Below are 133535 nucleotides of genomic sequence, written 5' to 3' on the forward strand. Positions count from 1 at the left end.
GACCTCGAGTGTCCCGAGGCGTGGCTTCCTTAGCCAGGCGATACCAGGGGTCTGAAGAACCTGCATGGGTCTTCAGGAGGAGATGCCAGGGGAAGTGAGCTGGTGAGTCGACCTCAGGGAATTTGGGAGGGAGCCTCCTCTGGCTCCAAGGGAATGGGGACAGCAGTAGCTGGTTTAGCAGAACCCCAGGCCCTGGAGCAGGGGGTAGACCCGCCCTGCTAACTCCCAGGTCCCTGCGCCTCAGAGTCTGAGGTTCTGTCACTCTTGGCTGACCATGGTTTCAGCTAGAGGCCCAGATATGTCCCTCCCAATGTGGTCAGGAAGAGTCCAATGGGGTTGGGGCTGTCCTGGAAGGTCAGGAAGGATGGGCCAAATCCTGGCCCTAAGCTGTGGGCCAAAGGGCAGAGCTTCCCTGCGCCCACCCCACCCCCTGGGTTCTGGGGCTCTGGGGCAGGTTCTCTGCTTGCCATATCCTCTTGGGCCTCTCTACCTGTCAGGGTGAAGGCCAAAGGAACCCTGATGTCCACTTTCCCTTTGTGCATCTGGACAGTCTGGAAGGCCTGGTGTGGAGACTGGGAGAAAAGCTGTCCTTGCCTTTTTTGGGAAAACCAAAAGGTTAGGATGGTGAGGGGAGATGGGACATAGTTTCGTGGGACCATAACTCCCACAGGAGCTGAGTGGGGGTGTGGAGGTGTCTCTGGGACATCTGAAGGGAGTGAGCTTGTTCTGTGTGGACCAGTGCGTAGGAGGAAGAGAATGTTTTGGTCCCAGTGTAAGAAGATTCTTTGGGCAGATGAGACATTCTAAATGGAAAGGGCTGCCAACGCAGTTAGGGACACCTTTGACCCTGGAGTATGTGAGTAGAGGCCAGTGACCTCTAGGGAGGGACATAGCAGGACACCTGAGGCTTCTTGGGAACAAATGTCCATGAGCTGCTGCATAACTCTGTGCGTCTCTGGATAGGCTGAGAGGTTGTCCAGGCTTGAAGGTCCCTGCTGCCCTGGGGTGGATAACTGGGGCAGAACAGTGGTTGGGATCCCCCACCTTCCCACTTCCTCCTGGCAGAAGCTGATAGGGAAATACCGGACTGGAATGGCAAACAATCCTTGGTGACTGAACGACGGTATAGTCCAAGCAGCCCCCCTCAATAGCTACCTCACCAGACCTCAGGGTTGCCAGGCAGCATAACCTAGTGCTTAAGAAGGTGGGCACTGAAGTTGGACCGCCCCACATCGCTGCGCTATGTCCTATTCCAGCGCTGCTGCTAAGTACTGGTGTGACCACCGGCAAGTCACCTAACCTCTCCGTGTCTTTATCAGTATCTCCCCTCACGATGGGGGTAATAATAGCACCTCTCTCCTTGGGTGATTGTAAAGATTAAATGAAAACGATGCCTGTGAAGTATTTGCAGGAATTCCTGGCATATGCTGAGCCTCAATAAATAACTCATTGTTATCTCAGCCCTGCACGTTGGCAGTAGGGATTCACTCATTCATTCATTCATTCATTCATTCAACAAATATTTATTAAGTCCTACTTGGTACCAGGCACTATGCTAATACTGGACATACAGAAATAAAATAGACAGGGTCTCAGCCCTCATGGGCAGACAGTCCACAGGGAGAGGCTGACAGTGAAAAGGAAACTCATTCTAATAACAGGAGGGCTGGTTTAGATCAGGTGGTCGGGGAAGGCCTCTGCAGAAAGTAGCATGTGAACTGAAGGAGCCAGTCAGCCTGGGAAAGAGGACAGAGTTTGGGCAGAAGGCCCTGAGTTGAGTGGGCTCAGCTGCCTTCGAGGAATGGAAGGAGGGTGTGGTATGTTCCCTGGAGGAAGATTCAGGAGTTAGTCCAGGGCACATCCCAGAGACCACAGTGAGGGGTGAGGGTTTTATTGTAAGTGCAGTGGGAAAGCCCAGACCGGGGTTACTCAGCCATGGGATCAGATGTGCATTTACGATGCACACTCTGCCCATCTATGGAGAGGGGCGAGAGTGGAGACCCGGGATGATCATTAACATCCGGAGAGCCACTTTATCGTTTTCAAAGCTTTCACAAACAGTGCCTTACCGCTTATTTTAAACTCAGTCTGAGAAGTCCAAAGGAGGTGGGGCTTGGGGTAGGCGGTCCTGTGTTCTCTTTCTCCCCGGCTCAGGATTCTGTGGAGCTGCAGAGCTGGGAAGTGGCAGAGGACTTCAAATGCCTCCTCAGTGGGGAAGAGGGGGCCTCAAAGGCCAGAAGGCATCCAGGTCAAAGGGCCAGTCCTCACCCTCAGTAATCAGAGGGGACCTGACCTCAGGGACTCTGACCTCAAGGACTACTGGGGTCAGCTCCTCTGTTAGCCCTGCTGCTGCCCATATGAACATGCCTGGGAGGGGGCAGGGCTGGGGGCTGGCCATCCACCAAAGATCATCTCCCCCCATTCCTCACTGCAGCCTCCTGGTCCCCCAGCCTCCTCTGGGATTGTCCTTCTCAGGGTCAGCCAGCTCCCTGCTGCAGTGCAGGGCACCAACATGCCCATCTCCTCCCGCATCCTGTCTCCCACCACAGCCAGCCTGGCCCTGTGCCCTGGACCTTGTCCTCCTGACCAGCTTCCTGACTCCCTGATACTGGCTTCCACCCTGAGAGCCCACAGCTCCTCTGCCATCTCTACCCACCTAAGCTGTCTGTTGTGTGGCTAAGTCAGACATTGCCAGATTGACATACACTCAGCTTAGTGGAGCTGCATTTACCTTTCCTGGGGGCTGCCCAGTTCAGGGTGCCCTCTTCAACGTGGGTACAGAATGGGGTCTGCTGCCTCCTCCCCAGCCTGCCTTTCCTCTTGCAGATGACTCTTCTCAGTTGGGAATAAACACTCCCAGCTCTCATTGGGTGCCTCTCAAGAGATCAGAGGGCTAGCTGGGTGCCGGCTGTAAAGGGCATGGGTGCTAGCTTGGCGGGATGGGGCTCTGGCCCTAAGATGGCTGTCAGCCTGACATGTAAGGTGCCGTGCTCCGACAGGGAAGAGGAAGGAAGTCCTGGGAAGGTGAGGGGCAGAGAAAAACCAACACAACAGAGTCTAAAGTGTCTGAGGGCCTTGAGCCCTCTCCTGACATCACATTTGACTAGGTCCAACTTCCCTTCCAGTCATAAGAGTAATCCAGTGCTAGCCTATGAGGAGAGCTTTACATTCATTTATTCATTTATTCATCCAACAAATATTTACTGAGTGTGTGCCATTGCCAGACATTCTGGGCTCTCAGGATATATCAGTGAACAAAACAAGCCCTGTCCTGAAGCTTATATTCTTGGAAGGGGAGGGACACAGAATAACAATATAAATACATTGTAGGGTGAGAGAAGGCATAAGTGCTGTGGGGAAAGTAAAGCCGAGGATGAGGGAGGGCTGGAGTTTTAGATACAATGTTACAGTGGGCCATACGGAGAAGGTACCACCTGAGCAAGAATGAGCTGAGGAGACACCTGGGGGCGGGGAACATTCCAGGCACTGGGCTGGCAGGCGTGGCGGTGATGGAGGCAGTGAGAAGTGATCTGATTCCAGAGTTAGCTACCTTCTTTTAAGTTTTTTTTTAATCCTCACCGGAGGATATGCTTTTACTGATTTTAGAGAGAGAGAGGAAGGGAGAGGAAGAAAGAAAGAGAAACATTGATTGGTCGCCTCCCATACACGCCGTGACCAGGGATTGAACCCGTGATCCTTCAGTGAATGGGACAACGCTCCAGCCAACTGAGCCACACCGGCCAGGCCTGTAGTTACCTTGAAGGTAACCCCAACAGGAATTACTGATGATCAGTTGGATGTGTGATATGATGGAAGCAAGAGTCAAAGATGACTCCTGAAAGGTTTTGGCCTGAGCAACGTGAAGGATGGAGTCGCCGTTTGCTGAGCTGGTGACTAGGGAGGAAGATGAGGAGTTGACTTTTGGACTTGTGGGGTTGGCAGGGCTGTCAAGCTCCCAAGGGAGATGTCAAGAGGGTGGGCAGTTAAAAACCTGAAGGTTCAAGGGAGCAATCCAGGCCAGATGGAGAAACCTGGGAGTGGATGGAGTTCAGAGACTAACAGAGATCCCCTGTGGAGCTGGGACAAGGAAAGGCCCCGGGAGCCTTGAGAGAGAGGAAGGCTCAGCCAAGAAAGCTGACGAGTGGCCATGAGAGGGCATCCTGGAAGCCAGGTGAGGAGGGTGCTTCCAGAAGAGGCTGGGCTCCAGTAAGCCGTGCTACTGAAAGGCCAGGCCATAAAGGACTCGTTGAGCATGTGGAGTGGGGGGCAGGGGAGTGGGGGGCAGGGGAGGGGAGGGGAGGGGGAGACCCATGGAATGGGTTGAGAGAATGGCGAGAGCAAAAGGGGGACCGCTAGTGGAGCCAGCTCTTTCTAGCTGCGTTATCTCATGTCCTTTCTCATTTGCCACACTTCCCTTCGGTATTTTACAGCTGAGGGAGCATGCTCAGGGAAGGTAGGTGAGTGGCCGAGCTAGGTGTGGAGCCCTGGGGACTCCAGAGTAGTCACACAGTGCCTCTTGCTTTTCCTCTTCTGTGTCGCATCCACCAGGCATCACCCAGATGCCCCCTGTGTGCCCGCTACTCCACCAGGCACTGGGGTTGACACAACGGTTTCCCCCAGCAGCTCCACCTGTGAGAGGAACGTCCCGCTCTGGGGCAAACGGGATGGCTTCATACAAGGAGATCTGGAGGGGTGGATGGGATCTGGTCAGGCAGGGGAGGGGGGCAGAGAGCTGGGGAAGAGGGTGGGTACATGTGCCTTTCAGGTGTGACCGGGCCACCTTTGAGAAGAGGCAGCAGGTTCCAGAAAGCGGGGTGTGGCAGCCATGAAGGCCCACCACTCAGATTTCCTTCCAGAAAGTCTGCTGGGAGAAGCATTTAGCTGCCAGCCTCCAGCTGCGGGTGTCCTCATGCTCGGTCTTGGCCTTCCAGCCCGGGCAGCCCCAGCTGTGCAGAGCATGGCAGTGGTGCCAGGGTTCACATCTACGGGCTGTCTTGGCACTGGTTTCGCATGAGCCAGCCCAGGCTCCCTCCCTGTAGCCCTGAAGCTCTTCCTCCCTCCCGGTCTATAGGCTGGGCCTTCCCTCCATCGTCCACAGCAGGTGTTACTCCCACTGAGAACCTTGCATTCTGACTGTCTTGGTCTCTGTTTCCGAGAACCCAACCAGTGTGGGGTCTCAGGTTTCCCCTCTACCCTCTCCACCGAGCAAGGCCCCCTCTCTCGGTCATGGCCTTGGTGGCGCAGCCGCATGGAAATGCTACAGGCAGAAGAATGCTTTCCTTCTGTCCCTTCCCAGCTAAGCCGGGGTGGGAGTGGACACTCTTATGTCCTCTGCAGGGTCTCCGCACCCTTCTCTTGTGACATATGTGGACATGTATCACATCTGCTGAGAAAGAAAGTGGTACTGAGTCCAAAGCACAAGGGAGACACAGAGCCCCGTGATCTGTGCCATGGTGGGGCTGTGGGTGCGGTGGTGCGGCGGAGGGAGGACTGCGCTTCTCAGCCAGCTGGTCCGGGAGGACTCCCGGTGGAAGTGCTATTCGAGCCGAGTCCTCAGGTGAACAGAACTTCTCTGGGTAAAGGGAAGCAGGGGCTTCTAGGCCTGAGGCCAGAGGGGAGCTACAGGAGCAGGAGGAGAGCAACTGTCCCGGTGACCTGTGCCTGCCTGTCTCTTACAGAAAGGAAGACAGAGGAAGCCTCGGCCACTGGACCCCGGCGAGGGCTCCAAGGACACAGACAGTTCAGCTGGGCGGCGGGGCAGCGCCAGCAGAAGGCATGGGCGCTGGCGGGGCCGTGCCGAGAGCCCGGGTGTGCCCGTGGCCAAAGTGGTGCGGGCAGTTACCAGCCGGCACAGAGCTAGCCGGAGGGTCCCTCCCGCCCCACCCCCAGAGGCCCCTGGCCGCCAGAACCTGAGTGGGGCGGCAGCCGGGGAGGCCCTGGTTGGGGCAGCTGGCTTCCCACCACAGGGAGACACAGGAAGTGTGGAGGGCGCCCCGCAGCCCACAGACAATGTCTTCACCCCCAAGTGCGAGATTTTGGGCAAGGACGCGCTGTCTGCGCTCGCCCGGGCCAGCTCCAAGCAGTGCCAGCAAGAGATCGCCAATGTGGTGTGCCTGCACCAGGCCGGAAGCCTCATGCCCAAGGCTGTGCCCCGGCACTGCCAACTGGCTGGTAAGAGACAGGCATGGGTGGAGAGGTGGCAGCCCCAGGAAGTGACATGGCAAGGATCCCACCCCCATTCCTCAGAGGAAGAAAGCTCAGAGGGACCCACCTCCCTTGCCTAGCTGGTGATAAGTACTCTAAGTGGCAGAGGCATACCTGGGACCCAGGAGCGTTGGACTCCAAGCCAAGGATTCTTCCTTTGGAAGGCAGGCAGCTCCCTCTTCCCATCTGACCTCCAGCCTGAGACCTGGAGAGGGACCTCACTGATGCCCCTACTCTCTACTCAGGGAAGATGAACCCCGGCATCCAGTGGGATGAGGCCCGGGCCCAGCAGCCCATGGAGGGCCCCCCAGTACGAATTGCCTACATGCTGGTGGTTCATGGCCGGGCCATCCGCCAGCTGAAACGTCTCCTCAAGGCTGTCTACCATGAGCAGCACTTCTTTTATATCCACGTGGACAAGGTACAGTGGGGGGACCAAGGGTTCTGAGTAAGCAAAGCGGAGACCCAGAAGGTCACGAACAGACAGGGGTTCTGACCTGCTTGGGTAGCCTAGACTTAGGGAAACAGGCCTAGAATAGGGGAGCGGCCAGCACAGGTGATGTGTGTGCTCTCCATTCCATGTCACTTGTACTCTGTCCCGGGGTCGGGGTGGGGTAGGTGAGGAGGTTGTAATGCTGGGGGCCACCTGCAGCTGCTGAGAATATCTACTCCCCCATCCCTCTAGCGCTCCAACTACCTGCACCGGGAGGTGGTGGAGCTGGCCCAGCACTATGATAATATTCGGGTGACGCCCTGGCGCATGGTCACCATCTGGGGCGGGGCCAGCCTGCTGAGGATGTATCTGCGGAGCATGCAGGACCTGCTGGAGGTGCCTGGCTGGGCCTGGGACTTCTTCATCAACCTCAGTGCCACCGACTACCCAACCAGGTGTGGGGTGGTGCTCTGAACCCTCCAGATGGGAGGGGGCCATCTGGGCACTCGGGTTGGGGGGTCCTTGGCCCCAGCCATGTTTTCGGGGAGGGGTTGGTGAATGATAATGTGAGGATTGAGAGTGATGAGATGGGGAGGAGGAGGCAGAGGTGTGTACTGTGGGTGCTGGGTCAGACAGCAAGGGGTGCAGGAAGGATGGGTGGTCTTTCTCAGGGGTCTTAGGTTCCCACCACCCCATAGCATTGACCTGGGGTAGGGCACATGGCCAGGAGGCCAAGAGATGAAGGTAATGAGGGCTGGAGGGAGTCTGCTCTAGGCCAGTGACTGAGCAACCCCTCACACACACTGTCCACACTGCATTCCCTCTCCAGGACCAACGAAGAGCTGGTGGCTTTCCTGTCCAAGAACCGGGACAAGAATTTCCTCAAGTCACATGGCAGGGACAACTCCAGGTGAGGGGGTGGGGAAGGAGGCCCTGGCCCTGGGGTCTCAACGCAGTCCCTCCAGCAAAGCAATCACAGATGGGTGCCCAGCAAACCAATCACAGATGGAGGAGAGGAGTGCTGGTTCTTAGGTGGATAGGAGAGTCTGGACCCCACCCTACGCAACCCCCAGCCTTGGCTGGTCTGCTACCCACAGGTTCATCAAGAAACAGGGCCTGGACCGGCTCTTCCATGAATGTGACTCGCACATGTGGCGCCTGGGAGAACGGCAGATCCCGGCCGGCATCGTGGTGGACGGCGGCTCTGACTGGTTCGTGCTCACGCGTAGCTTTGTGGAGTACGTGGTGTACACAGATGACCCACTGGTGGCCCAGCTGCGCCAGTTCTACACCTACACACTGCTCCCAGCCGAGGTAGGTGACCTGGGCCCTCACCCAGGCCAGGGAGGGAGCATCGTGGGTGCCCACAGCTCACCTTCCACCCTGCCCTGCCACCCACAGTCCTTCTTCCACACGGTGCTGGAGAATAGCCCGGCCTGCGAGAGCCTTGTGGACAACAACCTGCGGGTCACCAACTGGAACCGCAAGCTGGGCTGCAAGTGCCAGTACAAGCACATTGTGGACTGGTGCGGCTGCTCCCCCAATGACTTCAAGCCGCAGGACTTCCTACGGCTGCAGGTGCTTCCCCAGGGCCCCCAGACGCTCCCCTTGCTAGGGCCTTACCCCGGTCTTTCACCAGGGTGAGAAAGGATCCAGAGTGGGCCAATCAGAGGAGCTGGGGCCTTCACCTCAAGCAGCCCTCGGGGCTCTGGGGTTTCTGTGGCGGCAGGAAAAGCCCCAGAGGCCGATCTCTGGGCAGTGCTGGGAGGGACCCCTCCCCTGCTGTGCTCTCTGGGACCTCCAGACCCTTTACCCTGCTTGCCTCTCCCACTCTAGCAAGTCTCCAGACCCACCTTCTTTGCCCGGAAGTTTGAGTCCACTGTGAACCAGGAGGTACTGGAAATCCTGGACTTCCACCTGTATGGCAGCTACCCCCCCGGCACGCCAGCCCTCAAGGCCTACTGGGAGAACATCTACGATGTGGCCGATGGCCCCAGTGGGCTCAGTGATGTCATGCTCACCGCTTACACCGCCTTTGCCCGCCTCAGCCTGCACCATGCCGCCACCACTGCGCCTGCACCGGCCACCTCACTGTGCAGGTGAGACCTTCTTCTGTCATATTACAGGCCCTCAAGATGCGGTGACTTAGGGGGAAGCCAATCAGAAAGATCCAGCCCCTGGCCCCATGGAGTTCCCAGTCTAAGGCAGGGGAAAGTGTAACTAAAACACAGATGCCAAGAGCCAGGCACATAGGTGCCGTGGGTGTGAGATTTGGGGCAAAGGAAATGCCTGTGAATGGGACTCCCCAGAGCCCCCTCCCTGGGACTCCAGACCAAGTTGGATATGCTGATGGCATCTCCCTTTTTCCCTGCTGGAACCTTCTTAGGTTTGAGCCCAGGGGCTTGCCGTCCAGTGTGCACCTGTATTTCTATGACGACCATTTCCAGGGCTACCTGGTGACGCAGGAGGTGCAGCCCTCAGTCCAAGGGCCAGCAGAGACGCTTGAGATGTGGCTGATGCCCCGGGGGTCGCTGAAGCTGTTGGGGCGCAGTGACCAGGCCAGCCGGCTCCAGAGTTTGGAGGTGGGACACCTGACCCCCAGCAAGACTCAGAGTAGTGGGAAGACACTAAGGGAGGGGCCTTTCAGGACTGGGTTCATGGGCTCTTCTTTCCTAGTGATGGCAGCCTTGGCAATGCCTCATGCACGTGCCTGGGTCACCCCTGCATGCAGCTCCCCCCTGGGGTGCACAGTGGACACGCAGGGATCAGAGAGGGGACTGTAGTTCCACTATAATGTAGCCTCATCTAAACTACAAGGATTTTCTTCTAGAGGGACTTGGACATTCCATTCAGGCCATAGGTTAGGCTTTTGAATGTCTCTAGGTCTCTTTCTCAGAGGCCTTGGCTTCATGTGGGGATGGTCTCTGGGCTGGACTTTGAACCTTGTCTCTGCCTTCCTGCCCCACCATTGCAGAGCAGGTCAGAATGGGAGCCTAGAACAAATTCTAGTCCAATATCTTCATTTTGCTGGTTGAGAAAATGAGACCCAGAAGGAAAGAATGACTAGCTCAAGGTCACACAGTGCGTTAGAGGCAGCATCAGAGTAGAGAGGACTTTTCCCCAGGCTCTTGCCCAGCTGCTTCTCTCCCTACAGGTTGGCACCGAGTGGGACCCCAAAGAGCGTCTTTTCCGGAACTTTGGGGGGTTGCTGGGACCACTGGATGAGCCTGTGGCCATGCAGCGCTGGGCCCGGGGCCCCAACCTCACAGCCACCGTGGTGTGGATAGACCCCACCTATGTGGTCGCCACGTCTTACGACATTGTGGTAGACGCAGAGACAGAGGTTACCCAGTACAAGCCCCCACTGAGCCGGCCCCTGCGGCCAGGGGCCTGGACTGTTCGACTGCTTCAATTTTGGGAACCCCTGGGTGAGACCCGCTTCCTCGTGCTGCCCTTGACCTTCAACCGCAAACTACCTCTCAGGAAAGGTAAGGACCTAGTTCCCAAATGATGCCCAGAAGCCAGGGAGGTGACCCCAAGAAGCTGACCATCAGAGCTGACCCCCATCTACAGAAGGGGAAGGGGGAAGGTTGGGATCTTGGTCATCTGCCCCTGAGTATCCTAGGGCTCTGCTGTGGTATGAAAGGGGAGCTTTGGAGTCAGGTAGACTTGGCTTTGGGACATAGCTCTGACACTTTAATTGGGCTTTTATCCTTGGCAATCTATTTCCTGAGCCTCAGTCTTAATATGTGTAAAGTAGGAGAAATAGAACTGTTGGAGACCTCCTGGGTGCACTGAACACAAATCCACTCAAACTAGCTCAAATAAAAAGGGGGGAATTATTGGAAGAATGCAGGGCTGTGTCCCTCAGGCCCCAGGAGATGTCTCAGGTCTCACTGGAACCAAGGGTGCTTTCTCAGTCTCTCAGGCCCTCCTGTCCCTTGTCCTGTCCTCTCTGTGTGTCAGCCTCAGGCTCTGGCTTCCTGATACATGATACATGGCCTCTCAGGGCAACAGAGACTGACCAGGGCCTCTTGGTCCCCAAGTTCTACATCTGATTGTGTGGCTCAGTGGGCAGGGTCACATGGCCTTCCACCCACTTGGCTGAGGCTAAGGGAGTAGACTCTGAACACAGGTGTAGGCTGCAGGTTCCCTCAAGGGGTCCTACGTCTCCCAAGTAACTACCCCTGGGAGACATTCAGGTTGAGTATGTGGGTAAAAGTGGCAGGTATGCAGTAGGTAGGTAGACGTTTCCTTCCTCTGGCCACATCCTATCACAGAGAAGGTGGGTCAGACTGTGGGTAACCCAGAGGAGGGTAGAGTAGTGGGGGGGCTGTGGCAGGTCCAGAGCAGGCAGCTGCACCCCTGCTTTCCCAGGACTAACAGCCTGGTGGAGGGCATGAAGGAGGAATGGAAGCCAGCTTTACAGCAGAACGGTGTTGGAGCTGATCCTTGAACAAGCTGTATTTTTTATTTTTTATTTTTATTTTTATTATTATTATTATTATTTAAATATATCTTTATTGATTTCAGAGAGAGGAAAGGAGAGGGAGAGAGATAGAAACATCAATGATGAGAGAGTCATTGATCAGCTGCAGCCCGCAACCCGGGCATGTGCCTTGACCGGGAATTGAACCCTGATCGCCTGGATCCTAGGTCGACGCTTAACCACTGAGCCACGCCCGGCTGGGCAACAAGCTGTATTTTTTAGACAGAGCGGTATTCTAAGCTGAGGGAACGAAGTTGGCAGGTGTCTTGTGCATGAGGGAAACAGAGTGGAGCGGAGTAGGATGCAGGGGGTCGCAGGAAAGAAGGCTGGCGAAGCAAGCAGGGCCCCACAGCTGGAGGGCCTACGTCTGAGGCTTCCGATGGCTCTGGGGACCACTGGAGATGGTTGAGAAGGGGCAGGGGTCACACAAACCAGACCATTACGGGAAAGTTACCTTATTTTCTAAAGTGCCTCGAACCCACTATTTTACTTAATCCTCAAGTTGGGAATTCAGAGATGACTGTCTCAATTTTATATAAAACTAATGGTTTTACAGGCACAGAAAGTTCTAGAGAATAGCTTGAGATCACAGGTCACTAAGCAAGATGTGACTCAGTAGTAGAATTGGGACAGAAAATGGGGTGCCCAGACCTGACTCCCAGGGTCTGGCCTTCCTGGAATCCGTTGGGCCAGGTGTGCTGACTGCACTGTGCTCTTGTACCCCCAGATGATGCGAGCTGGCTGCATGCCGGGCCCCCCCACAATGAGTACATGGAGCAGAGTTTCCAGGGCCTCAGTGGCATCCTGAACCTGCCTCAGCCAGAGCCCGCGGAGGAGGCTGCCCGGCGGCACGCCTTGCTCACAGGCCCGGAGCTTGAGGCCTGGACAGATGGGGAACTGAGCGAACTCTGGTCTGTGGCTGGACTATGTGCCACGGGCCCCTCTGCCTGCCCCTCCCTGGAGCTCTGCAGACTGACAAGCTGGAGCTCTCTGTTCCCCGACCCCAAATCTGAGCTGGGGCCTGTCAAAGCAGACGGGCGACTCAGGTAGCAGAGCCCCAGCCAGCACCTCCAGAAGACCTGGGGAATTGCACCTTACGGACGACAGAGGGATGTCCCCCAACAGGCAAGGACCAGAGGCCCAGGCAATACGCCCATGTCAGCTATCAAGAACCCGCACAGACGCAAGGAAGGGGGGCGTAGTATTTACTACTGCTGACGGCTCTGCTGGGGACCAGACGGTGGCATGAATGTGGGGAGAAGGGCTCCAGTTTCCACACCCCACTCTTCCAAACCTTCTCTATTTTTTTTTTTAAAGGAAAATGGGTGGTGGTAGAGGAACTGGAAACAAAAGATGTGCAATAGGGCTCAGAGCAGCCCCAGGAAGTGGGCCATGGCTCTGGGGAGCAGGGGCCTGATGAGCCCATCTGCTGTTGCTCTGGAGGTGGGGCCTGCCTCACTCTCCAGGGCCTTGTCCCCCAGCCTGGGCCTGTGGTGCTCATGGCTGAGGCTCTGTAAGTGCCATGCCAGGCTCTGAGGCCCAGAGAACAGGTGATTGGGGGAGCACTGCAGAGCTGGACTCTAGTGGGACAGCCTCTCCTTTTGTAGCCAGGGGAACACAGAAGAGGGGGTGGGGCTGGTTCTAGGGCTTTCCAGCATGCCCTGCTTCCCGATGGGAAAGGCAGGGCACCAGGGCCTACTGAGACCAATGCAGAGTCTCCCAGGTACCCAGAACTGCAAGCAGGGCCTGGGCTCCTGCCCTGAAGGGGCGAGCCCTCATGAGCAGCATGGGAAGACTCTGTCAGGGCTCTCAGAAGAACCTGGAGCAGCATTGTGCCTGAAGCTCAGTGTGAAGTCTGAAATATGCAACAGAAGAAATATATCTCTATGTCTCTAAGCCGAGCCTCTGTGTTTTTCCTCCTGGGTGTCAGGGAGCCATCACTCTTAGGCCTGCTCCTAAAAGTCTTGGCTGGTACTTCGGCAGTGACAAGGTAGAGGTATCATCCCAAAGAGTGGCAACAGCTTAGAATCTATCTGAGAACCAGAAGGGATGCAAGAACCCGTCTAATTCAGCTCCATCTTTTTCAGAGGGGTAAAGAGGCCCAGAGAGGCTCAGAAATGTCCTCACTGCCACCTAGTAATGTCAGCAGGAGAGCCAGTTCAGTTCCTGAGAGTCCTGACCCAGCCGCCAGGCCAAGGCAGATGTTGGCTGCTGTGGTGTCCCCAGGGCCCATTCCAGAATCCCTCCTCACTCTGCTTTCCGCCCAGCCCTGAGTATGGAGCACCCCCAGGAACAGAGGCGATCCCAGCCACAGTCTACGGGTTACCTTTGGAACTTGTCCTCTTAGGGGCAGGAGCAGCAGTGGCTTGGGTCCCTGGCCACTGCCCTGAGGCCTGGGACGGCTGTGCTGGAAAGGGTCATCCAGCTTCCCCCCTTTTCTCAAGGCCTTTTCCCCTCCTACCAGTAAGGGCTTTCAGTATCTCCTTCACCTTCACGTGGGAGTGAGGGTGAAGAGTTCTCAGACCTTTATCAGCCAGCTCAGCCTGGGGAACAAAGGGCTCAGTTCCTGCCCTGGCTGCCACATGTGAAGTTTTCCCAGTTGCCAGGAGAGGGCACCCCTGACCACCAGTAACGACACTGAGGTTTTCCATTAGTTTAGCCACTGTGCTGACCCTTTGTGCAGTATCTCATTTAATCCTCAGAATCCTTTGAGGCAGACACTTTTATTATCTTCATTTAGGACATCATGAAACTGAAGTGAGCTCAAAGTCATAGCTATTAGGTGGTGGCAGCAGGTTTTATTTTTTATTTTTTTAAAAAATATATCTTTATTGATTTCAGAGAGAGGAAAGGAGAGGGGGAGAGAGAGAAACATCAATGATGAGAGAGTCATTGATCGAGCCCTCAACCCGGGCATGTGCCCTGACCGGAATCAAACCCTGATCACCTGGATCCTAGGTCGATGCTCAACCGCTTAGCCACGCCCGGCCAGGCCGGTGGCAGCAGGTTTTAGATGGAGCAGGCCTCCCTGTCACTCTTCACTACATCCTGCTTCAAGAGCAGGGACCTAACAGCAAGGACTCCAAAATAGTGTTTGGGTTCAGGGGCTAAGAGAACTGTTTTCTTCTGGCCCCTACTTTAGTGAACATTGGGAAGCTCTACTCTGGTTCTCTAGGGTATTTTTAACATCAAATCTGAGGTAAATAAAAAGAAATTAACAACTGGGTTCAGCATATTAGACCCAAGTAGTAAATATCAGAACATTTAGACCCCTAGCTAAGGACTCACAGACCAGCCTGCAAGTTTAACCCGGCTGTGGCTATGCTACCGTCAGGCTAGTATCAGTTTTCAGTCTTATTTTCTGAACTTGGGCGCTATAAGCACTCTCTGGTTCAGTCCCTGCCACTCCCACCCTGTCACACCAGGTTCTAGTTACTCATTGTCACCTGCACTTTTAGCCCAGTAAATTCTGATCCTAACTGAAGGTTCTGAGTTAATTGGCCTGAGGTGGAAACCCAACAATGATGGTCTGGGTTCAAAGCTCCCCCAGGCCATTCTAATTTGCAGGCCAGCCCCACCCCCATTGCTCTGGCGGCTTGCCTTGGTCCGGTGAGTTAGAATCACTGCAGACCAGGAACCAGGCTCCACTGACTCCTGACAGGTTCAGAGGGCACGCTTGGTGGTAGAGGCCCTCCTCTCCTGTCCAGGTCATTGAAGCAACTGTTGAGTGCAGCTTCTCTGCCAGTAGTGTTTCCCATCCCCATCTTTCTGTAGGGTTAGCTCAGCCTAGGGTCTTGGGCTTATTAAGGCTTCTTTGAAATCCTCCCTTGGGGTCAAGATCAGGATTCCAGGCAGGTTGGACGTGGGGTAGTGGTAGGGGTGGGGGGGCCAGTTGGGGAAGGCTGGGACCCCAGAGCTGCACAATTCCTTTGGAGGGAGAGCCAGGGCTTTTGTATTTTGTGGTCCGAGTGCCCTGTTTCCAGGGCAACCATGGACACCTGGGTTCCATTAGTGGTGGAAGCCAAGACCAGAGGACAGCCAATTGGCATCCAGAGCCCAGGCCAATGGGAAATAGAATGGGGCAGAGTCAAGCTGGGAGGGAATCTGGGAATGAGAAGTGCAGAGATCTGGGCGAGTTGGAGCTCCCCTGGCTGGCTGTTGAGTTTAACAGAAGCCAAGCCTGTTCCCAGCCAACCCCTTCTCCTGAAGGAACCCTCGTGGCTGCCAGGCCTACAGGGGGAAGTACCATCTATGGGACACTATGTCATGGCATGCTATTGACCAGGACAAGCCAGGGCAGAAGCCACAAAGCTAGAGAGCTGCTCACAGATACCCCAGCTCTGAATGAAGCTGCTCCTCTGGGCCAGGGTTCCTGGGTTGGGAGGTGGCCCTGGGCAGGGGCCTGGGGGTTGGGGTGGGAAGGAGAGCCAGTCTTGTGGCCCTGCTGGCTGTTTGTTTGTTTAATATATCTTTATTGATTTCAGAGAGAGGAAGGGAGAGAGAGAGAGAAACATCAATGATGAGTCACTGATCGGCTACCTCCTGCACTCCCCCAACTGGGGATCAAGCCTGCAACCTGGGCATGTGCCCTGACTGGGAATCGAACCTTGATCTCCTGGATCCTAGGTTGATGTTCAACTGCTGAGCCATGCCCAGCCAGGCTGGCTACTAAGGTCACTCAAGGACAATGCCCTTTCTTGGCACCCCTCTGCTACTGCTGCTCCACATGCAGAGATCATGGACAACAGCCTCCTAGCCATAGTTGTGGCTACTGGTACCTACTGCTGTCCCGTCCCATCCCACGGTGGGGGCAGGGACACTATAGGCCAGAAGCCCAGCCTCTTCATCTACAGGGTCCCCTGGAGCCAGACACCTGGGGAGAATGCTGTGTATGGTCTGTGATCCCTAAGGTCCCTGCCATGGGGGTGTCAATTTCTGATGCCACAGTCTATGATGGAGGAAGAGGGGCTGGCACCAGGAGTCTGAGTTCAGATTGTTGAGTCCTCCCTGCCTCCTCAGATCACTGTTTCTAAGGATGTCCACCCTTCCACAAGGTCCTTCCCTTAGTCTGGCCCTCTGTAAAACTCCCTGCACAGATCACCCCTTCCCTGGGCTAAAGGAAGAGACGGGGTGCAGCTACTCTGATCTCCCTCAAAAATCTCTGCCTCAGGGAGTTCATGCAGTAGCAATGGGGAGCTGCCTGCACTGCAGTTTCCCCTCCATGTCAAGCTGATACTAGACCCAGCCAGGCCATTCATTCCTACCCCACTTCTGGAGCCGAATTCCAATTTGAGGAGGGGAGATAGGTCTGTGCAGGCTGGGTCCAGGCTGAAGCCCTGCCTCTGGGAAGGTAGTTTCCTCCTGGAGTTCATCCTGTCTGTCCTGCTGCTGTTCCTGTACCAGCATCTGCCCCAATGCTGCCCGGTCGTCTGCTCCTGCCACTTCTTCCAGAGCCCCAGCCAATACATAAGCACTCCGACCCAACAATCCCCTTCCCTCCGTGCCCCATACCTCAGTCCCAATAAAAGGGCACCTGCTTTCTGTTCAGTATGGAGAGGCCTTTGGAATACACTCTCTGGACTCTGCATCTTCCAGTCTGGGTTCCCTCCAGGCAAGGGCAGCAGTGTGGAAAGGGTTAGTAATATCCTGGCCAGCTTCCTCCCTGGCAAATGTTAAACAGAACTCAGTCCTAGGAGCTGCTGATGAAGACAATGGTCTTTTCCCAGCTCTCCAAGCAACTGGAGGCCCACACTCTCTCACTTAGCTCCCAGGGGACAGCCCAGAGCCTTGGCTTCTGTGAGAGGGGGGAGGTGGTGACTACAGTACTGTCAGTCCCCTCCCCAGGGACAAGGCACCATACGGGATCCTGGCTACAGAAAGCAAAATAAACCTTCTGACCTGCAGCCTCCCCAGGCTCTGAACCCTGTCTGGGCACCAAAAAAGAGGATGGAGATGTGGGGACAGAAGGAGGAGGTTTTCTCTAACTCTCCCACCCAAGGTCATCAGAGTTGGCTGCCAGATCGTGGAGAGGGAGTTAGTGGCCAGAAAAGAGTGGAATCTTACACCCCAGTGCATTTCAGAAATGCTGGGGGTCTGAGCTTTGAGCCTTGTACTCAGTGGGGAGAGCTAAAGGTGTGGGGAGAGGTGCAAGGGGACAGGAAGTTTGGGCTCTACTCTCTGGCTCACTGACCCTAAATCCTGAGCTTCACTGAGTCATCCTTTATCATCCCCAGGACTGCCCCGCTCCCTGCTTCAGCACCATGCGACACCCCTCCTCAAAGAAAGTTCCCTCTTGTCACTTGCTCACTCTGACAGGCCTCTTTTCTGCTTGGAGGTTCCCCCTTGGTGTACACTAGAGAACATACAGAAAGACCAACAAATCAATAAGCAGCTCGATCCAGGTTGTCCCCAAATAGCACAGACTTGTGACTCCAGCTAACTTTATTTTTGGCCCTGGGTCAGGTTTCCAACGGGTTTCCCAGCCAGTCCCTTCACAGTCTTTTTCCTTGGGAGGCCTTGTTGTCACCCCAGCTCTTGACTTCTGGCACACCTGCTCCTGTCACCTGGGCTCCAGTCTCTGTCCAAAGGCCTCAACTGGGAGCTCAAAGCATAGCTACCAGTTTGAAGGTGCCCTCGGGCTTGGCAGGAACCACGTGGACAAAAGTCTTATAGAGCACAGCACCCTTGGGCAGCCTGGTGACCAGATCCACAGCCTCAGAATTGTTTGGATGGGGCACGTAGACCTCCTTAGTGTAGCGGACGATCCCCTCCTCCAGGGCATACAGGTACTTCTTCTTCCCTAGCCCCACCTGCAACACACACAGCTGCTCAGATACAGGGAAAGCAGGGTAGGTGGTCCATCATGGGGCTGCAGGACACACTTCCATAAGGAGTAAGGCCCTGGGGCCAAAGGGAAGGGTTCAGAAAGCTCCATGTTGGGTTCCTTTCCCACTGCTTGACACTGCCTTGCCTTCTACTTCTTTACTGACTATGACAGAGGAGGAAAAGAAAACAGCCAATCCAGGTGGCTGCTCAGTCCCCAAGGGCTGTTAATCTAGACCCACGTCTATGTAGCTGACCAGAGCCATACTGGAAAGATCCCCAAAACAGGCCTAGGAAAATGGCCCTACTCACTGCCCCTGGGAGCTTGTCTCACTTAGACTTCAAAAATACTGGAGTTGTCATATTAAACACTGGTCTGACATACATTTTCAGTTAAATAGTGATATATCAAGTTAGGCTTTAACAAAAGAATAGACCAAAGCTATCTGGGCAGTGCATTTGCTAATAAAACAATGATATTAGGTAATATTTACATATAGTGCTTTACCAAGTGTAAGTACTATTCCAAGCCCTTTTATAATACTAATATATGATACTAAAGCCTTTTTATATGCATCAACTCATTTAATTCTCAATTTGTTTAGTAGGTACTATTTCTAACTTTTTCAGACAAGAAACACGAGCAAAGTGATTAAATAAACTGTGTGTTATATGTAGTTCTTTAACAATATATATTTCAGCTTTTTTCTTTTAGAACTTGAGATTAGATGTGTGACTATTCCACCCAGGCAGTCCACCATTATTTATTACTTCTCTGATTAAGAGAACAGACTCCGGAGCCAGGATGCTTGGTTCAAATCCCAGCACTACTACTTTTTATGTTTGATCTGGGCAAGTTACTTTACTTCACTGAGTCTCAGTTTTCTCATCTGTAAAACAGGGAAAATATTAACTACTTTATAGGATCACCCGAGGATTAAACAAGTTAACAATCACAAAGAGCTTAGACTACTTTGAATGCCTTAGCTCAAAACATGCTGGCTTTTATTATTGTTGTCATTATTTTAGCAAGTCCCAAGAGTTAACAGAGCTACATAGCCAAAGCCTCAAGTTCTAAAAGATAAAGCGGACAATAGTGTGGGGAAGGCCTGGGGAGGGGGTGGCAGTGGGATGGAGGGAGTCGTTGGGGGGGCATCTGTAATACTTTCAACAATGACAAATTATAAAAAAAATATAGAAAGCTACACAAATACAATCAATTCACATATGGATTAGTATTTTTGCAATAACTATAGTTTACTATCAGTCCTTCTGTTCCTACTAAAATTGCTCAAAAAGGGGTGGGGTGTGGGGGCATCGATTACAAAAAAAACTAATTTAAAAAAAATTGATTTTAGAGAGAGGAAGGGAGAGAGAGACAGAGAAATATCAATATGAGAGAGAAACATCGATTGGTTACCTCTCACATGTGCTCCAATCAGGGATCAAACCCGAAACCTGGGTATGTGCCCTGACCAAAAATCAAACCTACCACTTTTTGGTGTACGGGACAATGCTCCAACCAACTGAGCCACACTGGCCAGGGCTAAACTAATTTTAAAATAATGTGAAGAGTACAGCATAGACCTGTGTTACCAGAGAACTTTCCTACCTCAGAAAGTAATCCCGACTTGCTGAACTGAAATCCCTGTCTGGTATAGACCTAATTTCTGATACATTCAATTCTATTGTATTAAATTCAAGCAATCTTTTAGCCATCTAGTAACAACTTTATATAAAGGAGGAATTCTTAGAAATAAAGAAAAATGAATAAATTAAAATTAGTTACCCAAGATTCAGAAAGTATTTTAAATCACTAGGCATCTTTTTCTCCAAGAACTGGGGGTTAGAAAGGAAACCCAATGCTACACCAAGGCAAAACACAGTGATTTGGGAGTCAGGCAGACCGGGTTCAAATCCCAGCTCTGTTACTTTGGCGCCGCCCCTCTCTAAGTCTCTGGCACCTTCCATGTAAACTGGAGACGATACCTACCTACCTTGCAGGAATGGGGTAAGCAGTAAATGAGATAATGGAGGCCCAGGAATCAGCATAATGTTTGGCATTTGGTAAGTACCCAATAAATCCAACTGTTTTATTATTATTACTGTGCTTAGGAGCATGGAGAGGTGGTCCCAGGAAAGAAATGGGGGGGCAGTACAGAACAACTCACATGGGCACCTGGGTGCCAGCGAAAGTGGCGCTGAGTCCCAAGGATATTGCCGACATGAACATAGTGACCTAGAAGAGAAGTCCACAAGTGCACTGACTATGGGACAGCACAGCAAACTGCTAAGAAAACATGATGGCCCATGCTTTCCTGGCCCAAATGCTGCACACCAACCTCTAAGCCTGCCCCTGGATAAAGCCAACTCCCAGCTGGTCCAACACAAGCAGCTCCCTGTTCCCCACCCAGCAGTCTCCTCTCTCCAGTCGCATGTTCAAGGTTCACACTATCTGCTCTTCCTCAGACCTCCCACCCTGCCTCAGGTTTTATCTGCCTTTTTAATCTGGAGCCAAATGCTCTGGTAAGCTAAGCAGAGAGCACCACTGGGCCGGGCTTTGCGTGGTTTTCCTGCTCTGCAAAGGAACTCCAGGGGCACAAGGTATGGTACAGCTGGGAAATGGAAGCAAAGGCACACCCTCACCCTCCATTTTCTTGATGCCAAAGCGTTTGCCTGGTGACTTTCCACCGAGGTTTTTGGAGCTGCCACCTGTCTTCTTGGATGCATATCTGACGGCAAGAGCTGCAGCCTGAGGGGGCCTCAGGAGGGCTGTAGCTGCAGAGAGAAAATAAATGTTGTTCAGACAGACTCTCTTTCTCTGCCCCAGTGGGCCATTTGCTAGTTTGAGGGGTGACAGGAGGCAGTGGCAGGGAAGCTGAGGGAATATGTGAGCAGAAACGCCACTTGACTGTGTTGGTTTTTAGGGAGTGTCTGAAGTCCTTGGCCTTCTCCCATGGGGGAGACAAGTCATTCCTTGTATTGTCCAGAATGTAAGCACTGCATGGGATGTGTGTGTGTGTGGCCAGGGGATGAGGGGTGGGACAGCAAAATATAAATGGGAAAAAACCCAAAACTCTATGTACCCTGGGTCTTGACACATTCAGTCCTGTTGAGGAGAAACAAACACCACAGAAATAGAAGCCAGCAAGAGGACACCACAGAGCTGCCTATTTCAGCCTCACTCACCGTCATGCCCTCAAGGCTCCTTGCACTGTGGAGGGGCCAGACCACAGAGCCCAGCAACAGGACACCCAGAGAGAGACTCCTTCTTTAGCCTCACCCACCACTTCCTTAGCCACTCACCCATCCACTGCACACCAGATGCTTGTAAACTAAAAGGGTAACTTCTCTAAGGATGGCTCCCACAGGACCCTGGCATTTCAGAAGGCTGGACCCTTTCTTCAGCAAGCCCACCAAGGGCAGGTCGAACCAAGAAGACGCACTGCCCTGTTAATCTGACCTCTTATTCCAAAGTGCTCAATGGCACTTGTTTTAGAAAGGAAAGTGAACTGATATTCATACTAACCAAGATGGAAGCCACTTGCTCTACGACAAGCCCTGGGCTGGCAGTCCTTGCCTTCAGGTCTCCAGACACGGCCATGGTTAATCAGGGACATGCCAGGCCTAAGAGAAATCTGGTGGGTCTCTGGAGTCTATAAGTTCAGAGTTCCTAAAGCCTAAGTTTCTGAAGTTTTAATGAGAACAGAGGCTAACTGAGGCAAAGGACCAGAGATAAGGACTGGACAGACAGCACATTAAGTGCCCAGCACCACAGTCTACCTACATTTAAAAAACTACTCATAATCACTAAAGACTTTTTTTTTTTTAAATTGCCAGGCCAGCATGGCTCAGCAGCTGAACGTCGACCTATGAACCAGGCGGTCGTGGTTCAACTCCCACATGCTCCCGTTTCAGGTTGGATCCCCATTAGGGGGCGGGCAGAAGGCAGCCGATCAATGACTCTCTCATCATTGATGTTTTTCTCTCTCTCCCCCTTCTTCTCTGAAATCAATAAAAACATGTTTTAAAGAAAAACACCTATTCATTGTTCACTCAATCACTTAAGCTCAGGAACTGGGCTTTTGCTTTACCTACAGTATCTCATTCACAAATCTTTGCCCTTCACCCTACTCCCCAGCCTTCTCTTCAAAGTAAATGATGCTACCACCTGTGCAGTTGCTCAGGCAGAATCAAGGAGTCATTGCAAATTCTTTCCCTTTTCTCACCTCAAATGTCCAGTTCACCAGCAAGCTCAGTGGGTTCTACCTCCGAAACAGATCTCAAATCCATCCATCCGCCTCCAAATTCACTGACACTAACATCTCGGCTAAATCATCCCTCACCAGGGCTGCTATTACAGCTTCCCATCTGGTTTCCTAATTTCCATCCCTACCCTCTTTAGATTCACATAACAAGAGTTTGCTTTTCAAAATTTAAAATTGAGTCAGGTCACTCTTTTGCCCTTCACTCTCTTACAGAGCTAAGCTTCCTGTCATCCTTCAGGTCTTAACTTAGATGTTACCTCCTCAGAGGGCTCTCCTGACCACTCAACCTAAACAGAGAGGCACAGACACACCGACACACACACACACACACACACTTGCTTTCTTTCACAGGACTTGTCACTATTTACAACATTTTATTTATGTGTTCATTTATTGGGTTATCCACTAGAAAGAACCGTCCAGGGGATAGAGACTATGTCTTCTCTTGTCCTGAGATCCCCAGTGTGGCACAAAATAAGTCCTCAATCTGTTGGGAGAGCAGATTAACTTTTTGAGCTCCAGTGTGCCAAGGTTAGTAACCCATTTTTATAGATGAAAGTGTCCAAACAAAACCAGAAGGGGGAAGCGGCGAGCCCCTGTCAATCGCTAGGGAAGCTGTATCCGCGAGCTGGGTGGGGAAGTACACGTGTTCCTCCAACAACCACGCACAGCTCCGCGCCCTACACGCCACGTGATCAGCGACAGCCGCCCCTCAAAGCTTGTGGGCCCACCCTCTCCTGCCCACGCCCCGCATCCAGGGTCCCCCGCAGGGAGTGGCCTCCACCTCCGCCCCCGAGGCTCCCGGCGAGGTCTCCATCCCACCTCCACCCCTCATTCGGGAACGGCCACGCGACCCTTTACCAGCTGTCCGCGTCCCCAACACCAGCGCCGCCAACGCCATGTTTGCCGCACACACGCTTCCGGTCTCAGTTTCTGCTTCCGCTCCCGGCTGATGTACTTCCGGGTCCTGCGTGTTACTTGAAAGAGTAGCGGGAGAAGTTGCAGGTGAGGCAACTGCGCCGGTGCGGGTGCGGGTGCGGGTGCGGGTGCGGGTGCGGGTGCGGGTGCGGGTGCGGGTGCGGAGCGGCGGGCAGGCTGGGTTTCCCTCCTGAGCGCTGCTCCACAGGGGCTTGGTGGCCCGGGCGGCCTGGGCCTCTGCCGCGGGGTGCGGATGAATTGAGGAGAGTGCCCTGCAGGGCCCGCCGGCCTCGCTCCCTCATTTTGCAGGAGTCTTTGGAGGCTCTGCCAGAGGACAGGGATGAGGTGCGTCCTTAGTCATTGGGCTTTCTTTACGGAGCTCTTACTGTGTGCCAGATACTGTACTGAGCTCTGTAGAAGATGCTTGGTTTCTTTTACTCCTCACAGCCTTATAAAGTACGTATTGTCATTACTCCTGTATTACTAAAGAAGAAAGCGACGCCCAGGAAGGTTACCTGGCTCATCCTGGCTCACATCTCCAGTTAGTATATAATTGTTCAAAGAATGACTCTTGCACATGACACAGCAGTTGCACACCTAGGTATGTATGCAGGGTAATTGAAAACATACCCACGTGAAGACTTATACGTGAATGTTCAATGGCAGCATTTTTCATAATAGCCAAAAAGTGGAAACAAACCAAATGCCCATCAAGTGATGAAAGGATAAACAAAATGTGGCATATCTATACAGTGGAATATTATTCAGCCACAAAAAGCAATGAAGTACTGAAACATGTTACAACATAAATAAGCCTTGAATGCTAAGCAAAAGAAGCCGGTCACAAAAGACCACATAATGTATTATTTCATTTATATGAAATATCCGGAACTGGCAAAAGTAGATTTGTGGGTGCCAAGGGCTGGGGGAAGGGGAAATGAACAGTGACTGCTTAATGGCTATGGGATTTCTTTTGGGGGTGATGAAAACACTCTGAAATTAGATACCTAGTGATGGTTGCACAACCTTGCAAATATACAAAGAACCAGTGAACTGTACACCTTAAAAGAATGGATTTTATGACGTGAATATCAATTTTTTTTTAAAAAAAAGGATGACTTTTTGTCATCTCCATTTCAAATGCAAAGATCAGTGTGGGAACGGGGGGTGAATCTGGTTATTCCCCAATTACCATTTTGTATTAATAATCTCTACTTCATTTATATCTCACCTTGACCTAGAAGGGATTTGAGGAGAGTCCTATTAGACTATAGGTGTAGTTGTCCTGAGTTCCAGGTTGAATGTGTTGACATGCCTTATTTCTCTTTATATATCTCATTTATCTCCATAAAGCTTGGCCATAGAACACATCTAGTGGACTGAATTGAATGCTATAGTCTGTGTCTCATCTTTCTTTGTTTCTTTAGAGAATTTGATAGCACATTATTGATGGCTCTAAAGAAGTCATCACTGTCACTGGAATCCAGTGAGAGTGATGCTGAGGAGTTGCCAGTATTTACCTTTTTGAAGAAGGAACCATCTTCAACAAAGAGGAGGCAGCCTCAGAGGGAGGAGAAGATCGTAGTGGTTGACACCTCAGATTCTGAGGCCTCCTGTCCTCCATCACCAAGATTGAAAGATCCGCCACCTGTCCCAGACACGGCTGAAACTGCCACACGAACACAGCCAGTCAAGGTGCTAAGTAGTGGAAGTGAGGATGAGGAGGAACTTCTTCCCCTGGCTGAGAGACTTACATGTAAGTTTCTGACCCACAAGCAGCTGAGCCCTGAGGACTCTAGCTCCCCAGTTAAAAGCATTTTGGATCACAAAAATGATGGAGCATCATGTGACTGGAAAAAACAGCCCTTTCCGATGACCCCTGATGTTCCCCTGCATGACACCTCAGAGAGGTGTACATCGAATAATAAGGACCGTATGGTAGACAATCCATGCCATCAGCTTCCAGCGTACCAAGCTATCTGCCCTCTCCAGAGCTTAAGCTTGACAGTAACCCAAACAAATGCTGAGGTCCCCCCACCTCAGAAGAGAACCAAGCACAGCCAGAAGGTCCAGAGGAGAGGCTCGCAAGGATGCCAGCCGCGGGGACAAGCAAGCCGGAAGGAAAACACCGTGAGACAACCACAAAGGGAAAAAAAGGCAGCACTGGTTAACAGACCAAAAGCCCAGAGGCCAGAGGAGTGCTTAAAACACATCGTTGTGGTGCTGGATCCAGGTCCTGGTAGCATTTGCCTTCACCATGTGCTAAGTTTTCTGCTTCCTGGGCCACCCACTGACAGCCCTTTCCTGTCTGTTGCAGTGCTTTTACAGATGGAAGGCGGGGGCCAGCTCCTCGGAGCACTGCAATCCATGGAGTGCTGCTGTGTGATTGAGGCACAGGCCGTGCCGTGCAGTATCACCTGGAGGAGAAGGGCCGGGCCAGCTGCGGTACAAGTTTTCTGCTATGTCTCCTCTTCCTTCTCTCCTTTGTACATATTAGTCAAGGCCCCAGCAAGAAAACAGATGGTACACACAACTTAGGATAACTGAGGAAGACTTAATAAAGGGACTGTTTTCCAAGGGGTGGGCAGGGTACAAGGAAACTACAAAGGACAATGCAGTACTTCAGGGTTATAACAGCATTAACTGAGTTTCTTCACCTCAGGTACTGTTGTCATTTCAGATCATTTTGTTGTGCTGGGCTGTCCTGTGCATTGTAGAATGTTTAGCAGCATCTCTGCCATCTATTCGCTAGATGCCAGTAACACTTTCCCCACTCATGACAATGGAACATGTCTCCAGATATTGCAAATGTTTCTTTTGGGGAAAAATCGCCCTGGTTGGGTACCACCAGGTTACCATAGTTTTTACCCTGCCTAGGCCTGAAGGGATGAGAGGAGGAAGTGGTTACTGGAATCCAGAAGGAAAGAAATCTAGAGAAGACCACCTGACACAAGCTTGACCTCCAGTAGAGGAGTGTAGCAAACCCGAGGTCACCCTTTTGGAAAGGAGCCAGGGAAAGAAATACCCTCACCTCACTTTCCTCCCTCCCTCCAATCTTCTGCTGGATTTTCCACCGGCCACCAGCCAGAGGGCATGCAGACTTTGTGATGTGGTCTGTAGAGATCACCCTCCGTGGGCAGAGAGCAGAGTGGGAAAGGGTGGAGAGTGAATCTGTGGGGCAGAGGGAAGGTAATCTGCGTAGGATTCCAAATTCTAACTGGGCTTTGGGACTAGGTGGGCTTGTGTTTGAATCGCAGCCTTGTGGCTTTATTTCTGTGACCATGGGCAAATTATTTCATCACTTTGTGCCTCATGTATAAAATGAGGACACTGTTACATCTGTTTCAGTACGCCCATGTTGTGGGGACTAAATCAGATCACCAATCAGATAGACACATGTTCCTTCCTGGCCCAGGCACCCCAGGTGACTGACTATAGCTCCTGTACCTTCCACTTCACTCCACATTTTCAAGAGTCTATTTAGATGAAACATTATTTTTTTGGTCTTTTATTTGAGCTCATAGTTTTCTCAGCCCATTTCAGCTCACTAATGTTCCTTTCTTATCCTTTGAGATGCAATATACCAAGGCTGAATAGTTGAGGACTGGGGAGGGACAGGATCATCAGTCGGTGGTTCTTGCCACCATGACTTCATTCCAGAAGAAAAAGAATAAAGCAGAATGGGCTAGGCCAATGGGGGTGAGCTCCTCCCCCAGAAGGCCTGGGTCTCTCACAGGTGCTGCGCACCTGCTGACTTGCTCCCCATTCTGGGTTCCGGGTACTTTGGCAGGATGGAGAGGAGGGCTGTGTGGAGGAGCCAATGGTCCTGGTGCTGCTCCTGGCAAAGGCGTTTGTGTTCATGATCCACAACTTCAAGCAGGTGGGTGGAGCCGGATGGGTGGGCACTGAGACATGGGACAGAGGACTGACTCTAGGAAGCAAGCATGAATGCAGTTTCTGCCCCTTTATGCAGGGAAGTCTAGGCTGCACTGAGAAAGGGAAGGAAACACTTCGGAGCTTTGTAACAGACATCACGGCCAGGACAGCGGGGAAAGCTCTGTCACTGGTGATTGTGGATCAGGAGAAATACTTCAGGTTTGAATTTGTCCTCAAGACTTGGCATCCAAAGGGGCAGCTCTTGGGCCAATGGGAGAATTTATTCATTCCAGATCTGGGTACCTCTGCCAGATAGTGTCCCTGCCAAGCCCTGTGGGATGCTCTGGTCCAGTCTTTTCACATCTCTTCTGCCTCAGCTCAGCCTAAAGGTGCCGCCCTTTTTTGATTCCCTTCCCTGCTCCAGTGCTCCAAATCCTCCAAGGAAAAGGAAACAGGGAGTGGCAAACAGAGAACAGGCCAAGGAGAAGCAGCAGCGTAGGCCACCAGAGGCCAACACAGGGCCTGTGGTGTCCAGGGTAGACATGGAGGAGGTAAGAACGTCCTGTTACCTGAGTCAGGCTGGGCACCCACTCTTATCTAACCCAATTTGCTATTGAGAAAGAGTGAAACGCCTGCTGGCAAGTACTCTGTACCTTGGCACTAAGTGGGAGAGAAGGGGCCAAACAGGAGCCAAGGGGCTGGGGTGCAGCCTCAGTGAACAGGGAGGGAAGAACTATTCAGACCAGTCTCGCTGCCCTTCCAGTCTATCTTCCTTTGGGTTTTAGGCATTGGTGGATCTGCAGCTACACACACATGCCCAGGCTCGAGTTGTGCAGAGCTGGAAAGAGCTGGCCGACTTCACGTGCACGTTCACAAAGGCTGTGGCTGAGGCGCCCTTCAAGTAAATGCCCCGGCAAATCCCAGCCCCACTGCTCGATCTTGTCCTTTACAGTGCTTCTGCTACCCAAAGATGTCCCTTTCCTCTGAACTCTGCTCTCTCAAGCATGAAGCAGGAGCTGACCTCACTCGGGGGTATTCTGGGGAAGAGCCCTTAAGCCCAGTCCCTTTAAAATGTTCTGCTTTAGCTTATGTATTTGTGTCCTGCAGGTTGGTACTGGTTCACCAGTAGGCCAGGTTACCAGGATTCATTTACAGGTCAGGTCACATATGCTAGGCTCTCGTAAAGTAAAATTTTTAGCTAACTTAGTTCAAGGAGTGTTCATAGTCAGAATTTAAAATAATGAGACCTCAGAGACAATCTAATCTGAGTACCTCGTTTTCTACCTGATGGAACTGAGGCCTGAAGAGACTGACTTACCCAAGCTCCTAGCAAGTAAGAAGAACCAGAACTAGACTGCATATTGCTTGATACCTAGTCCCTTGTGTTTGACTCTGTGCACTGCCACTCTGGTCAGTGCAACCGAATCTCAACATAAACTAAAGATCTGGTACCTTCTCTTTCAATGAAATGTTTTTAAAGGAATCAGCAACTAGCACTGCTTGAGATCAAAGTGAGCAAGATAAAACATTGTGCCCTCCTCTTCCAAGGTCACTAGAGGGAGGGGTTTAAGTTCCCAATTAAGGGGATAGGTGCAGGAAAGTAACCAGTCACTCACAGCTCTTCATCTGTGCCGTTTTCAGGAAACTCCGAGATCAAACTGGTTTCTCCTTCTGCCTGGAGAGTGACTGGGCTGGAGGAGCAAAAGTGGACCGTGCTGGCAGGGGACTTGCTCACGTCTGGAGGAGGCAGATTCAGCAGCTGAACCGAGTCAGCCTGGAAATGGCCAGTGCTATTGTGGCCTCCTATCCCTCCCCACAGCTCCTGGTCCAGGTATGCTGCTCCAGGGGCCACTGCCCACTGCCCTGTGGCCTCAGTGGGACTCCCAGATGGTTTTCATGGATAGCATTGGTGAGGGCCCAAGATTATCCTGTAGGTCAACAGTGTAGGTCTGCTGAGATCCAAGTTAACACTGATCTGGGTGGGGGGACAGGTTCTCATCCCTCAACCGAAGCTCCCCACACCCTTGTTCCTAGATGAGGGATGACTGAATGGTGTGGTATTAAGAGATCAATTTCCACTTTCAGGCTTATAGGCAGTGTTTTTCGGAGCAAGAACGCCAGAATTTGCTTGCAGACATCCTGGTGCGCCGTGGGGAAGGCGTGACATCCACCTCCCGCCGTATTGGACCAGAGCTTTCCAGGCGTATCTACCTTCAGATGACCACATTGCAGCCTCATCTCTCTTTAGACAGTGCAGACTGAAGCTAGCCCCTGGGGACAGGATGAAAAGCTGGAGATTTCCTCCTCACCCACCTCAGGACATGACTACAATGAAGAGACTGGAAGTGCCTTCTGGAGCACGAGCTTGGGCCAGGCCCACAACAGGCTCTTTCCCAGGTGTCATTACCTGTCAACTGGCTGAGATATTTGCATTTACCTTCACCAGCATTGTGTTTGTCTCCTGGCAAAAATCAACTGCCATGCAGAAGCCACCCCTGCCCCTGCCCGAAACAGCCCTCAAAACAAAGGAACACAGAGCACTCAGACATATATTTAATAATTGTAAAAATCCAAAAGAACCTCAGCATCAAATCTTGAGATCATGAGCGAAGTGCCCTCGGTGGGTTGGCTTTACTAGGCTGGGTGTCCAGCCTTCCTCTGACCCACTGAGGCTGCCTCAACCAGCCAGGGAACGGGTCTGATCACTGTGCCGACTTCTGTATTCTCTTAATCCTATTTTACGTACTATGTGTTTAGTCTCAATAAAGCATTTGTAGCAATGGCTCTGGAGCTTGGAGGAAGACTAAAGGAATGTGTAGTGATTCCGAGTAAGGTGTGGGCCTACGCAGCAGAGCTATCCTTGGGGGAGGAAAGTCATTCTTCAGTATCAGGACAGTCACAAGTGGCAGTCCTATCCAATTGGGCCACTATGGCTAAAAACCTGGACCCTATTGCCATAACAGGTTCTTGCTCTCCTGGGCAAGAGGCAAGGAGCTTGCAATTGGGAAATTTCAGTGAATGAGCACCATGACATGGCCATCTCTGATCCCTTCATCCAGCTGTTGTCAAAGATGAAGCAAAGGAGGCCACTGAGCAAGCAAGCAAGCACTTACTCTAGCAGACGAGAGAATGGCAGTCCTGCACTTTATTGCACTAGTTACTATAGTGCCTGACAACTGTTAAATGCCATGATGCTCCTTGACTCCCTTCACCGCATAGGTATAGTTCTAGGTCTAGAATCAAACAATTCTAAACCTCAGTCTCTATGATGCAGGAGTGTTCAGGTTGCCTTTGAGGTATTTAGTCACACTACTACCAGCTGTCACAGTGTGGCTTTGCAAGGCTCTGCCTTCTTGTTTATTGGCAATTGGGGGGTGGTTAATGCTCTAAAATGGAGAAATTTCATAGAAGCCACATAAGTAGGGGCAGGACTCCACAGGGAGCTGCCCAAGAACCTCATGCCTATGAGATTTCTATCTGTGGGTCATGAATCCGTCTACATGAAAAATTCCATACTCTGGCTGAGAGACTCAATTCTGGTGTGAGTTCTGTTCTCTCAGGACATTATAAGGAAGGCAAAATGATAGGAAAGGAAGAATACCAGAATGGGAGTCCAGCTCTCTCAAACTAGCTGGGAGACCATAAACAAGTCATGGAAGGCCTCAAGTTCCTTATCTGCAAGTGTTCTATTGGACTGGATAGTCTTGAAGTCCCTGTCTGAGCCTGAGATTTTGTGTGGTCATTAAAATGTCTGAATGCCTGAGATCCTTAAGAAAATAGGTATGCTCCTTACCTCTGATTTAGGCTAGATTTGCTGAGTATGGTATTCCTAGTCCCCAAAAACAACCCACTGCCTCCTGATCTGCCCTGGCTACCCGGGGAGGAATGAAAGGGTTTGTGACACACAAACATATAAATGTAGTGACAGCTGACCATTTAGTAGAAATGAGCCTTGCCTTTACAGTTTCGTATAACAACTAGAAAAGGCTGTTTTTCCTCTCCCCACCCCAAGCATATTCCTTTAGGCCTGCAGGTTTTTTCCTTTCCCTAACTCCCACTTCTTATTCCATCAGGGAACCCTGACTAAGGAACAAAGAAGTCCTACAAAAGAGGAGGCCTCAAGTACCAATCAGCAGCCATTTAATGACGGCAGGTAGGTCTGACGCTAAAAAGAGGTTGTGTCCAGCAGAACCCAATTCCATAGGAATCCAAGTTCCAAGGCTGGGAGGCAGCAGGTGTTGAGGACAAGCTCACTGCTGAGAATTGGTCTGCAGGACCCACTGGAGGATGTGGTGGCTGCGCAGACCCCGGAGCGCATTGTCGTAGATGGTGTTCACACTGGTGCAGACGGGCTGCTGCTGCAGCTCTGTCACCCGGCAAACCACCAGCCCGCCAGCCACGCACAATAGCAGCAGCAGCAGCAGCTTCAGCACAGCCCAGGACCGGTTGTGTTTCCGGGGTGGCTGCTTACGGGACCGAGAGCCAGACTTGGATTCTGGAGTGACAAAGTCACAGTAGACAAAAAAGTTCAGTCAGTTTGAGGAGACCCACACTCTCTACCAATTGATGCTAGTCTCTTCCATGCAGATCCACACACACTCCCTTCTCTAAGGAAAGCTCCCAGGCCTGAATGTTATTTTAAGAACATCTGAGCTCTTAAAAACTTTGCTACGTGGAGACTGAAATACAAATGCCTTCTCCTTGGATCTTAAGGGAAGACATTCAAAACTGGAACTCAGTCTGGATGTCTTGCATGGTGTACACAGTCCCCAGGGTCCTAAGTTCTTGAAATCGTAGCAATGATCCAGGCCCCTTGGGATCAGGGGAGGGTCTTATTAGGAGGCATGGATAGAGTGCTGCCCACATGGGGAAACACTTTTGAGATTTTTATTTTTTTAATTTTTATTTATTGATTTTTAGAGAGGAAGGGAGAGGGAGAAACATCGATTTGTTGTTCCACTTATTATGTATTCATTGGTTGACTTCTGTACATACTCTGATCTGGGATCGAACCCGCAACCTTGGCATATCGGGGACAATGCTCTAACCAACTGAACTACCCGGCCGAGGCCTTGAGATAATTAATATTGTTAACCTTACACAGGGTGAGGGAAAAGTAGGTTTATAGTTGTGAGTATGTGAAACACAGTTTATTTTTGTATTATCTATTAATTATTGTATTATTTTCCATATGAACAACTATAAGCCCACTTTTACCCCACTCTGTAAAAGATGTATATAAAAAACAGTGATTATTGCTGGCAATGGGGGATTAAAGGTGATTGCCATTTTCTGATAGAGACAACTTTTCTAAATTCTCTACAATGAACACGTATATATTACATTTATAATTAGAAAAAAATGGTTTTGAGATTTTTAGGCAAAATTTTTAAAACCCTGACTGAGCACCCACATGCCAAGAACTCAAGATCCTGTCACATAGGTTTTCTCACTCCAGCCTATCACTACCCTGTAAGGAGGTATGATCCTCATTTAACACAAGGAAACAAAACGGTGGTAAGGTTAGGCGACTTGCTCAAGGTCAGCAAGGGTGAGCAGGGACAGGCCACAGGCCTTCACCTCCCTCCAGAGCTCCTCCCTCTCAGGTGCCTCTCCCTTGGAGGCCGCTGTTGGCCCAGAGGGTATATGATCCTCCCTGTACGTGGAGACACATCCCTACACAAATTCAGCTGGACACAACATGGCTCCCTGAACACAGGCCAGATGATTCCTGTGGTGTTCAAGCAAAAAGAGAGTGATCTATTCCAACTTGGAAAGAAAACTACGGGCAGTGCTGGCTTTACATGCTCATAAAACACACCCAGTGTACTTCACGGATGTGAGGGACTTTACATGTGCCTCTGGGGAAACAAGCCCGTCAGACAAGACACCTGCTCCCCAGGAGAGTCCCCCATTCCTTGTAAGCAAACCTTCCGAAGTGCTCCCAGGCTGTGGGGGTCACTGCATCTGATTGAGGTTCATAAGCCCGCTCACTCATCCATGCCTGCACACATCCGTGCGTCCCCCCGTGCACCCTGCCGGAGCATTACAACTGAGGGAAAACTTACTCGATGCCTGATTTCCTTCCTTCTTAGGTTTCTTCTCCGGCTCCCGTTTGGACGCTTTGAGGGCATCGTACTCCTTTCTCCGGCGCTCCTTCTCTTCCGCCTTCTCTCGCTTCCGCACTTCCCGTTCCTGAGCCTCCTTGGCTCGCTGCTTGGCCTCCCGCTTCTTCTCGGCCTCTACAAGAGAGTACACCCCAAATGGCTTCTCTCCCCACCTTCCAGTGTTTCCCGAGTGGTTAACAGATTGGGTTCAGCCTCCTTTTCCCTGTGTCACCAACGACACATAAAGGAACCAGCTGTCTTTCTGCCCTCCCTACAATATAATAAACTGCTCTCAGGCTTTGCTGAATGGACCCATGAGGGGGTTTCTAGCCACAAGCTGCAGAGAGATTAGGGTGAGGTTACGAGAGGGGCATAAGGCCTGGGTGATGAGCCTGGTGCTCCCCTAGAACTAGGCACCGGTTCAGATAGCACAGCGATCAGCAGCCTCCTACAACTCAGCTCTAGGAGAAGAAACAATGGAGGTGCTGAATCTGTGGGATTCCTGACTCCCCACGCTTCGTAAAGGAATGTGGCTTGAGAAGGGCAAGTAAGAAGAGAAAGTGAGCACTTAGGTTCGAGGTTAGAGACAATGGAAATGTTTTCCTGAAAGAGCAAGACAAACAGTTTGTAATGTCTAGACTTAATTCATTCTGATTTACTTCTCAGCTCAAGGATGTTTACATACAGTCCCCAACTTACAAATTATTGGGTTCTAAAAATGTATTGCCAAATTCGTTACTTGGAAATCTGAAGTACATTTTTCCAAAGCCAGAATGCCACAAGTGGTGGCTAAATGTCCTTTTAGGGCTTAAAAGCCTACTTGAACCACCATGTAGCTGAATAGTGGTACTCTGAGTACTGTAGCTTTCCACTGCTTCCCTGTGAACAAACAGGCTCCAGGTCCCAGCTGGGTACTGGGAATGCCAAGAACACACTAACAGCCTCCGAGAACATGTGCCGTCAAGCAGTGAAAGCAGCAGCGGTTGGAGTAAACGTGGCATCATAGTAAGGGACGGTTGTAACTCAGGAGTTCTGACCTCAGGGACTGCCTGCAATCAGTCCCACATATGTCCCTCTAACCACAGGAGTCCTACAGTAAGGGGCTCGGGTAAGCCAGGCAACAGAGCACCGGGTTGCCAGGCCTTGTACTAAGTGCTCAAGGTACAGCAGTGAAGACAAGCCAGGCTCTAGTGCCCAAGTCATCTACTCTGTACAGAAGGAGACGAACAAGAAACCAGTGAAGAAACAGTAAAAAAGACAGTGCTGTGTACCACAGAGGAAATCATGGAGGATGTGATGGAGAACGACAAGTGGGGTGGCTTTTCTAGTTGGGCTGGTTCAGAAAGGGTTAAGGTTAACCTAAGGCAACATTTGAGCAGAGGCAGAGATTACATGAAACCAACTGTGGAAAGATCTGAGGGAAAGGAAAACAAGTGAAGCCCTGAAGGTGAGACTATGCTTGGTGTGTTTGAGCAACAGCAGGGGCTTGTGTGGTTAATGTTAACTGTAGTGGGGGGGGGGAGAGGGAGAGGGAGAGGGAGAGGGAGAGAGGGGGAGAGGGGGAAAGGGGGAGAGGGGGAGAGGGGTGTGTGTGTGTGTGTGTCTGTGTGTGTCTGTGTGTGTCTGTGTGTGTGTGTCTGTGTGTGTGTGTGTAACGAGGCTGGAGAAGCAAGCAGGCGTGGGCCCTGGCGGGCCTTGATGGCCATGTTACTGAGTTTGAGTCTCATTCTAAGTTCAGTTGGAAGCAGTTCAATTGGAAGTCATTAGAGGGTTTTAAGCAAATAGCAGCATACTTGATTTGTTTTAAAAAGATCTCTCTGGCTGCTGTGTGGATAATGACTTTGCAGAGAGGGTACAAGTATGGAGACAGGACACCATGTTGGGAGGTACTGTGGCAGTCCATGGGATGGAGGTCTAATTATGGAGGTGGCGGTGGGGGTAGAGCAATAGTCACATACAGGCGTGCTGACCAACTGGATATAGGAGTAATAGAAAGGAATCATGGACAGCTTTCCAGTTTCCATCTTGAATGGACTGCAGGGATGCTGATTTCCTGTTCTGGAGGAACACTGCAAGGGGCTAAAGGGGATCCATTTTAGCCATGCTTAATTTGAGATGCCTACTAATCCTCCAAGCAGACAGACAGACAAACAGTTGGATGTGACTCTGGAGCTCAGTGGAGAAAGCAGGACTGGAGAGAGATTCGTCAGACAATGATACTGTCTTCCACCACACTTCCCCATTGCTCCACATGACTCTACTGGATTCCAGCTCTTAAAGCAGATCCAGCTGCTGGGATCGGGGCCCAGAAGATGACTAGAGGAGGAATGGCCACATACCTCGTTCTACTTCCTGCCGTCGCTGCCTCTCTCGCTCCTGATCCGCCTGCACGACCTTCATGTGCTGTAACACCTGCAACGGCAGCAGAGGGCGCTCAATTACTCCACACTGTAGTCTACCTCTCTACTTTGCTGGGGGAGAGGAGTCAAAAGACTGCTCTTCTCAGGATCCCAGATCACAGCAGGCCCCAAAGCAGTGCAGAGCTAATGGAGTTAATCTTCTCTGTATCCTAACTTAGTGCTGATCCCTAGAGAAGAGTCTATGAGCCCAAAGTTTGTGAACACAATGAGAACTGGAAACTGTAAAAACCCTGCCATTTATAGTCTCTGATGTACATGATTTCATAATTCTCCCAGCAACTCTGTGACAGCAGGGACTACTCTGTGATGAGCAGGGACAGCAGTTCCCCCAAGGCACTTTCCGGACCTCCCTCCTCTGGCTACCTCAGGCTCCCCTCCCCCAGTCCTGGGGATTTCTCTTATCAAGCTCAGTTATAAAACTTTGAGTTCCCAAGTGTAGGGACTATTGTCCTGTCTGTAGGCGAGCACAGAGCTTAACTAATTACAGGTGCTCAATAGATGTTTGATGAACAACTGACTGGATTCCCATTTCAAAAGGCAAAAAACCGAGACTCTGATAGGGTGATGTATCCATGTCCCATGGATAGAAGCAGCACAGCTGGGAGTGCAGGTCTTCTGAGTTCCCAGACCAGAGCCTGTTCCACTCATTCATGCAGAGGCAGGAGAGCTGGAGGCAAAAGGGATGAGCCATTCTGCCCAAACACCAAACCATGCACTGGTGGCTGAGCCCCTTGAATTCTCCTCAACTCGGTCATTGTTGACCTCTGACTAAAACCACCTCAGAGATTCTCACAATGCTCATGGTTAGGGGAGGAGGCCAACGACCTTTTTTTTTTTTTTAGAACCTGGTATTCCTTGGATGTAGGGGACACAGTCCAAGCTTGGAGCCCAACAATCCAGACTCTACCACTTCCTTACTACCACTGTGACCTTAGCAAGTGACTTAACCTTTCTTTTCTTTTTTGACTTAATCTTGCTGAGGTGATTTTCTCTTCTGGGAAACAGAGATAACACTTTTCTGGCCTGTTGCAAAGATTAAATTACATAGCTTGTACTAGCTGCCTAACATAACCCCTGGCATTATATGTGCTCGATAAATGCTTTTTTATTTCATCTTCCTAACGGCATTAATAAGAAAAGAGAGGAAAACCTAAACTATTCTAAATTACAACAGCAAATTGTTTGTTTCACTACCACACTAGACACCCTTCAGGACAGACATGTATTCAAATGTAATTACTTCCTTTCCTTCGTGGAAACTTCAGACATGCACACATCCATCATGAGAGGGCTCAGGAGCAGGCCTGCAAAAGCAGATCCCTCCAAGAGCCTGGTTTGAAGCCACAAGGAACCCAGTCCTTGTGAGCCTGTCTAGACTGCGAGCCCCTGGATTTTGTCTACCAATCCCAATCCACAGCATATAGTAAGCACTTGACACATGTGAGTACTACTGAAGACCTTTGCACTCAATAAAAAGTTTTTATAGGTCACAAACTGTAGAGTATCAGCAATTTCATATGGTTCAATATATTATTTGTTGACTGAATAAATGGACAAATGAAAGGCATGTGCACAATGAGGATGTCTCATGTCAGAGATATGAATACCTCCTTCCCAGGGTTATGAGGATTATGAGATGAAACACACAAAGCATGTAGGACACAGGGAGAGTAGTCAACAGTAGCTACTACTGGTCTTTGAAACAAACATCACTCCTAAAGCACCATGTTTTGAAAACAGGATTTTACTGATCACCTGGTACTGTTCTCCGCTAAGGGCAAACTGTCCCCTTGGCCACTTGGTTGCCTTAACTTTGTTGTTGGTTTCTTGTAACAATGGGTGGTACAAATGATGGGAGTATCTAAGAAGCCCTGAGCTAATGATAAGAAAAGGCCACTACTCTTGAGATTCTATAGAGACCCATCATTCACACATTTTACTTCCATTAATTCTAGCACTTAAAGCCTTCTGACCAGCTGGCATGGCTCAGTGGCTAAGCGTTGACCTATGATTCAGGAGATCGTGGTTCGATTCCTAGTCAGGGCACATGCCCGGGTTGTAGGTTCGATCCCCAGCAGGGGGCATGCAGGAGGCAGCTGACCAATGACTCTCTCTTATCATTGATGTTTCTATCTGTCTCTCCCTCTCCCTTCCTCTCTGAAATCAATAAAAAAATATTTAAAAAAATAAATAAATAAAGTTAAGGCCTTTTTGTTCACCATACCCCCTAAGCATAGCCAAAGTCATCTGATGCTCAGCTTAAGCAGCAGCAATTCATTCTAAAGCTGAAGGGAAAAAATGACTACAGTTGGGAGTTTTTGAGAGATGGGTATAGTGCTATTCTTAAGAGCCATGTGAGGCACCTTCAAGGTTACTGGCAATGTTTGCCTTCCGTGCTGCCTTTGTTTCTTCACTATGTCAGATGACTCAATTGAAATCAAATGCGAGGTTTGCAAAGGATATGTCTGTTTATAGCTATAAACTCACAAATATTAATAATACCTTTATTATCAAAATTCCTATAATAACTGAGACTCAGAAAGGTGACCGTCCCTAACCCTCCTGTCCCATTCAAACAACAGTTGACAATGAAATATTGGATCATGGAAGGTCCTGATTTCTTAAGAATGGAAGTCCGGCAGTAGAGCAGACACAGGCTTGTTCTACTACTGGTAAAGTAAACATAGAAACAAAGGTCCCTTTGCTTAACAGGTTCATGGTATACACAGGCCACTGAGACCTTAGAACTTTAATCATCACACACTACAGGTATCCTGGGAGAGAAAACAAGAGGAGGCAGAGGCAAGTCCCAGGAGAGTATGTGAAGGAGACACCGGGGAGCTCCGTGCTTACCTTGTTGGCACACTGCTTACACTGCTTCTCGTCCAGGCAATCCCCTGCCACTTTGGCCAGGACAGGATCCAGGGGGTTATCCTTCAGGTCCAGCCACTTCAGGCTCTAAAGAGACGGGGTAGAGGGGCTGGCTAAGCCTGAGTTCACACACACAGTCCCCCAAAATGGGTAGGAAAAGAGCCCCCCTATGTCCCAGCTGTAGGGAAAGCCATGAGGCAGCACCTATTTCGATCAACCTTTTTCCAAGTCATGCTTCAGGAGTCCCTGAGCCCTTTGCCATACCTGGCCATGAAACACTGGTTCATGAATTGTTACCTTGAGCTGAGCAAAGCTGACAGGCAGGGTGACCAGCCTGTTGTTAAGGAGATCCAGGTGCTGGAGGTTGACCAGACGGCCAAAGTCGGCCGGCAGTTGCTGCAGTTTGTTCTTACTCAGGTCCAACTTCACCAAGTGCGTGAGGCCACAGAAATCCGACTAGGACCCAAAGAGAGAACACCTAAGCCTGGGGCTCACACACTGATGGAACAATCCAGAAGCCCCCAAGTCAGAGGCACCTATGTGTAAATCCTGACTCTACCTTTTACCAGGTAGTCCACCTCAAATGAAAATGGACATAAGAAGCATCACTCCTGGTGGTAAGCAGTGAGATGTGTATGCAAAAGGGCTGAGCACAAAGTAGGCCCAAAATAAGTGTGGGTTCCTTCACCCTCAGTTCTCCCTCTAACCCATCGTCCACATGGCTACCAGGTGTTATTGGAGTGACTGGGGACCCATTCTGTCCTCCGACACAACCCTATGTTTGCCTTTGACAGGAGCGGTCAAAACACAGAGAGACCACCCATTTTCCTAAAAAGATCAAGCACCCCTTGAATACCCAGTGTTATTCTTTTTATTTTTGTAGCACTTAGCACAGTACTTAGCACAGGTGCGCCATGAGTGTTCTTTAAATGACTGACTAATGGGCTGAAGGGCACCCTACCCATAACCTGGTTCTTCTCCAGCACACATCAAAACATCCCTCTTGTCACTAAGCCTTTCTCAGCACCAATTTGAAGTGATGCTCCAACCTCAGCTAACAAGGCACTATTCGTGTTCTCTGGGGACTTGTAAACGCCAGGGGATCTACACCAGGAGATCTGCACTGCAGAGGGAGGCAAGACAACTGAACTCAGATTGAAAAGTGCACTTCGGAGTGCTGAGTGATCATCTGATAAAGCGTACAGCAGGTGTCAAGTTGCAAGGAATTCTGCCCTTCTTTAATTAGGCACAAAATACTTCCTGGAAGAAGTGGGATCTCAGATGCCTGTTTCAGTGTTAAAAATGGTTCTTGATGGGCTTCAGGACAATGCTACAATGAGTGAGGCCCAGGTGAATACTGAGAGGGGAATGGACTAATGACCCAGTGAAGAAACTACCAACTTCTGAGACTCCATTCCTGAGACAGAACCCAATAGAGAATGGTAAGGAGTGACTTGCCCAGGGTCATGATGGGAAAGGCATCATTACAACAAACTTAAGCCTGACTGTGAAGGAGCACTACTATGGAGGAGAGAGCAGCCATTACCCAGGAGAGGCTGAAGGGATGAATGACTCCAGCACCTACATAGGTGGAGCAAAAGGAGAACTGGTACATGAAAAATCAAAAGGATTTGACCACAGATTGGATGTGCTGAACAAAAAAGTATATTAACTAAAGATTGAGAGGATAATGACACAGTAGTCCCATAAAACCACACTTTTTCCTGTTCCCCATCAAATGTTATACAAGGAGGCTGTTTATGAACAGCTTTCTCTCTGAAATGCAGGCAATTTATAAAGGTCTCCAGTCTCCTCTATGCAATAGGGAGGTAAACTATTTTTCAAAGTAATAAAATAAGGCAGGAAAAAAGATGAGCCCATAGGTGACTCAGCCAGCATCCGGTTATTGAATTTCGTTTTCTGTGGCCTGACTTTCCCACTGTTCTAAAAAATGAGGCCCCTACCTTGCTTCCCTTCCCACCGAAGCGAACCACCCCACTCCACCCCAACACACTGAGATTGAGCTGAAACCTGCCTGCAGGCCTATCCTGAAATTATGCCTTATGACACAACTTCCCCAAACAGGAAGATGAAGCATCGGGGCTCTAGAAGGAATTGTACTTGCTTGCCAATCTTACCGGTAGAGAAGTCAGTTTATTGCAGGAAAGATCCAGTATGGTGGCCTTTGGAAGGGCAGCCTAGGAAAGGGAATAAGAACAAAATGTCAAATCGACACAAAATGATTCAGTGACATCTGCTAAGGAAGCATTTACCAGTTCCCATTTATTAGGAAAAGTCTTTTTTTAAAAAAAACAACAACACTAAAGTATAATGTTCCTAGGGATAGGAGAGGAAAAATGAGCCTATCAACCACAACCTAGGGAAGAATGCAAAGAACAGGGGTTTCTCTATGGAACATCCAAGAAAGGAAAACAGATTCTTAGAAATGCTCCCTAGCATATTTAATATTTTCTCTAGCACCCTTCCTTATTAGGTTTCAGTTCAGGGGCTGTCTAACATAGTTTTGCAATTTCCATATTCCCTAGTTCAGCCCTTCCAGACACTCAATATACACACTGGCTGATTCATGACTGAATGAATGAGTAAATGAGTAAAAACAACACGCTATGGCCTATCTCCATTTTCCCTGGTGTTCAGGACTGGAGAGGCTCAGCAAAACTGATCCTTCCTTCTCCCAAGGGGCAATGTTGTGCCAGGAGTAAATGGTTTCTCGGACAGCAGTCCTAGGGCCTGGTAGAAATAAGGCTGGCTGCCCGGCTGGGCGTGGCTCAGTGGTTGAGCATCGACCTAGGATCCAGGCGATCAGAGTTCGATTCCCGGTCAGGGCACATGCCCAGGTTGGGGGCTCTATCCCCAGTTGGGAGCGTGCAGGAGGCAGCCGATCAGTGACTCTCGCACCGTTGCTGTTTCTATCTCTCTCTCTCCCTCTCATTTCCTCTCTCTGAAATCAATAAAGATATACCTAAAAAAAAAGAAATAAGGCTGGCTATCTTCCTAGGGTGGGAAAGAAGCCAAATACTCAGTTAAGGACACCCTGGGCCAACCTATACTTTCCAACTGTCAGAAAGTCCCAAGGATAAAGTTTCACAACCTAAAAAAGTTTTAGATATTACAGTGGGAAGAAAGACATAATACCTACATGTATCGGCATTTGCTGCCTGCCAAATAGTTCACATTACAATCTTACTGAATCCTCACAACCTCTATGAGACGGGAACTACTATCACCATTTTATAAATGAGGAAATGTAAGAATAAAGTTAACTAGCTTGCCAAGGGCACTCAGCTATTAAGCAATGGAGCTGACATATTAACTGGGAATCCTGTGATAGCCTCCATACTACACAGCCACAACAGTGGGAAGACTGGGTCAAGTGCCAAAGGCAGTGAATAAAGTCTACCTCATCCAAAGGGAGGCCAGTGAGGACGGTGCAGGTGGGGAACCAGGTGGGAAAAGCAGGGATGACCTATCTCACTCCACTTTGGCAACTAGTTGTGTAATCTCCTAGGGGCCTCTGTTTCGTGGGTGGGAGTGTGAGGGTAGGGGCGTTGGAGGAATGGGCCCCGGCAGCGCGGATCCCGGCTGGTTTCAGCCCAGTAGGCAGGAGACCTTGCCAACCAAGCAGCGAGACCTCTCCTTCTTCAAGGAAGGTCGCCTCAGGGCTGGGGCGGCCAGCTGGGGTTGCTGGCTTCCTAGGAAGCCCTGGTTCTGGGCCACACCCTGGTTTACCCGGAGGCCTACTTCTCAGACCTAGTCATTCATTCATTTGTTCATTCATTCTCCCAATACGTCCAGCAACCACTCCGTGGGCGCCCACTTGGGGTCAGGCACGGAGCTGGGAGCTGTGACCCCCCCCCCCCCAAATGGGGCAGGGGGAGATTTACTCTTGACCCGTACAAAGCCCAAGGCCAGATGAGCAGTTCTCCCCTCCCCCATCTTCTGGAACTGCGCCAAAGTGACACGTGTACATCCCAGGAAGAACACTGGGGCCGGCCGCGGCCTCCCCGGGGGCCTTAGTCCCACTTTCCCCACCTTATTTTAAGTAAAAACTGAGGTATGGGAGAGGAGACGGCCCATGCAAGGGCCAGCGCCAGCCGCGGGTGGATGCCTGGGCCTCGCACGAGTGTACTGACCAGCTCCTTGACCGGGACCTCATTCAGGTCGCTGAGGCTCAGGTCCAGCTCGTTGCCGTCCAGCTTGTCGCGGAGATTCCCGCCCTTGCTACCGGCCTTGGTCATGGTGACGCCGGCTGAGCGGTCCCGGCTGCAGGGCTCCAACCGACAGGAGATGCTAGAGAAGCCGCACTTTCGGCTCAGAGGACTCGCACCCAACCGACAATGCCTGCGCCCTCCGCCGCCCCAGGTGCAAGACCTCCGTCGCCCGTCCGCCCGCCGGCCGCACTCTGATGCCCGCGCCCCACTCCCACCGGTGCCGCCGCGACGACGACCACTTCCGTGTCCACGTCACCTTCCACGGCCACCGAGACGGCTGGGCTAGAGTGGCCCTAGCAGGTGCGTGAGCGCCCTCTGGCTCCTGGGATAGCGCGCTGCAGCTGCCGCCAACACCAGAGGGGTGGGGTTCAAGGCTCCGAGGTCGGTGGTGAGGCGGGGCCCGCTGAGTTCCCTGGTGACTCCGGGACACACCCGCAGGCATCGTCGCTGGCCACACTAGGAGGCAAAGGGGCACGGGAATGGGGGCCAGAAGACCTGGGCTGCATCCAAAACTGACCTCATGAGCGCAACCCCATTCTCCTGGCTTAGGAGCCGAAACTGTGTGTCCTTCAAAATTGCTCTCTGTCCTCTACCTAACAATCCCTGAATCATCATCCGGAAAACTCAGCCTCTGAATGTCTCTTATTCCCTCCTCACCGCCCCAGAGCTTGTCCAGGCCATCAACTCGCTCCTGGGATTACTCGGACTCTCTTCCTCTCATCCACCTCTACCCAGCTGCCCAGATGTTGTTTCTAAAAATCTAGCCAGATCGCTCCTGTGCTTAAAACCCTTCAAACCTCCAGCTACCCCTAGGATATGGACCACTTTCCTTTCTAGACTGGGCCCTGCCTGCTTGGGCAGCCTTCTCATAAGCTCCAGTCCCTGCCTGGGATGCTGTGTAAGACTTTCAATAGGTTGCCTCCTCACCTTCCCTCTCCTGGAATGGCCCTGCCTTCCCCATGTCCCTCTGCTAATTCCCCCAGTCCTTCAGGAAATCTCTCTAACCACCCGGTGAACTCCAGACTGAGTCCCTCCCTGGGGCTCTGCCAATGCCCCCTATGTGCTGCCTTATTATCAGAGGTGGTAGAGCTTGGTGACTAAGGTGAGGCCTCTGGCACCAGACCAGTTGGGTATTCATCTTGGCTCTGCCTCTTGCTACTTACGAAACCTTAAGCAATCACCATGCCTTACCTATGAATACATGAGAAATGTGCATAATAACATTACCTGGTTGATAGAGTTCGGGAGGGACTGAATGAGTGAAACCCAGAAAGAGCTTGCCACAGTGACTGGCACTTAGTAAGAACCCAATAGATATTAACTATAATTCATAACCTGCCTTGTGTTATGCCTATCTTTATGTGCCTGCCCTCCACTCTGGACTGTGAGTGACAGGGGTTTTGTCTTTGTATCCCCAGTATCTGAGTGTCTGATGCATTGCAGTTGCTCATTCAAGTGTCTGTTGAATGAATGAAGTACTTTACCCACTCCAAATCTCAGTTTTCTAATCTTTGAAATGGGGATATTAAAACTTATCTTAGAGGGGAAACGTGAAGACCAAATGAAGTCAGTGCCATGGCCTACTTAGTTAACAAATCCTTGTGCACACCCCTCCCACCCCCAGTGAGGCACTATGCTGAGCTTTGGGAAATAGACAAGGGCAGTTGGTTAGTAAGACATTAGTGCTGGGCAATCCATTATCTTATTTTGATGATATACATGAAAAGACTATGGGACATTTTATTGTGTATCTTCCTTTTACAAAGAAACTCAGGGAGGAGAAATACCTTGCCCTCAATCACATAACTGGTTGAGGGGCAGACCCAAATCTTTTGATTCCAAATCCTGTTTCTTTTACTACACCCTATTTTCCCTACCCCATCCCACCCCAGGAGCCTGCAGTCAACACAAATAACTATTATATAAGGTAAAAAGAATAAGGGCCCTAACAGATAAAATCTGTATGTAAATTTCAAGGCTGTGAGGAGGTATGTGATAATGTCAGACTAACATATGTAAGTATATTCTGTGTCCTAGGACTGTGATTTACATATATTATTTCTCTTAACTCACAGCAGCTGTATGTGGCAGATATTATTTCAGTTTTACAAAGGAAGTAATTGAGGCTCAGAACGGTCATCTATTTAACTATTTAACTAATACACTACTCACTTATCAGGACTCATTTATAAGTCACAGCAAGTAAGTAAATGCATTCCCAGGAAGGTGGATCATACCCACCATCGCAGGAAGGAGGAGCCTAGAAAGAAAGGAGAAAAGGCTCCATGAAGGAGGCGGCATTTTAGTTGGGCTTTGAAGAATGCTCAGGTTCAAACAAGAAGAGACACAGTCCAGAGGAGCACGGCAGCAAAGTGAGGAATTAACAGCAGCTGTTCACATTAAGGAAGATTTTCTATGTCCCTAAGGCTATAAACTTGCATGTTCATGAGAAAGTGAAGCCTATTGTCTACTGGCAGCTTTTTCTTTGGGAATGATAGACTGGTCTTGTGCTGCAGCCTCCAAACCAAGTGCCACCTTGTGCCTGGATGTTGAGGCTGTTTGGGGGAGCTGCCAAATAGCCCTTGAGAAGCCAAAGATCAGGATCAGGATAAGAGGCAGCTGTTCTGCCCTAGCTGGTTTGACTCAGTGGTTAGAGTGCCGGCCTGCGGACTGAAGGGTCCCGGGTTTGATTCCAGCCAAGGGCACGTAGCTCGGTTGCAGGCTTGATCCCTGGCTCAGGTCAGGGCTCCTGCAGGAGGCAACCAATGGATGTGTTTCTCTCTCCCTTGCACCTTCTCTGAAAAGCAATAGGGAGGGGGGGAATAGCCTCGAGTGAGGATTAAAAAAAAAAAAAAAAGAGGCAGCTGCTTCCCGGAAAACCCCTGGGGATCAGGCCAGCATTGTGACTGTTAGCTCTAGTGTGGTGTGATCCTGGCAAGTCACTCCATCTCTCTGAATTTGTTTCTCCCTCTGTAGAATGGGGATAATAAAGTGGGAACATGTGTTAAGGACCCACAGAGAGACATTTGAGAAGGGGCCAAATAGCACTACGCAGCATGAGCCAACCTTTCAGAGGGCAGCTGGGCCCCATTCATGGTTTGTCATCACAGCCAGAGGTGGATGGAAATAAAGACAGACTCAGATAGCCCTTGAAGATTGGAGTCCTCAAAGTACTTTTTAACGCAAATAATCTCTGTTTACATAGTTTACTTATTTATTTAAAGCAAATGTGTGGATTTGCTTTAAATACTTCCAAGTGTAGAGCGATACCCCATTTTCCTGTAAATCAGCCCATCTCCAAATAAACTTCAAATTTAAAGCCTCTACAATTAGAAATCTTAACAATATTTTTATTTTGTCCTGTTTTTTATTGATTTCAGAGAGAGGAAGGGAGAGGGAGAGAGAGATAGAAACTTCAATGATGAGAGCCATTGATCAGCTGCCTCCTGCATGCGCCCCCACTGGGGATTGAGCCCGCAGCCCGGGCATGTGCCCTGATGGGGGAATCCAACGGTGACCTACGGGTTCATAGGTCGACTCTCAGCCACTGCGTGACACTGGCCGGGTTGTTTCGTACTTTTTTTAAATGAGTTTATTTGAGCTAAAACTGATGAAAAATGCTGGGAAGCACGATCTCAAATGCTCCGTTTTGTTTTTAGAACTAGGTAAAAATGATCTTAAAATTCACATAAGAGGGGGAAATCTAATTCTTATGGAAGGATTAATGTACAAGAATTGCCAAGAACACTTCATGAAATTAAAAAAAAAAATGTCACAAGGGTCCTGGCCAACCAGATATTAGGCCTTATAATAAAACTCAAAACAGCCTAGCATTGTCATAGGCAGGTATCAGTGGAACAACATAAACAGTCTGGAAACAGACAGAAATGTATATGAGTCCTTAATATATCATTAAGATTGCATTTAAAATCAAATCCATCAAAAGGGGAGTGGCTGAATGAATTAGAATGTAATTAATTTAAGGATCTTGAGATGGAGAGATGGCCCAGGATTATCCAGGTAGACCCTAAATGCAATCACATATGTCCTTACAAGAAAGTCAGAGGGAGATTGGACATAGAAGATGAGGCATTGTGACCACAGAGGCAGAGATGAGTCTGTGGTCACAAGCCAAGGACTACCTGGAACTGGAAGAGACAAAGAACGATTCTGTCCTGAAGCCTCTAGAAGGAACCAGCCCTGCAGTGCTTTGATTTTAGTCCCATAAGGCTCACTTCAGACTTCTGATCTCTAGAACTGTAGGAGAATTAACTTCTGCTGTTTAAGCCACTACATTTGTGTAATTTATTTCAGCAGTGATAGGAAACTAATACACTACTCATTTATCAGGACTTGGCTCAGACCTCTAAGAGACCTTCTGTGACATGCCTGTGGTAGATACCTGTCCCCCCGTCCCCTCCCCAACAGCACAGTCTCAGGGTTGGTGTCCTCTACTAGACAGTGAGCTCCCTGAGGACAGGTGCCCTGTCTCATTCATATCTCCAGACTGAGCACCCAGCATTGTGCCTGGTATTAAGTCAGCACTCAGTGAATGTCTGTTAGACCATGAATGAGGAAAGGACGATAAATTAGATTTGGTTTAATTTATCAAGACACTGGGTCTTTATCCAAGACTTTACAGTTAACTTTAGTTCTTGACTTTGACTTGAGTTAAAAATGCCATCATCCAAAGATTTTTGTCCTACACTCTATGAAAGCAAGGCTTTCACAACTTCTGGCAACTGCTGGGATTGCAGCTTACTTAGTTTTTCGATTTGGAGCTGTCAGCAAGAAAATACTGATTATTTAAGACCACATCTGCCTGTGTCCTGCCATCAATTATTAGTCGTGATCAAAATAATTTTACTCTACACAGCAGTTCAGAACAAGCTCCTTATTTTCACTCTCCGTTTGAAAATCAGAAACATTCGTTTTTTAGAACAATTTTTATTAGCCTTTTTTTGTGTGTGGTATTGGTTGCTGTTTTGTTTTGCTTGATGTTGGATCTAGTTGGCAAAGTATAAACATTATATTCCAAGTCACTGTCATCTCTTCTTTCAAAATTAAAACTCCCTTCCTCATATTCCTCTCCTCTCCTTTTTATGTGGCTGCCAGCAGTCTCTCCTTTTCCTCCTAGCTCTCCTTCATGACTGCTGTATTTCTTATTACACCACTCCCTTCTCAGACACACAGTGAAGAATTCTTTAAAAGGGACAGTTTTCATATACTACTTGGGAACAGTCAATTACAGGGAGCCATGAAAAATTACATCAGAGAGAAGACATTTGCTCAGGGTCATTGAGAGAAAAAGAAGCAGAGCTTGATTCTTCCCAGATCCAACTCCGAGGCTGATTGCGGGCCTGTGTAAGCCCTTTGTACTCATTGCTCTAGAGGGAAAACCTCACGTTAACTAGTCCCTGTTAACTAAAAAAATTAAGATAAAGCATGTACACTGTCTTAGGAAAAGAAAACAAGAAAAAGGCTTTTAACAAAAAGCAGTAGTTCTCTGCTTCATGCCTCCTCTCAGTTCCCTGCTCCAAAGACAATCATTTTCTGTTACTGTGGTAAAATAGACATGAATAAAATTTACCATTTTATTTTTTTAAAATATGTCTTTATTGATTTCAGAGAGAGGAAGGGAGAGGGAGAGAGAGACAGAAACATCAATGATGAGAGTCATTGACTATCTGCCTCTTGCACACCCCCTACTGGGGATTGTGCCTGAAACCCAGGCATGTGCTCTGACCGAGAATCAAACAGTGATCTCCTGGATCCTAGGCCAATGTTCAACCGCTGAGCCACACCGGCCAGACTAAAATTTGCCGTTTTAAACACTTTAGATGTACAGGTCAATAGCATTAAGTACAGTCGCTGTATTGTGCAACCATCCATTTCCGGAACTTTTTCATCTTCCCCATTTCCCCTCCCCCAACCCCCCAGCAGCCACCATTCTACTTCCTGTCTCTAGGAACGTGACTCCTCTAGGTTCCTCATATAAGTAAAATCATACAATATTTGTCCTTTTGTATCTTTTTTTAAAAATATATTTTTTTATTGATTTCAAAGAGAGGAAGGGAAGGGAGAGAGACAGAAACATCAATGATGAGAGAGTCATTGATCGGCTGCCTCTTGCAGCGCGCCTACTGGGAATCAAACCTGCAACCCGGGCATGTGCCCTAACCAGGAATCGAACCTAGATCTCCTGGATCCTAGGTGAATGCTCAACTGCTGAGCCTTGCCAGCTGGGCTGTATCTGTCTTATTTCACTTTAGCATAATGCTTTCAAGGTTCGTCGCTGTTGTAGCATGTGTCAGAGTTTTCTTCCTTTATAAGGCTGAATAATATTCTATTGTAGGTATAAGGGTGGGGCAAAAGTAGGTTTACCATTGTTCATATGGAAAATAATACAATAATTAATAAATAATAAATGCAAGAATAAACTCTGGTGTTTTGTGTACTCACAACTGTAAACCTACTTGTGTGGCACCCTGTATACCATTTTTTATTTATCCATTCATTGAAGAACATCTGGGTTGTTTGTCTTTTGGCTGTTTTTAATAATACTGCTATGAATATTGGTATACAAACGTCTGCTTGAGTCCCTACTTTCAGTTCTTTGGGGCTCACACCCAGAAGTGGAATTGCTGCGTCATATGGTACATTGTTTTCAATTTTTTGGGAAACTGCCATACTGTTTCCCGCAGCATCCGCACCAGTTTGCATTTCTACCAACAGTGCACAACCGTTCCAATTTCTCCACATCTTCACCAACATTTGCTGTTTTCTGTTCTTTTGAATAGCCATCCCCATGAGTGTGAGGTGACATCTCACTGTCGTTTGGCTTTGCATTCCCCTAATGACTAGTGATGTTGAGCATCCTGTCACGTGCTTATTGGCCATTTGTATATATTCTTTGGAGAAATGTCTATTCAAGTTCCAAGGGAACTATTTTGAGCTATGTTAGCCATTTCTGTTTTATCTTCTTCTGTTATTTACTTCCAAACAATATATTTAGTCAGCCATTTCTTGGTTTTGTTTGATAGGTAAGGATTTGCACTCTCAGCTCTCCTCCCCAAGTCCTCCTAAATAGTTTTACTGTTATTTTGTATATATACTGGTTGCCTTTGTAACTTTGAATAACATACTCTTTATTTCATGTTCCATCATTGGTAGACAGGATCTCTTGACACCTTGATTTATAAGGTAAGGATATTTGCCTCCACTCCCCATCTCCTACCCTTTACCTCTTAACCGCAGCCAGGTGTCACTTCCAAGTTCGTAGTATTTACATTGTTTCCTAACTACAATTAAGTCTTCCAAACTCTTTTCATAGGTTGATAATAAGAATTTAAAAAATCAATACCCTGTTTGGCTCAAAGGTTAGAACGTCGGCCTTCGGACTGAAGGGTCCTGGGTTTGATTCGGCCAAGGGCACATACCTTGGTTGCAGGCTCAATCCCTGGCCCTGGTCCGGGCACATGCGGGAAGCAACCAATCGATGTGTCTCTCTCACATCAATGTCTCTCTCTCTCTCTCTCTCTCTCTCTCTCTCTGAAAAGCAATGGAAAAAATATCCTTGGGTGAGGATTTAAAAAAAAAATCAATAGATGGTTTTTACAGTTGAAGCCGTTTTTGAAACACAGATGGTAAGGATATTGATAAAGGGGAGGGACTAAGGGGTGTTCCATTTGCAACACCTAATGCAGAGGACGGTCTCAGAGTGTAGACACAGGAGGAAGGAGAGGATGGTGAAAGAAACGAACAATCACTGAAAACTGGTAGAGCAGCAGTTCTGTACCATGGTCCTCAGTCCTTACCCCAACCCTCTGCATGAGGCTGATATTACCATCCCCATCTTAAAGATGGCAAAGAAGGCTGGCGAGGCTCCGCAACTTACCCAGTCACAAAGCCAGTATGGGGAGAGCCTTGGCCTGCGCTCACTGTGCCCACCTTGGCCTTGGGCAAGCAGCCGAACCTCTCTGAGTCTGTCTCTTCACCCATTAAAACAGATCCATATTCCAAAGCATGCCTGTTCTTGAAGAGTGTGACTTGCAGGAGGTATTCTAAAACTGCCGGCTGTGATTCATTCCATGGCTTTTGTGTCTGGAAAGCCAGGAAAACCCAGTACGTCGAGAGCCAAGGCTGGAGCACAGTTCAAGGATGAACTCATCCTTCTCTGTCTCCAAGACTGACCCTCAAACTAGCAAGGTAAGTGGAAGGGCCTGCAAGGTTGGTATCCACTCCTCACTTCACAGGCCCAGAGAGGGGCAACGACTTACCCAGGGTCACCCAGCAAGCTAGTGGCAAAGCCTGCCAGGCAGGTTGATTCTCTAGATTGGGGTGCTCATCCTTGCCCCACATGCCTGGGCTGGGCCATCAGAGTCAGTAAGTTAGTCTCACTGATGAACAGGAAGGTGTGCCCTTGCAAGCCCAGCTCCTCATAATCTCTCTGCTCCTCAGTCTTCCTTCCTGTTCCATCCCACACCATTTGAAGTGTGGAGACCCTTCCCAGGAGCCAGGGTTTCAGGGGGATGGATCTGAGGTCCCCTCAGGATCACGAAGGGGAGCAGCGCACAGTCTCCTTCTCAGTTGAGCCAAAGTTCCCTGACAAGGGCAAAGGTCTTCTCAGGCCAGACTCCACCCTTAGCTGTCCCTTCTGTCTAGAGTGTAGACACAGGAGGGAGGGGATGGTGAAAGAAGCTAACAATCACTGAAAACTGGTAGAGCAGCTTTCATCACTGCCTCAGCGTCATGAGTGAGAAGGGAGGTCACCCTGCCAGGGCCTTTCCCCCCATTGCTCTCCCTCTCCTCCTCTGGAGGAAGGGTCAAGGCTCCAGGCAGAGAGGGTGGACCTGGCCCACGTGCCACTCTGGTGCCCAGGGCCACCTTTCCCAGCCAGGACCAGAGATGGGCAGGCTCCTCTCAGTCCTGCAGCCACACCTGGGCCTCAGGGGACCATACAGAAGATCTGGAGATAGAGTGAGATTGCTTTCCACTGACACCTGGGGCAGCTGGCAGGACCTGTGCTGGGGGGGGGGGGGCAGAAGAGGGATGGTCAGACACAGGCTGCAGTGCCTCGAGGCCACCTCACCGCAGGGTGGGGGGTGAGAAGATGAAGGCCTAGGCCCAGGGGGAGGGATGGGAGGCTGCCCTACGGAGATGGGGTTACTAATTGGCCTCCCTTCTGAAGCTAAGGAGTGGCCCAGCTGGAGCTCGCTCACCCGAGGCACCTTTCCTTCCGGCGGGCACGCCCTTGCAACCCCCCCCAACCCCCCCCCCCGCCCCCATGGGCCCTCTGGCCCAGCTGGCAGGCCTTGGGAACAAGGGGGGCGGGGGGCGGACCGGGACGGGGGGACGGAACAGCATGTAACCCGCGCGCTAGGCCGGTCTCCAGGGATGCACGCGGGGTGCCTCGCCACACGTCCCGCCTTCAGGCACCACTAGCTCCCCTCTACGAAGTCAACCAGATCAGGCGCCCCAAAACCCAGCTCCCTGGCGGCTGGGAGGGGAACGAACCTGTCTTGGTTTGCAGCCCGGGGCCCTCGGATCCAGAAGGAAATCGGGGCGATTCTTGGGGGGCGCGAGGGGCAGAGCCGCGGGAGGCCGAGGAAGGCGGCGGGCGCGGAGCCGCTTCCCCCGCGGCCGCCTCGCCCGCCCCGCCCCGCCCCGCCCCGCCCCGCCCCGCCCCGCCCCGCCGGCCGAGGGCGCCGCGCGATAGGCAGAGGGACCTTCCCGCTCCCCGCTCCCCGCTCCCCGCTCCCCGCCTCCCGCCTCCCGCCTCCCGCCGCCCAGCGCCGGCCCCGCCTCGCTGCTCTTTAAAAGTTTCCTGCGGCCCGGCCGCTCGCGGAACGAGCCATGGCCGGCTGCGTCGGGATGCTGCGCCTCGGGAGGCGGGTGCTAGGGACCCGCACCGTGCTCTCGCGGGGCTGGCAGGAAGCGAGGTTGCAGGGCGCCCGTCCCCTCAGGTACGGGGACCCGGGGAGACAGCGGGCGGGCCAGCCCCCCGGAGGGTCCCGCAGAGCTTGGCTGGGGGACCAGTCCACCCAGGCTGGGAGGCCCGCAGCTGCGGCACCTCTGGATGGCCCTCGGGGCCGGGGGTTTTGGGGGGAGGCAGTTACCCCGCACCAGCACATAGGCAACAGGAAATGCTGGCCTAGCAGGCGCAGATTGGAGCTCGGTGGTGGCTGGCAGTGACCCTGCACTGACTCCGGGTCCTGGTCCAGGACCCTAGATTCTTCCATTCATGGGCACGCAGAGGGCCAGGAGTGCGGGCCTGTAGCAGTCTAGCCTGAGGGGGAAGGGCAGGGGCAAGGCCCGGGCTCTGTCCCCTGTCCCCAGGGCACTGCCTCTGAGCTGGACCCCCTTCAGGGATTAAACTTGGGGATTTTCAGCCCGGTCTTGGGGTCTTACCCACCCCAGGCCACTAAACTCAGCACTATTCCCTCTCCTCACTAGCTGCTGACAAACACTGCTTTTGATCCTGCTCCTTGTTACAGGGCCTGTTCTGGCCTCAGTGCAAAGGGTAGGGTGGAGGCTGGCAGGTGGAAGATGCTTTGCCGCCTCTAGAGCAGCGTAATAAGTGCTGCTGCCTTCTTGTCAGATTGCAAATGTGAAAGTGTGTTGGGTAAGCAGGGCTGGGCTCCCACGGATGTTATTAGTGGTGGAAATTATCTTCAGCGCCCTGGAGGCCCGGGCACCACGGAGTCTGCCCTGCCACTCAGCTGAGTCAGACACAGTCTGGGGTCAGGACACAGTTTTGAACACGAGATCTCAGAGTGTGGGCCTGGGCATGGAAAAGGGAGGAGAGGCCCAAAGAGGTGTCTTATCGGAGAGAACTGTTTGGTTAAAAAAAGAAAAATTGGATGGCGGGAGTTGGAGGAAGGTACAGACTCCTCTTTTAGCTAGAATTCCAAGATCACAGTTTTGAACTTGCTTTGAGATGCCTATGCCTAATTTTCTGGGAAACCCAGTGGCTCAAGCCTGGTCAGTAGATGGGATTCTGGTGAAGAGAGCTGGGTTCTCTCTCAGCTCTGTCCCTTACTACTTCCTAGTGTCTCCCTAGGCAAGCTCAACCATTTGTGTTACCCCTTAGCCTCCAGTCCCCACCCAGGAGCCCTCCTATACTGTGAGGGCTCTAAGGAAAGTTACCCCCTAAAGTGTACGTGTTTCGTGATGCTAAATCAGACCACCTCTGGACACCGGGCAACATTTCTGACCTTTGACTTTTTTGGTGAGTAAACAAAAGAGGTCACCCTCCTGCTACCAGCCTGCAGTTTCAGCATAGGGGCACCAGGCCACAGAGAAAACCTATTTGTTCAGAGAGAGAAGATTTCCAAATCATTTGGCCTAATTCCTCCCCATCCCTTCCACTCCTTCTATACTCTTCAGAAACCCTCAAGAGTCTCAAGCATTCAACAGGCATTCCTGAAAACATGTTATGTCAAACACCCGGTGGGTGCTGTGGCTATGGAAGCCATCAGGCCCAGTCCTCCAGACACTTACAGTGTAGTGGGGGAAAACATAAACCAAGGTAACATGACTCAGTGTTCCTAGTCCTGGTGTGTAGAGCTCCTGGACTTCTGTCCTTTGCTCTCTCTAATCTGCTTTCATGCAGCCTGATTGTCTGCTGCTTAACACCCTAGACTTGTTACTTATTAGAGTCCCAATTTGGTCTGTTAGGATAGAGCACAACTGCTCTTGCTTGGGTTAGGGCCCTGGCATTCCACCTATTTGCTGCACGACCTTTGGCATATTACCTAACCTCTGAGTGTGGTGAGTTTGTCACTAATGCTACCTACTTGCTGGACTGACAAAGGCTTGCTCTTCTCAGCCTTTCCTTGGGGTCAGGGCTGGTCCCTGGGAACCTTCAAATGGTGCCTGGATAGGAATTCTAACCGATTTGAAAGTAGGAGAGGACCTCCTCTCAGTGGCCTCTTTCTTGCACCTGGCTCTCTCTCTAGGCCATTGCCAAGATGGTGGTCTCTGCCTTGCATCTGCTGGACACTCCTCTCTCCATCAAAGTCAAGGCTGTCCAGAGCCTTTTTCCCCAGAAGGAAATAAGAAGCTGTATGTTGCTCTCCAGATGTCCTGAACCACCAACTCCTTCCCCTTGCCACCACACCCTCCTCCCCAAGGAAACCCCTAGTCTGGGGCTTCAGAGAGCCTTGGAGGGAGCAATCCAACACTGATTCCTTGATGAAATGGAGAGGAACAGGCTTCCTCCAGATCTCTGAAGCTGGCCTGGGGCTACCTGTGATATAGTTGCATCCATCTAGGACAGTGCTTTTCAACCAGTGTGCCTCAAGGATTTTTAAAACATGCAATACCTGACTGCTTAGTCAGGGGCACTGACCTCTTTTCCCTTAGATTGTCAAATAAAAAAGTGACACCACCAACACAGTAATAGCTGTCCAGTGTAAATGAATCAAAATTATACTTATTTTTTGTCAGATTGGCAAAAATATTTTTTGGTGTGCTGCAGAATTTTAGTAATTAGTTTATGTGTGCCATGAGATGGAAAAGGTTGAAAATGGCTGGGCTAGGGTGATGGGAACACTTAGAGCTGGGAAAAACAGAAAGAACAGTGACTTCAGCCTCTCAGATTTGGGTGTGGTGCTCAGAGCTGGGGCTCCAGTGACTTGATGCTGATGGTTGGGGCAGAAGGGTAAGTGGCCTTCATGGACCTCCTTCCAGGGGGATGGCTATCATCAGATGGGACCAGTATCGGAAACTATAAAATGCTAGCCCTATGTGAGGGGATTGTATTAAGCCAGGAAGTGTTTTGGATGGAAACCATAATAGTTACGGAAAGCAGGCTCTTCTCCTAATTCCCCAAAGACGATTAACAAGTGATGCGGTAATGATACCCCTATGCGTTGTTATACACGTAGGTTCCTACACTGTAAACGTAATAATAGAAAATAAACTATAAACTTGAACATTGTAGTCAGTGAAAGGTACACATTGGTTTTAGTTACCCTTTTCTGCCTCACATGAGGTAGGTGTGCAAACTACTGTAGAGGATGCAGTGTGGGGTACAAACTAGTTTTCATTGAGTTCTTTGCCTGAGAGAGATCTACAGGGAAGACCATAGACCCACTGACTCAAGGCAGAAAGGGTGCTGCTCCATGGGTGATGTCAATCAAAGCAGGAGAGAATTTGATTTGTGGAAATGGGCTTAGGGGATGCTTCCTAAAGAGGCCTGAACCCTCCCCCCACAGGACTGTATTGTAGTTTCAAGCATGAAGCCTATAGGCTTATATGAAATCGTGCTTGTGCTTGGATTCTTTGAATCTGGGTATGAAGCCCTCCTAACCTCCTCAACATTGTTTTAATTATTCAATCAAAAGACAGAAGCCTTAGAGTCACACAGATCAGGGTTCAAATGAACCACTTTCTAGCTGGTAGCTTTGGCACTCAAGTTGAACTTGCCTTTTCTCACGTGTCATGTTGTGAGGGTTTAATGAGGTCCCATGAAAAAATTCTTAACCCACAGTCTGGTGCCAAGGAGATCTTCAACTCATTGCAGTGATGGGCTATTGTACAGGTCGTGCTTGGGAAACAGTGGCTTTGCACATGCCTGCGATGACTCCAAGGCCCACAGTTTAATAACCTTATCTGGAGAGGAGGAGGGACACAGGTTGGGCGGGAGCAACTGCTTATGCTGAGTGTTGGGATGAAAGACTGCTCTTGTTCCTTTTTTTTCCTTCTTTCTTTTTCTAATTGTACAAACCAAAAAGTACAGGCTGTCATTTCATCTCTCACGTTTTAAAATTTTTATTTATTGATTTGAGAGAGAGACAAGAGGGGAGAGAGAGGAACATCAATCTGTTGTTCCACTTATGCATTCATTGGTTGTCTCTTGTACTTGCCCTGGCCAGGGATCAAACCCGCACAACCTTGGCATACCAGGACGACGCCCTAACCAACTGAGCTACCCAGCCAGGGCTTCCTTTCATATCTTGCGTGGGCCTTGCTAGGGGAATATCTGATAAGTGACAGGAACCAGCAGTCCTGCCAGGTGCCCTCTCTTCAGAAAGAAACAAGTTGTGTTTCTGCCTGACAAAGCATGTTTTGGTGCTCATGTGTTTCTCAGCGTGGGAGTCAGATGACAGCAAGGCCGAGCCTTACCTCTTCTGACTCACTATGGCCTAGGCAAGTCACTCAACTTCTCTGCACCTTGGTTTCTTTGTAAAATAGGCCACTTAGACAAGAAGCACTCTACATTTCTGAGATGTCCTGTGATTCCTAAGGAAGCTGGGCTCTGAACCTGAATCCAAGAGGGCTGTGGTTGAAGTATGCAGCCTTCATACTTATATGAAGTATTACTCTGTGATTCTCTCTGAACAGAAGACATCTTGGGTTATGACCCTAGAAAGCTAAGATCCAGACCGTGTATGTACCTTAATTATCCCATCAAGGGGTCAGTGTCCTGAATCAGCCTCCACCCCTTACTCTTGTGCGCTTTCCCTGGGGGCCCCATAAAAGTGGCCCAAGGGAAAACCTGCAACATGAATGCCTCCTAACCCCAAGTATTTCAGGCTTTTGGAAATGTCTTCTGTCTTTTTGAGTCTACTGGACTCAATAATTTTATGTGTACTTTCTCTACATACCCACAAACACATGCACCAGTGATTTTATCCAAGGTGCTAAAAATGAATTCTTCCACCAATGTAGAGTACCTTGGGAGTTCTTTGTAGTTTGTGTCCTTGGCAGGCTGTAGACTCCTTCAGGGAGTATATGTTGGGTGGTGGAAAGAACATGGTGCTTTGTGGTATAATTACATACAGTAAAATGTACAAATCTTAAACGTACAATTTGATGAATTTTAACAAATATATACACCCATTACTCAATATCCCAAGATACAGAACTTGTCCAACACTCTAAAACAGTGCCGTTCAACAGAAATATAATGTGAGTGCATATGGAATTTAAAGATTTCTAGCAGCCATATTTAAAAAGTAGTAAGAACTAGGCGACACTAATTTTAATGATATATTTTCTTTAACTTAGTTTAGCCAAAATATCATTTCAACATGTAATCAATCTTTTAAAAATTGCTAGTGAGCTATTTTACACTTTTCCCATAAAATCTCCCAAATCTGGTGCATATTTAACCCTTACAGACCACCTCAATTCAGACTAGCCACATTTCAAGTGTTCCAGAGCCACATGTGACTAGTGGCTACCTATAGATAGATAACACAGCTCTAGAAATTTCTCTTGTGCCCCTTTCCAGTCAATTCCCTTCCCCAACCAGAGGCTACCAGTGTTCTGATTTCTAATCTCCACAGGTTAATTTTGCCTATTCTTGAATTTTAGAGTATATACTCTTGTGTCTGGATTCTTTTGCTCAAAAACCAAGGGATGCTTTTGGAAGGAGCATTGACCTTGACAAAAATTCATGAAAGTGTGTGTTATACATTAAACAGTTTAGCTTTCCTTGATAACCATGGAGACAAGGACATGGTCTCTTCTGCCCAATATTTCACCTCTTGGGTATGGCAGCGAAAGGGCAAGCTGAGAAGTGAGCGCCCCAGAACAGTTCTTACAAATGTGTCAAGGGGCCATCCCAGCAGAGAGTGGTGGGACAGTGTGGTTTCCATGCCCACTGAACTGGGCAGCCCAGTTACACCTTGTAGTCCCCAATATTATATAATCTAAGAACTTTTTATTTTGAGATAGGGACATTCACTCATTCATTTATTTTTCAATCTTCTCCGGAGGATATTTTTTTCCATTGCTTTTCAGAGAGAGTGGAAGGGAAAGAGAGAGAGTCACATCGCGGTGAGAGAGACACAGCAATTAGTTGCCTCCCGAAAGGCCGGGGATCGAGCCTGCAACCGAGGTATGTGCACTTGGCCAGAATCGAACCTGGGACCCTTCAGTCCGCAGTCCAATACTCTAACCACTGAGCCAAACGGGCTCGGGCAAGCTATGAACATTTACATGCAGTTGTAAGAAATAATAGAAACAGGTCCCATGGACCCTTTGTCCATCTTCCTCTAATAGTAACATCTTGCAAAACTGTAGTCCAGAGTTACAGTCAGGATACTGACACTGATACAGTCAAGATACAGAACAATTCTATCACCACGAGGATCCTCCAAGGTTTCCTTTTTTCGCCACAGTACTTCTCTTCCACCTCCACTCCTTCCTTAACCTCCAGCAGTCTGTTATCTGTTCTCCATTTATATGAATGCAACCTTTTGGGATTTTTTTTCCACTCAGCATAATTCTCTGGAGATTCATCCATGTTGTTTTGTTCATCAATAGTTCCTTTCTTTTTATTGCAGACAATATCCCTTGATATGGGTGTGTAGTTGGTTTAACCATTTGCTCACGGAAGAACATTTAGATTGTGTACAGTTCTTTCCAATGGGCTGCTATAAGCATTGGTTGTACAGGTTTTTGTGTGAACATATCTTCATTTCTCCGGAAACATAATTCTTCATTTCTTTGGGATAATTGCCTAGAAGTGCAATTGCTGGCTCATCTGGTAGTTGCATGTTTAGTTTTGAAAGAATCTGCCTGTTTTTCAGAATGACTATACCATTTTACTTTCTCACTAACAATGTATAAGTGATCAGCGTCCTTGCCAGTATTTGGTATTGTCACTATTTTTATTAATTATTAATTAATTAATTTAATTAATTTTTACATGTTTTTATTGATTTCAGGGAGAGGAAGAGAGAGAGAAACATCAATGATGAGAGAGAATCATTGATCGGCTGCCTCCAGCCCACATCCTGGGCATGTGCCCTGACCAGGAATTGAACCATGACCTCCTGGTTCGTGGGTTGACACTCAACCACTGAGCCACGCTGGCTGGACGCTGTTTTTGATTTTTGACATTGTGATGGGTGTATAGTGATATTGTACTGTAGTTTTAATATGCATTTTCCTAATGGTTAGTGAGGTTGAATATCCTTTCATGTGCTTTCTTGCCATCTATTCATCCTCTTTGGTGAAATATCTCTTCATGTCTTTTGTCTATTTTCTGGTTGGATTGTTTGTTTTATCACTGTTGAGTTTTCAGAGTTCTTTATATATTCTAGATACTGGTCCTTTATCAGATTTGTGGTTTGCAAGTATTTTCTGACATTCTTTAGCTTGTCTTTTCCTCTTAACATGATCTTTCACAGAACAAAAACTTTTAATTTTGATGAGGTCCAGTTAATCAGTTATATGGATTGTGCTGTGGCAAGTCTAAAAACTTTTTGCCTAGCCCTAAATCCTGAAGATTTTCTCCACATTTTTTCTAAATGTTTTCTGGTTTTATGTTTTACATGTAAGTCCATGATCTATTTTGAAGTTGTTTTTTTCTAAAAGACTTCAGTTGCAATTCTTTTGTTTTGTTTTGCAAGGGAGATGGAAGAGGAAACCTGCCTCTCATCTGCCTTGAGCTAGGAGATGGCATTGGCACATTTAGCTTGAACTGTGTCTCACACAAGAGTCAGTGTGTTGACTGAGGACGGAGGCTTGCCTGTGAGTATAGCACATGAACCTCATTGCATACATGTTAGTCTTGCCCTGGCCCTTCACACAACAGGTGCTGTGGGTCTCATCTGTCCATGCCAGGAAGTTACTACATCTTTTGAAGGTTTTACATACCCTTTCTTAGATCATCAAGCCTCTCATATTTTGCTTCTTTAAAATTTCATATGCAGCCCTGGCTAGCATGGGTCAGTGGTTAGAGCGTCGGCCCGCGCACTGAAGGGTCTCGGATCCCCAGTCGAGGGAATGTACCTGGAATGCAGGAGGCAACCAATCAGTGTGTCTCTCTCACATCAATGTTTCTCTCTCTCCCCCTCCCTCCCTTCCATTCTCTCTAAAAATCAATGGAAAAAATATCCTTGGGTGGGGATTAACAACAACAAAAAATTTTCATATGGAAAAAAATTTTTAAACCCCATTATTGTGACCACGAGTAGCAACCAAGAATTGCCGTTTCCCCACATCCTTGCAAACGCTTAGTATTGCTGAATATTAAAGTGTTTGCCACTCTGGTTGGGGTGAAGGGTATCTCATTGTGGTTTGAACTTACATTTCCCTGATTGCCAGTGAGATTGGGCATCTTTTGAAATGTCTTTTGTGAATACTCTATTCATATTCTCTGCCCATTTGTTGTGTTAGATTACATGTCCATATTGATTTGTGGGTTTGTTTGTTTTTCTAAAATACAGGCTGAATACTAATCCTTTGTGTCTCATATATAAAATGAATTTGTAGACCTGGGCCAGGTAGCTTAGTTGGTTAGAGTGTCATCCCGATACGCCAAGGTTGCAGGTTCGATCTCTAGTTAAGGAACATACAAGAAGCAACTAATGAATGCGTAAAGGAATGGAACAACAAATCGTTGTTTTTTTCTCTCTCTCTCCCCTGTCCTCTCTCTCTCTAAAATCAATAAATAAAATAAAATTTAAAAAAAAAATGAGATTTTTAAACCTAGGCAGTTTCTTGTTTTTTAGCTTTGCCGATGTATGTTTTTCTTAGGGCTAGGGGCCAGCCTGGCATCAGATGCCCTTGGGGTAGGGGCAGAGATCAGTTCAAGACCCGGAACAAAAGCAAGCTACTGCTTCAGTTTTGTTTCTAAAGCCTTTCTGCTGGTGGCTGGCGTGGCACCTTGCCCACGGAGCAGTGATTGGTCTCAGCGTGTGGCATGTTTCTGCAGACCCACAAGTCCCTCACATTTACTCACCCTCCTTGCCTGGTGACCTCTAAAAGGATTAAGAGGCTTTGTTCAGGATCTGGGGAAATTCTCACTCCAGCCTCCAGCCTGGGGCAGAATCTACCTGCAAGCCTCTGGCCCAGGTCCTAAGCACCTCTACCCAGCAGGTAATCTGACGGGAGACAAAACAAACAGCTTCTCCCAAAGTGTTTGCTCAGGTAACCTAATCGCCCCTGCTTCCCATGGCTACTCAGGGCCCAGCTCTGCCTGTGGCCTCGGCCTGATCCTTTATGATCCTTGGTGCCCAGAGAGGCCTCAGGCCTGGACTTTAGTTGTCAGTCCTGGAAAGTCCCAGAATGTCACAACTCTTTCACCGGAGTTCCCTGAACCAGCAAGCCCATATTTTCTGTCCAGCTCCTGCTTGAAGGCCAGGCTGGCCTGGGCAGGGCTGATGCTGGGACACCAGGCTTTCCAGGTTCGTGTAAACAGGGGCTGTGCAGTGAGGATGCAGGGCCGTTACCTTTTGTTCCAGGCGAGGTGTGCAGGAACCACGAGAACAGGACGGTAAGATCAGCAGCAGCGAAGAAGATGAATCAGGTCCACGAGTAAACAATAAACAGCGTGTGCTTGAGGGCAGAGACGTGGCGGGGGCCAAGCCTGTGGCGCCTGGAGGGCTCCGCTGCGGGGCCCCAGGGGGCTGTGGGCGGGCTGCAGGGTAAAGAGCAGTACACACAGAAAGGGTCCAGGATTGCCACCCACCCGAGGTGGACCCTTAAGAAAATGAACCTCTTACTCTTCATCCATAGAAAGAAATAGTCCCTTTTTTATTAACCCTCACCTGAGGATATTTTTTTTCTTTTCCTTCCTTCCTTCCTTCCTTCCTTCCTTCCTTCCTTCCTTCCTTCCTTCCTTCCTTCCTTCCTTCCTTCCTTCCTTCCTCTTTCTTTTTTTAAAAAATTGATTTCAGAGAGAGGAAGCGAGAGGGAGAGAGAGATGGAAACATCAATGATGAGAGAGTCATTGATCGGCTGCCTCCTGCACGCCCCCGACTGGGGATCGAGCCCACAACTGGGGCGTGTGCCCTGACTGGGAATCGGACCACGATCTCCTGGATCCTAGGTCGATGCTCAACTGCTGAGCCACACCAGCCGGTGGGGGGGTGTCCCACCTTTTGTTTACCCATCATCCATTGCTGACATTTGGGTTGTTTCTTTTGGTGATTGTGAACAGCACTGCTATGCACTTTGTGTACAAGTCTTTGTTCGAACGCCTGTTTTCAGTCCTTTCGGGCATATACCTAGGAGTGGAATTGCTGGGCCGTATGGTAACTCTGTGTTTGACTTTTGGGAAAACCACCACCAAACTGTTTTCCACAGTGACCGCCCCATTTTTCATTCCCTGCAACAGTGCGCAAGGATTCCAGTTTCTCCGCATGTTGGCCAACACCTGCTATTTTTCTTTTTTTAATTATAGCCTTCCAAGTGGGTGTGTAATAGCATCTCATTGTGGTTTTAGTTTGCATTTCATGTGCTTGATGGCCATTTGCATATCTTCTTTGGAAACAATATCTATTCAAGTCCTTTGCTAATTTTTTAATTGGGTTGTTATGTGCATCATTATTAATTCATTTATTTGATCATTCACTGTAAGGCACTGAGAGTGAACACACCAGATGCCAAAAACGACAAGTCGAGCAACTTTTTATGAAATCAGATCTGGCAGCAGATCTGGGTCTGAGTTCGCCTGTGCCAACTCCGCAAGGTAACTTTAGGTGAGGCTGTGCTTTGTCACCAGTCCCCTCACAGCTCCCACCTGGCTGGTTCACACAGCTTCAGTTCCACCTGGGGCCTTGTGTTCACAATAACCATCCTAGTAGCTGAGGCCTTACTAAATATGTATTTACTTCAGTTCTTTGAGTTGAGAGCAACTGGGACTGCTGGCTATGCTCCAACTTCAACACATTTAAACAAACAAATGACTTGTCCTAAAACCAAATCTCTTTATTGTCCTTTTCAGGTTTACATGGGATATTTGCCACACTGTTTAAGAAAAGAAAAAGAAGTGGCCCCCTTTTTTGCCCAGGGCCTCTGTGGTGTGTTGGAGGAAGCAGAATCAGTTCTGTCTGAGCTTGAACTTTTTGCAATGATAGGAGGTTCTGAAGTTTATGAGCAAATTGCTTTGATAGGAGTTTCTAGAACTCTTAAGTCCTTTGAAGGAGCCACCTGTTTCCACCTCCACCCCGCCCTACCCCAGCCCCAGTTTCTTGGGTTCAATGAGTAAACAATTGTGGAAAAAATCAAATTGAGATTAGACAATCTCTAGTGACCAGATAGGAGGTAAACCCAAAACCTAGAGCACAGGAATGCCCACACTACTCCTTTCTCCCCGATTCCTGTGGGAGTATGTGGCAGTCATCCTGGGTTCTCCACTTTGGGCTCAGCTGTTTGCTGCCTGGGTAGTCCACTTGGCATCTTTGAACTTCGGTTTCCTTATCTACAGAATAAAGAGTTCATAATTCCTACCTTTGTTTTTTTAGGATTTGCTTAGTGTCATCGACATAAGAACGTCCAAGATGTAGAGAATTTTTATAAAGATTTATTTGAGACAAAAAAAGAGAATACACCTGGAAGCAAGATCTCAACAGACTTCATAAATGCTTCAGAGAACAACAGTTTGCAGTTTCTTTTATGCATTTGAAATTCAGGAGGGACGCTAAGGAGGATTACATGGAGGTGGGAGAAAGCAAGGTAGGGATTGGGTTAATAAGATTATGTGCCCCCTTGGGGGTGGTTATTTTTATTTCAAAGGTTGTGTTAACCTAGATGCACAGAAACAATGGACAGGCTTATTTAAGGCAAAGATAAACCTGTTACTAAAGAAGTTATACGCTTGGTGCACAACTACACACCATGACCTGCCCAGGTAGGAATTTATGGTCAGATCACCCTACTTTCCATAGAACCTCCTTTTTTGGCCACAGTGCATAGCAGAGAAAACCAATTTCCCTTTTGCTTAAAGGAGATGGAGCTACTTTTTCTGGGAGACAGCCAGTCTGTAGCTTGCATGGTGCATCCTGCCGTCAGACTCCAGCCCCCTTCTGTCTTGCTGCTCTGTGGTGTCCAAGCTCACCAGGTAGTCCGAGATAGCTGCCATTCTTTTCATGTCACAAGCTGCATTCATGCTGGCCAGAAAAAAGAAGAGATGAACCTTCCCTTTGAGGACTCTTCTCAGAAGTTACACCCACTACCTGTCTTTAAATCCCATTGGCCAGCCTGACCAGTGTAGGTCAGTTAATTGAGCTTCATCTCAGGTACCAGCAGGTCGCCAGTTCAATTCCAAACCTGTCAGGGCTCGATCCCCAGTAGGGGGCATGCAGGAGCCAGCCGATCAATATTTCTCATTGATGTTGCTCTCCCTCTCCCTCTCCCTCTCCCTCTCCCTCTCCCTCTCCCTCTCCCTCTCCCTCTCCCTCTCCCTCTCCCTCTCCCTCTCCCTCTCCCTCTCCCTCTCCCTCTCCCTCTCCCTCTCCCTCTCCCTCTCCCTCTCTTTCTCTGAAATGAATAAAAATATATATACATATATATACATATATACATATATATGCATATACACACACACACACATATATATATATAATCTCATCCGCCAGAACTTAACCTTTGGGCCAGATCACCTGCTGGGGAAGCTTGAAAATGTGGTCTCTATTCCATATGGCCAGAGAAACATCTGCGGGTGTATTGTTAAGGAAGAAGGGGCTGTTGGAAGTCTCTGTCACAGCATCTATCAGAGCTGCTGGGAGACAGAGGAGATAGCACATGTGACAATTGAACTGGATTTTTTTTTTGCTTGTAAATCGTCCTGTTCATTTGCAAACTAGATTTTCCAAGAGGCCACTGCCCAGTCTGAAAATAATGGTGAAAGGGGAGAAAACCAAGTTACAAACCAAATAGGACTGTGGGTCATTGTGAGAATAGGAGAATGCCTGTTGTGAAACAGACACACACACACCCGCCGCCACCACACACACACACACACACACACACACACACACACACACCTTCAATGCTTTGTTGCACAATGAGACCATTAAACTGGCAGAGATTTGCGCTTTGCTGCCTCCTAATCCAGAGGCTGGGCTGTGTGAGGTGGCCTGCTTGGCCTTCAAGGGCAGTGGTTATCCACTGACTGTGGAAAATGTAGGTATAATTATGATTCACCAGTTGTAAGCAACAGAAACCCAACTAAAATTGTCATTAATTAATTAATATTTTAGATTCCACTTATAAGTGAGGTTATGCAATATTTGTCTTTCTGTGTCTGGCTTCACTTAGTATAATGTCCTTCATGTTTCATTCGTGTTATCACAAATGGAGTTCAGCTACTTTTTCCCCCCCAATCTGGGTTAAATTTAGAGGGGCCCTGGCTGGTGTGGCTCAGTCGGTTGGGTGGCGTCCCGTGCACCAAAAGATTGTGGGTTCAATTCCCTGTCAGGGCGCATGCCCAGGTTGTGGACTCGATCCTTGATAGGGGGTGTGCAGGAGGCAGCAGATCAATGTCTTGCTCTCACATTGATGTTTCTCTCTCTCCCTCTCCCTTCCTCTCACTCTAAAAAAAAAAATCAATTAAAAATATTTTTTAAAAAAACATTTTTTAAAGAACATATTAAAAATGTTTTTTAAGAAGGAATTTATTGGCTTTTGATAGTGAAAAGTTCCAAGGTGGGTAGACTTACATGGCTGGGTCTAGGGATTCAACAACCTCAGGATTAAGTTGGCCACTGTGTCTCCCTGTTTCTGTTTCCCTCTGTCTCTCTCCTTCTCTCCCTACTTTCCCCTGTGTTGGCTTTCTTCTTAAGCAGGTTCTCTCTACATGCTTGCTCTTGCAACTATGGCTTTGGCAAACCCAAAGAAAAGAATATATCTATTTCCCAGTGGGCAAAAATGGGTGCCCTTACTGATCTAGCATAACCAAATCAGGGGGCTTTGGCTAGAAATAAGTGATGAAGTTTTATTCAAGGCTCTTAGGATTTTCAAACCATAAACACAACTAGGCAATATGCAGAGTGTTCAAAGAAGAGTAAAAAGCTTAGAGATCTCATAGTAAAAATTGCATTCTTGAGAATGAATTCTTAGCTCCTGGATTGTTCTGAGATGCTAATCTTCCAGATATCCAGTGGACACACAAACTTTCTTTCAGGGGATAACTAGAGGGTCATCAGGAGGATATCCATATAAAACTTTAAGTTCCTGGGCTAGTTAAAGCAAGAATAGAAAGAATCATTTCCTCATGCCTCAGCCTACTTGATTTTAGCAATTTAGCAGCTTGACTGGAGTGACTCCGTTTTATTTCTTCACTCTATTCCTCGCCCTCTACAGTATGCCAGTGAGGTAAGAATGTAGGGTACGCAGTCTTTCTTGAGGGGTGACCACTGGGAACCACCTCAGCAGTTCTTTAGGTTTATCAACCTGTGGACAGTAATGAGTGTGGACTCACAGGATCTCAGTCCCCTGCAATTCTTGGCTGTTTTCTGCCCAGAACACCTGCAGGAACCACCCAGCTTAGGTGGCTCACCACAGCCCTTTGAGAAGATTGTTTGGAGAATTCAGATGACATTCCCTGGAGAATTATCCCTGATTCAGACCCCGAACTTTATAGGCGGGGAAGCTGAGGCCTAGAGAGGATAAGTCCTGTGTCTTAATTTGGATTCCCCTGAGAACAAGGACTTGGGTGCTGGTGGTTTGTTTGTGATCCTAGGAAACAGGAGTGAGAGAGTGGGAAGAGAGGAGAGAAAGAGATGCCAATATCGGCTGTGTTATTAAAGCTGTCACCGCAGGCAACCATGGTTTTACTCACCAGGACCTCTGAGAAGGTACAGCTGCCTCCCAGAACTGCCCCGCTGCAGAAAGGGAGACTTGAGGAGGTCCCTGAGCAGACAGACTCCCAAGGAACTGTCGCAGCAGCTGAAACCAGAGATGCACTGAGGAGATGTGACCCGGGACACCTACAGCATCTGCCACAGCCACTCACCCAGCCAGCAGCACAGCTCAGGCCTCCCACCCCACCTAGTGCTTGCTGGCTCCTTAGAGAGCTGCAGCAGCCCCCCACTCAGTCCCCCACTGTGTGACTCATCCTTCCCTCCCCAGCTCTAGCTCAGGAGTCAAGCCAGGGCCACCTCCCCATCTGTCCGCATCCATACCCACCCTTCTGTGAGATGGCAGCGGTTCCTCTCCCTTGTACAAGGTAACCCAGTTTTGCTCCCCCCTGCCCTGTATACCTTGTTTTCCCCAGAAATTCTCCCCACAAGCCATAACCGATCAATCAACAAAAGATAGCCATGGTATTTTTAGCAGCTGCAGAATTGAATCATCAGGATTGGGCCTCGGGGCCCACACCACCCAGTGGTGGCCTGGAAGGCTGGAACCTGGAGCATGCCCTCTGACGGGGACTGTTATGCTCCTACTAGGCCTGGGTGGGAGCCCAGCTGCTGTCACCCAGGGTGGGCAAGCAAGCACACTGGCCTAAGCATGTGATACTTGGACTTCTGGAGACCTTTTTCGGTTTTGTTTCTTTAATAATTAATAGACTTATTATTTTGCTGTTAACCCTCACCCAAGGTTATTTTTTCCATTGATTTTTTAGAGAGAGTAGAAGGCAGGGAGGGAGGAAAAGAGAGGGAGGGGGGAGAGAGAGAGAGAGAGAGAGAGAGAAACATCGATGCGAGAGAGACATTGATTGGTTGCCTTCCCACACCCCCTGATTGGGGCTGGGGATGGAACCTGCTACCCAGGTATGTGGTCTTGACTGGGAATCGAACCTGCGACCCTTCGGTGTATGGGCCAATGCCCTACCCACTGCTCAGGGCAATAGACTGGATTTTTAAAGTACAGTTTTAGAGTTACACAATAACTGAGCAGGTCCAACTAGAATTCCATATACTCACCCCACCCCAGACACAGTTTCCCCTGTTATTAACATCTTGCATTAGTGTAGTGCATTTGTTACAATTAGTGCACCGACATGGATACACAATTATGGACTAGAGTCTATAGTTTACATTAAGGTTTACTCCTTGTGTTGGACTATTCTGTGGGTTTTGACAAATGCCCAGGGGCTTTTTTATCAGGGTGTCGTGTCTGGGATGAGGCCTTTGTTCTTAGCCCTCTCAGGCAACCTCTCTGCTTAGCCAAAGCAATGTGATTTGCCTCAGTTTCCTTTCCCAGTGTTTTTGCACCAAGGCTCCAGGCTGCTGGCACTGAGTGGAGACTGGAGAGTAGGATGGGAAAAAGACCCTTCTCTCTGACTAAGGACAGGAAGTCAGATTCTGGTTTGGGTCTCCCAAGGGTGAAGCAGCCCCTAAGCTCAGGGGCGATGGTTCCTGGGGATGGGGCAGATCTGACCGTTTCTGCAGTGGTCCCTACCACTTCGGAAGCAGCCTACCTCCCAGCTGGGTGTGCCAGGGAGGCCTGGCCTGGAGCAGTGGAGCCCATGGCACCTCTCCCCACAGTTCCGGAGACGAAGATCGCACTGCCCCCCTGCCTATCGGAGGCCTTAGCTACGTCCAGGGCTACACCAAATTTCGTCTGATCAACAAGACCGTGGGACATTGCCTGGATGCCACAGCACAGAGGTTCCCGGACCGAGTGGCCTTGATTGTGGTCCATGAAAACATCAGGATGACCTTTGCCCAGCTCAAGGAAGAGGTGGGTCATGACCTTAAACCCTGAACGTGGGAAGGTGCTAGCCCCCAGGCTTTCCTGGCTGGGTGGAACCACAAGGGCGGCACCTGACCGTGGGGCAGGGTGTTGGGGCTGCCAGAGAACCCCAGGGGACGTTAGGAGATGGGGACAGGACTGAGGCAGAGGTGGCCCAGATGCCTCCTGCGTCAGTTACGCTGGGGGCACTTAGTAACTCTGTGTATTCCATGCCTCACTCCAGATCCACTAAAGCCTTGTTCCTAGGTGACTCTGATGTGAACCCCTGGGCCGAGGGCTGAGGCAGGAGTCAGAACCCCTTCCTGCTTGCCCACACCTTACCCTTTGTGCCCTATCTGTTTACACCAGGTGGACAAAGCTGCTTCTGGGCTCCTGAGTATTGGCCTTCGCAAGGGTGACCGGCTGGGCATGTGGGGACCCAACTCCTATGCGTGGGTGCTCATGCAGCTGGCCACAGCCCAGGCGGGCATCATTCTGGTGAGGAGGGGCTGACCTGGCACAGCTGGGTATGCAGGGGGACATCATTCACCGCAAGCCCACTGGCCTCTTGGTCTCAGAACCAAACAAGGGCCTGTATGGGTATTTGGGTTGCTTTCTCCTGAAGCTACCAAGGGGAACCCGAGGGGCAGGGTGCCACCTCTGTCTACACCATGTTTCTGTGCCTACTGAGGGTGAAGGGGTAACGAGAGGGACGGGGTATGCCCAGGACACTGACATACCCTTGGTGTCTCCACCAGGTATCTGTGAATCCAGCCTACCAGGCTATGGAACTGGAGTATGCCCTCAAGAAGGTAGGATCCGTTCCTGGGGCCGGGGCTGGGCGGGTGCCTGGAACAGGGGACTTCCAGTTGTCACAGAGGGCTGATGGGGTGGGCTGGGTATGCACAGGTGGGTGATACCTGCAGTCTGTCCTTCCTTAGGCTGTGAGTGGGTGGGAGGAGGAGGGAGCTGGGCAGATACAAAGCTCGTGTATGTGCTGGGGCATGGTGCACGTGTGTGTCGTGGCAGTGGTGTGTGAGTGAGTTGGCATGTGTCAGGGAGTGGTGCACGTGTGTGTCAGGGCAGCGGTGCATGTGTGAGAGAGAGAACAGCTTTTAGAGTGGACTCCACTACATTCCAGTGTGGGGCTTCCTGCTGACTGGGGAGGGGACTCCCTTCCACAGGTGGGCTGCACAGCCCTCGTGTTCCCCAAGCAATTCAAGACCCAGCAGTACTACAGCATCCTGAAGCACATCTGCCCAGAGCTGGAGAAGGCCCAGCCGGGGGCCTTGAGGAGTCATAGGTGGGGATGTCCCGGGTTGGGAAGGGTGTGTTATGTGGCATCCTGGCCCCCTTGCCCCCTACCCATGCCCAGGGAGGAGGCTGTTGTCTGTGGGCCCTCCCTCAGCCCCTGACTCTCTTCATGCTCCCTACCCTCAGGCTCCCAGATCTGACCACAGTCATCTCAGTGGACACCCCTCTGCCAGGGACAATGTTCCTGGATGATGTGGTGGCAGCTGGAAGCAAAGAGCAGCATCTGGCTGAGCTCCGATATGCCCAGCAGTTCCTGTCCTGCCATGACCCAGTCAATATCCAGTTTACCTCGGTAAGGCAGAGGTCTTTAGGACACACGCCCAGGCTGGCATGCTAACCCCTGCCTGTCCCTGTGACCCTTCCCCGAGACTGAGGATGCAACTACGGTCAGGAGTGCAGACACCCTTCTCCTGGGGCTCGCCCTAGCGGTCCTCTCTGACCTAGAAGACGTCAGCAACTAGTGTCCTTGCCACGTGTCCCCTTCCCCTGGCTCTCTTCTCCCCAGCACAGTGGCAGATGCACTGTGCCACCGCAGGTCAGAGCTGGTGGAGCCTGCCCCCTCATTTAGCAGATGGGGAAGTTGAGGCCCAGAAGCAGAATCTGCTGCTAGGTCACAGAGTTCTCAGAGCCGCTTTAGGAGTGGCATGGAGGACAGAGACCTTAGATTCCACATTTCTGGATCCTAACACCTGGCGCCATGAAGGCACGTGATAAACTTTTGTGAACGTGTATTGAATGAATGAACGGGTCTGAGGCAACAGTCCCAGTCTCCTGACTCCCAGTCCAGTGCTCTTCTATATAGGGCATGAGGAGATGGGGAGACAGAAGAGGCCACGTGTCACCTGTGTGTCTTCTCAGGGGACAACAGGCAGCCCCAAGGGAGCCACCCTTTCCCACTACAACATTGTCAACAACGCCAACATCATAGGGGAGCGCTTGAGACTGCACCTGCAGGTGAGGGGGCGCTGGCGCAGGCTTGCCGGCACCCTGCATGGGTGGGGGTCTCCCTGGGCTCTCCCTGCCGGCTAGAGGAACTAGCTTCTGGGGCTCCTGGCTCCAGGACAGACCTAGCCTCCTGCCTCCATCTCCAGACACCAGAGGAGTCACGGGTGATCCTGCCCAGCCCCCTGTACCACTGCCTGGGTTCTGTGGGGGGCACAATGGTGAGCATGATGCACGGTGTCACCCTCGTCCTGTCCTCCCCGATTTTTGATGGCAAGAAGGCGCTGGAGGCCATCAGCAAAGAGAGGTGGGCATCAGTGGGCAGCTACCTACCTGCTGGCTCATGAGACCCTCCTATTCCTCATGCCTGGGCCCTGATCCCCCTCCAGGATGTCTCCCCCCTCCAGCCAGGAGAGATGGAGACTGGGCAGTGGGGGACTGCAGGAGAGCACTGGCGCCTGCCTCCAAAGAGCTTCTCCTGCCTGTTTCCCACAGTTGTAGCCTTGGCCCTTACTACGGGCTCAAGGTGGGTGGGTGAGAAGAGGGAGTTCCCTTCCACATCCAAGCCTGATTTTGAGATGCTCCCCCCCATACAGAGGCTCCTTCCTGTATGGCACCCCCACAATGTTCGTGGACATTCTGAACCAGCCAGACTTCTCCAGTTACGACATCTCATCCATGCGTGGAGGTGGGATGGGGCCAAGGGTGGTCAGGCCAGGATTAGCCTGGGTGAGCTAGAGGTACAACCAGTCCTTCATGGAGGGGGCAAAAAGGTCACTGAAGAAACATGGGTGGAAGGGAGGCAGATTCCTAGCCACCCTGGGCACCAGCCCAAGGCCAGCTGCCAAGTGTAGGAACAGGTCCAGGGGCAGGGAAGATGAGGGGATGTTCCCTAGAAAGAGCTGCAGGCGAAGGGGTTCCTCTGGGCCTGGAGAAAGGGAGAGTCGTGCCAGCCCTCTCTCTGATTCAGGTGTGATTGCTGGGTCCCCTGCACCCCCGGAGCTGATCCGAGCCATCATCAGCAAGCTGAACGCAAAGGAGCTTGTGGTGAGTGGTGGCTGGGGCTGAGGCTGTGTGCGGGAGGCAGGCCAGCCTGGGAGTGGGCATGAGCCCAGATCTCCAGGGTAGATCCTCTCGGCCCACCCTCCTTCCAGAAAGCAGATGTGAGAAAATGCAATCTGACCTCATCAGCAGCTGGCGAGTCATGGAGATAGGGAACAACAGGAAGTAAATATTATACATACATAAATTTATACTTATAGAAATCTGGGGAAGAAATGCAGCATGGGGGATATTTGGCAAAGCACCGGTATCCTGCTGGAGCGTCCTGGCAGGCAGGGGCTGGTAGAGTTGGAGTGTGGGCTTAAGACCCTTTCTGGAAACAAGGGGTGGGGCAAGGATCTGATGTTTGTTTCTAAATGGAAGGGAAAGGGGAGCAGACAGAGGGAAGATTCTGGAAGGGTGGCCATCCTGATGACCACCCAGTTCTGGTTCTGAAGGATTTGAGGGTCTTGGCAACAGCTTCTTTGAGAGGAGCCACGGCAGAGGGGCCAGGTGTGATGGAGCCCTCACTGTCAGGTAGAGAGGTGGAGCTGGGTTCATGCTGGAGGCCTGAGTCCCCCTGCCAGGACAGGTCCAGGTGTGGACAGCTCTGTGCATGAGCAGAGGCTGTGGGAGCAGATGGGGTCAGAGGTGGGGAGGTCAGTAGTTTCTCCAGCAGAAGGCAGAGACCAGTCACCGGGACTGGCTGGACTGGGACCTGCAGTGAGGCAAGGATTGGTGTCAGGACTCCAGTCACCCAGATGATGCTTGGAGAGAATGGTGGGAACCTTGGATGGTATCCCTTATCCCTTTAGAAGGGAGCCCCAGTTCCCCTCCTCTCCCTGCACTCCCCTCTTTGGGGAGGGAGTGCCCTGGGACACTCTCCTCACTAGCCCTGCCCTGTCCCCACCTGTTTAATGGCGACCAGCTTTCTTGGACCTCTTAGTGGGGAACTTGCAGCTGCGGAAGGCGTCTGTGTCACGGATGTGCTGGCCCCTAAACTTGGCAGGCGAGGCACAAGTGGCATCAGGGCGGGAAGTCTTGGCTTCTAGCCACCTGGAGAGACAGCAAAATTCTGGGTGGGGTGGGAAAGAAATGTGGCAATGCTGGGGGTGGGGACTGTGAGGTGTGGGGCCAGGAATCACTTGGCTCCAGGAAAGTCTGGGAACTGTCATCTTCATTTCACAAATGCAGGGCTTGAAGAACTCCCACCTATCAAGTAGCAGATCCAGGCCATATGCCCAGGATGTCTTAGTGCAGAGCCAGTGTATCTCCATTGCACCTCATGAGGGCGGGTAAGCTCTGGGGGTGGCTTGGGGGTGCTCTCACCTCCGGAGGCCCCGGAGCTGGCAGGTACACTTCCAGGGGTTGTTGGTGAGAGTGAGGGACTCCAGGTTGTCAAAGGGGAAGTTGGAGGGCAGCTGGGTCAGGCGGTTGTTCTCCAGATGGACGTTTTTCAGCGTGGTCACACCCACGAAGGCACCATCGGAGAACTGGGGAGCAAAGTGGGCACTAGTGAGCACCCCAGCCCCAGTGTCCAGCCTCTCCCAGCTCTATGGCCCCAGAGGGACAAGGTCCTTCCCTGGACATAAGCAGTAGCACCTTGAGGAGTGTCACAATGTGACCAAGTTGTCTCTGATGATTTAATACAAACAACCACCTTTTGAGATAGCTGGTATTAATTTCAATAAGCAGATGGGAGGGAAAAGTTAAGTCCCTTGCCCAGGGTCACACTAGGGAGTAAACAGTAGCTGTAGGACCACACCTAGCTCCTCTGCCCCTGGCACCACATTCCCTGCACAAACACTGCCACTGGGGAGGCAGCCAGAGTTTGGCCCCAGCGGCCCAAGCTGGCACATGGTGAAGCTGGTCAGTGTTTGGTGGGGTGGGCAGTAGGCCCAGGCTCTCCACAGTCCTAGGGTCCTGGGACTTCCCCCAGCTCTGTCCTCACTGTTCCCTCACTGCCTGCCAGAAACTATTTGTGGAGCCTCCTTGGTGGAGCCTTTGGCCAGGTTGGACAGCTCCAGAGGAAACGTTCTATTGGTGCCCACATCTTGGCCCAGGCGTCACAGATCCTGCCTGGCCTCCCCTGCCCCAAGTCAGTCCCTGCTCCCCCTGCTCTGCTGCCCACTGAAAAGCTGCTCTGGCACTGGGGGAGGGGGGCACAGGGGACTCTGACTTCAGCTGGGTAGGGGCCAGGCTGAAGAAGAGCAGGCTCCATCCCTGCAGACAAAGGTTGGCTGCCTTCCAGGTTTGTTTCTGTCCTTATGTCCATGCCTGTGGCCAGAGAGGGGTGTGACGTTCTCTGGTAAGCAGGCTGTGCTGATGACTGTCTCCCTTACCTTGCCCTGGTGCCTGCCCAAACCTGGCCGAAACCCCTGTGCCAGAGCAATGTTTCCAGACCCCAAAAGGGATTCCACTTGGACCCAAGGTAGCTCCACCTGGCCAGGTGTTGAGCATCACAAGGGAGGAAGGATTCAATGAGGTTGCAGCCAGGAGATGGGTCTGTCTGTCTGGTGACTGGGGTGGGGAGGGGACAGTGAAACGCATCTAGTCTTCCCTGTAGGGAGACACCTGGGGACCTGTGCCAAAGGTTGACAATGGTGTGTGGTCCTTGCCTTTGCCCTTCACAGAGCTCTTGGGTGCCATGCCTACAATCTGGGGGAGCCTCTGGTCCCTGGTCCCCATTCCATTGAAACGGACCTGAGAATGCAGTGGAATATGTATGTGGACTAGGGGTGGGGGCATCCACCAGGGCCTCTAGGGTGCGTGGAGGAGGTCTTCCTCAGGTATTTGCTCCCGCCTCACTCCCCAGCCCCCCCGCCCCCCCACAGCACACATGCACACCCCCTTCCAGGAACAGGGTCTCTTTGTGGGCCTGATTCACCCAGCTCCTCTGGAAGTCTCCTCAATAAACAAACCTTCCTTTATGGGGTGGTAGGTTTACTGGAGACGGGAAAAACAGTAGAGGAGGGGCAGAAGGCCCAACAGGAGGAGGTGGCTGCTGCCCACAGTGGGGGGTGTGGGAGCACTGGACATGCTTCCTAGGGGCCATTGGTGGGGCCAGGACAGCCCTGCTCCATTTATAAGTAGAAATGCTAGGAGGGCAGTGGCTGAGACTAGGGACAGGGGCTGCAGGGCAGGGTGGGGATGTGACAAGATGAGGGACAGAGCTCCTTACCTTGGAGATAGCCAGAGGGACAGAGGCAATTTTAAGGGAGAGGGAGTGGTGCCCAGCTGTGGCCCTGGATCCTGGCCTCCAGGCAGAAAATAAGGAGCCAGGGCAGAGCTCTGCGGCCAGGAGCTCACCTTCTCCAGGTTGGTGTTGTCCAGCCAGAGGGTCTCCAGGTACCTGCCGAAAGACTGGAACGCATTGTCAGGGATGCTCTTCAGGGGGTTGTGGGACAGCTTCAGCTCCTCCACTACCCGCAGCTTGCTCAGTGCAGCCGAGGGGTAGCTGGACAACTGGTTCCTGTCCAGGTGGAACTTGGCGAGGTTCTCCACGTCGTCCAGGGCTCCGGGCTGCAGGGAGCTGATGGCGTTTTCTGACAGGTAGAGCCAGCGCAGGTCCTTGGCGCCTTGGAAGGCGCCGGCCCGCAGCTCGCGGATCTTGTTGTTGTTGAGCTGCAGGATGAAGAGGTTGACCAGCGGGGACAGCAGCCCCCGGGGCAGCTCTGTCACTTTGTTGTGGTCCAGGTAGAGGTAGGTGAGCTCGGTTAGGTCGTCGAAGGCGCCAGCGCGCAGCACGCGGATGTCGTTGTGGGACAGGTACAGGTAGATGAGCTGCTTGAGGCCCCTGAAGGCGCCCGCGGCCACCTCGCGGATCTGGCAGTGCTGCAGGTGCAGCGACACCAGGTTGGGCATGGACCGAAAGGAGTTGGCAGCCAGCACCGGGAAGTTGTTGCGCTGTAGGTTGAGCAGTTTGGTCTTCTCGGATACCTTGGGGATCTTCTGCAGTCCCACCTTGTCGCAGATGACGTGCTGCAGGTCTCCGTGGCAGTGGCAGTTCTGGGGGCAGGCGGCCAGCGCCGGCAGCAGGCCGGCCAGGAGGCCGAGGCTGAGCAAGAGAACCGGGCAGGCCATGGCGGGGCGCCTGGGGCCGGGCTGGGGCGGCCGCGACGACGACGGCGGGCACGGGCGCTGGGAAGTCCTGGGCTCTCGGTCTCCCGCCCTATTTATACGGTGGCCCTGACCACAACCGACGGCCGGAGCCAGCTCCTACGTGGAGCATCGAGGCCACCGGGCTTAACTCCCTCCCGCCCGGGATGCGCCCCCGCCCTGCACTGGGAGGGGGCGGCCCCTCCCCCAGCTGGCGACCTTGCGGGACTGGGACCGTGGTCCTCAGCCCTGTCCCCTGCTCTCAGGTCCAGCTTCTCTCCAGACCCTCTAGCTCCTCTCCCCCGGCTTTGTTTGGGGTGGGCGGGGGTGTTTAGAGCCCTGTGATTACACCGCAGGGATGGAGGCGGTCCGTGAACGTATTTATTTGCTCAAGTTCGAGCCTCCAGGCCGCCCCCCCATACGCGCTGGGCCGGGTGCCCTGGACCCGGGGAGGGAGGAAGCGGGGCCGGACAGCCGGACGCGAGTCTCGCCGCGGTCGGCCAGCCGCGGCGCTTTAATGGGGCTCTTGTGCGGCGCCGGCGGAGCGTGCGGGCCGCGCTGGCGTCGGGCTCCCCCTTCTGGCTGCACTCGCAGCCAGCCCCGGGGAGCCGGGCGCTCCTTCCCCACCCTTGGATTTGCCTCGGCCACCTCTCTACCGGCCTGAAGCTTGGGAGTTTCCCCTGCATCCACTCTCCCCTTTTTTCTATGGCTGAAGACTAACCAGAAAAGTGTGTGTGAATGGGGGGGGGGGTGAGGAAAGGAGGGGGGAGTGACCAATAGGACTCGAAAACACACCTGAAGACCACAGGCAGGAGTCAGGGCAACTGAACAAGCATAGTCCCACCCCACCCCACCCCCTTTTTAATCTCCTTAAAATATCCCATCCCCTCATTCCCATCTCCAGGGTGGTGGCCAGAGTGGCGCCAAGATGTACTTGGCAGAGGCCACACCTGGGCAGTGGCCTCAGGACTGGGGGGGCCCGGTGGGTGAGGGGGCCCAGGTCCTGGCTACAAGGGACCAGCCCTGGACAGCTCAGGTTCTGTGGACAGTCCTGCCCCAGCCAAACAGACCTCTGTGTCCACTTGCCAGCCATACTGTTTGGATTCCTGTGGAAAGGGGAGGGTGGGCAGTCAGGGTCTCAGCTTTAGGCTTCCTGGAAGGGAATGTTGTCTGTGTTGGGGGAAGGGGGATGGAACTGGACCCCAGGTCTCACCATACTCCAGCTGTGCCTGAGCTATGCAGCTAACACAGGAAATTGGGGGTGGGGGGGCATGGAGGACAAAGGTCTGGTGTCTTTGCTGACTGGAAAGGACATAGAATACAAAGTGGCTAGCCCTCCCCTCACCCAGTGCCCAGGTATGGGGGCTGCCCCTCATGCAAGCCCCTTTCACCCAGTTGCCTCTAGATGAGGGTCATACTTGGCCCAGGACATTCCCTGATGGTATTTAGGCTCCTCCAAAACTGGCTTCTGGTTTTCTGTTGCTCAGGATGTTCCAACCACTAGAGGGGGAGGGGGGAGGGGGGAGGGGGTAGAGGGGGCCACTGGCTTTTAAAAATCCTTGCTTTGGCTGCATTTTTATTTTGATGGAAATAAAATTCACAGGAAACTCTCCAGAGCTTAGGGGGCACCCACCCCAAGGCCAGGCACTTGTCCCGGGTTTGGGTGGATGGGGCAGGATGGGGGGATGGGGGATGTATGTGCAGCTCCCAGCTGGACCAAGGCAGGCTGGCTTTCTCATCAAGTTTATGGGAACTTTGGTTTGGAAGGGAGGGGGAAGGGATGCTGTGACCTGAAATCAGGAAGTGGAGCTAAGGCAGCCTGGGGGAGAGAAGGCTGGGCATGGGTAATGCTAGGAGCCACAGACTGGCATGTGGCTGCTCCAGGAAAACAGACTGAGACCCTGGCTAGAATAGAATGGCTTCCCTGCTCTCAATTTCACATCTGGAGCTGTTAGTTGATTAGTCAGCTCAATGTCCCAGTGCCTCTGCCTCCTGACCCCTGACCTCTACCAACTGTGCCTCTCTCCCCACTATTCAGCTGCCCTCCACATTCCCCTGAGTTCCTTCCATTCCCTCAGGGTAGCTCACCCCATCCATCTGCATTTCCCCAGCTCCCTCCAAATATCCTTTCTGGGCCCTCTAGGTTGCTTATGGAACCACAGAGAACAGCCCTGTGACCTTCATGAACTTTCCCGAGGACACCGTGGAGCAGAAGGCCCAAAGTGTGGGCAGAATCCTGCCTCACACAGAGGTGAGCCCCAGACCAGGAACCCCAGACCCCACCTCCTGCAGAGACTCCTCATCTTCCCCACAGAAGGGGCTTTCTCTGTGGGCCAAGACCTGAGAGGAAGAGCTGAGCAGCGGCCATGAGCAGCTGCCAGCTGAACTTCTCCACAGCCTCCCTTCCTGTCTGAGGTGTGTTTTTGCCAAGCCCCACTGTCTGTTTTGGGGCAGCCAGGACAGCCTCAAAGAGGAGCCAGAGCACAGAAATTTTTCCTACGCAGCTCTTTCTCTCCCATAGCCCCCCTACCCTCACTTCAACAAAGTTCCTCTTTTCGCTTGGTGTAAACACTGAATTTCCCAAGCTGCCTGTCCCTTTGGCGGTCCCTTGCACCTCAGGGCTGACCCAGATCATCTCTCACTCTCAAATTCCCAACTGTGACTCCTTTTCTGCTCTATCACTGGTGCTTTATGCCAGTCCACACCTGGTTTCCCTTGCCCCCTTGTGCCTTTGCGCCTCTGAGGTCACTGCCAGGGTGCCCCAGCAGCTGCTTTCCCCTAGAGTCAACCGCCGTCCTGGTGTGAATCTTTCCTGCCCTCCTCCCTGGAGTGAGTGTGCAATAACATTAGCCCCTTCCCATGCATCCCACAACCTCGCTGCCACTTGGTGGAATGCCCACCTGTGAGGTAGACAGGGCCAGCATAGTTCTCCCCATTTCACAGAGGTGGATACTGAGGCACGCAGAGGCTAAGTTTTCCTTTCACATTGGCTTCGGCCCATTTCTCCGCTAGGCTTTCAGACTCCACCTCTCTGTCGCCTCTCCGGTTCACATGGCCTGGCCACACCACCCTCTTTGGCTTCTCTATTTGCTGCTTAATGGGAAGTAAGAGAACACTCCCTTTTCTTCTGCAGTTTATAATTCTTCAGCCTGCCTGGCCCTCCATAGGCCTCCTTCTCTGTGGCAGCTCCTGTCCACTCCGTTTCCTCAGCACCCCTGGCCTGGCCCTCACCTGTTCTTGTTGCCCAGCTCAGGTGTCTGATTGGTGATGGATCCACTCTGGCCTTTCTTTCCCTTCTCTGGATCGGATTGGGCAGAGCCAGAGGCTTCATTATTGGGGGGAGGAAAGGCAAAGCTCCCACCCATTCCTGAGACCCCATCCTGAAGTGAGAGGGTGGGAGGCCCCCACCTGAAGCTGCCCTGTTCCAGGCCCAGATCATAAACACGGAGCTGGGGACCATGACAGAGCTGAACACACCAGGAGAGCTGTGGATCCGAGGGTACTGCGTCATGCTGGGCTACTGGGGCGAGCCCCAGAAGACTGAGGAAGTAATTGGACAGGACAAGTGGTATCGGACAGGGTAAGAGGGCGGAGCGGAGCAGAGGGTTTGGTTGCTGAGGGGAAGCTGGGGGTCCTGAGGCTGAGCTGGGAACATTAAACTAGAAGAGGGAGAATATGTGTGTCAGTGTGGCCCCTTCACAGACCCGATGGCCACAGTGTGTAAATGGGGATGATCACAGTCAGTACATAGGGCTCCTGGAAGGATCCAATGTGGTACTGATGAGAGTGCCCAGCACAGTGCACTGCAGCAGGGTCTGTGAAATTGGAGCCAAGATTTAGTCACTCATTTGTTAATGGGACAAATTTTCCTCATTCACCTGCCATGTGCCATCTCTATTCTAGACACTGGCACACCAGTGGGAAGCAAGATGAGCAGGATCCTACTCAGTCAGAGAAGGCCTTTAACTGGGAAATGTTTGAGCTGGGACTTGAATGACAGAAAAGAAGCCAAGCCCTGGATGGGTAGCTCAGTTGGTTAGAGCATCATCCTGATGTGCCAAGGTTGCAGGTTCAATCCCTGGTCAGGCACATACAAGAACCAATCAATGAATACATGAATAGGTAGGACAACAAATCACTCTCTCTCAAATCAATAAATAAAAATAAAATAGAAAGAAGCTGGCTATGAAAAGCATATGTATAGACATGTCGAGAGAAAGAATGTGTTTAGGTATTGGTTTGTTTTTTATCTGCCTCCTCCAGGGAATGTCTTGTTCATGCTGTATCCTCCAGAGTCTAGAGCAAAGCAAGACACATAGTAGGTGGTCAGTAAATGTTTGATGAATGAGTAAGCCAGCTGGTTGGGGCAGAGGCAAGAGGCCATTTCTGGCTTTCCTTACAGAGACATTGCCAGCATGGATGAGCAGGGCTTCTGCAAAATCGTGGGCCGCTCCAAGGACATGATCATCCGGGGCGGCGAGAACATCTACCCCGCAGAGCTTGAGGACTTCTTTCAAACACACCCGAAGGTGCAGGAAGTACAGGTGAGGCACCCAGTCCAGGCGAGCCCAGGTGAGCCCCAAGAGTAGGAAACACAGATGGGGATGTCTGATCTCTGTCTGTGACTCTGGAAGGTGGTGGGAGTGAAGGACGACCGGATGGGGGAGGAAGTCTGCGCCTGCATTCGGCTGAAGAACGGGGAGGAGACCACGCCAGAGGAGATCAAGGCTTTCTGCAAAGGGAAGGTGGGAGCCTCAATGCACCCCTAGCTGATGGTGCTCTGTTCTTCAACTCCCTTCTCCCTGCCAACCACTCAGCCCACTGTCCCCCTCCCGCAACCCTATGACCCCCACACAGCCTCATGCTTTATCTCCCTCTGGTCTGCAGATCTCCCACTTCAAGATTCCCCGATACATCGTGTTTGTCACCAACTACCCCCTCACCATCTCAGGAAAGGTGTGTAAGGTGGGGAAGGTGAGGGAGGGACAGGATAGCCTGGGGCCCAGGTGCAGAAGGTCAGGTGGCCCCAACTCTGCCTCCCTCAGGGATGGGTAAGAGTCTGGCAGTAGGATGACCAACTAGTCAAACGCATCCTGGTTTGCCCCAAAGTTTCCTGGCTTTAGCCTGAGAAACTCCTCAGTCTCAGCAAACCAAGATGGTGGTCACCCAAGCTGGCAGTGGCCACAAGCCTGGCTCTCACTCATTTCTCTTTCCTCCAGGTCCAGAAATTCAAACTTCGCGAGCAGATGGAACGGCATCTCAACCTGTGAATAAAGGGGAGGGAGGTCCTCCCAGGCCCTCCCTGCCCTTCCCCCACATCCCCCTCGTCAGTCTTAGTGATTTGACATAAAGAGCTTCTCTGTTTTCTTTGGTTGATGTCTTGCTAGTGTGGTCCCTTGGCGGCTACTGTGGGACGGAGAGGGAAGAAACCAAAGGGAAACTAGCACTTTCAGACCTATTGCTTATCAACGATGGTGCTAAGCACTTTGGTGTGCATTGTCTACTTAATTTAATCTTCATTCAATCCCTTGAGATACCAAAGGGATTCAGTGAGGATTTTAAAGACTATACTCATTTCTTTTCCATATTGCCACCAGATTAGTCCAGCAAGAAGTATTCTTTTTTAATAACAGCTTCATTAAGATATAATTCACGTACCATCCACTTCACCCATTTATTTTTTTTATTTTTATTTTTTTAAAATATATCTTTAATGATTTCAAAGAGAGGAAGGGAGAGGAATAGAGAGATAGAAACATCAATGATGAGTCATTGATCGGCTGCCTCCTGCGCGCCCCCGACTGGGGATCGAGCCCACAACCCGGGCATGTGCCCTGACCGGGAATCAAACCCTGATCGCCTGGATCCTAGGTTGATGTTCAACCGCTGAGCCACGCCCGGCTGGGCACACCCATTTAAAGTATATGATTCATTGGTTTTTAGTATGTTCACAGATATGCACCACCATCATCACAGTCAATTTTGAACATTTGCATCTCCTTAAAAAGAAACTCCATACCCTTTAGCTATCATCCCACATCTCCCTCCCCCCAAACAACCCAACTTGTATGTGTGTGCGTGCGTGTGTATTTCTTGACCCAAGAAATAAGAAGTTCTTCCTGTTTGTAATCTTTATCCCCTTGTCTGTCTGCTCCCAGCAGCAGTGGCCTCCTCCTTTTAGAAAATGAACATACGTTTAGGATGCTCTGGCTGCCACGCACTATGCTAGGTGCTTTCTTAAAATCTTCCCAACAACCCCATCAAGTAGACATTAGTCCCATTTCACAAATGATGAAATGGAAACTCAGGGCAGTTCAGTGTCTTGCCCCAGGCCACACAGCTGGAATTAGAATCTACTTGTCTGACTCCAAAGCCCATGATCTTTCCACTTCCTGGGACAGTTCAGGAGCCTGCTTTCCGAGCCCTTCACCTGAACTCTCACAAATATCATCCCTGACTCTCCTCCCAGCAGATTGGGGGGGGGTGTTGGACCCCAGGAGATGACAGCCTATTCTCCTGGCCTAGCGGTTTCCCCTGGGATTTTTCTGCTCTTTCAAAGTCCAGCCCAAATGTCCTCTCCTCCCATCCTGACTCCACAGCCCTTGTAAGAGATCGCCCCACAGCTCAGAGCAGACCTGCCCGGTATCCCGCAGGTGCTGAGTTAACATCTGTTGCCTGCTGTCTCTTGTTGGTTTGCTTCTCCTGTCGTGCATCTGTACTGGGACCTGGTCTCATGCATCTTATGTGCCCAGCGCCCAGCTCTCTGCCAGGCACATAAAATGTTAAGGAACTCACTGAACGAACGAAGAATTCCTGGGTGGGTCAGGGAACTCGCCCCCGACAGAGTGCCTAAGCCGGGGAGCCCAGCCCACGGCCTTCTCCCCGCCGCCAGGCAAAGGCAGCCCGGTGACTGCGGTGAGCGCCTATGTGCCCGGCAGGTGGCGCCGCAGACCCGAGGCCCGGGTCCTCCCGGCGCGTCGCCGGGCGCGGTGCTCGGTCACGCAGCCCCTCTTCCTTCCGCCGGGGCGGCCCAACCGGTTCGGCTCCGCTTACACCGTGCGCCCCGGGCGCGTCTCGGGCTCGCGTCCCGCCCCGTGCACCAGGCCGCCGCCCGCCCGGCCGCAGTGAGCACCATGACGCTTCCCCGGGGCCGGGCCGGGGCCCGGGCCTTGGCCTCAGCGGCCAAAGTGGCCCAGAGGCGCCGCCTCGTGGAGGACGCGGGGAGATCGCCGAGTCCTGCGACCTGGAGCCGGCGCGCCGCGCTCTATGTCCACGTGAGTGGGAAGGAGGGGCCGAGCTCGAGAGGCGGGGCGCGCCGGCGGGAACCCATCTGGCGACTCGTCAGTCGTGAGCCCACCGGCCGACCTTCCCCGCCCCCAGGCGAGGTTTTGGGAGGGAGCCGGTGCCCTGGCTGGGAAATGTCTGAGTCCCGGATCCTGAAGTCCCTGGTGCTCACCAGCTCGGTGACCCTTGACGGTGTGGTCTCCCTTCTGAACCTCAGTTTTGTCTCATTGAAGTGGGCATCATAATCCCAGTCCGACCTGCCGTGGGGAGTTTTGTGGCGCAGATGGCGTAGCCACTGTTGACAGACCTGGAATAGGGATGGGGGGGTGTGGGACCGAACCCTGGAAGTGGCCAGGGCAGCCCTGAGTTCTCTCTCGCCCCTTCCAAACACCCCTTCCTCCCAGTGGCCCTACTGCGAGAAACGCTGCAGTTACTGCAACTTCAATAAGTACATCCCCCGAGGCGTGGAGGAGGCTGCGGTGCGGAGCTGCCTGGTGACTGAGGCTCAGACGCTGCTGCGACTAAGCGGGGTGCAGCGGTGGGTCCTGGGGCCGGAGGCGGGGCTTGGAGTGGACAGGACAGGCGCTGCGGGCATCCCGGAGGGCTCCCTCAGGTCTCACCTTCTTTATCTTCTTCACCCAGGGTGGAGTCTGTGTTCTTCGGTGGGGGCACACCCAGTCTGGCCAGTCCCCACACTGTGGCTGCTGTCCTGGAGGCAGTGGCCCAGGCAACTCACCTGCCCGCCGACTCCGAAGTCACACTGGAGGCCAACCCCACTTCTGCCCCTGCCTCCAGGCTGGCAGCATTTGGGGCAGCAGGAGTCAACAGGTTGTCCATTGGCCTCCAGGTAACCAACCTTATCCACCCCATCCTGGGGCACCCAGCCCTTCAGTGCTGTCTCTCCTCTGGGCACATTTGTTTACTGGGCAAACATTTTTTGAGCTCCTTCTGGGTGCCAGAGCCTCGTAGGTACTGAAAAATATATGGTGACACTTTTGTAACTATATAATTGTCTACTTCTGTAGTGTCTGGCACATAGTAGATGCTCAGAAAAGATCTGCTACATGATTGGAGACACAGGAGGAGACAAACGGGTGGTCAGATCGTTGCAGCATGGTAAAGGGGGTCTCTGCAAAAGGCTTTCAGAGCACGGACTGAAGGGCATCTCAGTCTGATGAAATCATTGAACCCTCCCGGACAGGTGATGTTGGAATGAGGCGGAGGAGTTCACCGCAGAAGAGGGTGTGGGAGGAAAAGACACAGGATATGGAAAAGCCTTGCATGTTTTGGGGGAGCGCTGAGTCATTCATTGTGACTGGAGAGGCTGGAGAGGAGGAAGCCTTCAGCACCATACTAGAGAATTTGGGTTTTGCCTCGTGGTTTACAGGGGAACCGTTGAAGATTTTTAAGTAGGGAGAAAAATATTTCTCTCAGGTTGACCCCTCGTGTTTTCATACCCAGTATTGCTTTCCCATTTCTAATACATTTACCACTTACCATAGAGTTTGGGGTCAGAGCCTTGTCCTCATGGGATGTATTGAAAGGGACACATCATTTCTGAGATCATCCGGCCCCAAATGCATACATATCTTGACTATAATTATGAGGAAACCTCAGGAAAACCTAAATTAAGTGACTTTTTATATGTGTGGTAAGAACAGATAACATGAGGTTGGTCTAACCTCTTAAATTTTTAGTATACAGTATACACTAAAAATCTGTTAACTGTAAGGACAGTTATATACAGAAGATCTCTAGAATTTCTTCATTAAGAGATATTTTGAAAAACAACCGGCCTATAATCTTCAAAAATGTCAGTATCGTGAAAGACATAGGAAGGATCTAGACTAAAGGAGACTAAAGAGACAATGACAGCTGAATGCAATGTGTGACCCCTGATTGGGTCCTGGAGTGGCGTGGGAAGAGGAAATTACTACAGTAGACATTATTGGGACAGTTGGTCAAATTTGAATATGACTATGTATTAGATAATGGCATTGTATCAATGTCACATTTCCTGAACTCTATAATTGGCTTGTGGTTATATAAGAGAATGTCCTTGTTGTTAGGAAGTACACACTTAACGATTTAGGGGTAAAAGGGTACAGTATTTAAGTTAATTAAATTTAAATAACCAGCTTGCAAATGCTCACTAGCATATGGCCAGTGGCTACCATATTCTACTAAGCTCGGCCGGTGTGGCTCAGTTGGTTAAGCGTCCTCCCATGCACCCAGAAGTCACTGGTTTGATTCACAGTCTTGTGGGCTCGATCCCCAGTAGGGGGCATGCAGGAGGCAGCCAATGACTCTCTCTCATCGTTGATGTTTCTACCTCCCTCTCTCTCTTCCTTCCTCTCTCTCAATCAATAAAAACATATTCAAATATTTTAAATTATCTTAATATTTAAATAGGCACATGCAGTTAATGCCTACTGTATTGGACTGTGCAGCTATAGAACATTTCCATCATCGCAGAAAGTTCTTTTGGACAGCGCTGGTCTGTAACATACTCTCAAATGATTCAACGTAATAATAATATGTGTGTATATTTATATAGAGACAAAGCAAATGTGGCAAAATGTTAGCTGGTGAATCTAAATAAAGGTGTTCATTGAATTTTTTTTCAACTTTTCTATAAGTTTGAAATATTTCAAAATCAAAAGTAAAATTAAGACTCTTGGCTTTGGGGCCAGACAGTCCTAAATTCCAGGTCTGACTTTACCACTGTATGACCTTGGGTAAGTTACATAACACCTCAACTTTAGTTTTCTCATCTGTAAAATGGAGCGGATGTTGGAGGGTTATAAGGATGAATTAGACATTGCATAAAAATGCTGGGAACATAGTGACCCTTCAGTAAATGGTATACCCTTGGTATTGGCTTGACCATCCGCTTTCTACTTGCCTGTCATGTTCTATATTTTCACCTCTGTCTGTCTACAGTAAGGTCAGTCAGGTGCCTTTGTTTCCCTCTGAGCTGGCCTGTGCGCTTACACTGGACCCTCTCTCCCCAGTCCCTGGATGACACTGAGCTCCAGCTGCTGGGGCGGACACACTCAGCCAGTGATGCTCTGCGGACACTGGCAGAGGCCCGGTGCCTATTCCCTGGGCGCGTATCTGCGGACCTGATGCTGGGGCTGCCGGCACAGCAGGTGAGGCCGTGGCTCAGGCAGCTGGAGGAACTGCTGCTCCACTGTGATGATCACATCTCCCTCTACCAGCTGACCCTGGAGAGGGGCACTGCCCTCTTCACCCAGGTGCAGCAGGGTGCCCTTCCTGCCCCAGACCCTGAGCTTGCTGCTGAGATGTACCAGGAGGGACGGGCAGTCCTTCAGGAGGCTGGCTTCCGCCAGTATGAGGTCTCCAACTTTGCTCGGAACGTAAGTCCTGGGGCTTATGGCTGAAGGTGGGAGTAGGCGGGCTGAGGTGTGGCCTGGGAAAGTGGCCCTATGGGGAGAAGGGTCTCTGCTGGGTGCTCTGAGGCCTGAGGGGAGGGACATTCTAACAAGGTGCCCCTTACCTGAGCAGGAACAGGGCTGCCAGCTGTGCCCTGTTCTGACTACTCCCTCTCTCCCCACAGGGGGCGCTTAGTACCCACAATTGGACTTACTGGCAGTGTGGTCAGTATATTGGGGTTGGACCTGGTGAGTCCCCTGTGAACCATAGAAGGATGACTCAGGAGTGGAATGTCATGGCTGTGTGATCTTGGGCCACTTATTAACCTACCCAAGCCTCTGTTTCCTCATATGTAAAGTGCAGGGGGAAAAAAGATGCCGTTGTGTGTGTACTTTTGAGGTGCTTGACAGTGACTGGCACTGTGGTTTGCGGCCTTTAGCACACATCGGAATTACACAGAGGCTTGTTAAAACCCAGATAACTGGGCCTTACTTCCAGAACTGCTGATTGTTCAGGGTGGGAGTAGGGCCCAAAAATTTAGGTTTGTAGCATATTAGGTGCTGTTGGTACAGTGACCACACTTTGAGAACCACTGGCTTAACATCTAGCAGGCACACAGTGTTAGCTGATATTAAAGGGTGTGGTTGTTGATGTTGTCAGGGGCCCATGGGCGCTTTATACCCCAGGGGGCCGGGGGCCTTGCTCGGGAGGCTCGGATCCAGACCCTGGAGCCTGACAACTGGATGAGGGAGGTGATGCTGTTTGGCCACGGCACCCGGAAGCGCTTCATCCTGGGTGAACTGGAACTGTGAGTATTGGAGAGCACAGGGCTTTCCCCGGGGTTCGCCTGCACCCCCAGAACCACCTCCATGTGCACTTTTTTATTCCTTGCCTTGCCCTGCCCCATACTGCATGATCCTCATAAGCCCCCCATTCCCACATCCCAGCATGGGGTTTGAAGACTGGGAGAAGCACAAGTCTCCTCTCCAAGACCTCTTAATGGTTTTCCTTTCAGGCTGGAGGAAGTTTTGGCAATGGGACTACGCACAGACGTGGGGATCACTCACCAGGTAGGGGGTCAAGAGGCTCTGGCACACTGCTTCCTCCTAAGCCGTGCAAAATCATTACACACACACACACACACACACACACACACACACACACACACACCCCACCCCCCCCACCCCCATTCCTCTGGGGCTGCAGCTGGAGGTTGGACTTTAGTCCAGCCAAGGCCTGATGGGCAGAAGCAGTGGGCGGTGTGGCGCAGTGGTGAGAACCCTAGACCAAGGGCTGCAGAGACCCAGGCTCTAGTCCCCTTCTACTGCAACCTTGGGTACACATCCTTTCACCTCTCTGAACTTCAGTTTTCTCAGCTGTGTGGGGGAATAGACTAGATTAAGCGTTTTCAAGTGTTTTTAAGCAGCGCTGAAAGCTCGGATAGGAAGTGCAGTAGATGATCAGTCAGACTCAGAGCCGCTCTGGATGAAGGCAGGGCTATAAAGCCCTGGCCATTCCCTGAGCAGGGGGGGGCTGGGGAGGAACCGAGGGAGACCTGGCTTGGCTGGGAGCTGAGTTTTGGCCTAAACGCAGAGGAATGAAGGTCCCCACATCCCTGCTGGCCCATTGGCCTGGGCCTAGTGTGCACTAGAGTCATTTGGCTGAGATCCCTGTGCTGGACTGTACCCTCCCTCACCCTTTACCACACCCCCAGGCATGTGGCCCAGAGTAGCCCCATCAGTTACTACCCTGTGGTTCCTGCATCTCTGACCCTTTGTTCTCCGCAGCACTGGCAGAAGTTTGAGCCCCAGCTGACCCTGTGGGATGTGTTTGGAGCAAGTGAGGAGGTGAACACACTGCTGGAGCAGGGCCTGTTGCTGCTGGATCACAGGTATTTGGGGGTTGGGGAGAGGTGGTTAGAAATCCCAGGGAGCCCTGACTACAGATCACACACCTGGGAAAGTAGAGAAAGACTGAGGAGGGGCCTGTGGATGCCGGTGGCACTGGTAGACAGTGGGCATTGAAATTGGTAAGATGAGGCAGTGACATCCAGGCCCCTTGGTTTTCTAGGGGTCTTCGGTGTTCCTGGGAAGGTTTGGCTGTGCTGGACTCACTACTACTGACCCTTTTACCTCGACTCCAGGAGGCCTGGCAGCAGAAAAACCCCTCCTGTGTGCCAGGAGGGTGACAGATGTCCCTGCATTCCAGGACAGTATCCCAGGTGGGCTTGGAGCTGGGCTGATGCTACAGGCATCTCCCCTAGCAGGTGCCATCTCAGCTCTGGTCATTACCTGGCCCTGGCATCTCCAGGGGACCACCTACAGTGAGGTGGGTGGGAGGACTTTTCTGGTCTGGGAACTGGCATCAAGTGCGCCCACCACTGCCAGAGAAGGAGTAGTGCTTTCCAGGAGTGCCTCTCACTCTCTAAAGCAAATCCTGGCTGGCAAGAGATTCTGAGGAATCCCGCTCTCAAGCTTCCAGCCCCTACAATATAGAACAGGACATAGGAGGGACTGAAGTATGCTGGCAGACCATATGTGAATCTAGAACAGCTGTCTGCTGGACTCTGAGAACAGAAGGAAAGGTCAGAGCAAGCCTTGCCCCGTGTCTCTTGGCAACCAGGATATGTTTGGGGTGTCAGGAGCCTCACAGATCTTCCTGAATTTCCTTCCCCAGCCCCCTCTCTCTGCAACCTTTCCCTTAAGAGAGTGAAGGTAGGGGTGGGGAAAGCAGGGAAATGGGAGGGAAGAAGAATTCAGAAAAGACCCAGAGCCTGCTGATTTTCCCCTGGCCTGTTACTTGCAGAAATGGTCACCTGGTCTTATTTAAGTAACCTAATAAGATCCTCTGGAGTCTGTCCTGATGGTGGTCCTCTCCTTTGTCTGGGCTCCTTTGTGGAGCGTGCAATCCTGACTTGGGGGCTAGAGGCTTAGTCTAAGCTGAGATTTCTTCTTGTTCCCTAACAGTTATTTACCCAATGATTTTAGCATCCAGCAGGATACCTGCCTAAATCAATGATTAGATTGAGGGTTGCAAAATGTTAGTTTCTGACTCTATCATTCCATCTGCATTCATTAACTGGCATTCATCCATATGAAAAGAGCTTTCCCTTTTTGAACAGCTGATACTCTTAACCTAGAAATTGTATTCAGGGTGTGTGTATGTGTGTGAGTGATAAAGGCATTTTCCTGTGAAAAGGCTTCATAACTTTTCATATCAAAGGGTACTGCGATGCCAAAAGTAATTTAGTACCGCTGCAAATCAGGGCGTGCTCAGCTCAGCCTCTAGCTGGGTGACTAAGGATGGGGTTCCCCACCCCTCAGAGGTGAGCACGTGCATTTCCCGTGTGCCTAGTGGGTGTGAATATCAGTCCTTCCGTGACCCTGTGGTAATGTGGTAAGTGTTACTACCTCTCGTTTATTCATGAAATATTCAGCAAGCACCACTGGTGTGCCAGGCACTGTGCTGGGTACACAGAGAGGAATAAGACCTGTCCGAGCCCGTGAGGAACTCACCACCGTGTTGATAGATGTGTAAAGAGATAAGTTTCAGGGTTATCAGTAAGGATGTGCAGGAGGATTGTGGAAGACCCTCCCGGACTCTGAGGGGCTGGGAGCAGAAAGGGGGTATACATTTTTCTTACTACCGCCACTGGCCCTGGGCAGCTTGCAGGGTGACCTGTGCTGCCCAGGGGAGCCTCTTCCCAAGCCTTCCCCTAATCTTGATATTCAAGAAGTGAGCACGGGGCTGGAGCAGGTGCTCCATCAGATAACCTGGGCCTGCTTAGGTTTCTCCCAGCGGCCAGGGCTCATGCCACCTGAGACACTCAGGCCCTCCCTGTTCACTAGGCCTGTGCAGATAGCCTGGACAGGAGCCAGGGCCAGGTGGAGGTGGCAGGGATCAGATTCTGTGACTCAGCCTGGTCCCACCCTCCCCAGGTGAATCAGAATCTCCTGGAGGCGGAGCCCAGAAATCTAGTTTTAAATGCTTCCTAAAGGGCTCTAATGATCAGGCCAGTTTGGGAAGCCCTGTCATCTCCTGCCTTCCATCCTGAGAGACTGGGGTCAGGAGGAATGAGGGGGACACAGCTACTTCCCTCTGCATCCAGGCCTTCCATGGCTCATCCATCAAAGGGTGGATGAGCCGTGGAAGGCTCCACATTGAGGCTTCAATTGTCATTTTTCACCTGCCCTACTGAAAAGCACACGAACACAATTAAAAGGGGTTAACAAGCTACTTTGGTGATGAGAGGAGATGAGGAAATGTAATATGTGTGAGTGTGTGGTTACAGCTTGAAAGACCAAACCTTCCTCGTACAAGAGCACTAACAATTTTAGAGCCCTACGGTTGAGCCACCCAACTCCCATCAAGTAGGGTGAAGTAGGCAGGGCAGCTATAATTTCCATTTCACATTCAAAGAGGCTCTCTAACTTGACTCAGGTGATATAAGTAGTAAGCAGCAGAACTGGCATAATACTTCTGGGCATCCAGAACTTTCTGTTACATCATTATATTATACTTACTGTGGGTCCAGGTCCACTGACCTGTCTCTTAAATTAGGCAAAATCCTGACCTCTTTCTGGCCCCTATGCCTCAGGCTTGAAGCTGCCATCTCAGCCTGGTGCTGGGTAGCTCAGACTCAGAGTCTGTGTTTTCTCTCCTGAAGAGACTTGAACAGTGAGAACCCATGTGTCCCATCTCCATGAGACCATCCAGTTCCTGGGACAGAACTGCATTCTACAAAGAAAAGGATTTGAATAATAAAATTGCTATCGACTGAGTGTGCCCCCCAGAATTCATATGTGGAGACCTCATCCCCAAGCTGATGTATTGGGAGGTGGAGCTTTGGCAGTGATTAGATCATGAGGATGGAGTCCTCATGAATGGGATTAGTGCCCTTTTAAAAGAAGACCTCAGAGAGCTCCCTAACCTCATGTGAGGACATGGAGAGGAGACACAGAATCCACTGGCACCGTGCTCTTGAACTTCCCAGCCTCTGAAACTGTGAGAAATAAATGTTTTTTGTTTAAGCCACCCAGTCTGTGGTATTTTTGTTATAGCAGCCAAATGGCCTAAGACAAAGATGAATAACTTGTGTGGTAGGTTGTATTATTGTTCAAATGTTTACCACCCTTCCTCCAGTACCCCTTCCTGAGGGCATGTGGGGGATTATCAATCCCTGCCCTGTTGATTGTGGGAAGGACCAAGAGACTTGCCTACACTGACTATAAGAGCCAGCAGGTGGTCCGCCCTCTTCTCTCTCTGTCATAGAAACCTGCATTGTTCAGACTGAGATCGTGTCGTCAGCCTGGGTCCTAGAGTTAAGATGCTGGGCAGAGGAGCAGTCAACCATTGAGACAAGAGCAGCAGGGGTGAGAAGTTCACATTCACTGTTGTAAACCAGAAGATTTGGGGTTGTTTATTACTGCAGCATAACTGAGACTAAACTGACTGATACAGTCATAATCCCATCATTCAAAGATTAATCACTGCTAAGATTCTGGTGAGTGTATTAGCAAAAATCCTTACATGCAAATGAATATATTTAGATATACAATCGTACAAAAGTGAGATAACATGCATCTTTCTTTGGAGCCTTCTTTTTCCAGCTAATGTGTATTGGGCATCCTTTCATGTCAAGTTTGTAGCTATATCCTGTTTTTGTAGTGTAGCTTCATAGCGTACCCCTGCATGGTTATGCCAAAATTTAGTTTACCGTTTCCTTTTTGGTGAAACTGAGGGTTTAATTTTTTATTTTTATGAACTCTGTGATGAACATCTTATGTAAATTTTTTTATGCACTGACTTGATAATTTTGTTATGTTTAGGATAAATCCCAAGAAGTGGGTTGCTGACAGGAGACTCACATCCTTTGTTTGGATATGCAATACCAAACTACCCTCCAGTCAGCCTTCAGTATTCACACTTTTGCCAGCTTGCTAGTATTCTCATTTCTCAAAATTATAATTTTGTCAATAGCAAACATGATCCATTTTTCCAAATGATTCCAATCTGAGGATCACTCTTAACCCTACCTTTAGCCTCAGCTAACATACTGTCTCCCTAACTTTGGCAATTATTCTGCCCATCTGATCACTCAAGTCAGAGAGCAAAGGGGATGCAACCTCTGGGGCCACCCAGGTAGAAGACCAAACTGGAAGTGTTTGCCAGTGTGTCGCTCCTGAATTTCTCTTATTCAGACCCCCCTTCTGGGAGAATACCAGATCTCCCTTCTATCTTTCTCTCCCTGCTCCCCCTTCTTTTCCCTGTGGGGGCTTTTTTAAGCCAATTTTTTTTTTATTACACAAACAACATTATAGAAACATTAGAATTCTAAATGGGAAAAAAGTCACCCACAATCAGTGGCCCCAACAAATTAAACTGTTTTTATCTGCCTGTGTTCCCTCCCAGCCCTCATCCAAATGCATGCAGGCTCTGTGCCCAGTAGTGCTCCTGGCACGGATCTAATTTTGCATTCTGCCCTTTCTGCCTCTCATCCGGCCATAAGCATTTTTCTGTGTTGTTACATGGGCATCATCTTTCTCAGTTAAATTGTTGCACAGTGTTCCAATGAGTGAATAATTTAATCATTATTACCCTGATGTAAGTCACTTAAGTGGTTCCCCGTTTTCCTCTGTTACAAATAATGCTGCACTGTGTGTTTTTATGGATAGAGTGTCTTTCTTCATTTGGGTTATTTCCTCAGCTTGGTTCCCAAGAGTGAGACAGCTGGGTCAAAGGGCATGAAGGCTTTAATAATTCTTGGTGTGATTTGTAATATTGTTTAACAAAGGATTTTTCTTTTTTTATTTTCCTACTTAAAAAAATAATAATGTTTTCCTCTTTTTTCAACTGTATAGAAGAAAGAAAAAAATCTACTACCCAGAAATTACCATTACTAACATTTGGATAACCATCCCTCCACACATCTCCTGATGCATAGATATGCATATAGATGAAGAAATAAAAATAATTTTTCACAAAAGGGATCGTACTTGTGCCAGTTTTGCAACCTGTTTTTTTACTCAACATGTCCTGGGCTTTTCTAGTTGGTTCTGCCACCACCAGTGCTTAACGCAGTAGCGTAATATAGCACATACAGTAATAGCTGTAAGCCAGGCACGTGCCAAGAGTGTTCTCTGCATTAGCTCATTTAAGCTCCACAACAACCCAGTGAGATAAGTTCTATTATTATCATGCCCATTTTTGCAGATGAGGAAACAGGCTCAGAGAAACTAATTGACTGCTCAAGGTCACATAGCTAGGAAGTGGTGGGGCTGGCACTCAACTCAAGTTCTCTGGGGATCCCAAACAGATGCTTATACAAATCATACACAAATGCCTTCTTATTGTAAAAAGAATGATAACAAATGCAAGCAGTACCATAGCACAGAAAGTGAAGGGTGAAAGTCCCCTTTACACTTCCACGGAGGTTTGATGTGTGTGTCAGTTAAGTTTAGGTTTAACTGCATATGACAAAATCAAAGTAATGTAAACTTAAACAAATACATTTATTTCTTTTTCTTCCACATAAAAGAAGTGTGGACAAAGCATTTCAGGACTAGCACAGTGGACCCATGCTCACTGGTCACGAAGAACCAGGCTTCTATCTTTGTGCTCTGCATCCTCAGTTTATAGCTTCCATTCCTAAGGTCTCCATCTGGCCTAATGTGGTCCCTGGAGCTCCAACCATCACATCTGCATTCCAGGCAGCAAGAAGGAGAAAGGCTGGAGGGGCCACAGTGCAGTTTTCCCCAGGTAAATGAGCCCCATCTAAAGAGCTTCCTGCCCCATGACATAAGCTTACTTTTAATTGGCCACCCTTACCCATAAGGGAGCCTGGGAAATGTAGTTTTTAAACTGAGCACGTTGCTGCTTTCCCCCACCTCAATCCTGCATAATAGAAGGGATGGTTATTTTAATATTAAGAGGCAATCAGACAGCCCTGCCACCATGTGTATCCTTCCCAGTTCGTTCCTGTCAATATACACATATGTACCTATAGAAATATATAGTTTAGAAAAAGTCTAATGTGTAAATGGGACCTTGCTTTAATTTACATTTCAAAGTTTACTGACCAGATTAAACATTCTCCATTAAATATTTGTTTACTAATAATTGTGTTGTCTGCACATTTAAGCCCTTTGTTTATTTGGCCAGTTAAAGCCTTGATTTCCTGATTGGCTTGAATGAACTGGATGGATAGTTAGACAGGTAAGAGAGATGTTACAAGTACATTGACTCTTTGTCTTATTTGCTGCAAGTATTGCTGGCACTATGCTTTACTTTTTATCATTAATGGATTTTTACTTTTTTGGAAGCGAATTATCTAAAAATTTCAAATATTTATATAGAGAGTCCATCTTTTGCCTGTGACTTTCTGATCAGTTCCAGGGTCCAGAGATTTGGTCAACTTTCAAGTTGGCTTTTTTCTCCTAGGAGTGCAGTCTAGCGACAGCTGGGCCCACCTGGCTCGAATCTCCACTCTGCTGCTTCCTTCCTGTGTGACTATAGGTAGCACACTTCCCTTGTCCAAGATCAGTTCTCTCGACTGTTCAGTGAAGGGGTTGGACCAACCCCAGGTTCTCAAACCTGGCTCTGCATCACAACTACCAGGGGCCCCATAACATGTACATCCCTGGACGTCCCCCCCCCCCCCCCCGCCCAGGTCTACAGAATCTAAATCTCTGTATCTAGGAATCTGCATCTGTAAACACACTTCAGTGAGCCTGATGCTCAGACATGTTTCAGAACCTCTGGAGCAGCCAGTGTCTGAGATTGCTTCCTGTGCTGGGCTCCCTGCATAGTGAGGGAGAGGAGGGTGGTAGCCCTTAGCCACTGTGTCTGCCAAAGCCAGTTGGCCCTGCCTCTTCCTCCTGGGTTACAGTCCCCATTTCACATCCAGCCTGAGCAGCAGCCCCATCGTGCTGCTTCCTTAGGGGTGGGGGTGAGGTGAGATGGTGGTTGGGTTCTTAGGGTATAGCCTGGGGGGATGCCACAGCAATGTCCCTGGGAGGGGGCCAGTGTCACTTACTAGCTGGGTGACCTTAGTTAAGCCACTCACTCTGTGAGTCTCCATTTTCTCAGCTCTGAAAGTAGGGACTGTGCCTTCCTCAAGGTTATTATAAGGTTGGTGATGATGGATGGATGGATGGATGGATGGATGGATGGATGGATGGATGGAGCCTATTGCAGTTCCTGGCACAAGATGCACATTTGACAAATATGGTAGTTATTACTATTGTTTTCATTGTGATTTACAGTGCCCCGGGCATGCCAGCTCTAAAGGAGGCAGGTCCCAAACAGGGATTCCTGGTGCCTGACAAGACAGAAACCTGTTGTTTCCCTGTGACTCTGAAACGTGTCAGTAGGTAACCCTGGGCTTCTGGAAAAATTTCCCCCTGGCCCAATGTAGAACTTGCCACCTCCCAGGTAGCTGGGAGGGTGTGTGCCACGGGGCAGACTGACAGCCTCCAGACAGTGGCACCCACGGCGGGAGGAAGGGCCCCTCAGCAGGTGACTCCTCATACCAGCACTCCTTGCTCTCCCCGTCAGGTCAGACAGGAATGGCCCCATTCCTCGGGTGGAGGGACCGCCTCCGCCTGCCGCCCAGGCCCCTGACGCCTGGGACTCACTCCCAGCATGTGCCTTTCCTTTGCCCAAACCTCGAGATTAGGTCTCTCCTGCTGCCCTTGCTCCTCAGCCTTCCCTAACTGGGCTTGACTTCTCCTGACCTTCACTCCTGCTGTCCCTGACGCAGCCAGGGGCTTCCCCCTGCCCTTGAACCTGACCAGCTTACACAGGCCTCGCTGCCTTGGCTTGTAGAGATTAAGACCCCAGTAAGGGCCTCGGGAGCACTGACGGGGGACAAGGTGGGCAGAGCTTCAGCTCAGGGGAGCTGCTTTAGATCACTGAGGAAGTTGCTGTGGAAACGCCCCTCCTCCTGGTCCCCATCCCACACTGACCCTTCAGATTGATTTATGAACAATACAAAATGAGTTATAAAAACTGTCAAGCAACCCTGGCTGGGTGGCTCTATTGGTTGGAGCATTGTCCCGTGCACCAAAAACGGTTGTGAGTTCAATCCCTGGTCAGAGCACATACAAGAATTACCCAATGAATGCATAAATAAGTAGAACAACAAATTGATCTCTCTCTCTCTCCCTTCCCCTCTCTCTAAAATCAATATCAATAAAAAGATTTTTAAAAGAAAGAAAATGCAAATCAAAACCACTCCACACCCACTGGGACACTTATACTTTTTTTGAAAAAAGGAAAATGTGAAATGTTGGTGAGTAAGTGGAGAAATCGGAACCCTCATACATTGCTGGTGGGAATGCAAAATGGTGCAGCTGCTATGGAAAAGTCTGGCCGTTCCTCAAAAAGTTAAATATAGCCACCATGTGACCCAGCAGTCCCACTCCTCGGTATATACCTAAGAGAATAAAAAACACATTCACACAAAAATATATACACAAATGTTCCCAGCAGCATTACTCATAGTAGCCACAATGTGGAAACAATCCAAATATCCATCAACTGACAAATGGATAAATAAAATGTCATAGAGTCAGACAGCGAAATATTATTCGGCAATAAAAAGAGATGAAGTACTGACACTTGTTACACAGATGTACCTTGAAAGCATTTTGCTAAGTGAAAGAAACCAGACATGAAAGGTCACATATTGTATGATTTCATACATATGGAGTGTCCAGAATAGGCAAATCCATAGAGACAGAAAGTAGATTATTGTTTGCTAGGGACAGGGGAAAGGGGGCTGGGGAGTGACTGCTAATGAATACAAGGTTTCTTTTGGGGGTGATGGAAATGTTCTGGAACTAGATAATGGTGATAGTTGTACAACCTTGTGAATAGAGTAAAAAACACAATTGTACACCTTAAATGGTAAATGTTACAGAAAATGGTATGTGAATTATATCTCAATTTTTAAAAAGTCAGTACACATAAAGTGCTTAGAAGGCTACCCAGTCCGTGATAAGCACACGGGTAAAGTTAGTTGTCACTGAGCTTAAACTCCACTGGATTTATGTGTTGGTCCAGATGAAGCAGAAGAAAAGAAATTTTTAAAGGCTTATTGCCTTTAGAGAATGAATTCACATAATATATGTTCAAGCATTTCTTTGCATGTAGCTTCTTTCATTGATTTTCATACTCAGTTTTGATTTCACAGACTTTATACACATGTATATGTATACATATTGATATGTAAGCATTTGTTTGTGTGTTGTTTTTAAATTTTATTTTCATGATGACTTTAGTAGATATTTTTAAGGTATGAAGAGGGTTTCTGAGGCTCAAATTGCATTTGTTATTGAGGCTTCAATTGGGTTGTGGGTTCAGGGCTGCCATGTGGCCCAGCTAGTCTACTTGAGGTCAGGCCTATGATGGAGCAGGATGCTCACTGACCTTGGGGTCTAAAGATCTCAGATTGAGGCTTAGTTTTTCTTGCTTTCAAGACTAAGGTTGCTTGATTTAGCCAACAAGAATATAGATAGATACCCAGATACATTTGAATTTTAGATAAAACTATGAATAAGTATTTAGTGTGTGTCTCAAATATCACATGGGATATACTTAAATTAAAAATAACAATTTGTTCTATGTGCAATTCAAATTTAACTGGACCTTCTGTATTTTATCTGGCAACCTAGACACGATCCTTAATTTCTGTGAAAGACGTTTTTGAGTGGTCTCATATTTAATTCTCACAGCTCCCTATTTTTGCCATAGAAGAGACTGACTCAGAGAGGTTATGACCTAGTCTAACGTCACCCAGCTAGATTGAGCTGGGATTTGAACTTGGATGCGTCAAGTTTGGCATGCTCTGCTAAAATGGGACTCGAAACAGATAAGCAGTGATCTACTTAATGATAATGTGGGAGTCCTGAGCTAACCTGGTAAGGACAGAAGATTTCATTAACTGAGAAGGAATATTGAAAATGAGAGTTGGAGAATCAGATTTGAAACAGTGTTTATATGCCTGTCTATATTAACTTCCTGTTGCTGCCGTAACATGTAGTGGCTTAAAACAACACAAATTTATAATCTTAGAGTTCTGGAGACCAGAAGTCTGCAATGGCTCAAATCAAGGTGCCAGCAGACCTGTCTTCCTCCTGGGGGCTCTAGGAAAGAATCCATTCGTTGTCTTTTCCAGCTTCTAAAGGCTGCGGCATTTCTTGGCTCATGGCCACATCATTCTGACCTCTGCTTCCATCATCACATCTCCTCTGACTCTGACCCTCCTGCCTCCCTCTTATAAGGACCCTTGTGATTACAGTGGGCCCAGCTGGATAATCCAGATAATCGCCCCATCTCAGAATCAATCGCATCTGCAAAGGCCTTTTTTGCTCTGGAAGATAACAAATTCATAGCTTCCGGCAGTGAGGACTTGCATATCTTTAGAGAGCCATTATTCTGCCCACCGCAAAGAGAAATTGTCTAGTGGAGTTGAGTGTTCTGGGCCTGAACAATTATGCCTTTCATCTGTACAGTTTTCAGAGTACTTACACAACTTTTTTCTTTCTGCTTGCATTGATCCGGGGAAGTCGATGAAGGCAGCGGTCCTGAGGCCATTCAGTAAGGGAAGTAGGTGAGACTGGATATAGCCGTGAATCGCACAGGCAAGGCCCCTGCTCCCCCAGGCCCTGTGCTTTAGTGGGGAAAGACAGGCCATACAGAAGTATGGGGTAAAGATTCTGAGCATAGCAAAACAGGACGAGACAGACGGTTAGAGGGGACGGCAACTCTGAGACTTGCATTCTCCCCACTCTAGGAGCAGGGAGATGGCCTAGGAAGCAGCACGATTGAGATGCAAACCCACATTTTGCACCAAAGTCCCCCCTTGCTCCTAACACCTACTCTCTGTGGCCTCCAGAAGGGGATAAGAGCAATTTCATCCCTGAGGCAGAAATCAAGCCATTCTGGAAACAGAGTCCAGCAGTGGCCTGATTCCAGGGCCAAGAAGAACGGAAGATTACTGCTCCATGTGAGCTGAGCAAGGTCTAGTAAGGAGAGTAATGGTGCGATGGGTTGTTTAAGAGGGATAGTGGCTGGACTGAGGGGAATGAACCAGATGTCGAGAGTGAGTCAGGTGTGGGTGTGGGGGGGATGGCCAGGTGGAGGGCTTGGGATGCAGATGACAGGGGAGATGGCCAGGTATGCAAGTGGAGGTGAGGCAGAAGTGACAGGATGAACTGGAGGAGGGAGCCAGATGTGAAGGGGGTGAGCTAGCTGTGAGGGGCTGGAGAGCAGCTCACCCCAGCCTCAGGCTTTGGAGGGTGGCTGTCCCTGGAAAGGGATGATGCAACTGGTGCAGGAAACACACTTACTATTTAGGGAGGCTGTTTAGCCTCTGCAAAGAGGAGCTGAGGACATGTCCGGCACCTGGCCAGGTGGAAATAAACAGAGACATGAAGCAATAATTGACGTCTTGTCCTCTGTCAACCCTGCCACTTCCTCCTCCCCGGGCTCGAGGAGGTTGCTCACTGTTGCCAAGCTGGGAGGAGACTAAAGCTATGGTGGCTAAAGGATGCTGTTCCCTGAATTCAAACTTGTGTCTCATCCACTCTGGGTCTTGGCTTCTGCCGTATCCTTACGTGGAATGCCTGCTGCCCAACCTGCCTGTTGAACTCTTTAGAGGCCCACCTCAAATGCTCCTCCTCTAAGAAGGCTCCCCTAATATCCATTCTGCCTTTTCCAAGTTGCGATTAATCACTATCCCTGGGCACATGCATTAGAGTTGAAAACCCACTTTCAGACAACCCAGCTCTGTGACGAAGGCATGCTGATCTCAACCCACCCCACCCCAGGGGCACATGAATGAACTTCAGGGAATCCCTGGAATTAGATGGAAAATCATGTGCAAAATCAAATGCACAGATGAATAGATAAACAAAACGTGATGTGCAGTGTAATATTATTCAGCCACGAAAAGCACTGGAGTACTACATGCTACGACAGAGATGAACCTTGAAAACATTACGCTAAGTGAAAGAAGGCAGGCACAAAAGATCAAATACTGTATGATTCCATTTATAGGAAACATCCAGAAGAGACACATCAATAAAAACAGAAAGTAGATTAGTGGTTGCCAGGGGCTAGAGAGAGGGAGGAAATGGGAGTGAGTGTTCAATGGATACTAGGGGTTTTTTGGAATGATGAGAAAGAGCATATTCTCAAAGGATTAAGCAGCTCTGAACTTCATGATGTAGATAGTAATCCTAAGGCACAAAGAGCGGAGGAGAGCTGTTCAAGGTCACTGGGGCTGGTGGCAGAGCCCAGCCAGGTCGTGTGCCTGCCTGACCATGCACCATGTCCACCCCCTCTCCCCTTGTCCTTTAACCTCTACTGAATCCTCCCAAACAGGCCCCAGCCCACAGTCTTGCCCCAGCCGGGCTCCACAGAAGCTGTGTAACTTCCCAAAGGTAAAAGGCCCTTTCAAAGCTGAGTGAACAGTTTCATGTTTGGAGGGTTTAAACGCAAACTCTCAGTTAATCCTCACAGTGGCCCTGTGCAGGAGGGCGTTATGACTTCCATTTTATGAGTGAGAAAACTGTGGCTCAGAGAGGTTAAGGGAGTGGCCCAAGAACACACAGCTAACAAGCAGGCAGGGCTGGGACTAGAACCCAGTTCTGTCTGGCTCTAGAGCCAGAGTGACTACTACGGGTTAAACTTTGGGTTGGGGTGGCAACAAGGGATAGGCTTCCCTGCTCTTATGGAGTTTACATTCTCACAACAAGCTTGACAACAGGCAACCACATAAATAAAATAATTTGAATGAGTTAAGGGTCCCCTGGGGAAAAAAAGGAATTAGGTGTAATTATAAAGTTGATATAAGACTGGGGGTCAAGCACTGACACCAGCAGTATGAGAAGGCCCTGGCGCGGGGTGGGGGTGAAGGGAAGTTGGTTGATTTGGGAAATGATGGAAGGCCAAAGTGGCTGCAGCGAGAATGCGCGGGGAGGTCACCAGGCGCAACTGGGGGACAGGCTGGGGTCCTCCAAGGGTTTTGGGAACGGGTGAAAGGAACGACCCCGTGTTGGCTACGCAGGGGCAGAGGGAAGGCGGGAGTCGGGCTGTTGGGAAAGGGGCTGGGCTGGCGGCCACCACACCCCCTAGCCCAGTGCCCAGAGGGGCGGGGCGGGTCACGCAGCCCCCCTCCCCCTCCCCCGCTCCCAGGGCCTCCGCCCCGTCGGCCCACCGCGCCCCAGCCGGCCGGTGATGTCACGCGCTGGCCTGCACCGCCTGTGACGTCACGATCGGGCCCCGAGGCGTCCTCAGGGTCGGCGCTGGGGCGCAGCGGCCCCGGGCCGGGCCGGGGGGGGGGGGGGGGCGGGGGGGGCGGGCAGATGAAAAAGACTTCCATCAAGCCGTCACCAGCCAAGCCGGCCGGTGGGTGGCGCCCCCGCGCGGGGCGCTGGTTGCTATGGACGCGGAGGGCGGCCGCTGGGCGCGCGGGGGCGCGGGGCCGCCACCGCATCCCGGTCCCCGGGGTAGGACCGAGTTCTCAGACAGGGCGACACTATGAAGTCTCTAAAGAAGGAGTCCCGCCTCCGAATACCCCCAAGCAAATTCCTGGAGGCCGCAGAGAGCTTGAAAGGTTGGTGCTGCCCGCCTTGGGCGCTCAGGAGGACCCGGCAGGGGCGGGGCGGCGGTTCCTACCCGGGGCCTGGAGGATGGGGGTGACACCAGGATGGAGGTGCGGAGGACTGCGGGGGCCAGGCGTACTCCACACCTGAGGGAGGATGAACACCCTCCTTCCAAGGGCGGGGGCACAGGGCCCTGGCGCCTTGAGGATGGGGACAGAGGAAGTGGGGGGCTGACTGAGGCCTCGGGGATCAGTTGTTGGGGAGATGGCCTTGGACAGGAAGGCACAGGAGACCCCTACTGGGAACCATGTCTTAGGACTGGACGAAGGGAGAATGGGGGGGGGGGAGAACCCGATGTGTGTGGGGGCGGCACATGTTGAGGTGTTGAATCCAACAACCTTGGTGGGATTTTGGGGGGAGGGTGTCACCTAAGAGTTCTGCTGGAAAAACCCGAGAAATGCTAACTTGGCTAGTTCTATTTCTGGCTACCTTTTCCCACGACTTGCCTTTTTCAGCTGGGTGACACCATCCCACTTGTTTAACCTGGAGACAGTCACTAGACGTGACAGCTTCCTGGCCTCTGCAGCTCCCCTCTGGTCGCAGGTGGGAGAGCCCCAGGGTGCCTGACAGCGGACCGATCCCCAAGGACATGTTCCCATTTGCAACTCACCCTCCCTTCCATCTTTTTTTGCTGTTTCCACTTATTGAGGGCCTGATGTGTCTGGGCACTAAGCTGGGCAACGAAGGTATTGGGTGTTAACTGTGTGACCCCAGCTCTCAAGAAATCAATTCTAATGAACTCCCAGAGGAGTAAGCAGACAATATAAATGCTATCATTTAGGTGCCTGTAGGCATTAAGGGGGCTCAGAGCTCCTGACCCAGGCCGTGGATGGTAGATTTAGGGGGGAAGTTTTTCTGAAGAAGGTGGCATTTGTGGCCAACCAAAAACAAAAAAATGGAGCAGTTTACCTCTCCAGGTCTCAGGAGCAGCATGAGCTGAGGCACGGAACCGTGACGGTGTATGATCTTGGTGGCCAGGGCAGAGGTGGTGAGTGTGGAGGAGAGGGACAGGAGCCAGAGGGGCCTGCACAGGTGGGCAAAGGTCAGACCATGAAAGGGCTTTCTGTGCCCTTGCAGGCCCTGGGGAGACCCAGCCTCAGAGTCACTGCGAAAGCCCAGTGTGAGGAGAGGGGCCGACCTGGAGTCAAACTAACAGCTGATTTTCAGTATGGCTTTCTTTAATGCTTCCTTATAGTATGAAAGTCCAGTTTAGGCTGCGTTGCGATGCTGTTCCAGATACACTTTTTAGCAGCTAAGAGAGAAAGAGAGAACAGCTGGTCTCCTTTCCCAAGGGTAGTCAAGGGCTTTCCTAGCTACTGCTTACTTAGTTTCTGGAGATCTTATCAGATTTGAACAAATCAAGGAAAGATTTTTCACTGCATATTTTTAATAAGGGGAAACTGAGCTTATTAAATAGCCCTTGAGTTAATAACATGCACCAGGGTGAGGAGGAAAAAAACCAAAGTGTTTAGTTCCCCTAAATATCTCAGGGAAAGCCTCTAACTACTCCCTTCCCCCCACTAGAATACAGCTAGTCTAAGAGTGTAATTTTGTAGTCTTGTGTTATGTTGCTCCAAGGTCTCTCTGAATTATAAGCAAAAAGGCAAGCAAATATTGTGACTGTAAACCTGTTATAGAGGCCCCAGCCCTTTTTACTCTCAAGTCTTGTTACTAAGGAACAGGGGAGTCCCAGCAGTTCCAGATCCCCCTCGCCCATCAAGTAAAGCTCTGCCCTGATAGGGACAGCCCCTCCCTGGGTCTCCCCAGAGCAACCCTGAGGTCAGAATTTCCTGAAGACTTTAATCAACACAAAAAGAATAACATTTAGATAAAACAAGAAGCAGAAAAATAGAGTCCAGGTTTCTTCTCCCTCTGCAGCTATCCCCTCTCCCCCACCGCTCCCTCCCTACCTGACCTGAACACCTTGTTTCTAGCTGCCTGGTCTAGCCCCAGCAAAGGTGTCACCTGACTGCCCCATGCAAGGGGGCTGGTGTCAGGATCAGCTATGTGACTCACCAGGAGCCCCACTCAGCTTGGGTTTCCAGACCAGAAAAAATGAAATAGCCAGGCTTCTGCGGGGTCAATAGTGAGACACACTTTGACCCTTTAGAGTCTTCCCACAGTTCCTAAAGTGACCCCCATGGGATTGTTCTTCCTCCTTGGTCTCCCCAACTTGCCTCTGCCCCTCTGGTCCCCCTGGCTTATCCTCACTGGATGAATCACTCTGAAACGCTGCTCTTATTTCAGTCCCCTGGGCCAAACCTCCTTCCTGCTGATGCTTCAACTTCGCTTTGCAAAGCCATCATGCCCTGGGGTTCCTCTTGTCCTCAACATCACCCCCACCTCCCCAACAAGCTTTCTGTGTCACCACACCTCAGAAATGCCATAATCAGTCCCGCCTCATCTTTGCTCCAACTGTGATGCCACCTGGAACACCTCTGTCTGCTGCTCCACCTGTGCCAAGCCTTCCTGTCCTTCAAGGCCTAACGTAGACTGGGAAGCATCCTCTGAGCCCTGCAGCTGCTCTTCTGAACCTTTGGCTAGAGCCCTAAACTGTGTGATCCACATCCATCTGTTCCTGCTTTGACATGGAACCAAACCTATTATCTGTGCCACTAATTTTAGGCCCTTCTTTTATGATTGGTGTGCGTTAGTGTCTGATGCATTTCTCAGTTCCCCAGCAGAAGGAGCCATATTTTAACCCTTTATACCATCTTCTCCATAGTTTATAGCACCTAGGAGGTGCTTGGTAAATCTTCTCCAGGGTGAATTGAAGTTTAAAATCTATGTATGATTTGGAATATTATATTTACTAGAGCACACCATTCCCTGACTGTATATTAAAATAATAACCTCAGAAAAACCTCAGCCCATAGTTTCACTGACTGTTTCAGAAATCTTCAGCAATGGTGAAGTTTTATCAATTCATACACAGTCATTATATACCCACCAGTAAAAAGCGCAGAGCTGGAGATGTTTAATTCCCTTGGGAAGGTGTAGAACCAGCCAAGGTGATGGAGAGAGGAAGCACATGTCCTGGAAAATAGAAATAATACAAAACATTTATAAAAGCAGACCTTCAGGTGGTCTTGGGCTGCCACCAATTTTGGTGACTGTGTAGAAGGAAGAGGGGAAGTAGAAATCAAAACCTAATGCTGCATGTCCACGTGGTGGCAGGTGGGACCAGAGCCATGCGGTTTAGCTGACAATGCTCCTGAGTTTCCACTGACCCCATTGCTGAGGGGATGGATTCTGGCCCATAGGCAGAATTTAAAGTTATGTTTAGAATGATTCTGGCTTGGGTTTTTTATGTGGGGTTGTGTTTTTTTTTTTGCCACCAATTATGTGGGCATTTCCTAAAAAAGAGTTTGACTTTGGTAAGCAAAGCACTGGCTTTGATGGTATAGCGACGTTGCCTCTGAAAAAGTCGAGTACTGTGAGAAGCAGTGGACCAAGTCCTGTTTTAAAGTCCCTGAAGTCAGGATTTGGGTTTTCCTTTGATTAATTTCTGTAGGCCTTACATCAAACCATTCTAAACCAGAGGGCAGCAGACAGGAGGATACCAGCCAGAGAAATAAGATGCATTGGAAACTGTTAACCCACCTCTGTGGAAGGAAGGTAGGGAGTGTCCTCAGTGGAGTGTAACTCACTCCTGCCCCATGAGTTCTCAATGCTGTGCTTGGCATGGTGCGTGAGAAAAACAGGCTCATATCTTTCCACTTTTCTCCAGTCCCCTGTAACCGCTTCATTACTGCAGTAGATGCTTCAATAATCGCCGTCTCACACCCCCTAATCCATTCCTTGCTACGTCATGACCCGCGGGGTGAAGACTTAAGTCCTTTACACGGCTCACTAAGATCTTCATGATATGACTCCTACTTCCCTCTCCAGGCACAACTTCCAACCTCCCACCTCGCTACACTCCAGCTATTTTAAAAGCATGCTTTGAGTTCCAGGGGTGTGCTCTGTTCTCTCTCGCCTCTAGGCCTCTTTATGCTAGTGCCTTTAGAATGCCTGGTCCCCAAACCCTTCCCCTTATCTATGTTCTCTTCATCCTTCAGCTCTCAGTTTAAACAGCACCTCCTTAGGAAGCCCTCTTTGACTATCCCCAAAATTGGGCTGGGACCCCCTGGCTGCTCCTATAGTTCTGCCTGACAGCCTTGTCTCCCATGGGTGTGTGCTCTTTGAAGCCTGAATCTCTGCCTTGTATCCCCAGAGCCTAGCACAGTGCCTGGCACATAGAAAATATTTAATTATTAAATGAAAGAGCATGAAATAAATGGTTAGCGATAAATGTTTTTGTTTCCTCCCAGAGCATCTGTAGTTTAACCAGTGTCTTAAGAAACCTGATGCCTTCACCCAGGAGAAGGGATCAATGCCAGCGATGGAGGAGGCTGAGAAAGCATCTAGCCCAGTTGTCCCAAACCACCGGGCATCAGAACCACCTAGGGAGTTTTTAAAAACACAGATCCCCAGGCCCTGGCTCCACTCACGAGCCAGAAAGCTGTATTTGTAAAAACTCTCTAGAAGATTCTGAGGCAGACATTTGACAAATACTTGGAAACCACTGATTGAGCCTAGCTTCCTCTTTTTTTACAAAAAGGAAGACTGAGACTAAGACAGGTTAAGTGATATACCCAAGGTTGTCCAGCTCATAAGTAGCACAGCCTGGAATGAAACATTTCTTGATCTCAATTCCAGCTGCAGAAGCCTCAGTCCCTGTGGCAGGCCAAGGGCAATGGGTAGGGGGGCCTTCAAGAAGGAACTCCCGTTGCCCCAGTGAGGTGCTGCCCACGTCACCTTGGCAGGCTCCGCTGTCCATCCGTGTGGTCAGCTCTGACTCCCACCATGGAGTCTAATATAAATCTGTTTTGAAGCATTTGTAACTTTCTGCTGCTTTTCAGAAAAGAAGCGGGCAAAGGTACCTGAACAGCCCACACCTCCCATTCAGGAAGAACCTGAGCCTATTAGCAATGTCCTACAAGGAGATGACATTCTTGCCTTAGCCATTAAGAAGGAAGACTTGAAGAAGGTAAGAACGAAGTCCCGGGATCCCTTCCTGCAAAAACTTTTCTTTTCCAGCCTGTGTGTTCTAGAACATCAACCATGTCCTCCATCTCTACCGCCTCCCTCCTCATAGGGAGTGTCTGATTCCATGGAAAAATCCATTGGACACAAATTCTTTTCACTTCTGCAGCTAAAGGAATTTACTGTTTGTTTTAACATTCCTGAGATTCATATAGAACCACAGGGGAATGAGACGGTGAGGTATCTTGCTCCCCACGGAGGCAAGAGACATCATCCCCATTTCACAGAATGGAAAAATGAGTTTAAGAAGCAAAGCTACAGATGTGGATAAAGCTGCTAATCCCTAACCCCAGGCTTTACCTGGAAGAGTCAGGCACTTCTCACCTGAACTGTCTGGAGGCATAAGATGTTTGTTTTTAAATCCTCATCAAAGGATATGTTTATTGATTTGGGGGGTGGGGGCAGGTAGAGAGAGAGAGAGAGAGAGAGAAACAGCAGTGTGAGAGAGAAACATGGATTGGTTGCCTCTCCTACGTGCCCCACCTGGGGATCGAACCCAAAACCTAGGTATGTGCCTTGACCTGAAATCGAACCCACAACCTTTTGGTGTAGGGGACAGCACTCAGCCCGCTGAGCCACGAGCCAGGGCATAAAATGTTATTTTCCCTGCTCCAGGACATTATCAAGTCTCATGTCTGTTGCATAGGCGTTTCCTCGACAGAACACATGGACAGAGCTGGAGAAACAGATTTGTCAGCCTTCAGGAATTCCACGAAGACTGGGGACAGGAGATGGGTGGTGTTTTCCCTCCTCCAGATCGCAAGTGGAATTCTCCTCTGTTTTCTTTTTAGCAACACATTCCTCGCTTTATTAAAGCAGAAGATAAACCTGTCATTACCCAGAAACTTACCATCCGTAAACTGAAACCCAAGGATCCTAGGAGGAAGGTCTGCCACTTTGTAGCACATCCTACCACTCCAGATGCAACCACGAAGCCCCTGGACTACTCTGGTATGCCCAGCCCTGGCCCCGGCATCACTGGTCTCTGAATTCATGGGTCAGCCTTGAAAGACAGCGGGGTCTCCATCAGAAAGCAGCCCCCTTGAATCGTTTACATTCTCTAGCTACAGCTTGTCTTTCCCCTCCTCTTTCCTCCACCCAGGTCCAGGTGACAGTTTCTGTAGCGGTAACCAGATCCTGCCTCACCACATCTTGGGAAGTCTCCAGGACTTCAGGAGAATTGCAGTTGCTCAAGGGAACACCCAGGTCCGTTTGTACAGAGCTGCCTGGACAAGAGAAGTCACTGAAGTCATTTCAGTCTCACACCTGGCAGAGCCAGGCAGACCCGGGGTTAAAAAGACAGTCCAGTCTCTGGGTCCTGGGGGTCTGAATTGATAAGTGACCCTCTCCCAAATAGTGACAAGGACTTAAGCTAGTTTCAGCTGATGTCAGAAAGTCTCTATAAGGATTTGGAGGTGCCTCAAGGAACTCCCAAGGCAATAGTGTGTCTGGCTCTGTTAGACTGAGCCCAGAAAGGCATCAGGGCTCCAGGCCTATTCTCCCTAATCGCCTTCTGCTCCTCTGTCCTGCTCTCCTGGCCGCTCACAGCTCCCAGGGCCACAAAAAGTCAGCCCGTCTCTGACTCTCCCATCATGCAGTGCTGCTCCTTCTCGCAGTTCCTCAGCTTCTCTGCTTTCAGGCAAAGAATCTCATTGGTTAGGGGCTAAGAGGCCTGAGGTCATATAAAAATGGCTCAGTCATCCTGCAGGCAAAGGTGTCAATTAACATCAGTTGTAAGACAGACACACGGACAGATTTTGAACATGATCTTAGAACAGAGGTCCCCATTCTGGGGGGGAGGGGACTGACAGTGGTTTCCAAGGCCCCCTGGTTCTGTGATTCGTTTTCTGTCACAACCTTAGGGTCCTAAAGAGGAGGGATCCTCGGCAGAGAGGGAGGACAGCAGGGATTCAGGCCTAGAGAAATCTCAGGTCATCCCCAGTTTATCGCCTCTCACCACCCTGCGCACGCTTCTGTTGTACTTTTCAGCTGGCTGAGCTGATACACACCCTTCCCTCTATGAAGAGCACCCTCATCTCAGCTACAGAAGAGCTGAAGCAGAAAGCACCCAAAGAAGAGAAGGCACATCCCTGGGCCCCGCCTCCGCAGCACAACTTTATGAAAAACTGGCAGCGTAACCTAGCCCTGTGGAAGAGGCAGCGGGAGGCCCTCAGCGGTGAGCAGAGAGGCCTCATGCGGCACCCAGGCCCTGCTACTGCTGTGCATTTTCCAGCGCCCGTCCAGAGGTGGATTCAGGCCGAGCACATTTGTGCCATTCACTCCCTCCCCAGTGTTTCTCACTTAGTGGGTCCTGAAATCAGCCCAGTGCTGAGTGCTGAGCCCCTGTTTGTGCTGACTCGGTGGAGAGGCTGCATTCTTGGCTGTTCTCTCTAGAAAGTCTGAAGAAACCTGTCGGCGAGCTGCTGATGCACATCGGGGAGACCTACAGACAGATCCGGGAGGAGCAGGAGCTCATTGACCGAGCGCTGCCGACACAGCACGATGGGAAGGCAAGGACAAGGACGGCATTCCCAAAGGGCCGTGTGAGGAGGTTGGACGCCGAGATGGCTGCCTCAGTTTGCACATTGGGGGACAAAATCTATCCATTGCAAAGCATTGTTAAGCCCTGGAGGCCTTTACCAAAATTACATCATTGGTCCTATTATTGGGCATTCAGGGACTGGCCAGTTAAGGAATTCAGCCTGTGCTGGGCACTGGTAGTGAATTTGAGGAGAAAGATAGCACAGGTGCTGAGTTATTACAATAGTCGTAGTGTTCTCTCTTAAATGCTGAGGCTCCAGCTTTTGGACAACCCAGGGTCCCATGTTGTGTCTGGTATGTCCGTGCAGTGTCTGTACCACCCACACTGCCTGGGGCCAGATAAAGGCTACGAGAGGGCGTCCTGAGAACAAGAAAGTGCGTGCTTCTCTCCCGCTCTCCTGGCTGCAGCGAATCCCAAGAGCGAGCACCTGTGGTCTCCCAGGCCCCCCACCAGCCCTTCTCCAAGGTGTCCAGGTGATCAGACTGCCTGCCCTTTCTTGCCAGTGCTCTGAGGAGACCAGCGGGTTCTGGAGTCGACTAGAATACTTGGGAGATGAAATGACAGGTCTGGTCATGACGAAGACAAAAGCTCAGCGTGGCCTCCTGGAGCCAATCACTCGCATCAGGAAGCCTTACTCCATCCAGGAGGAGATGGGTGAGGAGCGGGGCACCTGGTGACTGCCTAGGAGGGGGGGCAGCGTCCCATAACCTTACGGAGGTCCAGTTCCCTCTTCTGTAAGACAGTCATATATGGAAGAGGTGGCAGAAGAGAGTGGGACAGAGGCTCTAGGGCAGTGCCGTCCAGTGCAGCAGCCGTGAACAGCTGTGGCTGCTGAGCACCTAAATATGGCTAGTCTGAACGGAGATGAGCTGTAAGTGTAAACTACACACTGATTCGTATGAAAAATATATTGTAGTAATAATTTTTATATTGATTACATGTTGAAATGATAATGTTTTGATACAGTGGAGTAAGCTGTATTACTAAAATTAATTCCCCGGGTTTTTTTTACCTTTTTCAACCATCTAGACAATTTTCAATTATGTGCTTCCCATTTGTGGTTTGCACAATATTTCTATTGGGTAGCACTGCTTTAAAGGCTGCCAGGCTGCCTAGTTTCAGAGCAAGCTATTTGGCCTCTCTGGCCCTCACTGTCCACATCTAAAATACTGAAGGGACTGGGAGAGGGTAAAAGGAAGCATGATGTATAGTAAGAGGTTCTGGCCCGTTGTTAAACACTCAATAGAAGGCAGCTGCTATTGTTTTTATCACCATCCAACAATTTGATGGTTTGGAAGCTCGTTTCACTGGAGTCCTGTGTGGGATTGCTGAGGCCATAGGAATGGGGCAGGAGGACTGGAGCCCAGCTACACAGGGAAGCCGTGTTTCCCCCTTTCCCAGAAATGCTGCTGGGATGGATGTGTCCAGAGCCCGTGAGAGTGAGGGGAAAGGGGCACGCAGCAGCCTGTTCTTAGGGTCCTTGTACCCTGCTGTAGGATTGCTGGCCCGGAAGGATGCTTGGTACCGCTACACCTGGGATCGGAGCCTGTTTCTGATCTACCGACGCAAGGAGCTGCAGAGCGTCATGGCAGAGCTGGATTTTAGCCAGCAGGTTGCTAGTACCTCTGTGCCCTGTCTGAGGCCCCTTAGGGTGGCACCTGTCTTCGGTCAACTAAACTTTCCTTTCTTTGTCTCTCTGAGGATATTGATGGCCTAGAGGTGGTGGGCAGAGGGCAGCCCTTCTCAACTGTTACAGTGGAAGACTTTCCAGTGTCTGAAGAGAGCCAGAAAAGTTCCTCTGAAGACACAGTGAACTTGTGAGTCAGGCCCCGGGCCCCAGGGAGAGAGGTCGGGGAGTGGACAGTGTTAAAGGACAGGTTTCCCTTCCTGAAATCAGGGTGCCTCCATCCCAGCCTCTCATAGTGGCTGCCACTCCCTCCTCGAGCCCGTTCCAACACCTGTGCTAGCTTCCCTGCAGCCATCTGTTCCCTCCTAGCACCCAGCTCCTAGTGGGGATTTCCCAGACCTCCCTTCACTGGTAAGTGGGGCTGCTGCAGATGCTCCACTGTGCACACTGACTGCCTCAGCAAGAAGAGTCCCCGTGTGTCCAAGAACCTCCCACCTATAGGGACAGAGCAACACTGAGCTGACCTCCGGTGGAGCTGATGATACTCCATCAGAGACAGAGCAGGGTACCTCTCCAGACTCTCTGGCAACCATGCCGTGGGCTCCATGTGGCAAGACTATGGCAACTTCAGGGAAAATACATCATTTTTTTTTTTTTTTTACAGAGATGTATTGACCGGTTTCCCTGATGCAGCCCCCATGCCTATTCTTGGCCCTTCTCTGCTGTTCTGTGGGAAGCCGGCCTGCTGGATCAGAGGCAGTAACGCCCAGGACAAGGTAAACCAGCCTTTACTCTCACCCATCTGCTGGATAGGCCTCCCTTGGGTGCAGTCTCAAGGTGACTGGCAGTCACAAGGAGCTCGCAGTCTCCTACTTGCCTTTTTATCTGGTCTTGCATTCAGCGCGTCTGAAAATGGTAACAGCGACACTAGCTTGAGCCAGAATAAAGTCACAAGGCTGAAAAGAAAGTGTCACACTCCACTCAGTCTGTATCTAGCCCTCAAGCATATAAATAAGCAAACTTCTCAAACTGGTGTGGCTCTAAGAAGGTTCTAAAATATTCTTCAGATGCTAAGGAGCAGAAATGTTCATCAGATATAAAATCTGTTTTAGCTTCTCTTCTTACTGTTGATGGCACCTCAGGGACAGCCACTATTGGGGTATGACACCACTCTGTCTGAGAGAGGCCAGGCCCTGGAGGCCCAGGACACAGGACTTTCAGTGTCAAACCCAGAGACGTTCCTGGCAAGCCAGGATGCGTCGGTCACCCTAGGCCAGGGCCTCCCTCAAAGACGTTTCTCAGAACGTCTCCTCCTTCCCCAGAAGCATGTTGGAATTGCTGTCCGCTTGACCTTTGAAACTCTAGAAGGGCAGAAAACATCTTCGGAACTGACTGTGGTCAATAACGGCACAGTAGCCATTTGGTATGACTGGCGGCGGCGGTCCCAGCTGGACTCTCTTCAAGGCCTGAAGAAGAACAGGACACAGCGGTTTTACTTTAATAATCGGGAAGGTACATAGGAAAAGTGGCCCTACTCCCCTTGATGTCCGAGAAGCTAAAGTCTAGCCAGTGCTCTGCCTCCTGAATGTTTAAGCCCCTCTTCCCTGCCTCCTCCCTTTCATTTCTTCTGTGGCAGTGTGATCTCCTGACTCCTCATGTCTATTGGGGGTGGGGAGGTGAGCCACTGGGGAGCAGAAGCATTCTAGGAGTTCAGTTAACTGTTACACAGGTGTGAGGCTAGGATGACCAGCTGTGCCTGTTTCCAGGGGCTTTGCCATTTCAGCACTGAAAGTCCCACATCTTAGGAAAACCCTCAGTCCTGGGCAAACCGGGATGGTTGGTCACCCTCCCTGGGGCTCAGTTAAATGTATCTGCATAGGCTTAGGGCTCACTTAATTAAGACATGCAGGCTTGGAGGTCACTGAGCTCCTTGGTGCAAATCTCCATCTCTGCCCTTCTCAGGTGTGATTCTGCCTGGAGAAACGAAAACCTTTACCTTCTTCTTCAAGTCTTTGAATGCTGGGATCTTCAGGGAATTTTGGGAGTTTGCAACTCACCCCACCCTGTTAGGAGGTTCTTCCCTGCAAGTCAATCTCCATGCAGTCTCCCTGGCCCAGGACATTTATAGGGATGAGAGGAAGTTACTGGAGGTAAGGGAGCCCGGACCTTGGCCCCTGTGGAAATCAAATAGGTTACTCAGGTGTGCTTCCTAGCTCTGCCTGCAGGGGTCTTCTTTCTCCCAGCTACTCTTGCTCAACAAACACTTCTCAGGACTTTGTGATATAATAGATGGGTGGGCAGGCAGGAGGAGGGGCAGCTTTGAGCTCCATGTGCCTGGCTCCCACCCCCAGAAAGAGATGAGACTGGGCCTTTAGATGCAGACAGTGTGGAAGTGCTTGAGCACAAACATAAGGAATGACCCTGCACCCTGGTACTGTGTCTGTTCACTGCTGTCTGGTACCCTCCAGTGGAGTTGCATTTACCTGGCAAGACTTCACAACCAGGCAAAACCACAGAGAGCAATTCAACTGGTGGGGCCAACACCCAGGAGTGAGTGTGAGGTGTGAACTGGGAACCTGCTGGGCCCCTATCAGGCCCAAAGCCTGGCCATCTAGTGCTGCACTTCATCATTGAAAGCTGTGCTGCTTTATTCACTGTGGTCCCCAAACACGAACCAGCTACTTCAGCCAGAGGCTCAGCCTGCGGTGATCAGAGATAATTTTGACAAATGCAGTGTCTGCTTTACTCGCTAGTATAGGACTGGCCTCTCTCTCGAGATGACCTTGTTTCTGTGATGACTGTGTGGCCAAATCACAGTCTCAGCACAGCCCAAACCACACTGCACCTGGCCCTGGCCCCACAAGGGAGCAACTTCTCTGAAAATGGTTCCTCCTTGGGATCTTATCAGCCTCTTCTAGGGAACAAGGATTTGGGGGGCACCCAAGGAGTTCTGGGTCTGGGAGTAGTTTTGTGTGTGTGTGTGTGTGAGAGAGAGAGAGAAAGAGAGAGAGAGAGAGAGAGAGAGACTGAGACAAACAATGGCAAGAACTCAACCCCTAGGAGGCACAAAGTCCTGAGGGATCTGGCTCCCCTCTGGGATGCAACATGGGTTTTAAAAGCCTGAGCTGCCGCCTTGTGCCACCCTTTCTACCCCAGAAAGAGCTGGCTTCCCACGAGGCAGTCACCATTGTGCAGAGCATGCTACAGGAGCTGCTGGAGGGGATCCTGACCCCGGAGCGTGTCCCATCACCCGTGGACACCTATCTCACGGAGGAGGACTTGTTCCACCACAGGAATCCTCGGGTAAAGGCCCAGCACTGGCCCCTGCCCCTCGTGAGTGCCCCGGGTAGAAGGAATAGCAAGCCCTCCGATGTGCCAGGACCTGTTTTGAGAGTGCATCTTCTATGAGTAACTCGCTCTCCCCTCCCAGCAGCCCTGTGAGGTGGGCACTATTTCTATCCTCACTTTACATAGGGGCAACTGTGGCCCAGGGAGGTTAAGTAATTTGCCCAAGATAACAGCCCCTAAAATGGATGCTTGGTGAGAACTGTTTCACAGACTCCTTCATCCAAACCCAGTATTACTTGGAAGCTCACAAGCAAAAGAAATGCTTGACGTTGGAGATGCTCAGGTTGAAGGGGAAGCGGGGAGGCCCTCTGGCCACAAGCACTCCTGCTGGCTTCCTCCCTGCCTCCTCCACCAGTGCTCCTGAGGGAACAGGAAACCAGAGCAGGTTCACGGGCTCTGGGTGCCCCACGCCAGCCTCCCCGTCACGTGCCCTCCCTTGCCTCTGCAGCTGCATTACCAGTACCAAGTGGTGCAAAACCTGCATCGACTGTGGCACCAGCACATGATCCTGCCCTTCAAGACCGAGGAGGTCAGGCCTGCAGAGGAGGAGCACGTCGGCCCCAGGATCAGGGCCACCAGGACCCAGTCAGGCTATTTGGAGAAGGCTCCACTGAAGGCCGAGACTTTCACACACTCTCGGACCCCAGTCTCGGAATCCCAACCAGCCAGGCAGGACAGTATGTACCTCAAGGACTCCCAAGATTCTTTCAGGTCCCAGAAGACCAGAGTAGGGACCAAGAGTTCTCAGCGGAAGAGCATCATGGAGGAGATCCTGGTGGAGGGGAGCCGGGATGTGGAGAGCGCCAAGAGTGCCAAGAGCCCCTGGGAGCTGCAGGGCCTTCCCCCGCTGGAGTGGAACCTCAGCCTGGAGGACTTCAGAAAGGTGCTTCCTTGACCCTGATGGGGTGGGTGGGAGAAAATAGCTCTGGCACAGCTGGGTGAGGGAGGGCTCCAGCAGTGCCTCTTGTCCCCATGGACAAAGAAGTGAAACCTTCTCCCAGAGAAAGCAGTCTCTTGGGTCTTCTTTTGTCTCAGGTGCCTAGGCCACTGTGGTGCAGGAAGGGGTCCTTCTCTGACCCTGGCAAGCCTTGGAAAAGGGATTTGTGGGAACAGATTTCTGAGGGAGGTCCCAGGCTCCCACCAAAGGCACCCCAGACAGCTTCTCCATGGCTGTATCCCCTCCTTCACACCTGTCCTCACAGCACCCGTCACTAGAGGACACAGGGGCCCTTAGTGTCCTTGGCAGAAGGGTTGCTCATGGTACCTGTGAACCCTGCCAGGCAGTGATGACACTCCCTGAGGAGAACCAGAGAGAAGACGTCCTAATCACGCTTAACAAAGCAGCCCTGGAGCTGTGCCAGGGACAGAGGCCACTGCAGTCTGACTTCCTGTACCAGATGTGGTAGGTACCCCACCAGGAGAGCTGGCCCCATCCCCTCCCTTGGTGGCACCTGACCAGAGGTTCTGAGCAAATAGTCCCAAGACTCAAGGGAACTGAGCTCCCCTTGAGCTCTGATTGCTAAAAGATTGCTGCAAACATTCTATGCCTGGGGAGGGGGAGAAAACAAAAACAAAAAACACATTCCATGCTTGGCACCTGCCACGGCAGCCCCTACAGCCACCTGCTGCTCCCTGCGGAGCAGTCACAGCAGAGGAAGCACCTAGACCTTTATTTTTTTCTCTATCCTTGTTCCTTCTCAATGAGCAGAGGAATGAACAGGAGAAACCAGAGGGCGGTGAGAAGAGGGGCATATTCCACAAAAAGCCTCACTTCTTGGTTGTCAGCCTTCCTGTCGCCTGTTTGGAACTTGCTTGGACAGGCTCAGAGGGGATAGGTATTTGCAAGGCCCTCAGAACACCTCCCCGAGAGCCTCGTGCTGGAAATATCATGCAAGGTCCAGTCATGGTTTCAAGCTGGAGTTTCGACTGACCTAGCCCTAGGCCCAGGTGACTTCTCCTTGGCTGAAACCAGATTTCCAGCTGAACATTTGCACAGGTGCTGGTGAGCATGCTGGCTGGATAGGGGCACAGCATTTCCGTGGCAGCTCCTGGCACCAGTGTCTTGGAAGGGAAGGATCCAAACCTCTGTAGGTTCCAGGGCAAATAAAGGGTGATGGCTTTTCTCCACTGTGTCTTGGCCCCTAGCTTGCAGCTGTGGCGGGATGTGATCGACAGCCTGGTGAGCAACTCCCTGTGGCTGAGAGCTCTGCTGGGCCTGCCTGAGAAGGAGACCACCTATTTGGACATGCCAGAAGAGCTAGGTCAGACTCTGCACAGCCATGCCTGCACATAGTCTCCCCCATCCCACTGCCTCAGCCTCTCGCACCCCTCTGGTGGAACTTCTGTTGATCCATGGAGTAGGCCCCTGCTACCTTTTTACCTGTTGCCAAGATTTGGAACCCAGAATCAACCTTAGTATCACCTTGGTTCACTTCCCTCATTTTACGTATGGAGTCCCAGAAGGATTAAAGGATTTGCCCATGCCATACATGGGGAAGTGGTGGAGCTGGGACTAGAACCAGTCCTCTTGCGCCTGCCCCACAGTCCTGTTCCACAAGGCCACGCCACCCCCAAACCAGGGGCTCTGCTCCTAGCCTGTGGGAATTTTCTCAAAGCTGCTGAGAGCGCTTTGCTTTTCCCGACTCTTGCCTGTGGGGTCAGCTAGGCCACAGGCTCCATTCTCTTCCATTCACCTCCCACAGATCGAAAATCACCTTCTGTCATGGAAGCGAAGGTGACTTCCGGGAGAGCTGGGAAGGAGGACCGGAGAGGGGCAGGCCAGGAAAGGAAGCAGTTGGGAATCAAAGACAAAGAAGATAAAAAAGGAGCCAAGATACTGGGGAAAGAGGCATGCTATGCTCTAGGACATGGTCTGGCCTGGGCCGGGGCTGTGGGGGACACCAGAGAGGCTTCAGAAAGTCCCTCCTGCTTGCTGCCCCCGCTGTCTCGGTGAGCTGTGGACCTCCCTCAGGAGCCACCGAAGACTATGCATGTCTCATGTCTCCAAGCAGGACCGTTTAAACAGCAGGAAGTACAAGACAAAGGACGACAAGAAACCTATGAAATCTTCAAGTCGGGACAGGCTTTCCTCAGAAGACCCCACCCCTGACAGCACCACCGCTTCTCAGGAACCCATAGATCCCCTGGTCATGGAGAAATACACCAAGAGGCTGCACACCGAGGTGAGGGCAGCAGAGCGCAGGGCTCAGCCCGCCCCTCCCTCACACCTGCCCTGCACACTTTCCTCCACTCGCTCATTCATCCCATTTGTTCTACGAATGATAAGTGCCTACTGCACCCTGATGGAAGCAGAGCTGCCCTTGTGAAGGGCATCCTCGTGTGTGAGACAGACTTCGTGACTAAGTATCACATCTGGTATGCTAGGGGGACAAGGAAGGTCCAGGTGGGGCGGGTGGGCCTCATCGAGATGGTGACATTGAACAGAGACTTAAGGGAGGTGGGGGTCGGCCATGTGGACCCCTGAGGAGGAGTGCCCTAGGGAGAGGAAGCAACTGATGCAAGGGGAGGGAGTAGCCAGGAGGACAGAGGGCAGCGAGGCCACCCAGAGAGAACAGATCATGTGGTCATGTGGGGCTTGGTAGGCCATGTGAGGACTCAGGGTTTTTCTGAGTGAAACAAGAAAGCATACAGGGTTTTGAATAGAGATGTGACATGGTCTGACTTATGGTTTAGAAGATCAGTCCCTCTGACTGCTGTTTGGAAAATAGTCCAGGGGGAACAGAACCGAAGCCCTTCCCTTTCTGCTGCTCCCACTTCCTCTCTGTGTCAGATGGCTTCTTGGTCGATGTGCTCCTTGGGGGAATACCACGTAGAGTGGATTTCCAGCAAGCATACAGGTTTTGAAACACTGGAGCAACTTCATAACAATGCAGTCTTAAGCAGTAGGTCCTTAGAAACTCATCCATGTGTTGGGTTGGGGTCTCAGTTATTGTTGCTGTCAGTTTCAGAGGGGAGGGCCACAAAGCCACATTCCATCTGTCAGTCTAATGTGGGCAGCTGAGTGGCTGGGATTACATCATGCATTGGGGTAACACTCTGGATCTCATTTGATCAGAAGCTCCATTTGCTGCTGGTGACATCACTGAGATTTCTGAATGTTGATGGCAAGTTATCATAGGTCTCTGAGGACCCATGCGGTGGACTTCCTTGGCTTTCTGAAATTAAGAATCAACTTGCTGAGGCTTGTGTGGTCCAGCCCCATTCAGGGAACAGTTTTGGAAACATTTCAGTATGTGGATCTGTGATCTTACAGGCAGGAAAGTTGGTGTCTGTGGGCCAGAGTAGGATTGGGCCATCTCAGGGACTGAGTGGGCACTGCTGCCGGGCACATGTGGCTCAGTTGATTGAGCATCACCCCATGCACCAGGAGATTGCCTGTTCAATTCCTGGTCAGGGCACATGCTGGGGTTGCAGGCTGGATCCACAGTAGGGGCACGCAGGAGGCAGCAGATCAATGTTTCTCTCTCTCTTCCTCCTCCTCTCTGAAATAAATAAAATCATTAAAAAAAATAAAAATAAATGGGCACTGCTCCTTGGCCTCCCTAAAATTGCCCCTTTAACCATGCTGGGCTCCAGTGTCCCCATTTGTTCTAGGGGCCAGCTCAGGATTGCCTGCTCAGACTGGTTTGAAAAATATTGCAAAAAGAAAAGTTCTACAGAAATTCTCACCACTTTGGTTTTATCCCCTCTCCAGCTGTTCTCAGTGTGGTGTGAATATATCCACCCTCACAGCATGGTGAGTGCTCCCCTGTGTAGGTGTTTTCCATAGAGCAAACCTTTGCTTATGTTTGTCCTGTTCTTCCAGGTCTATGGGCTCCTGGACTCCCTGGTGACAGACCTGATGGTTCTGGCTGATGAGCTCAGCCCCATAAGGAATGTTGAGGAGCCTTTGCGTCTTTGTACTTGACTAATATGGCCCAAGCAGCCTTCTGGGCAACCAGTTAACAAACAAATCAATAAAGAACCTTTTAAGTTCCTACCATTTCCATCAAGCTTCACGTCTTGAATGCTGCATCTCAATGAAATCAGCTCATGGTCCAGGTCCTCCATGTCCCACCTGCACTCAGGTCTACCCCACCCTACCCTGTCCCAGTTCCTAGAGTCATCCAACAGGAGGAGAGAGACACACATCTGGGGAGGTGATGTGTGGGATGATGAACCTAAGAACAAGTTGGTAGCAGGACAAGAAATGAAGCAGATGATAGGACAGATAGCATCACCCCTCCTAGTTCCTGCCTCTGGCCTTTCTTGCCCCACACTTTTGGGGTAATGCTTCCTGGAGCCAGATCTTCCCTAAGTGTCATCACCAAGTATGACAAAGCATGAGACTAGGAAACTAGACCTCCTGGTACCTGGTACCCTGAGATCCTCCCACTTCAGCTGGGTCCAAGCGTGCCGTCCCAGTGTCTGCGGATCACGCTCACCACACTCTTAACCCCTAGAGGCTGGATCCCTTTGTGCTCAGCCACGGTTATTATTCTGGATTCCAGTGCGTCATCTTCCTCCTCATGTCAAACCCTCTGGCCTCCTTGAGCCACTTTTCTGCCTTAAAACCAGCCTCTCGACTTTACCCTCCCTCCCTTGCTCAGGGAAATGTGAAGTGGGTAAGAAATGGCTCTTGGAAAGAAAGGTGCTCTTAGCTCAGTGTTGTAATTGTTTTCCCGGCCTGGCTTCCTGTTACAGAGGAGGCTCTAGGCTCCCCGAGTTTGAAGAACAATTTTGCTAATGGTGGGCTTATTGCCTGAAGAACTGATGGAGCAGAGGTGGGAGTGGGAGTCTGGGGGAGTGGCCACAGTCTCCCACCCACTTGTCTTTGCATTTGGTGCTTCTGATAAGGACCTAGTGGGCCTCAAGCATCCTTCAGTTGAGACGGGGAGGAGGTTTAGAGAGAGCAGAGCACTTTGTGTTGGAGAGGCAGAGGAGGAGCTGTGCCTGCAGTCCTGTCAGGGCTGATGCCCCTGTCAGGGTGGCCAAGGGGGTCAGCTGGGAGCCCACCGTAGGCATTAACTGTACAAAAGGGCCAGCCCCAGGGAAAGGTCCTCTAGGCCCAGAGTGGGAGGAGGAAGGGTGGGGTGGGTGTTGAGACCCCTAGCCCTGTTTCCTGTTGAGGAGGCAGGGGAAGGGTTAACTCACTGCAGGGTGGGAGTGGGCCCCCAGCACGGGCCCTCGATCCGCACTTCCTGGGGACTGCCCGCAGGCAAGCCTCCCGCCCACCTCTGAAGGTGCCGCCCGCCGGGCCAGCAGGAAGGGGTTAACACGCCCGGCGCTTCCTCCTGTGTCCTGTTACTGCTGAGGCAGACCTGCCCGGCCAGCTGAGCAACTTTCCTTCCGAGCGCTGCCTGCCGGCTGGGCATCCAAGAGACCAACGGGCAAGAGGCAGAGCTGCAGCCAGTCCAGGGGACCCTGCCGCGCCCTTCCGAGGGGTCTGCGCCTCCTGGGAGAGGGTGGGTCTCCGGGACAAGGGTCTGTGGTGGATGGCTCTGGGGTCGCTCCCGAAGCTGTGCCGTCCCCCCGCCGCGCAGGTCGGAGGGCCACTGCAGAGGCTGCTCGTGGTCCCGGGGCAGGGGCCAAGGGAGCCTGCACCAGAGGTAAGCTGGCCCCTCCCTGGCAGCGGTGGTACCCCAGTGGAAGGTTTGGGGCTTAGTCTACCTCCCAGGTTCCAGGGAAAGGGGTGAGGAGGGCAGGGTGGTGGAGTTGGCTTATTGCCTCAAGTGGCCCTCCCGCCTGCAGCCCCTCCCTCCCTGCTGGCCCCAGGAAGAAGCACTGGGGGCTTATTCCCCGTCCTGGGACTAGCATCTTTGGCGGCATTCTCCACAGACTCCTGCTCCTCTCTACCAACCCCTTCTCAGCCCCCGATGCATCTTTAGACTCAGGGCAGCCCCCACGCACTCCAGTGCCCCCAGCTCACCACTGACATAAGCTTCGAGCCAGAGGGCACTCCCCTGTCCCTCGAGCAGCAAGAGTCGGGGCACTGCCACTCCCACCCACTGCTCCCCGCTGGACCTGATGGGGGGCAGGGGCCAGAGTTCGCCTTAGCAGAGGATGGGAGGGGTGCGAGCTGGTGGGGCAAGCACAGACTTTGGACAAACTCTAGACATCTGGGCTCTTTCTATCTCCCTGAACCCCCACGCTGGGGATCCCATCTTCTCCTCAGCCCTGACAGGTCCCCCAATCCTCTGGGCCCTGGGAAGAGCAGTCCCCTGTAAAGTTCTCCTTGGGACCCTAATTATAGGAGAGAGCTGATACCTGACCCCCCTCCCCAAGCTGGTCCCATCTCCTGCTGGCCCTTCTCCCATCCTCCCCACCCCCAGCGGATTCTTCCCCTCTCCCCTGCCCTCCTGCCTCTCCTGCCCTCCCCCCCATTTCTGAATTGGCCTCTCAGGCCCTGACTTCTCAGTGTCCTTCCCTCCACCTGACAGGGTCTGGCTCAAGGTCACTGCAGTAATTCCATACCGGGTGCCTGGCCACCACCGCCGCCACTGCTGCCTTATCGGCTGCTGGGTTTCTGTTTCACTCCCTTTTATTTCTGGGCATATTGTGTTCGATAAAACCCTTTGCTTGTAACACCGCTGGCAGAGCTCCCAGCTGCTCCCTCCCGCGTTCCTTCCTCTCCTCCACCCTCCCCTTCCAGCTCCCTGGGCCTCACCCTGCCCTCTTCTTCCTCCCTACCTTGTTCCCTTCAGATTTCAGGTGTTTCTGATCCCTCCCTTCCCCCAGCTCAGACAGAGGTGTGCAGAGAAGGCTCCTCCATGCCCACCTCCCTGGAGAAAGGTCCAGGCAGGGCTGCAGGGCCCACACCAAGGGACCTTCCCACTCCCCCTGGTTGGGCTGGAGGGCCCCGTAGAGCTCCTGCTGGAGTCACGAAGCCTGACTGGTTCTGCTGGTTTCAGTGGCCAGCACCGGGAGGGGCATGCACTCAGGGCGGGCTTTGGGGCACAATTATTTTTCATCTTGACTCCTGCCACCTGCCAGCCCACCAGTTAGAGAGGTAAAGACAGGTTTGAGTCACTAGTGAGGGGGAGGGCAGGAGTTAAACAAGTGTTGGCCCAGCGGCATCCCCTCAGAAGGCCAGCTGGACAGAAAGACAGCAGACAGAAGGTAGGCATTGCTTTCAGCCCACACTCTCCATCCCTCCGGGTCCTCCAGTGGCTGGGCGAAGCTCTCACTGGCACCTGAGCCCTAAAGAAAACTACCGAGGCATGCGGGCCCCTTTGATACGAGCCCTGTGTTGCCAGAATTGGGTGGAGGGAGAATGGAATTTAGAGGTGAGAGGGTAGAACAAACTCCTTCTGACTCCTCCTGAGTCCCAAGGTAGAGTTGAGAGGTGCAGTCTCTATGGATGCTGGTACTGGTGGGGGTTCATTGGTGAAACTCTGCAGGTCCAGCCTGTGCGTGTGTGTGTGTGTGCGTGTGTGTGTGTGTGTGTGTGTGTGTGTGTGTGTGTGTACTCATGCCCATGTGAACCTATACCAGAGTAATGGTGATGGCAGGGGGACTCTGGTTTGGGTTTCTGGTAGGGCCCTGTGATAACATTCGTCTGATTTGGGCCTGGGTTTGCTTTCGGCAGATGGCCTGGTCCTGTGGCTATGGGGAGGGCATCAGGCTGGCCCTAATCCCCCTGCAGCTGGGATACCAGAGTTCTGCCATGTGCTTCAGGCCTTGGGGGCTTGGGGAGCCCAGACTGCCTTGCCCTCAAGGAGCTTATGTTCTGGCTGGGAAGGTGGGGCTGAGACAGTAAAGCAATCATATGAATGAATTACAAAACTGGTGACACTGACAATAAGTATTGAAATAGTCTTCTGGAGACCTAGGTGTTAGTCCAGCTCTGCCACCTACATGCTCTGTGACTATGGGCAAGCCATGTCCTCTCTCTGGCCTCAGTGCTCTTGTGTGTGTACAACGGGTGGAGGTGGATAGATGATCTGTTTGAGAGGCAGCCTCTCCCAATGCTCCTTCCTCTCTTGCACTGTCCCTCCTCCACTCCCACCTTGCTGGCTCACTCCTCCTCTCCCTTGTCTTCAGATCTCTGGTCTCAGCTCAGCCATCACCTCCTCTGGGGAGTCTCCCGTGATTTTCTTAGCTTGGGTACTCCTGTGCTTCTCTGCACTCCCACCTGGGCTGTGATTGTCTGTACCCTCTCAACTGGACTTGGGTGCGCCAGGACTTGTGCCCTGTGTCTGGCTCAGAGAAGGCCCCAGGAAATAGGTATTAAATGAATCAAGCTACAAAATTAACAATATGAGGAGAGGAAAGTGAGGACTGAGATGCTGGAAAGATCTTAAGCTAGATCCTGGCAGAAAGGGGAGGGGTAGTCAAGCAGAAGCTAGGCTTGTAGGCATTCCTTCCTGGGTGTTATTGTCTTGTCCCCCAATAAGGGCAAGGACTGTGGAGTGTGTCTGCCTGCTTTTATCCTGACTCCCCACTTACGAGCTCTGTGACCTTGGACAAGTCAATGGATCCTGCTCTAAGCTTCATTACCCCCTTTGCGAATGGAGATCATAACAGCATCTTTGTAGTGTGATGGTGAAGATAAATGAGCATGCAAAACTAGACATGCCTGCTAGTAATAAGTAAAATAAGAAAATAAAAAGTGCCTGCTGAAGGCTGTTCCTGGCAGCAGGGACACCCTGGGCAGGCCTTAAGTTGGTGACTGAGTGGCCAGTGAGGTGGGCCATTGCCCCTGAGTTGCAAACCCTCTCTTCCTCAGACCCATGTGGAACCCAAGGACGCAGCCGCCCTGCTGAGAGCACGGCGGCCCACCCTTGGAAACCGTGACCTCACGACGGTGGCCCTCGGCCCTCCACCTCCGGCTGGGGCGGGGGGCGCCCATCTCCAAGTCCCCAGCCATGACGACCTCAGCGCTGCGGCGCCAGGTGAAGAACATTGTGCACAACTACTCAGAGGCGGAGATCAAGGTGCGCGAGGCCACCAGCAATGACCCCTGGGGCCCGCCCAGCTCGCTCATGTCAGAGATTGCCGACCTGACCTTCAACACAGTGGCCTTTGCTGAGGTCATGGGCATGCTGTGGCGGCGGCTCAATGACAGCGGCAAGAACTGGAGGCACGTATACAAGGCGCTAACGCTGCTGGACTACCTGCTCAAGACGGGCTCTGAGCGGGTGGCCCATCAGTGCCGAGAGAACCTCTTCACCATCCAGACACTGAAGGACTTCCAGTACATCGACCGTGATGGCAAAGACCAGGGCGTCAACGTGCGTGAGAAGGTCAAGCAGGTGATGGCCCTGCTCAAAGATGAGGAGCGCCTCCGGCAGGAGCGGACCCATGCCCTCAAGACCAAGGAGCGCATGGCGCTGGAGGGCATGGCCATGGGCAGCGGGCAGCTGGGCTTCAGCCGTCGTCATGGCGAGGACTACGGTCACTCTAGGGGCTCCCCATCCTCCTACAATTGTGAGTGAGCCCTGGGTTCAAGGCTAGGGGCAGAGAGGTGGCCTGAGTTCCAATCCTGGCTCTATGACCTCAGAGGGACGTAATGGGGATTCAGTGAGCTAAGGAATGTAAGGTGTAAGGCAAAATGTCCTGCACATAGTAGGAGCTCAACAAGTTAGCATAAAAAACAATGTTGGTATACATCTGTTGTTATTGTCAATTCACTGTCTAGTAGGACGGTGTGGTGGCAGAGGCACAGGCTCTGGAGTCCAGTAGCATCCCTTACTCTGCCCCTTCCAGGCTGTGTGATCAGGACAACCACCTCTATGAACCTGAGCTGGCTCATCCATTAAGTAGGGATACTCTTATCTACCTAGGTGGTTTGATGTGAGAATTAATGAGGCCCAGAAATGCCCTCAGCCCTTCGCCCAGACACATGGCACATGGTGCTCCATCAGTGGCATTCCCCATAATCCCCCGACTTGAGGGCACTGTCCTTGAAAATGGGGGTGGCCAATGATCAGTTCCTGACTCTCCTCCCCATCCTGGTGGTGCTTCCCTGATGTAAGATTTACTCAGCATGGCCCTCTGTTCATAAAGCCCTTGGCAGTGGGCTGTGGGCTGTGAGAGCTGTGACCTTGACTGGAGCTTCTCACCCTCCCACCCCACTTGACCTCAGGCTGGATGGGGCCCAGCTGAAGAGTCAGGGGACCTGGATTCAAGTCTTACTGCAGGACCCTGGCCAGGCACCCCTTAGAGTTGTTTGCGGGTCTGTAAGGGAGGGATTGGAGTCTTGATGGGGTGGAACGGGAAACCTTACAGAAAGTGCCAAACGCATGGCCTGGCCCCTGGGTCCCTCGGACGCCTGCTGCTCTCTTCCCCTCAGTTTCCTCCTCTGAGCCTTGGCCCCCTGGAGGGGATGGGGTGTGGGAGCCCATGAGCACCTGTGTGGTCACAGAAGCCATGGTGGTCATTGCAGCTTCCTCCTCATCTCCCCGCTACACCTCAGACCTGGAGCAGGCCCGGCCCCAGACATCAGGAGAAGAGGAGCTGCAGCTGCAGCTGGCCCTGGCCATGAGCCGTGAGGAAGCTGAGAAGGTGAGCCCCTCCTGGGGCAGCCCGGGAGGCCCCACAGCTGGGCTGGGGGTGGCATGGGGAGGGAACTGTAGAAAGGAGAGAGGCCTGCATTCACCACACCTTGACTCTTAGGCTCCCCTACTCTGGGCCCCAAAGCCCTAATCCTGCTCCCAAGGATTGCATAGGACCTGTCTGTGTCCCTGGGGTTGTCCCTGCAGGGACCACCTTCCCGCTTCAGTCCTCTCTGGCTGGGCCTGGAAAGTGTGTGTGTAGTGGGCTGGGGGTAGATGAGTGTGGTATGGGCCTGCTGCCGCCTCGTAGAGGGGGAGGGGATGAGTATGCTGACAGACACATTCCTGGGAGACAGAGACATGCTACCCCCCCCCCATCAGCTACCCTTTTTGGGGCAGGGACAGCCCCTATGCTACCTTCTTCTCTGCCATCACCTCTGTAGGTCCTGGTAGACCAGACAGGAAGCAGGACTCAGGGAGACTCAGGAGACCCAGAAGAAAAAGATTGAGCTTCTTGATTTTTAAACTGCGTCTCAGATCTGGACAGGGAGAAGGCCACACCCACAGAGCTGTCTGGGTGGCATTTCTCTCTCCAGCCCTTCCCCGTGCAGTGCGGAGCTAGGTTGCCTTTCGGCCCAGGAGTGACAGTGCCGGGCCAAGCTCACCCTTCTCTTCCTCCCTCGCAGCCAGTCCCCCCAGCCTCCCTCAGGGACGAGGACCTGCAGCTGCAGCTGGCTCTTCGCCTGAGCCGGCAGGAGCACCAGAAGGTAGTAGGCCGAGCCTCCTGTGCTGGTGCTGGTGCTGGTGCTGGTGCTGGTGGAGGTGCTAAAGGGGCACTAACCAGGCTCCTCCCGCTTCACCTGGTGGGCCTGCTGTGCCTAACCTCTCAGCTGCCTCCCACTCTGCACTTTTCTCGACTCAGCTCAGGCCCCCTCAAGTCCAACCTGGGCTCCCATGCTCTCCTCACTCCCTCTGTGCCTTCTGCAGGAGGTGAGGTCCTGGAGGGGAGATGATTCCCCCATGGCCAATGGTGCTGGGGCCGCAGTCCACCGTCGGCAAGACAGAGAGCCTGAGAGGGAAGAGAGAAAGGAGGAGAAGCTGAAAACCAGCCAGGTAGGGAGGGCGCTGGGGTGTGTGGGCTGACAGAGCCTGGGAGACAAACTGAGTTCATATTTGTAAAGAGTGCAGAGCAGTGCTTGGCATACAGTAAGCACTGCTTAAGTGTTTATTCAATGAAAATGGAGGCGGGGGGTTGTAGCAGCCTGGGATTGGGTCCCATACTGCATAGGCTGATGCCCAAGCTGAGGGCAAAGTGGGTTGCAAAGAATCTTGATCTAAGAACCCTTGAATTAGGTTCTGGATTTGCTGCCACTCTGTGGTTGGGGCGCATCGTTGTCTTGGCCTCAGTTTCCTCCTCTGTGGGCTTGTCGGAGTTCCAGCTCTGATATGCTAGGATGATATGGTGTGTGGATTAAGACTGGGGGTGGACTCAGGCATATGGTGCTAAAAACATCTTGGGCTCATCAGCATATTTTTCAAGAAGAGGGTGTAGGTAGCTGCTGGAAACAAGGCCACCCTCCAAAGATGTCCATATTACCCCCAGTTCTGCATGTTCATTGTGACCAGTTTCTCTTGGACACTACTTAGGGAGGCAGGCTAGTCATATAACAAGCCTTACCACTGATGGGCTGAGGAACAGGACAGTTGAAGAAGGGGTCAGACAGGCCTGAGTTCTAGCCCAGCTCTGCTTCTCCCTGGCTGTGTGATTTCAGGCAAATTATTCCCCCTCTCTGGGACTCATCTGGCACATCTGTAAAATGGGCACAGCACCACCTTCTGCACAGGGTTGTTAGGAAAATCAGACACTAAATGGGTGAGGAAACATTTTATAAACTGAGAAGCACTGTGCAGAGGCGAGGGATCTACTAGATGTTTATGGAATGGGTGAAGGAGAGAATGAGCTGGAGTCAGAATGACAGGATAGGGCCTGCCTTCCTCTGGGCCCCGCCCTCCTCTGAGCCACTGCTCCCTCTCCTCTCCACAGTCCTCCATCCTGGACTTGGCGGACATCTTCACACCCACTCCTGCCCCACCCTCCACACACTGCTCCGCTGACCCATGGGACATCCCAGGTAGGTATGCAGGGCTGCAAGAGCCTCCCAGGCTGGCCCCAGAGAGCCCATTCCTTCCTGGCCACTTGCTGGTACCCCATTTCCCACAGCTGAGGGCCACTGGGCAAGTCACCCATGTCTCTGAGCCTCAGCTTCCTGTGAGACATGGTGTCATAGCGAGGAAGGGGGAGCACAACTGAAGAGCCCAGCTCATGAGAAATGATCTCAGAAATGTGCTCTTGTTGCCCCTGTCACCCTGGCTTTCCTGCCCCAGCCAGTCCTTGACTGGGAAGGGGGCCTGAGCTGCCTGTGCCAGGAAGTCCAGGCTCCTGGGATAACTTGCTAGATATGGGCTCCAGCTTGCTGGGTGGTTCTGAGTCAGCATCCTGAATCTGTGAAACGGATCCCTTAGCCTCGAAACTTGGCCTGGGTAACTTGGCTCTGGGATGGGGGTAAGGGTGAGCTTGGGGTCATGTCTGTGCTGTTCCCATTTCAGGTTTCAGGCCCAACACAGAGCCCAGTGGTTCCTCCTGGGGGCCTTCTGCAGATCCCTGGTCTCCAGTCCCCTCAGGAAGCATCCTGTCCCGAAGCCAGCCATGGGACCTGCCCCCTACCCTCTCCTCCTCTGAACCCTGGGGCCGGACCCCAGTGCTGCCTGCTGGAGTCCCCACTACAGACCCCTGGACACAGAATTCCTCCCCGCACAAACTCCCCAACACTGGGGCTGACCCTTGGGGGGCCTTGGTGGAAACCTCCAACACCCCTAGTAAGTGAAGGGCCAGAGAGTGTGGGTGAGGGGCTGGACAACCTCTGGGTCCCCCTCCTTCAGGGTCAAGGGGCAGCAGATCCTATCTCTGTTAGGAGGGCTGCTTGCCCGGAAAGAGGTCAGTCTGGTGCCTGCTCTTTTTACCAACCCATCTCATCTCCCTTTTCTTTCTTGGCTAGCTCTAGGTGGCACCTCAACCTTTGACCCATTTGCCAAACCTCCAGTATCCATAGAGACCAAGGAGGGGCTGGAGGGTGCCCAGGCCCTGCCTTCTGGGAAGCCCAGCAGTCCTGTGGGTAAGCAGGAGTCAGGGGATGACTCATCTCTGGGGAATGGGGGCCTACCCAGAACTGGTCTCTGCCCTCTTCCTCCTACAGTGATCAATCCCTCTTCCTACCCATTTGTATTCCAGAGCTGGACCTGTTTGGAGACCCCATCCCCAGTTCCAAGCAAAATGGTACCAAGGAGCCAGAGGCCTTTGACCTGGGTGTAGTGGGGGAAGCCCTAACCCAGCCCAGCAAGGAGGCCCGCGCCCGAACGCCTGAGTCCTTCCTGGGCCCCTCAGCCTCCTCCTTGGTCAACCTGGACTCCTTAGTCAAGACACCCCAGGCCGCAAAGACCCGGAACCCCTTCCTGACAGGTAGAACACCCCGTTCCCTACTAGGTCTCAACACTGTCCCCCTCCCTCCGTTCAGCCCTTGCCCCAGAATCTTGCCCTTCTTCCTTATTTCTAAAACCCCAGATCCTGTCCCCCCCCCCGTTTTAGGACTGCGCCCCCGGCCTACTCCAAACCCCCGCCCCCTCTCGTTCTGCAGATCTCAGCGCTCCATCCCCCACCAACCCGTTCGGCTGGGGCGAGCCGGGCAGGCCGACCCTGAACCAGATGCGAACCGGGTCGCCCGCGCCGGGCGGGGCGGCCGGCAGGCCGGGCGGGGCGCCCTTGAGCTCCATGACCTACAGCGCCTCCCTGCCCCTCCCCCTCAGCAGCGTGCCGGCCGCCGCCCTGCCCGCCTCGCTCAGCGTCTTCCCGCGCGCCGGGGCCTTCACGCCGCCGCCCGCGAGCCTGCCGCCGCCGCTGCTGCCCGCGCCCGACTCGGCCGCGCCGCTCAACCCCGCCCCGCAGGCCGGCACCAACCCCTTCCTCTGAGCCCCGCAGCCCCCGCAGCCCGGCGCGGGCGCGCGAGGCCCCGCCCCCGACGCGCACGGCGCGGCCCGGCTCCCCTGGATCCGGGCAGCGGCGGGGCTCCCACCTGGGCTCCGCCCCAGGACGCGGAACGGCTGAGACTCCGCCCCGAGGAGCGCGGGCCGGGTCCCGGCCTTTGCGGACCCTTTGCGGCTCCTGGAACCAGAGACCGCGCCCCCGTAATAAAGACTGGAGCCCGGGTCTCAGCTCCCACCACGTGGACTTTTTGCGGGGCGTGGCGCCAGGTCTGGACGTCAGCGCGAACCACCGGCTGCCGTGGAAACAAATGCTCCACAATGTGGGGGGCACCAAAAAACGCTCCCGCCTCCCCGCACAGCCACCGCAGCCTGGCACTTTCCCTTCCAGATGCTCCCTAGGCTCTCCCTTGATCACTTTCATTCATTTATCACACACAGGCGCTGGGGATGACCTGAGAGCAAGGAACCCATTTATTCAGCACTTACGTGCTAAGCACTTTAGACACATTACTTCATTTAATCCTTGCAACAACCCTCTGAAGTAGATAACACCACTCCCATTCAGGACTGGCCACATCATTTGTGGGGCTCGGCGCAAAATGAAAACGCAGGACCCCTTGTTCAAAACTGGGTTAAGAGCTTCAAAATGGGGGCAACGGAGCATTAAACCAAGTGCAAAACCCATTTTATAGGTGAGGAAACTGATGCTCAGGGAGGTTAAATGGCGTGATCAAAGTCACAAAGCTAGCTACAGAGTGGGGCTGGGATTCAGCATCAGACAGTTTGGCTCCACTGGATTTGAGGTCCCAGGCTGCGCAGCAGGTTTAATTTTGGCAAATATTGACTGACTGTAGTGAACGCAGTGCTGGGCATGCCTGTGGAGGAACAGAGCATTATTAAGCCCACAGCCTCCAGCGTCGGGGAGCTCAGAACTCAGTGGGGCAGGCAAGCTAGGTATAGAAGCCCCCAAGCTCTGTTGTTTTACTGAGTCACCTTAAATCCTTTCCAAGGGCTGGCAATAAACTCAATCTCAGCCATGCAGAGGGAGCCTGGGCTTATGTGGGATCTGGGAAACCAAGGGGGAGGGCCTGGTACCTCATCGTGGGGGGGCACCATGGTCACCTCCCTCCTTTTCTACTCAATGCTCTCCAACCACAGGACCACCAGATACTGATGTGTCCTCAGTGCTCAGGGTCTGGCTCTGCAGACAGTCTGCTGCCAGCCCCACCCCCGTTGGGGTGCTGGGAGAAAATGGCCTTCCATAGGCCAGAAACACCAAAGTTGAGGTCCAGGAAGACACACAGCGCTGCTCTCCTTCCTAAGGCTGGGGTGGGGAAAGGTGCTGCTTTTTTGTTTTGGAGGGAGTCCCACCTTGGCTGTTGAAGGCAGGGTGGACAACAGCACCTACTTAGGAGTCAGGCCGACAAGAGTTCAAAACTCTGTTCCAAGATTTGCACTTAATAATAATAATAATATAATCACTTAGTAATAAGTGGTTATGCTCCCTGGCCTTGAGTAAATTACTTAACCTCTCTATGACTCTGCCTCCGTTTTCTTGTCAAATGGGAACATGAGTTCCTTCCTTATGAGGTTGCTATGTGGCTCCTCCCAGGCCATTTTCCATTTGGCCCAGGGTTCACCCTCTTCAGAGGCAAACCAGGAGGAATGAGCCCGCCATACCCCCTCATTCCTATTTGCCAAGCAGTGCCAGAGTCCAGACTCTGTCTGTCTTCTGCCACACACACAGGAGGTCCCCATCCTTGGTAGCTGACCACCCTTTGCCCCTCCCCTACTTGGGCTCTCTTCTAAACTGGCTGTCACTCTTACACTGCTTCCCTGACCCCTCCCCCAACGGGTGCTGTTTGGAGTCCCATAAAGAAGAGGTTGGTCTCCTTGCTCCCCATAGCTGCTTCCAGACCATCTTCCTCCTGTAAGACCAAGACTCCTCCCTCCTTGAAGGCTGGGAGCCACTGGGCTGCCCTTGCCTCCCCTCCCCACCCCAAGGACTGCGTTCCACTCGTTCTTGCCATGCTTCAGTCTTGGCTCACAGTCTTCTACTCACCCAGATCTTGCTTAATCCCATGTGACTTTGTTGTCCAAGAGGATGACCTTGCCACCCCCATGACGTCTCAGCAACCCTCACCCATGGTCACACTTTGGAGATTGTTATCAGCCCAGATTCCTCCACATTCACAGCAGGCTTCGTTCTCTGATCTGACCCTCATTCCTCCCACGGAGCACCCACCAGACCCTCCGGCTTGTCATTCCAGCTTCTCAGAGATTTCTCTCCTCCATATCATCAGTCGCCTTCTCTAAACCAAATCTTTCCCCTTGGTATTTGTCATAATTAGTCTTGCCCATCTTGAAAGCATCTTTTCCCTCACATCAAGTGTCCATCTTATGTCCCCCCACCCCCAACCCAGTCCGTCAGCCTCTGCTGTCAGCCTCACCTCACTGGAACACCATCTGCCAACCCACTGAATGACCTCCATGTTGCTAAAGCCAGTGCCCCTTTTTCTGTCTCATCTCAGTTGGCTTCTCTGTTCCATTGCCTCTGGGGCGCCACCCTCTCCTGTTTTCCCTCGACACTGTGACCATTTCCTCTCTTATCTTTCATAGATGCGTTCCTGAGTTCCCCAAGCCCGGG

General features: G+C 51.2%; 8 protein-coding genes across 11 annotated transcripts in view; 6 read left to right on the forward strand and 2 right to left on the reverse strand.

Annotated features, from left to right (window-relative positions):
* XYLT2 (xylosyltransferase 2) overlaps positions 1-13027 on the forward strand; it is a 13678-nt gene extending 651 nt beyond the window's left edge. The window contains exons 2-11 of one of the 2 annotated variants that reach the window (XM_087826191.1): positions 5679-6171; positions 6450-6625; positions 6890-7092; positions 7467-7547; positions 7711-7951; positions 8039-8215; positions 8474-8736; positions 9024-9219; positions 9792-10125; positions 11854-13027. In XM_087826191.1, coding sequence (XP_087682317.1) covers positions 5679-6171; positions 6450-6625; positions 6890-7092; positions 7467-7547; positions 7711-7951; positions 8039-8215; positions 8474-8736; positions 9024-9219; positions 9792-10125; positions 11854-12176 — 2487 coding nt within the window. In that variant the 3' untranslated portion in view covers positions 12177-13027. The remainder of the gene's footprint in view (positions 1-5678; positions 6172-6449; positions 6626-6889; positions 7093-7466; positions 7548-7710; positions 7952-8038; positions 8216-8473; positions 8737-9023; positions 9220-9791; positions 10126-11853) is intronic. The other variant, XM_087826192.1, reaches the window with a different exon arrangement.
* Positions 13028-17409: 4382 nt separating this feature from the next.
* MRPL27 (mitochondrial ribosomal protein L27) lies at positions 17410-23145 on the reverse strand. The gene is made up of 4 exons (XM_016203361.2): positions 23078-23145; positions 20595-20726; positions 20120-20187; positions 17410-17935 (listed from the first exon to the last, which is right to left on the reverse strand). Exons 1-4 carry the CDS (start codon positions 23115-23117, stop codon positions 17729-17731), a joined length of 447 nt encoding a protein of 148 aa, XP_016058847.1. The 5' UTR covers positions 23118-23145; the 3' UTR covers positions 17410-17728.
* Positions 23146-23474: 329 nt separating this feature from the next.
* EME1 (essential meiotic structure-specific endonuclease 1) lies at positions 23475-30476 on the forward strand. The gene is made up of 9 exons (XM_016203406.2): positions 23475-23735; positions 24562-25367; positions 25452-25579; positions 26925-27014; positions 27108-27229; positions 27435-27561; positions 27796-27911; positions 28652-28841; positions 29096-30476. The coding sequence occupies exons 2-9, from the start codon at positions 24584-24586 to the stop codon at positions 29270-29272; spliced, it is 1734 nt and encodes a 577-aa protein (XP_016058892.2). The 5' UTR covers positions 23475-23735; positions 24562-24583; the 3' UTR covers positions 29273-30476.
* LRRC59 (leucine rich repeat containing 59) lies at positions 29549-42798 on the reverse strand. The gene is made up of 7 exons (XM_016203409.2): positions 42563-42798; positions 40547-40606; positions 38706-38864; positions 38391-38495; positions 35457-35529; positions 33079-33252; positions 29549-31505 (listed from the first exon to the last, which is right to left on the reverse strand). The coding sequence occupies exons 1-7, from the start codon at positions 42665-42667 to the stop codon at positions 31261-31263; spliced, it is 921 nt and encodes a 306-aa protein (XP_016058895.1). The 5' UTR covers positions 42668-42798; the 3' UTR covers positions 29549-31260.
* A 9666-nt stretch (positions 42799-52464) lies between these two features.
* On the forward strand, positions 52465-81938 carry ACSF2 (acyl-CoA synthetase family member 2). Of its 2 annotated transcripts, none has more exons than XM_016203401.2 (16): positions 52465-52605; positions 68818-69013; positions 69374-69502; positions 69763-69816; positions 70189-70307; positions 70445-70610; positions 71177-71272; positions 71410-71567; positions 71857-71948; positions 72231-72307; positions 78543-78650; positions 79828-79979; positions 80802-80943; positions 81034-81144; positions 81287-81355; positions 81619-81938. In XM_016203401.2, exons 1-16 carry the CDS (start codon positions 52496-52498, stop codon positions 81667-81669), a joined length of 1830 nt encoding a protein of 609 aa, XP_016058887.2. In that variant the 5' UTR covers positions 52465-52495; the 3' UTR covers positions 81670-81938. The 2 variants fall into 2 exon arrangements, with proteins under 2 accessions (XP_016058887.2, XP_087682319.1); XM_087826193.1 differs by lacking the exon at positions 52465-52605 and adding an exon at positions 75926-76003.
* A 1103-nt stretch (positions 81939-83041) lies between these two features.
* On the forward strand, positions 83042-92113 carry RSAD1 (radical S-adenosyl methionine domain containing 1). 2 transcript variants are annotated; one of them, XM_016203400.2, is made up of 10 exons: positions 83042-83673; positions 84088-84221; positions 84326-84530; positions 86698-87063; positions 87264-87327; positions 87740-87887; positions 88095-88149; positions 88867-88970; positions 89150-89300; positions 91746-92113. In XM_016203400.2, exons 1-9 carry the CDS (start codon positions 83179-83181, stop codon positions 89265-89267), a joined length of 1689 nt encoding a protein of 562 aa, XP_016058886.2. In that variant the 5' UTR covers positions 83042-83178; the 3' UTR covers positions 89268-89300; positions 91746-92113. The 2 variants fall into 2 exon arrangements, with proteins under 2 accessions (XP_016058886.2, XP_087682320.1); XM_087826194.1 differs by lacking the exon at positions 87264-87327 and having other exon boundaries at positions 87766-87887.
* A 10500-nt stretch (positions 92114-102613) lies between these two features.
* On the forward strand, positions 102614-120352 carry MYCBPAP (MYCBP associated protein). Its single transcript, XM_016203399.2, has 19 exons — positions 102614-102701; positions 107655-107782; positions 108630-108789; positions 108941-109044; positions 109828-110014; positions 110233-110348; positions 110884-111034; positions 111877-111992; positions 112082-112197; positions 112672-112783; positions 113330-113519; positions 113970-114157; positions 115164-115310; positions 115804-116238; positions 116636-116757; positions 117501-117616; positions 118058-118203; positions 118367-118537; positions 120181-120352. The coding sequence occupies exons 1-19, from the start codon at positions 102626-102628 to the stop codon at positions 120280-120282; spliced, it is 2883 nt and encodes a 960-aa protein (XP_016058885.2). The 5' UTR covers positions 102614-102625; the 3' UTR covers positions 120283-120352.
* A 4795-nt stretch (positions 120353-125147) lies between these two features.
* EPN3 (epsin 3) lies at positions 125148-130874 on the forward strand. The gene is made up of 9 exons (XM_087826195.1): positions 125148-125783; positions 126742-126860; positions 127537-127617; positions 127838-127963; positions 128895-128982; positions 129458-129727; positions 129907-130023; positions 130140-130367; positions 130543-130874. Exons 1-9 carry the CDS (start codon positions 125222-125224, stop codon positions 130872-130874), a joined length of 1923 nt encoding a protein of 640 aa, XP_087682321.1. The 5' UTR covers positions 125148-125221.
* The last annotated feature ends 2661 nt before the right edge of the window (positions 130875-133535 follow it).

This window comes from Miniopterus natalensis, chromosome 17 (genome assembly GCF_054644295.1).
Source record: "Miniopterus natalensis isolate mMinNat1 chromosome 17, mMinNat1.hap1, whole genome shotgun sequence".
NCBI lineage: Eukaryota > Metazoa > Chordata > Mammalia > Chiroptera > Miniopteridae > Miniopterus > Miniopterus natalensis.

Excerpts from the sequence above, each read along its gene's own strand:
- MRPL27 (XM_016203361.2), bottom strand. The coding sequence starts at position 23,117 with ATGGCGTTGGCGGCGCTGGTGTTGGGGACGCGGACAGCTG. Across the intron at positions 20,727-23,077 it reads GTTGGGGACGCGGACAGCTG|CTACAGCCCTCCTGAGGCCC; the intron begins GTAAAGGGTCGC and ends TTCTCTCTGCAG. Across the intron at positions 17,936-20,119 it reads GCTGGCACCCAGGTGCCCAT|GTGGGGCTAGGGAAGAAGAA; the intron begins GTGAGTTGTTCT and ends TGTGTGTTGCAG.
- EME1 (XM_016203406.2), top strand. The coding sequence starts at position 24,584 with ATGGCTCTAAAGAAGTCATCACTGTCACTGGAATCCAGTGAGAGTGAT. Across the intron at positions 27,912-28,651 it reads GTGGCTGAGGCGCCCTTCAA|GAAACTCCGAGATCAAACTG; the intron begins GTAAATGCCCCG and ends TGCCGTTTTCAG. Across the intron at positions 28,842-29,095 it reads CCCCACAGCTCCTGGTCCAG|GCTTATAGGCAGTGTTTTTC; the intron begins GTATGCTGCTCC and ends TTCCACTTTCAG.
- LRRC59 (XM_016203409.2), bottom strand. The coding sequence starts at position 42,667 with ATGACCAAGGCCGGTAGCAAGGGCGGGAATCTCCGCGACAAGCTGGAC. Across the intron at positions 38,496-38,705 it reads TCAGCTTTGCTCAGCTCAAG|AGCCTGAAGTGGCTGGACCT; the intron begins GTAACAATTCAT and ends CCGTCTCTTTAG. Across the intron at positions 33,253-35,456 it reads ACGGCAGGAAGTAGAACGAG|AGGCCGAGAAGAAGCGGGAG; the intron begins GTATGTGGCCAT and ends ACTCTCTTGTAG.
- ACSF2 (XM_016203401.2), top strand. The coding sequence starts at position 52,496 with ATGGCCGGCTGCGTCGGGATGCTGCGCCTCGGGAGGCGGGTGCTAGGG. Across the intron at positions 72,308-78,542 it reads TGAACGCAAAGGAGCTTGTG|GTTGCTTATGGAACCACAGA; the intron begins GTGAGTGGTGGC and ends TGGGCCCTCTAG. Across the intron at positions 81,145-81,286 it reads AGGCTTTCTGCAAAGGGAAG|ATCTCCCACTTCAAGATTCC; the intron begins GTGGGAGCCTCA and ends TCTGGTCTGCAG.
- RSAD1 (XM_016203400.2), top strand. The coding sequence starts at position 83,179 with ATGTTAAGGAACTCACTGAACGAACGAAGAATTCCTGGGTGGGTCAGG. Across the intron at positions 84,222-84,325 it reads CGACTAAGCGGGGTGCAGCG|GGTGGAGTCTGTGTTCTTCG; the intron begins GTGGGTCCTGGG and ends TTCTTCACCCAG. Across the intron at positions 87,064-87,263 it reads TCTCCAACTTTGCTCGGAAC|GGGGCGCTTAGTACCCACAA; the intron begins GTAAGTCCTGGG and ends CTCTCCCCACAG.
- MYCBPAP (XM_016203399.2), top strand. The coding sequence starts at position 102,626 with ATGAAGTCTCTAAAGAAGGAGTCCCGCCTCCGAATACCCCCAAGCAAA. Across the intron at positions 107,783-108,629 it reads AGAAGGAAGACTTGAAGAAG|CAACACATTCCTCGCTTTAT; the intron begins GTAAGAACGAAG and ends TTTTCTTTTTAG. Across the intron at positions 115,311-115,803 it reads TCCACCACAGGAATCCTCGG|CTGCATTACCAGTACCAAGT; the intron begins GTAAAGGCCCAG and ends TTGCCTCTGCAG.
- EPN3 (XM_087826195.1), top strand. The coding sequence starts at position 125,222 with ATGACGACCTCAGCGCTGCGGCGCCAGGTGAAGAACATTGTGCACAAC. Across the intron at positions 130,024-130,139 it reads GAAGCCCAGCAGTCCTGTGG|AGCTGGACCTGTTTGGAGAC; the intron begins GTAAGCAGGAGT and ends TTTGTATTCCAG. Across the intron at positions 130,368-130,542 it reads CCGGAACCCCTTCCTGACAG|ATCTCAGCGCTCCATCCCCC; the intron begins GTAGAACACCCC and ends CTCGTTCTGCAG.